The sequence below is a fragment of the Budorcas taxicolor genome, chromosome 20 (genome assembly GCF_023091745.1).
Source record: "Budorcas taxicolor isolate Tak-1 chromosome 20, Takin1.1, whole genome shotgun sequence".
NCBI classification, from domain to species: Eukaryota; Metazoa; Chordata; class Mammalia; order Artiodactyla; family Bovidae; genus Budorcas; species Budorcas taxicolor.
The window spans coordinates 45,537,049-45,681,227 of record NC_068929.1 but is presented as its reverse complement, the minus strand read 5'-3'; the positions used below and the strand labels follow the sequence as shown (position 1 = coordinate 45,681,227).

Genomic DNA, 144,179 nt, shown 5'->3' with positions numbered 1-144,179 from the left:
GAAACGCTCACTTTTTCAAAGTAATCAGATGAGAAAATTCAGGTTTTCTCTAATTAAGGTTTACAGCCGAAAGTGTACAGTCTTAGTAATCCCATCACTCACAAGTAGGGAGATAAGGCAAGAAAAATATACATAACCCTTGAAAAAGGTGGTACACCTTGGTTTACTACATACAGATGTAAATGGAGTAAGGTTCTTTTAAGCCAAAGTGATTGGGTCAGAGGGGTCAAGATACAGCCAGTATTCTAGCTGGTCAAGACTGAACTATCCAGGAAATTTTTAACTCTTCCAACAATGAAAACTAACTGAAGAATGAATGCTGTGAGCACAGATGCATAAAGGCAGACTGGACACATATGCAGAAGGTTCTGTGTCCCCCATCCCCACAGATTGTTAGAGATTATTTTACCTTGTTTCATCTATTTAATATCATTACACTAACACTGTTGGGTGCTCATTTCCTCTATAAATCAGATCACCTTGGCTTAGATTTATAGGAGGAAAAGTTTAATTAAAGCCAGAATGTTACTATTAAATTTGATGTGCAGTATAAATGGGCAGCATGGGTCCAAAGCTTTTCCCACCATATTTAGTGCTATCTTGTGAAAGAGAACAACTTAGGAAAAAGTTGAAGAATACAAAGCTAGCCAACACAGGGTATAATTTATCTTCATATTCCATCACTTGAAAGAGCATTGTGTTTTTTCTCTTTCTGTAATTCCCTAATTTGGTAGATCTGCCCAAAAGATGTTCGGGAGACCTAATAAGTTATAGGAATGGAAAACAGCAAGAAAAAATTAAGTTGAGGTGGTGTCCCAAGTGACTACAATGAGAAGAGATGGGAGGTGAATTTTTACAAAAGAGGAAAATGCAAGAATAGAAATAGAATTAAAGTCACCATTTTTATACAGAGTGCATTTTCCACTTTATAAATACTGCTATTATTAGATATAACTTTATAAACATGATTACATTATTAACATGTTTATAATCACTATGTTTCTCTAACATGGAATGTAAATTTGAAAGTTATCCTTTAAAAAATCATCTAAAGGAAATGATTCTGCATGGGTCATAAAATAAGCAGAGGAGTACATTTTTAAAAAGTGGTCTGAAATTGCAGCAAAATCAAATGAAGGTTTTCTTAATGCTTTGAAGAATATTGACTCTTTTCTATTATCTTTATTATTCTTCAAAGTAAATAGATATACTATGTGTCCTTCTGACAACCTAAAGTATACAAAAGTGATAAAGACCTAATATAAGTCATTCATTTGGATTCTATATGTGGTATCCTCTTTATTTAGCCCCTTTTTGGTTTGAATTTCTAGGAAATTTGTTTGAGCCAAGCGTTTAATGAATGTGCTGTTAACAAACACTTGTGGTATCTTAAAAGTAAAAGTGTGACTCTCTGAGAAATACAGAGCAGCAGAGGGCATGGGAATGATTTGATTATTTTGACCAGAGCAATGCAGGTTTTCAGGCTGAGGAAAATGTCTGTAGCTTATTCATTTCTTAAAAACCACTTGAAAGTATGCATTCGGGTTTACAGTTGTAGTAAAAAGAATTGTGTGGGGCATTTTTCTGAGCATAATAATGATACTTCTTATAAGAGAATAAATTGTCTTCTCTTATGTTGAGAGAGAGCCTTAAGTTAGAGGAGGTATTTCAGGAAGGTAGCTAAAAATAACAGCTATTTATTTCAGTGATGGGGGGCATCACAAACTCCCGGCACCCCAAGGGCCTCAGTCCTTTCTTAGTGCACTGACAAACTCACTACATGCATAGCTTTGGGGACTGTAGGTAAAGCTGAATAAGATTGTGTTCATTTCCTTCCTTATTTGATGACTAAAAATAATTATTTCCTTTCTTACTTGATGGTAAAAATAATTTTCTTCTTTTATGACCACAGTTTTGCTATTTCATTCCCATCACAGTTCAGTATTTGTTCTGAATGATTTCTTTACCAAGCAAAATTTCATAAGAAAAGGGGTAGAGGGTAGGGGTGGAGGAAAGCAGGAAGGAGAAAGGAAGAAAGACATCCTCTTAACAATACAGTAATATTATAAATGGTTGATGGTGATAAGCCATTTCCATTAAACTCTATTCTTTCTATTACCACCATTCAAAATGTCAGGTAGTTAACCCAGCCTTTATTGACAGTTTGACAATAAAGTCAAACTTTATTGACTTTGCAAAGGAGTTTAGACATTACTTTACCCAATGCCAAGGGCTTCACTGGTAAAGAGTCTACCTGCAATGCGGAAGAGCCGGGTTAAATCCCTGGGTTGGGAAGATCCCCTGGAGAAGGAAGTGGCAACCCACTCCAGTATTGTCTGGAGAATCCCATGGACAGAGGAGCCTGGTGGGCTACAGTCCATGGGGTCACAAAGAGTCGGACAGGAGTGAGTGACTAAAACCCAGTGCCAGTCATTTACAGTTGAGATCCCTGATGACCAGAGAGATGAAGCGACTTGTCCATGGATCAACTGAATTCATGTTGTTCATTGTTTCTATCTATCTCTTCTGTAACCTGAGCTCTAGTTGTGGAATAGTGTAAGTTTTTATCATCTCCACTCAATTTTGCCATTAAAAATTAAAGAGAAATTTAAATCTATAATATCATTATTTATAAATATGCTATAAAGGAGCAGGCATGGAAACTTATGGAGAAAATAAGGATTTATAACTCTTTAGGAATTTTATGTGTTTGTACACTTTTGTAAAGCTCCTATTGCAAAGAAGAATTAAAATTTTCCTTCAAAATTTTGACGATTACTTAGGAGACTGATAAAATGTAGGTTTTTATTTTATTTTTAATGAGTTGATGGTACTCTTGGGTATCAGTAATTTGGCAGGTTAACCAGTCATGTGTGCATCGTTGCAAAAAAAAAAAAGTTTACTGGTCAGTGATCAGATATGAAACATGATAACAACCTATTTATTGTGTTTTTTATAACTTTCCATTTACTCAATTTAAGGACTGAGACGGTGACCTTCCCACTTCTTTGGAGTTAAAATGTCAATTTTTGTATGAAAGTGTAAGGATAAATTATGTTGTTTTTTCCCTTGACAAAATTAAAATCTGCAAGCAACCCAATGTCAACCCTCCCCTATTTAAAAAAATAACTGTTAATGTTCCATGAAATCCAAAAGTCCAAGGACCACTGGGTTAGATAATGAATAACATAATATTGAAAAATGACTGACTTAGTTTTCTTCCTTGTTTGGATGAATAAAAGGAAAGCAGAATTACTTTTGGAATGATAAGCCAAATAGACAGCCCAAAAGATAAAACTCATTCTATCAAAAGGTATTTTTGGATCCCTTATTTAAACTTCATAGAGATTAATAATAACATTTGGAATAACAATACAATCTTTGACTATATTAATAGGTCCTCCAAAATTGTACTTTGCCAAGGTCATGGCCAAAATGTGTCATTGGCAATGAATTCACCTATTTGATTACATAGTGGATTATTCAGTGGAAAATAAGAAGTTTTAAATTTATATCTAGTTTTTCTAAAAACCCATCCAGCTCAATTTAACCACACCCATTATTAAAGGGGTATTTTCTTTCCTAAAGATAAACTTTATATAACTGTGGATAAACACAAATTTCCTAAGGTGTTGACTGAGTTGTAGTTTAAGGTATGCATTGTTAGGTCAAAAAGCAGTTGCTTTCTACATTTCAGTCATGAAAATGAGCTTATCACATTTTTAACTACAAAGCTTACACCTCCTTTGCAGGATTAAAAAAGGGGAATTTTATTAATCAACTATCGTCCATTTTATAAAATGTTTGGAACTGCTCGATTTCACACTCAACTAAAATATTTTAAGCTCTTCTTAGCAACAGGTTATGATTTAACACTGATAAAAACTGTGTGGTTGGACTGAGTAATCATGATGAAAAATGATAAAATTCACCAAGATTGGTATAGTACTGCTGATCCTAATTTGTATCAAGTAGAGCTACTCTATCTCCCAGTAACTATTTGCTAGTTAATTACTTATATAAAAGTATGTAGTTGAGATTTTGTCAGTGTTTCATAAAGAAATAAATTATGTGAGGGAGGCTTTGTGATAAATATCAGTGCCACCGTTTTACTCTCTTTCTGACTCATATCCCTTTTTATTAAGAAAAAGATGTTTGGGGCAGATCATTATTAAGACAACAGAATGAAGGGGTCACTTACTGGTTAGTGTCATCAAGAGGAGGCGGTTCCAAACCTCTAGATCCAGCTCTGCAATAATTTTTGAATTCAAGGAAAGTATATTTACCTGCAGGTAAAGTGCCTTTGATATAAATGCAGGCACACCATATATAGGTCTCATATTTTAAAACTTTGTTTCATGATACTTCCCTTCTTCAGTATGCCTTTTATTCTCAGATGCCAGATTCCAAGATATCTTTACAAATAGCACCATGGTTTTATTTTTCAACTTCCCCCCGCCTTGAGTTTAAATGTGTGTTTATTTTGTATTCTAAAAAGACAATGAAATTAAGTTTAAGAGATGACCTTAAGTTTAAGATGACCCAACAGAAGGAAGGACACTACTAGATGTCGAGTGATCAAGTGAAATGACTTTCTCACCAACTAGAATGCTAAATAGGACAGTTACTTTATTTAAAATATGAAGCTGAAAGCTACAAAAGAGTAAAATGCTCCCAAGTGATTTAGTTTAGTCTGATGTAATGAAAGATTTTTATACAGCAGACAGAGCGGGGAGAAATTGTTGAAACCTATGCTGGGTTAACTGTGCACCAAAGAACAAGAAGTTTGCTTTGCACTGTGGATATTCTGAACTTTAATAGAACATATGTTTGCTTCCCAATTTCTCACTACATTAAAATATATTTTTAAATGGCTTATTTTTTTCTCCATATGAAAATCACAGCTGTTTAGAAAAACCAATCACAAAAACAAGAGCCCAACCTGCCCTGATTTGTAATTAAGAAATAGGCAATGATATCCATGATGTTATCAAGAAGGACTTTAAAGCAAGTAAAATTTGGGCTGCGTTTTAAACTCAGTAATCCAAAGAAGTAGCTACAAGGCTCCAACTGCTCAGGAGATACTGCACTTGTCAAATACTTTCCAATTTAGTTTTCACCTGATTGACAAGTTCTCCTAAAAAACAATGCCAAGACTTTGGAAATTTTCTTGAGTCCCTGCACAGAGAAAGCCCACATGATACAAATACAAGATGCCTTGTGGAATGAACTAATACAGGCTGGGGAGAAAGGAGAAAATGGTTTTAAAATGTCACTTCTTTCATCTCAAGATCACAGTTTTAAGATGAAGGCATCACTAGCAAATGTAAGCATACAGTGAAGGCTCAATAAATGCTTACTGTGAAATTCTTCTCATACAAACTGCAAAAGATTCTCTTAAATAAATACTTCTCCAACTTATTTCCTTTTCAAGTTTATTCACACCAATGAAAAAATTCAAGTTTTCTATCCCATGCTATGGTGTTTAATAACTTTGACTCCGTTAAAAGAAGCCAATTTCAAAGGAAACCCTATCAATGGTGTCCTCAGAGCTAGAGAGACTAAGCATGTAAACAGAGCTGCCCAGCTTTCAAAATTGGCCACCAGATCTCTTCTTCCTCCAGGCAGATTTTTATTAAACTTGGTATTAAACAATGTTGCCTGGAGCCTGATTAACAATTTATGCCTTCCTAAGCAGATTAACAGAAGTCTGTCATTTTGATTTTTTAATTCCTGTGTTTGGAAACAGGATGCACCTCTGAGTTTACACTTTCAATTTATGTATTTTATTTTCAGAATTCAAACTTAAACGCTGTTCTTTTCTGAATTTTTTTCTTTTACAGTTTTAATATTCATGTGTGTTACTATATATTTTCTATGCTAAATAAAGCAATTGCCTTTTTGCTAAGTGACTTTTTTTCTCTCATTCAATCAATCCTAAATATTCTTTTAAAAAATATCTTAAAGATATTTTAAATCTGTTACTTTCGAGAACACAAGAAGATTATTGGAAGTGAGTAGGATAATAATAAAAGCTAACACTTAGACAGCACTTACAATATTTCAGGCACTATTCTAAATAGTTACATGAATTTAATGTTCACAACAATGTTCTGAAGAAAACACTATTAATCTTCCAATTTTACAGACAAACCTGGGAGATGGAGCAGTTAAGCAACTTGCGCAAGGTCACACAGCTAGTATATGTCAGAGCTAAGATTAAATCCTGGCAGTCTTGATAGCCCATACTCTTAAATATTAAATTTTGTGCCTTTTGTGCTTAATATGTATGTATATATACCCAAACAGATGGTAGATAGATGAATAGATTCAGATGTTTGTATCTCAAATTCAAAAATAATGTCAAATTGTAAGGATATTTATACATGCATTTATATATATGCAATATATGTAATATATACATATTTCTCAGGAATCAAAAAACATAATTTTAAAGAAAATGAGAGACATCTTTCCCTTTCAAGTCTCAGTGAATTTATCAGTATATTCCCACAACAAGTTAGATCAATTAATTATAGCCCAAAGCAGCAGATATCAGCCTCACAAAAGCCGTTTAGCTTTAGGCCTAGCTTTTCACTTTAATTTAAGTCAGTCTTACAATCACTTACTGTTGGTCCCAAGGGAAGCCTGGCAAGTTTCTGGAAGGTTTAGACTCATCAGTCATTAATTTATTCATTCTATAATATTTACTGAGACCCTCCTGTGCCCAATGCTGGAGAGTACTGGGATGGTAAGACAACATACATAGCACTTTGGGGGAAACAGATTCTTCATATTTTATACAAAATAAATCCGATAAGAATTAAAGAGTAAGAGTATAAAACAAAACTGTAACTTTACTGAAATTAGATAAATATATATTTATAATCTTGGGGTACCAATTGACTTCCTAAGCATGAAGCCAGAACTTGCAAACACAGTGAAGGAAGTCAGCAAAGTGAAGTAATGCATGCTTTAGTAATAACAGGCCAATAGTGCCCGCTTTGTATAAAAATGAATAGGACATTCACAGTTCATTTTATTCGTATTCTCCCCATACTTAGATCTTACATGAACATGGAAATTAGTCTTTCATTTCAGGTTACATTATGATCAATTTATAGGGTCTCTATTCATTTTCAGATTTGGTATTTGACCTCCTGCCCCAGCTGAGAAAGAACCAACACATCCCTCTTCATTGCCAAAGGCTTATTACAGTTTTATTTTTAATAGTATGCCTCAAAGTACTTGAGACGTCCCAGGTGGTGCTAATGGTAAAGAACCTCCCTGCCAATGCAGGAGACCTAAGAGATGTGGGTCCAATCCCTGGATCGGGAAGATCCCCTGGAGGAGGGCATGGCAACCCACTCTAGTATTCTTGCTGGGAGAATCCCATGGACAGAGGAGCCAGGTAGGTACAGTCCATAGGGTCACACAGAGTCAGACATGACTGAAGCAATGTAGCATGCTGTACATGGAATATTTTCATGTTATTTCTTTCACTGATCCCTACAATTCCTCTGGTGAGTTTATGGGACAACATTAAGTAAAAATACTTTTCACGAAGAAATCACAAGAAATTAAGATTTAAGTGATGGAGGCTCAGTTTAATTCAATAACTGTTTAACCAACACTTAGGTGCAAAGCACTGTGTTGTGCCATGGATAATACCATGGCATCCAGTTGGTTACAATATGCATTAAATACAGGCCTACCTCGGATATTGTAGGTTTGGTTCCAGACCACTGCAATAAAGCAAACCACATGAATTTTATGGTTTACTAGTGCACATAAAATATATACTGCATTAAGTGTGTAACAGTATTATGTCTTTAAAAATGTACAAATCTTGCCTGGAAAATCCCATAGACGGAGGAGCCTGGTAGGCTGCAGTCCATGGGGTCACTGAGAGTTGGACACGACTCAGTGACTTCCTTTTCACTTTTCACTTTCACGCACTGGAGAAGGAAATGGCAACCCACTCCAGTGTTCTTGCCTGGAGAATCCCAGGGACAGAGGAGCCTGGTGGGCTGCCGTCTTTGGGGTCGCACAGAGTCGGACATGACTGAAGCGACTTAGCAGCAGCAGCAGCAGTGCATGTAAAATATATACTGCATTAAGTGTGTAACAGTATTATGTCTTTAAAAATGCACAAATCTTAATTTAAAAATACTTTACTGCTAAAAAACACATATCATCACCCAAACCTTCAACAAGTTGTAATCTTTTTGCTGGCAAAAGGTTTGAAATATTGCGAGAATTACCAAAATGTGACAGAGACACAGAGTGAGCAAATGATGTTGGAAAAATAGCACTAATAGACCTGCCAATGCACGGTTACCACAAACCTTTAATTTGTCAGAAAAATACAGGGAGGTATACCTATATTAAATATGACTGTTAGAAACTGCCATTTTAGAAATGTATTCAATGAATAGATAGATATTCTGTCAGAATTGAGCCTTTCAGTCATGAAACAGACTAAGGTCTACCATTATTAAATCTAGACTTTAATGTATTGACATCCAAGCCCAGTACTGATATTAATATTCAGCTCATGTACACCAGAACAGCTGTCCAAGTTGCTTACCTCCAGTGTCCCCACTCATCTTCACTGGCCAAATCTCACTGGATATTCAGGGAAATGGTCAAGAATCTGCTTGTCCAGCAAACTCTCCCTGACTTCCACTCACCTGTCCCACAGTCAGCTTAAGATTTTTCACTGCATGATCCTATAATAGCCTCTACTTAGCCTCTAAGTACACCCGTTCTTTCAAACATCTCTACAAGATAGTCCAGGTCTTAACCTATCACACTGTAAGCCTCTAGAGAACAAGGCCTCTGGGTATTAAACTTACATCTCTAACCAAGGCCTAGCACTGTCTTTGACAAACGGCAAGAACACCTTAGATGTTTGTTGAAAGAAGAAATCAACAGTATTCATTATAAAATTGGACTACACTTATATACTTTTACATTATTCATGTTGGTTAGTTTTTGTTTCTTGTAATCCGATTTCCTCTGAACATAGCGTAAGAATACACTTAAGAAGAAAGGTCAGCTCCAGCCTTCTAGACAGCCCAGACCAAAGGAGTATACCCAACAGAAGGTGCTGTTCCCAGGACAACCTTGGTGTCTTCAGCCAAATGTCTGACATAGGGTTCACTTCAGTTCAGTTCAGTCGCTCAGTCATGTCCGACTCTTTGCGAACCCATGAATCGCAGCACGCCAGGTCTCCCTGTCCATCACCATCTCCCGGAGTTCACTCAGACTCACGTCCATCGAGTCCGTGATGCCATCCAGCCATCTCATCCTCGGTCGTCCCCTGCTCCTCCTGCCCCCAATCCCTCCCAGCGTCAGAGTCTTTTCCAATGAGTCAACTCTTCGCATGAGGTGGCCAAAGTACTGGAGTTTCAGCTTTAGCATCAGTCTTTCCAAAGAAATCCCAGGGCTGATCTCCTTCAGAATGGACTGGTTGGATCTCCTTGCAGTCCAAGGGACTCTCGAGAGTCTTCTCCAGCACCACAGTTCAAAAGCATCAATTCTTCGGCACTTAGCTTTCTTCACAGTCCAACTCTCACATCCATACATGACCACAGGAAAAACCATAGCCTTGACTAGATGGACCTTAGTCGGCAAAGTAATGTCTCTGGTTTTGAATATGCTATCTAGGTTGGTCATAACTTTTCTTCCAAGGAGTAAGCATCTTTTCATTTCATGGCTGCAGTCACAATCTGCAGTGATTTTGGAGCCCAAAAAGATAAAGTCTGACACTGTTTCTATTGTTTCCCCATCTATTTCCCATGAAGTGATGGGACCAGATGCCATGATCTTCATTTTCTGAATGCTGAGCTTTAGGCCAACTTTTTCACTCTCCTCTTTCACTTTCATCAATAGGCTTTTTAGCTCCTCTTCAAGTTCTGCCATAAGGGTGGTGTCATCTGCATAAATGAGGTTATTGATATTTCTCCCGGCAATCTTGATTTCAGCTGTTGTTTCTTCCAGTCCAGCATTTCTCATGATGTACTCTGCATATAAGTTGAATAAGCAGGGTGACAATATACAGCCTTGACGTACTCCTTTTCCTATTTGGAACCAGTCTGTTGTTCCATGTCCAGTTCTAACTGTTGCTTCCTGACCTGCATACAGATTTCTCAAGAGGCAGGTTAGGTGGTCTGGTATTCCCATCTCTTTCAGAATTTTCCACAGTTGATTGTGATCCACACAGTCAAAGGCTTTGGCATAGTCAATAAACCAGAAATAGATGTTTTTATGGAACTCTCTTGCTTTTTCCATGATCCAGCAGATGTTGGCAATTTGATCTCTGGTTCCTCTGCCTTTTCTAAAACCAGCTTGAACATCAGGGAATTCATGGTTCACGTACTGCTGAAGCCTGGCTAGGAGAATTTTGAGCATTACTTTACTAGCATGTGAGATGAGTGCAATTGTGTGGTAGTTTGAGCATTCTTTGGCATTGCCTTTCTTTGGGATTGGAATGAAAACTGACCCTTTCCAGTCCTGTGGCCACTGCTGACTTTTCCAAATTTGCTGGCATATTGAGTGCAGCACTTTCACAGCATCATCTTTCAGAATTTGAAACAGCTCAACTGGAATTCCATCACCTCCACTAGCTTTGTTCGAAGTGATGCTTTCTAAAGCCCACTTGACTTCACATTCCAGGATGTCTGGCTCTAGATTACTGATCACATCATCATGATTATCTGGGTCGTGAAGATGTTTTTTGTACAGTTCATCTGTGTATTCTTGCCACCTCTTCTTAATATCTTCTGCTTCTGTTAGGTCCATACCATTTCTGTCCTTTATCGAGCCCATCTTTGCATGAAATGTTCCCTTGATATCTCTAATTTTCTTGAAGATATCTCTAGTCTTTCCCATTCTGTTGTTTTCCTCTATTTCTTTGCATTGATCGCTGAAGAAGGCTTTCTTATGTCTTCTTGCTACTCTTTGGAACTCTGCATTCAGATGCTTATATCTTTCCTTTTCTCCTTTGTTTTTCACCTCTCTCCTTTTCACAGCTATTTGTAAGGCCTCCCCAGACAGCCATTTTGCTTTTTTGCATTTCTTTTCTATGGGGATGGTCTTGATCCCTGTCTCCTGTACAATGTCACGAACCTCATTCCATAGTTCATCAGGCACTCTGTCTATCAGATCTAGTCCCTTAAATATATTTCTCACTTCCACTGTGTAATCATAAGGGATTTGATTTAGGTCATACCTGAATGGTCTAGTGGTTTTCCCTACTTTCTTCAACTTGAGTCTGAATTTGGTAATAAGGAGTTCATGATCTGGGCCACAGGCAGCTCCTGGTCTTGTTTTTGTTGACTGAATAGAGTTTCTCCATCTTTGGCTGCAAAGAATATAATCAGTCTGATTTCGGTGTTGACCATCTAGTGATGTCCACGTGTAGAGTCTTCTCTCGTGTTGTTGGAAGAGGATGTTTGCTATGACCAGTGCATTTTCTTGGCAAAACTCTATTAGTCTTTGCCCTGCTTCATTCCACATTCCAAGGCCAAATTTGCCTGTTACTCCAGGTGTTTCTTGACTTCCTACTTTTGCTTTCCAGTCCCCTATAATGAAAAGGACATCTTTTTTGGTTGTTAGTTCTAAAAGGTCTTGTAGGTCTTCATAAAACCGTTCAACTTCAGTTTCTTCAGCGTTACTGGTTGGGACATAGACTTGGATAACTGTGATATTGAATGGTTTGCCTTGCAGATGAACAGAGATCATTCTGTCGTTTTGGAGACTGCATCCAAGTACTGCATTTTGGACTCTTTTGTTGACCATGATGGCTACTCCATTTCTTCTGAGGGATTCCTGCCCGCAGTAGTAGATATAATGGTCATCTGAGTTAAATTCACCCATTCCAGTCCATTTTAGTTTGCTGATTCCTAGAATGTCGATGTTCACCCTTGCCATCTCTTGTTTGACCACTTCCAATTTGCCTTGATTCATGGACCTGACATTCCAGGTTCCTATGCAATATTGCTCTTTACAGCATCGGATCTTGCTTCTATCACCAGTCACATCCACAACTGGGTATTGTTTTTCCTTGGCTCCATCCCTTCATTCTTTCTGGAGTTATTTCTCCACTGATCTCCAGTAGTATATTGGGCACCTAATGACCTGGGGAGTTCCTCTTTTGATATCCTATCATTTTGCCTTTTCATACTGTTCATGGGGTTCTCAAGGCAAGAATACTGAAGTGGCCTGCCATTCCCTTCTCCAGTGGATCACACTCTGTCAGACCTCTCCACCATGACCTGCCCATCCTGGGTTGCCCCACAGGCATGGCTTGGTTTCATTGAGTTAGACAAGGCTGTGTTCCTAGTGTGATTAGATTGACTAGTTTTCTGCAAGTATGGTTTCAGTGTGCCTGCCCTCGCCCTCTTGCAACACCTACCATCTTACTTGGGTTTCTCTTACCTTTGGCGTGGGGTATCTCTTCACAGCTGCTCCAGCAAAGCACAGCTGCTGCTCCTTACCTTGGACGGGGGGTATCTCCTTACCGCCGACATTCCTGACCTTCAACGTGGGATAGCTCCTCTAGGCCCTCCTGTGCACGCACAGCCACCGCTTCTTGGGTTGCTCCTCCCGGCCACTGGCCCTGGTTACAGACCATATAACTGATGGCTCTTCCAATACAATACTTGAATTTTTTACTGGGGATGTTTTCTTATCTAAAAGTTGCAATTTCTTCAGTCACTCTCACCAAGGTGTAGAATTGTTTAGAGGTTTTATTAATGTGTTCAGGTTAAAAATTACAGCTGCATAAATGTTTTCTCTTTGGAATAGACTAGCATGATAAACCTTGGTTATCTTTTGGTTTATTATCCACACATAGTAGTACATCAAATGGAATCTACAAAACAATCTTATGTACATGTTTTATGAGCAAAATCATTTTCCCCTAAATTCCTACCCTGGACATGTTTCTTGAGGTTCTACAGAAGTCTAATACCACAGTCTACATACCTTGTTATAACCTTGAACACAACTACACAAAATAGATTGAATTAAATTCAACTGATTAGGTAGTCCTGTTTCATTCCTTAAGTGGCAGTCAATACGTGAAATGGGATCTTCATGAATATTATTTGGCAATGAAATGTGCAGTTCAGCCCAGCTTTCTCTGAGCATGCCAAATATTTTGTAAGGTTCAAGATGAAGAGTGGGAGAGGTTTGGATGATGTTCTTTATACTTCCTCCATTTAATGTGATATTCATCAGCCTGAACTCAAAGGTACATGGAGAATTTTAAAGTTACTAATCAATAGAAGTTAGTTTGTTTTACCTAAGTGGATTTCCTAGAGTAGAATAGGTACCATGGTACATTCTGGAAAGTTTGTCTCCTATCTCACCACTATAGGAAATTGTAACTTTCAAGGGAAAAGAATAGAACTATGGGTTCAGAAAAGTTAGGAAAGTGATTCCCATTCCTCTGGTTAACACTTCCTTTGGTTAACTAACACTTTCAATCAGTAACATCTCACATTAACACAAGTTATCTAAACTCTGTAGAGGCAGCCTCTCCCATACTTCACATCCCAACTTTAGAATAATAAGTAGAGAATTAAAGGATTTTCAGGAGTGATTAAGCTACTGGGGGTAGAGGAGAAGCCAATAAGAAAGCCTATTAACAGTGGAAAGGAGATCAGAAAAGTAAGCTATAGTAATTCATGTTCAGCACCCTAAAGATCTGATTACTTCTTACTCTTTATTACCAAGTATTTCCAGCTTGTGTAATAGGATGCTTTGGGCTATGAGTGAGAAAAAAGTCCTATTTCAAACTTGAAAGAAATAAATAAAATTATATTTTACAAAAGAGACATTCCACAGAAATGCAGGTTCCAAGTGATCCATAGATGAGTAGCAGCATGATCACACACTCTGGATCTTTCTGTTTATCCTTCCTGTCATCTTTAGCATCAACTGCATTCAATGATCAGAGAATGCAATGGCACACCACTCTAGTACTCTTGCCTGGAAAATCCCATAGACGGAGGAGCCTGGAAGGCTGCAGGCCATGGGATTGCTGAGGGCCGGACACAACTGAGTGACTTCACTTTCACTTTTCACCTTCATGCACTGGAGAAGGAAATGGCAACCCACTCCAGTGTTCTTGCCTAGAGAATCCCAGGGATGGGAGAGCCTGGTGGGCTGCCGTCTGTGGGGTCGCACAGAGTCGGACACAACTGAAGTGACTTAGCAGTAGCAGCAGCATTCAATGATTCCCCTCAAACTTTTAAGATGATTGCCAGTGGCTACTGGAGCTACATCCTTCCTTATTCTTGTCTAGCAAAAGAGAGAGAAAAACCTCTCTCACTATCAAGAATTAAGCGTAGTGTCCTTCAGTCAGGCTGAGCCAGTACAGGACATATGACCACTTCGTCTATTATTAACTGCTAGGAAATTCCATGTGCTAATTGGCTTTTTAGACTAAAGATCTATTCTTGGGATTAGCTTCTCTTGATTTTAATTCCATGCGTGGGGTCAGAGGGAGGAAATATATCTGGACAAAACGGGGATTCTATCAGGAAGAAAGAAGTTGGGAAATGAACGTTGGCTAGTTAACAAACCCTGTCTACTACAATTTAGCCTGAGAATCAGTATTACTCTAAGTAAAAAACCTTAAGTGTTAAGTGGGTAAGGGATTCAATGGAATTCAGTTTCATAAACCATAGCTTTACAGGTAATAGATAATAAGACCAAAACCCACCTGTTCCATCAAGTGAGGGTTATCAGCAAAGCGGCAATTAGAGTGATACTAAACCATTTTAATGACCTCTGTTCCTATCTTTTATTTTACTCTGTGCATGAAGTGGGTTTTGGTGTTATTTGTTTTGGGAATATACTGACTAGAAATACATCACTGTCCAAAAAGAAAACATTTTTTTTTTCATCTAGGGAGTTGAGGCTTAACTAGCTGGAAGGGAAGTATAATTTCATTTTGTTCTCATAGTCTCATTTAGAAAATAACCTTAAGAGATTCAAAGGACATCAAGCCATGTGAGCACTCTCCTTGCTCTCTAGGGGCTTGGCCTGGGCTTTAACTTTTCTAGCTTTTTCTGAAGTGTTTTCTTAAGCAACATTTTTGCCTTTAGCACTGTCCTAACCACTGGAGCTTTAAGAAATCTTAAAAAGTGTTGTTTAAAAATAGCCTCACAAAACAATATTCTTTTCTCTGCCTTGCTAAAAATATCCCAAATCTTTAAGAATGTTTTTTTTTTTCTCTCTTAGGTTTTATTTGAAAGGCAACTAAGCTGAAATGCAGATGTTTATCTAAATCCAAGTCAAAACGGTTTGAGAAATAACTGCAAAATATAAAATGAAAACTCAACAGAGTGCTGCCTCTGCTATCAGGCTAATTTTAGGCAAAAGTGAGGTTCTAAGGTTGCTTTTTAAACAAATGCATTTATGTGGATGTGATGTATGCCACACAACAGGATGTTCCTGAAACATCCTGTAATAAAATCTAAAGTCTAAATCTTACAATTTTTTCCCCGTCTTGTGTTCCCTTAGAACTGACTTTGCCACCATGTGAGTTCACTGACCTCTGCAAATCTTTAACTATGACAAAAATGTCTTTTTTTGCCAAGCAAGTTAGGGGTAGAATTAAGGAGCCATGACCATAAAAAGCTTTGAATTTAATTAGGAGTTGAGTTACGTATGAAGTTTTGAGAAAAGGGGGCACTGAGCTCTTAAACTGTCCTAGATTGTGTGACAAAGGGAGTCCCAGGTTGACTGTGTAGGTACAAATACTTTCCAGTTGGGCAGATGACCTTTTGGATGTTTCTCTTGGTGCGTTTTTTTTTTTCCTATAAATGAGGATAATGGTAATTTCAACTTCAGAAAGGTGTTTGAGGAGTAACTAAGATAAGCATGTAAGAAGCACTCCCAAAATGTTGCTGTCCTCATTGTTATCAAGAAGTCTTCCAGGTATTCAATCCATTTGAGGGTCTTGGTTATTTTTAACATGCTGCAAGGTGTTTTTTTGGTTTTTTAATATCACTAATTGGAATGATGCACAGCATTTTTTATGTCACCAATGTAATGTGCCACGGGGCGAGGGGGTGGGGGGCAACATGCCCATATTCTACTCACTGAAACGTGTTATGGCTGACACAGTGAATGTGCCAAACGTGGCTTAAATTCAGAATTTCCTCAAAGCCTCTTCAGCACCGTTCCCAGAAAATCTGCAACCCGAGATGGGTTCCTCATTTGGGTTTGCAAAGGTGTGAACTAACTGCAGCCAAAACTAAGTAAAAATGGTAGATACAAATTCCCTTATAGCACACTGTTGTCCTGAGCATCTCATTCTAATCTGACGGCCAGCTGCCCGTGTCCATGTGGTAATGGCGGGGGGGGGGGGGCGCAGAACAGGAGACCACAACTATGGCATCTGAAACACATGGCGCTGGCAAGAGACAGCACACATGGACATGTACACACACACATGTATACACACACACCAGCTCCACCACCAAAAACACCAAAGACAAAGCGGGAAATGAGGTTTTGGTTCAAGATGGAGACGTCAGAGGTCACGTCCTCAATTCCTCCCACGAACACAGGGAACCCACCACTACACATGGAACTAACTACTTCCTCTGCAAACACCTAAAACCTGGATGAGCAGCCCCCGCCAGAGAAAGCCCACAGCTCAGCAGGTAGGACAGAGGGAACACCATCCCCCCCGCAAACCAAGCCCCCCGCCAGTCAGGAGGGAACTCAAGACCGGGGGTTCTCCCTGGGGAGCGAAGGGTTTGAACCCCACTCTCATACTGGCATCTGAGAGCCCACAAAAGGTCTTTAAAAACTAACCGAGCTCCTGCCCACCAGACCCACAGGGCTGAAGGGTCAGAGAAACAGCCCTCACGGGGCTCCCAGCGGCAGCACTCACCTGTCGCAGGCAGGGCGCAGGCGTCAATGTCAATGAGAGACGCGGGCCTCCGCTGTGGGAGTCCTTACTTGCTTGATGTGCTGCTTAGCTTCGGCCTGAGGGGGAGGCATCTGACTTGACACACACACTGGGGACAGCTAGGGTACTCCCCGACTCTGCAAGAGGGAGGCTGGCAGGCGCCACCTCGGAGCCGTCTCTGCCCTACCCCGGCGCTGGCGCCATCTTCCCGCCTTTGCACCTTCCCCTCTCCCCTGGCCCCGCCCCCTCTGCATTCACACGTGAGATTGGTGCCTCGCGGTGTAGGCCAAGGAGACAGTTCTTGACAGGCTACCACCACGGGCACCGGATGGGCATTGCAAGGAGACACCCCGCCCTGCTCAACCCCTTCTAAGAAAGAGGCCCATTTGCTTGGCTTGGAACTTGGGCTGAGGGGCAGATGTCAGATTTGGCCAAGAACTAGGGGCCCAAAGCCCTGCTCTCAGGGAACAAAGGCCAATGCATGCCATCATCTTTGCACTTGACCTCTGCCTTTTTACAACTGGCAGTATCTCCCAGACAGGAGTTTATACCCTCCTCTGGAGCCCAGATGTCCAACCCACAGAACACTTCTGGATCTCCTGTAGGACAGCCGGGGCTTATGCTTGTAGTCCCATAGGGCTGCATCTGTGTGTATGAGCCTTTTTTATATAAAGTGTACTCTTACCTTTATAAATATAATTATGTAACTATAAAATTTGCTGTATATGCTGCTTTGTGTCATAATAATAGTAAAGTCTATTCAGAATAAAATTAGTATTACTTAGAGACTTATAGGAAAAATGTTATTTCAAATTTCAGTTCATATACATAACTTTTGCAAAGTACATGTGATCAATATAAGACATTCAAGCATAAAAAATTACTTTTAGATTAAAATATGTGGGGGAAGTTGAATGGAATTGAGTTCCTGACAAAGGACTGGTATAAAATTTCTGGCTGTTAAAATGATCTCATTCATGTATTTTTAGACGAGGTATTGTGGCTATTGAACTGCTACTGTATTAGAATTCTATTAGAAAAAATTTAGAGTGATTTGATAGTTTTTTTTACTGTTAATATTTACAGTTGGCCAGAAGTTACATTATTTTCAATAACTCAAACTTATAGTAAAATATTTTTTTAAACTTTTTACTTGATATTGGAGTATAGCCAGGGAACAATGTTGTGATAGCTTCAGGTGAACAGTGAAGGGATTCAGCCATACTTATGCATGTATCTGTTCTCCCCGCTAACTCCCTCCCATCCAGGCTGCCACATAACATTAAGCAGAGTTTCCTGTCTTATACAGTAGGACTTTATTGGTTATCCATTTTAAATATAGCAGTGTGGTACTTTTAACCACTAACAATGCACAGAATTTTTTTAGTATCATTTTGATTAACGTGCAGGCAAAAATTTGAGGTGCCTGGAAGACTAATGTGTACATATACCACTCATACTGTAGAACTTTAACTAACATGTTATGCTCTGAGGCTCCGGTTCATCCCTAAATTCCTCAGTTAGGGCACTTTTGCAGCTGGCATTAGATTTCCGACAAATCTAGTCCAGGTAGCTCTGTACCAAGCCCAGGTTGTTTTCATTGCAGTCATTCCTCTAATGTGAATGAAGAAAATGTCAGATTGGCAGGTTTCCAGTTTCAGTGTCTCCTGAAAACAATATATTCATCAAAACTAAAACACACAGACCCAGCTGAGTCTAATTCTCTTATTTCTCTAACTCTATAATATGGTTTTGGGCTTTCCCGGGTGGCACTAGTGCTAAAGAATTTGCTTGCCAATGCAGGAGACGCAAAAGAGGCCAGTTCCATCCTGGGTCAGGAAGATCCTCTGGAGAAGGGCATGGCAACCCACTCCAGTATTCTTGCCTGATTCCCACAGACAGAGGAGCCTGGTGGGCCACAGTCCACACGGTTGCAAAGAGTCGGACACTACTGAAGCAACTTAGGTCACCTGCACACATAATATGGTTTTACTAATGATACACTCAGTTGACCAGACCACCTGACCTCCCTCTTGAGAAATCTGTATGCAGGTCAAGAAGCAAGTTAGAACTGGACATGGAACAACAGACTGGTTCCAAATAGGAAAAGGAGTACATCAGGCTGTATATTGTCACCCTGCTTATTTAACTTCTATGCAGAGGACATCATGAGAAATGCTGGGCTGTATGAAGCACAAGTTGGAGTTAAAATTGCCGGGAGAAATATCAATAACCTCAGATATGCAGATGACACCACCCTTATGGCAGAAAGCGAAGAAGAACTAAAGAGCCTCTTGATGAAAGTGAAAGAGGAGAGGGAAAATGTTGGCTTAAATTCAACATTCAGAAAACTAAGATCATGGCCTCTGGTCCCATCACTTCCTGGGAAATAGATGGGGAAACAAAAGAGACAGTGACAGACTTCATTTTTTTGAGCTCCAAAATCACTGCAGATGGTGATTGCAGCCATGAAATTAAAAGATGCTTACTCCTTAGAAGAAAAGTTATGACCAACCTAGACACCATATTAAAAAGCAGAGACATTACTTTGCCAACAAAGGTCTGTCTAGTCAAAGCTATGGTTTTTCCAGTAGTCATATATGGATGTGAGAGTTGGACTATAAGGAAAGCTGAATACTGAAGAATTGATGCTTCTGAACTGTGGTGTTGGAGAAGACTCTTGAGAGTCCCTTGGACCACAAAGAGATCCAACCAGTCCATCCTAAAAGAAATCAGTCCTAAATATTCATTGGAAGGACTGATGCTGCAGCTGAAACTCCAGTACTTTGGCCACCTCATGTGAAGAACTGACTCAGTGGAAAAGACTCTGATGCTGGGAAAAATTGAAGGCTGGAGAAGAAGGGGATGACAGAGGAGGAGATGGTTGGATGGCATCACTTACTCAATGACACAAGTTTGAGTAAACTCCGGGAGTTGTGATGGACAGGGAAGCTTGGTATGCTGCAGTCCATGGGGTCGCAAAGAGTCAGACACGATGGAGCGACTGAACTGAACTGAACTGAAGCATAGTAGTTATGCTAGTATTCAAATTATTAATGTAGATTTAAGCGGGTTTACATTTTTCCTAAAAACAATGAGTGGTATATTAGTATTGGGGACTACATCTAATCCCACTCATGCACCATTTCATATCTCCTTACTTCCCCTGTCTCTCATTCCAGCCACTGCCATGACAACCAGTTTCTATACATATTCTGACCCACTTTTTGCAAGCACACACCTTGCTTTCTGCCCTGGGAATTCTCTGTTGACACCACAAACTGAGACACTAAAGGAATCTGTTCCATGCTAAACCCTATTCAATCCAGAAGTGCAGGTGATTTGTTCCAGGAGTTGCATCTTTGACAAATCCATGATTGGAGCCTATGGCTAAGTGTTCCTCCCTTTCTTCCCCAGGAGAGAAGATCCTGAGATACATTTCATAGGATTTCTAGGATGATCTCATGAACTGGTGGCCAACTTGATAATGCTTTCTGATAATTAATCCTCATTCTTTCTCTCCTTGCTGCCCCCAAATTCTGCACTCGGGAAAAACACTCCTCCTCCAAAATATTTGCATATAAAACACAGGTAAAATGAGTTACAATTCTAAAAATCAAGGCTACCAGCTTGTTTTTCTAGTTCAGCTATGTGCCCCTCAAACACCTCCTTTTGCCATTCCCATCTTCTGTTTTGCTGATAGTCATTATTCATTCATACATTCTTATTTTCTGCAAGGATTGATGGCTTGCCTACTATATGCTAATGACAGTGATACAATGATGAACATAACCCTTGTTTCCTTCACGGAGGACTTTGTCTCCAGATTCTCAAAAAAGACTGGTAGGGGACTCTGAACACATTTTTCTGAAGTCTGAAATCACAGGAAAAAGCTATTTCACTGGCTGGATAATGGATGATGAGAAAGAATATTAGAACTCAAACAATGAGAGCAAAGAAAGAAGAAGACACTGGAAAGTGTCTCAAGCAATAGAGTGTCAGACATTCAGAGGTAAAGCAGCGTACAGTTTACTGCAGGGATGAAAGGCCTAAATGAAAACTACATCTCCAGACCACACAGAGAAGTAAATGTTGGTGTCTCCATCCTGTGTGGAGCTCAATCGGAAAACAGAGGTGTTGCTTAGCTGCGGGGTGAAGGGCCTCAGAGAGTGGGTGGTGGGTATTGGAAAACAGCAAACTATTAAGTGGAAGAAGCCCAGCTTGAGCAGTAAACTGCTGCTTAAACAGGTTTACGCGGAATGTGATTGTATGTCTTTTTAACAGCCTCTAAAAGTCTTTTTTTAAAGCCTTTTCGGAAGTAGTTTCCTCTTTTCCTGTTGTACTGTCAGTTGGCAGATGCCTCTGGGAAAGGGGGCTCTGCATTCTAAAAGGCTCTTAAATAATGTTGGTTAAAAATTACTTTAAAAGCTATCTGCCGGATAGCACCTTGCCCTCTTCCTCTCACCCTCCCCAGTGACTTTCTCTTTCCTGAACCCTAACTGATTTGCCAATTACCTTCTTCAGAAACCTCTCTCGTTCTCTTGACACCTGTGCTGACAGAACATCCCGTCCTGGCAGGCAGCTGCCAATTCTCATTGGAAAATGATTGCTAAACATTTCAGCGCAAGAAGAGTTCCCCCCTCTGCTCATTGGCACCATAGAAACCGCCATTATTCCTCATCCTTATGAATCCCAGCCCTTTTCCTTGTAACTCTCTACCTCTGCGGGCTTCCTGGGTTCTGCAACAACCATGACAAGGGGAGAGCCCATCTTCAAATGACAGTGGCTTACCAGAGGATGCTTTGAGAGCCAGAAAGGTGCAGAGAAGGAAGCTGTGCCTTTACGAAAAATCACAATAACTGGACACCACAGCAGGCTGGGAAAAAGCCCAATACACTGGGCAATGCTGGTGATTTCAGAAACAGATCTTAGGGCCTGCCAAACAACTAAGCCACTTTTGATTTTAACATTTTTCCAGAATTAAATCCTGCAGGCTATTTTCATACATCTTAAGGGGATTAAAATATCATCCATATATATGTATATATATATATATTTTAAAGCATTAATTAAGTTTAGCTCTGACACCCAAGAGTAGTGGTCCCTGACCTGAGCCCTGACCTACAAGAAGGGATTCCAGATGAGGTTAATGGTTGTTGCACAATCAGATTGGTGTCACATATTGAATATAGGTCAAAGGATGACTGCTCCCTGCAAAAAAAAAACAAAAATAACCTTTCTAAGACACCAATTCATATTAGCATAGGACCATATGCTCAGGATCAGAAAGAAATTGTGTTGTATCTAAAAGAAATCACTTTGGGAGAAAATCACATTTGGAGCTAAGGCGTTTGGCAATGGAACTGCATTTCTGTAAGCCTTTATTTACTGATTGCAGATAAATCCTGACCTGAAATTAATGAAAACTGTGAGCGTGTCCTAGTAAAGTTTGGGATGAACTGACAACTTCAAATGATTTTATACTATGACTGTCCTCTTTCTAATTTCAAAATATCTGGCATCAAAAAGTTTGAAGCTTTGATGTAAAAAGCCTTACAGTTCATATTAGCTCATTCATGAAATCCAGAAAGGGATCAAGTCACACATATGATTGATTAGATTTAATTGTTTTTTATCTAGTTGTGACAATTGAAATTATAATCCTGCTGCTGAGGAGACATTTTACCCAATATTGGATAGATTGGCAAAAATGAAATCGATAAACTCCTTTCTACTGTATATCTCAAATATTCTTTAGAATAATGTTTGTTGTCAGCTTTAATGTATTTTAATTATAATTACAAGAAAAATACTTTGTTAAGCACCAATCAACTAGTGATGGTTTACATGATACTTTAGTATTTACTGAAAATATTCAGTAATTTTTTAAATCCTTTAAATAACATATCACATAGAATTAGATATTACATTTACTGAGCTATTAAACTGCTCTGGGTATGAATATTATTCAACCCATTCTTCAATATAGTTCTTACACTGGATCCCTGTAGTAATTTAAAACATTTTAACTTTATTAGTAAAAACATGCCATTAAGAATGCAGTGATTTGTATTGGTGTTTTTCTTTCTGGCTTACTTCACTCTGTATAATTGGCTCCAGTTTCATCCACCTCATTAGAACTGATTCAAATGTATTCTTTTTAATGACTGAGTAATACTCCATTGTGTATATGTACCACAGCTTTCTTATCCATTCATCTGCTGATGGACATCTAGGTTGCTTCCATGTCTTGGCTATTATAAACAGTGCTGCAGTGAACACTGGGGTACACGTGTCTCTTTCAATTCTGGTTTCCTCGGTGTGTATGCCCAGCAGTGGGATTGCTGGGTCATAAGGCAGTTCTATTTCCAGTTTTTTAAGGAATCTCCACACTGTTCTCCATAGTGGCTGTACTAGTTTGCATTCCTACAGTATACTAACACATATATATGGAACTTAGAAAGATGGTAACGATAACCCTGTATGCGAGATAGCAAAAGAGACACAGATGTATAGAACAGTCTTTTGGACTCTGTGGGAGAGGGAGAGGGTGAGGGTGGGATGATTTGGGAGAATGGCATTGAAACATGTATAATATCATATAAGAAACAAATCACCGGTCTAGGTTCGATGCAGGATACAGGATGCTTGGGGCTGGTGCACTGGGTTGACCCAGAGGGATGGTACGGGGAGGGAGGTGGGAGGGGGGTCAGGATTGGGAACACGTGTACACCCGTGGCGGATTCATGTTGATGTATGACAAAACCAATACAGTATTGTAAAGTAAAATTTTTTTAAAAAAAGAATGCAGTGAAAGTGATAGGTTTGGAGGAACCATCAATATTCAGGCAATAGAAAATGTAAAACCAAATAGCTTGGGGCCAATTCAGTTCCATGTAAAATAATTCTGGTTAGAGCAAATCAATGCTTTGAAGATGTAGCCTAATCAAACATAACTCTAATAAAGTTAGGTAAATTGAGAGTTCCACATATGGTATGCAGAAAACTCATTACTCATTACAAAACAAGGATTTTAATGTCTCCAGGTCTAAATAAAAGAGCGCTGCCGCAAATAAGCAGATTCAGGGAGTGATTAAGGTTAGGAGTCAGTCTTATGTGGGTTCTTATCCATGTGACCTTGTGTAAATCATTCAATCACTATCCTTTTCCCTCAATGTCCTACTTCTTTAAATTATTGTGAGGATTAAATGAGATGTATTATAAGGTGGTCACACAGTTCTTGGCTCACAATAGGTACTAAATAAGCCTTGGTCATTTTGATTAGTAGTGTTATTTTATGATAGTGATGATGATGCTCAGTCAGTTTAGTCGTGTCCAATTCTTTGAGATCCCATGAACTGTAGCCTGCCAGGCTCTTCTGTCCATGGGATTCTCCAAGCAAGAATACCGGACTGGTTTGCCATGCCCTCCTCCCAGGGGATCTTTCCCACCCAGGGATTGAACCCATGTCTCCTGCATCTCCTGCATTGCAGGCAGGTGCTTTACCACTGTGGAGAAGGAAATGGCAACCCACTCCAGTACTGTTGCCTGGAAAATCCCATGGACAGAGGAGCCTGAAAGGCTGCAGTCCATGGGGTCACGAAGAGTCGGACACGACTGAACGACTTCACTTTCACTTTTCACTTTCATGCTTTGGAGAAGGAAATGGCAACCCACTCCAGTGCTCTTGCCTGGAGAATCCCAGGGACGGGGGAGCCTGGTGGGCTGCCGTCTATGGGGTCGCACAGAGTCAGACACGACTGAAGCGACTTAGCAGCAGCAGCAGCAGCTTTACCACTGAGCCATCAGGGAAGCCCAATTATGATGATATTTTATTATCATTCTATGCAAGTAAGCATGACTCCTGAATCCTCCCAGTCACATACACACACACACACACACACACACACACACACACACACACAGAGAGAGAGAGAGAAACCAGCCAGTTCTTTTCATAAAAATGAAATCATTACATTTGACAAAGAAATTCCACATGGGAACCAGGAGACAAATGACCTAAAACCTGTTTTTCCTGACAGTGAGTATACTGTAAAACACAGTTACCATTGTAAAGCGAGGGGTAGGCTTTTTGATTTCTTCAAAATCTTTGCCCTCCTACACCAGAAGTATAAAAAGATTCTACATGTTTGCAAATTCTACCAGATAGCCTACCATATTATTTAAATAATTCATTTATGGAAAATTTCAATATATTTTTAAAACTTATAGCTGACATTTTTCTGAAAACTTAAGGTTTAAAAAAAAAAGAAATGAGGCAATTCCTGGGTTTAAGAAGTTTATTTGCAATCTAATGTTTATTTTGTTGATTCAGTTGCACAAAACCATTACAGTAAATCTCTTGGGAAAAAAAATATGTTGTTGCTTTTAATGCAGGAGTCAGCAGTCTAAGGCTCTCGGGCCAAATCCAGCCACTGCCTGTTTCCATATGACCTGCAAGCTAAGAATAGTTTTCATGTTTTTAAATGGTTAAAAAAATCAAAATAATATTTCATAATAATTATATAAAATTCAAATTTCAGTGCCCCTAAAATAAAATTTTATTGCAACAAATCATTAGCATATTATCTATGGCAGCTTTCACACTACAATAACAAGTTGAGTAGCTGCAGCAGAGACTGTGTGCAGCTTACAAAGCCTAAAATCTTTACTATCTGACTCCCTAGAGAAAAAGTCTACCAATTTCTGCTCTAATATAGCAAACCCTGCTACCAAAAAAAAAAAAATTGTATAAGCATCCTCTGACTTATGAACAGGTTCTATACAAAAAATTCATTTGGAAGTCAGTTGTCCATGAGAACCAAATGATAAATGAGTTTGGTACCAAGCTGGCCCACAAATGCTGATTAACTTATAATTATTTTAACTGTAAATGGAAATCCACTCCAGTACTATTGCCTGGAAAATCCCATGGACAGAGGAGCCAGGTAGGCTACAGTCCATGGGGTCGCAAAGAGTCGGACACGACTGAGCAACTTCACTATCACTACTAGCAGCCTGAGTTATGAAGTTTAGAAATAGGTGGCCATAAGCCGGCATGATCCCCTGAAGAAGGAAATGCAACCCTTCCAGTATTCTTGCCTGGGAAATTCCATGGACAGAAGGAGCCTGGTGGGTTAGAGTCCATGGGGTAGCAAAAGAGTCTGACACAACTTAGCCACTAAACAACGAAGTTGCAAGAAAGAGGAGGAAAAAATGTCCATATGGGAAATAGATGGGGAAACAGTGGAAACAGTGTCAGACTTTATTTTTTGGAGCTCCAAAATCACTGCAGATGGTGACTGCAGCCATGAAATTAAAAGACACTTACTCCTTGGAAGAAAAGTTATGACCAACTTAGATAGTATATTCAAAAGCAGAGACATTACTTTGCCGACTAAGGTCTGTCTAGTCAAGGCTATGGTTTTTCCTGTGGTCATGTATGGATGTGAGAGTTGGACTGTGAAGAAGGCTGAGCACCGAAGAACTGATGCTTTTGAACTGTGGTGTTGGAGAAGACTCTTGAGAGTCCCTTGGACTGCAAGGAGATCCAACCAGTCCATTCTGAAGGAGATCAGCCCTGGGATTTCTTTGGAAGGAATGATGCTAAAGCTGAAACTCCAGTACTTTGGCCACCTCATGCGAAGGGTTGACTCATTGGAAAAGACTCTGATGCTGGGAGGGATTGGGGGCAGGAGGAGCAGGGGACGACCGAGGATGAGATGGCTGGATGGCATCACGGACTCGATGGACGTAAGTCTGAGTGAACTCCGGGAGTTGGTGATGGTCAGGGAGGCCTGACGTGCTGTGATTCATGGGTTCGCAAAGAGTCGGACACGACTGAGCGACTGAACTGAACCTTTTACTGATTGCAAGGCCATAGCTGGATACACATAGTTCTTTCCAGTTACTGTCATGTTCTTTGAGCAGAAGGACTTTATATTACATATTTTTATATTCCTCACGGTACTTAAGCGAGGACATTTATAAGTGCACAATATATACTTGTTAAATGAAATGGTATCTGTTTATTTCAATGTTATGTGTGCTGAGTAGTCAATATGGCCTCAATTTCCCCTACTTCTCTGTCTCTTACTAATAGTCATAATTTTCATAAATTTGGATTCTTATGAAAAAAAATTAGTTGTTCTGATTTAAAAATCTAGACCAACTTTTGAACGTTTTCTAGTGCAAAACCACATATAATGAGAAATACATTTTACAGCCCAACCAAATGCACATATTCACATATACTTATAACCTAAAAGTTCATCAAAAAAGAGAACTTTTTGAAATAAATGCAAAACTGTCTTTTCTATTATATTGTTCATTTAATTATTTTTCAATTCTCATCAAAATTACTAAATTGGTTTCATGAACAACTAGTGGGGTCACAATCCACAGTTTGAAATGCTGGGTCTGTGGTATTCAGGATAAATTTCTGAATACTCACAAATGAATTGAGTTCTTTCAGGACCATTAGTTGAGCACCTTACTAAGGGCCTGGTCCAGACACCATAGGGCTTCCCTGGTAGCTCGGGGAACAACCTACCTGCCAATGCAGGAGACATGGATTCGACCTCTGGGTGGGGAAGATCCACTGGAAAATAAAATGGCAATCCACTCCAGTGTTCTTGCCTGGGAAATCCCAGGGACAGAGGAGCTAACAGGCTGCAGTCTGTAGGATTGCAAAGAGTCAGACGTGACTTAGCAACTGAGCACACACGCACCAAACACCCTCCCAGACACAGAGATCTGATCAATACGTCACTCCCCCTCACCTGAAGGCCTGGATGTCTAGGTGGAAAGGTAACCAGAGTAAAAGATACGGAGGCTGTACACCACTCAACTCAGCCAGAGGTACACACAGGTTATAGTATCAAGTTCCCAGCAGCAATTAAAGAATTCCCAGTCCAAGGCACAGCTTTGCCTCTATTAAGTTAATATTTTAATTAACTTTGGGTTTAGGACATGGCTTCCTGTTCTGCTATTTAGATAGAGGTAATTATTCCCCCAAAATTTAAACCAGTTTTTGAGAGTAGAAAAACTTTAAGATATATTTAACTTAAATACAGATACAAATTGAGTGTAAGTACAGATAATACTGGAATTAGGCATTTAGAAGTTTTTTTGCTTAAGTGGAGAGTCATTTGTATCTTCCATTGTCATTAAAGTTTTTGAGTTCATTTTTATAACCAAATTGCTAAATAATGTTGTTATTATAATACATTTGAAATTGCAGAGGATTTATAATTGTAGAAATACTAACTTGAAATATACTTGCAATATCTTTTTGAGACCATTACTATTTTAAACTTAATTATAATATGTTATCCAATGATGCAATTTTATAAGCAGGAACATTCACAAAAACAAAAAAAGTACACAATACCCAATTGTTGTATTTAAAATTATAGCTAAAAGAAAACTGTACCTGAAAGAGGTTTATCTCACATGCCTTAAAGATTTATAGTTAATTAAAGTAAAACATGGGTTGGTAATTTCAAATGTACTGCAATTTCATCCATTTAACAAAGAACCTATTTCACTGGTATAAATTACAGATATGAGAAAACACAGGGTATTTTGCATTTTAAAGATTTTATACCCACTCTGATTTATTTTGAGGGAAAATTCCAAAATATGTGGCTCCCACTCTTTCCTATCTTTGTGGGCTCCTTAGAGTTAGCCCCACACTCAGTCCATCAGCGTCCAGTCACATCTGCTTCCCAGATGTGCTCAGAATCCTCCTCCTTTCCTCTCTTCCCACCTGCAGAACCTAAGTCCGAACCATCATGTCCTTTTGCCTAAACTATCAGAGAAGCCACAAAATTTGTCTCCCTAATTTCTTTCTCCAGCTCCTGCGAAATCCAGGCTTTACACACAGAAAGAGTCATCTGTAAAATATAACCCAGAACCTGTGACTTGCACTGCTTTGAAAGCTTTGGTGCATCCCACTGCACTTTGCTACCCTCATTGTCTACCACCCCATTCCTTGTACACTGTGTTTCAGGCACATTTAACTTCTTTTTCTCTCCCAACTGTGATACTCGATTTTAGGTGTCAACTTGGCTGAGCTACCATGCCCAGATAGTAAGTCAAACGTTACTCTAGATGTTTCTGTGAAGGTGATTTTTTTGGATGAGACTAACTTTTAAGTTGGTGGATGTTGAATAAAGCTGATTACTCTTTGTAAGGTGGGTGGGCCTCATCCAAGCAGCTGAAGGTCTTAAGAGAACAAAGATTGACCCCCTAGCCAAAAGGAATTCTGCCAACACACAGCCTTTGGACTGGAATGGCAGTATTTCCCTGAGTCTCCTAGCCTACTCCATGAGATTTTAGATTCACCAAATCTTCACAACTGCATAAACCAATTCCTTGAAAGAAATCCAGATGGATAGGTAGGTACATATCCTGCTGGATCTGTTTCTTTGAGAAGCCTGACTCATCTACCAAACATACCAAGCCTTTTCTCACTGTAACATCAATACCTAAGCACTGAAACACCTTTGCTCTTAGTGTTCTCCATCTCTGAAACTACCTCCCCAGGCTCACCATATAACTGCTTCCTTTATAGTGTTCATGTTTTACCTTGGAGTAGCTTACCCAGATACTCCATCATATCATCTCATTTCATTTCCTTCATGGAAATTCTCATGTTAAAATGATCTGTATTCATTTGTTTGCTTATATTTTTTTTTACTTGTTTTATATACTTTTAATATTGGTTGATGTTTTAAGAATGATTATGTGTCCTGAAATTAGGTTAATTTCCCTGTATACTTAAATTGTCATGTTTCTGATGTATGTGGTATACATCAACAAAGTGTTTTTTTTCTCTTTTTCTAACTTTTTATTTTATATTGGAGTATAGTTGATTAGTTGAGGCTTCCCTGGTGGTTCAAAAGGTAAAGAATCTGCCTGCAATGCAAGATTCCTGGATTTGATCCCTGGGTGGGGAAGATCCCATGGAGAAGGGAATGGCTACCCTAGTATTCTTGCCTGGAGAATTGCATGGACAGAGGAGTCTGGAAAGCTATAGTCCATGGGGTTGCAAAGAACCAGACACAACTGAGCAACTAACCCTTTCACTTACATAGTTCATTACCAATATTGTATTAGTTTCAGGTGTGCAACAAAGAGATTCAGTTATATAGATACATATATCTATTCTTTCTCAAGTTCTTTCCCCCTTTAGGTTATTTTGTTTCTCTCTGACTGATTCTGTGAGGGAAGATGCCTATCTTGTTCCCTGTTAAGTCTCCAGCATTAGAACAATGCCTGGGAAATAGTAAGCATTCAATAAGCATTTGTTGAGTAAATGAATGAACAAATTAATAAAGAAAACATTTTTGTTAAAGTTCAAATTACTTCCTAAACACTCTGTCCAGCCTCAGAATCTGTTTAGCCCAGGAGGTCATTCTCCACCCAGAATTCATATAATGATATAGTGCTGTGCTGTGCTTAGTCGCTCAGCCATGTCTGACCCTTTGTGACCCCATGGACTTTAGCCCGCCAGGCCCCTCTGTCCTTGGAGATTCTCCAGGCAAGAACACTGCGGTGGGTTGCCATGCCCTCTTCCAGGGGATCTTCCAAACCCAGGTATTAAACCCAGGCCTCCCACATTGCAGGCAGATTCTTTACCAGCTGAGACACTGGGGAGCCCAAGAATACTGGAGTGGGTATCCTATCCCTCTCCTGGGGATCTTTCCCACCCAGGAATCGAACCTGGGTCTCCTTCATTGCAGGCAGATTCTTTACCAGCTGAGCTACCAGGGAAGCAACGCCTGGGAAACAGTAAGCATTCAGTAAGTATTTACTGAGTAAATGAATGAACAAATTAATAAAGAAAACATTTTTGTTAAAGTTCAAATTACTTCCTAAGCACTCTCTGTCAAGCCTCAGAATCTGTTTAGCCCAGGAGGTCATTCTCCACCCAGAATCCGTATAATGAAATAATGAAATAGAAAGCTGGTTAAATATCTCATGAAAAAGTAGCAGCTCCCCTGTTAGTTTCCACACATAATTGTGGTACTTAAGCCTTAAATAGGAAACCTCAGACATATGCTAAAATTGCCCTAGATCTATCTTTCTTTTTTTCATAGTGGAGTCTAATAAATCTAATTAAATCAGAGTGAGACCATTATTATTCCTTTGTAAACTTCCATGATTAAAAGGAGTTCTTTATACTTCCTATGACAAATCATTCCTATTGGAGAACACCAGAGGGACTTGTCAGGGTGTAGACCTAGTATCAAAGGTTCTACCTACTGACTAGTTTCTTTTTTCTTTTTTGAATTAATGAGACAATATTGTCCATATTGCCAGACTTAAAGTCAGTGCTGATTTTTTTAACATGAAAACTCAGAAAGTAGGGCCACCTCCAACAGACATGCCATTTTAAATTGTTCCGGATATTTTAACTTCATAAATACCTTCCAGCACAGTCTTTGGATCTCACCCTATCACGAAGAGTTAATGTAGTTAATTAACATGAGGATGACCAAATTCCCTATTTATTTATTTGCTCATCTGTTCATTCATTTTATTGTGAAGCATTGCTAAGCACCATGTACTGAACTGGAAAGTATATATCAGTGAATAAAAGAGAGTCCCTGTCCCTGACAACTTTACAATATAGAGGAAGCAAAAAGGGGTAAAATACATAATTCAATATATAGATATGTTATTTAAAAACTATAATATGTGCTATGAAGAAAATAGGCCCAGGTTAAAGGACAGAGAATAACTGAGGGGACATACACTCTGATAGTGAAGTCATGAAAGGCCTCTGGAAGTAGTGATGCTTTATTCCCTAACCTGAAGGATGAAAAGAAGGAAGCCCAGAGAGAATAGTGTGGGGAGATGGAGATCGATGAGGGTACCAGGAAGAAGGTAATCTGAAGATCTGAAGGGAGTACTGTGCCTGATCAAGTTTAAGAACTGAAGGGATCTTTTTCCGAGAAACATCATCCTTAAAATCATCTGGATTTTTTCTCTCTCTTTGCGTTAGCCTCAGGCTAAGATATGCCTCCTAGCCTGAATTCTCACCCTATCCTGGGCAGGCAGTGTGCATGGGGGAAACATTTAAATGGAAACCATGTAGTTTGTCATGCAAATTGAATCTCTTGAACAGAATTCGATTTAATAGATGTCCTGGTTGATCATTATGCAAGCACAGCCTGGCTGCACTTTGACGAAGTCCTTTGTCAACTTCAGCGACTCTGTCCCCAGTCACTCCCTCCTCCCTAGACAAGCTCTTTAGCTCACAGCCGGAACTCTTTAGAAAGGAAACACTTCTGACTGGATGAACTGAAGCAACAGTTTTTTCCTTACATACCTATAGCGTTGATTATGTAAGCCAAAGTCAGAAACCTACTGTTGGTCTTACACTCAGCCCGCATACATTTAGGTCGTGTAACTTTAATTCCAATGCAGGAAGGGGGCCCTTGTCTAGCACCCAGAAATGAACTGTCCAAGGAGACACACGTACTGACAAGGCAAGAGACTTTAACGGGAAGGGGCCCCCATGGGAAGAGCAGGGGGCTACAGGAACACGGGAGAACTGCTCTGTCTCATGGCTCAAAGTTTTGGGTTTTATGGCAAGGGGGTTAGTTTCCGGTTTTTACTGGCCGATCACTTGACTTGGGGTCCTTCCTGGTGACACTCACATTACTCAGCCAAGATGGAGTCCAGTGAGGATTCTAGAAGGTTAGTAGGACATGTGGACAGGCATCTCCTCTTTTCTTGTAACTTTTCCCAAATCCTTCTGGTTGGTGATAGCATGTTAGTTATCAGTGCCTTAACAGGACCTCCTGTTATAACTTATGCAAGTGGTTACTATAGTGCCTAACCAGGGTGGGAAGTTCCCCTAACAATCCTATTCTGAAAAAAATGAACCCAAAACATCTCCAAGGCATAGAATCTGGGAATTAAGTGGAAACGGTCCTCTAGATTTTTAGAAAAATTTAGCTCATTGATGAAGACTTTACCTTCTTGAATTATTATTGACTTGCAATAGACACACTTGAGAGAAGACGATCGTCAAAGACTGATGACCTGTGAAAGGAACTGGAAGGAATCAGAAAGCTCGAGTGAGTCATGATAGGATTTGATGACTATGTGCCATCTTGCACTTTGTTTTATTCCTCATTTGTTCATCTATAAAATAGAATAAATTCCATTTCTCTGATGAAAACCTTGAGTTAACAGATTCAGGAACGTTAATCACCTGATCATTGTGAATGTTTGTTGTTTGATATATTGGAAGAGAGTTATTAAGGAAAGACAGGTTGATGTGATAGGGAACGCTTGCATTATAGAGATTTATAAAACTAACCGTTAAGCTTCCAACTTGGCCAGTACTAGTTATGAGTCTTTGAGACAGGTGGCTCCTCAAATTCTTTAAACTTCAGTTTGTTCATCTATAAAAATAGAGATCACAACTGCTAGATTTTTGTGTGAATTATATGTGAAACCATATGCAAAACCATCAAGGATGCTTTCTCTCAGTAAACTTTCAGTGTATGTAATTTGCCTTTCTTTTACCTATTTGCATTTTCAAAAAAAACTAAGAGTTCTTGGGTTGGCCAAAAAGTTTGTTCAGGTTGTTCCATAAGTGTTATGGAAAAACACAAATGAGGACTTTCTAGTCAACCCATACCTTTTCCTGTTGTATTTTTAAGAATAGAAAAGTCTTTCCAGACCAGATTTTTTATAAAACTCCTTACAAGAGAAATAAATCTTAAAATGACCCAAGTAACTTTTTTGGATAGGAATATTCACTACTTCTAAGGATGTTTTAATGTTTGAAATATATAGCTTTTGATATATACAGCGACCAGACTCTGACATCAAGCGAACTTTCTTTAAAACCAATTTTCCCTTACTCTAAGAAGGTAATCCTGCAATCTTATAAAAGTGATCCATATATTAATAGATATAAAACAGCCCTGCACATAAATCAGAGAGCAACAATTAGATATGTCCCTTATTTTTTCCATTGTTATTCATGTCAAACTTGATGCATTCTTACTTTGCCTGGGATAATGCTACAGAAAGTTTTTTAATTAAAAAAATTGCAGAAGAGTATGTTAAATTGGGCTTAACATGAAAGTGTTTTCTTTTGATGACTCAGATAATAATATAGTAAGAATCACCTCCTGGGTGCCAAGTTCAATGCTAAGGCTTTAGTACACTTTATCTCACTTAATCTTCTCAATATTTATAAGATATAAATATATAAATATTGAGATTCATTATACAATTACATAAAATTGAGATACAAAGAAGTTAAGAAACTCAAGGTAGGACAATTAATTGATGATGGTTTTATAACCAAAATCAGAATAATTCCACATAGCCTCTATTCATTAACTGTACCTAGCAAAAATTAAAATTAATCCGATCTAATATAAATTTTAGGTCATTTTTTAATCACTTTTGAGAGACTATATTCTCTTGCAAAATCCTGATTTTTTGAGATGGTGAAGTCCTTTGTCCTTCTGCAGCGCTTTCCACTCTCTTTCTCCCTCTCTCTCTTTCTCACATGTGCGCACACACACACACACACATACACACACACAAGCTCTCTTTCTGTAGTCCATTCACTCCCTTAACCTATACAGTACATTCAGCACCTGAAAAAATATCCCTCCCATTTTCTTTCCCAGTTGACTTTCTGCAAGCTCAGTGAGACCATCTTTATCTTTTGAGTAGTAGAGATTTGTTTAGAAGCCCTTTTGAAAATGAACCAGATTTTAAGGACATAGTTTCATAGTAGGAGATAAAAAATGACTCTTAAAGCTTTCTTGATGTATTTTCATCTCCTTTTCTTTAACTGCTTTGCTCACATGAAGCTGGCTTAGTATTTATTTCTCCTTGAAGAATTTGTTGTCACAAAAATTAATTACTTTGCTGCTAATAAAATTAGGATTTGGGGAAAACGGAAGCTTTGTAACATTATCCCTCCTTTTGGGAAACATACTTGTGCTCTCTAATGTGGAACTTAGGAGTTCTATAAATCCAGTACTTTGTTTAAATAGTTTAATGAGATTCTTATTTTATTCTTTTTTGTAATTATTTGTAGAATGTGCAGCTCTCAGTGATTTAATTCTTAAAAAACTAATTAGTGTGCTATGGAATGATTTGTCTTTCGTTAATTTCCATTAACATTACATTTTGGTTTTGGTGGTATATGTTGCATTGGGTTCCCTGTGGGCATCTCTGGATGAAATGCGTATTTAACTGTGTCCAATATAATGATTACTAATGAATAAATGAGTCCAAAGGAAAAAATAGTGGATGTTTTGATGAGCCTTTCATTTAGAAGGCTGAAGTTTGAAATTCTATAAAGTTAAAATGTATTTTCTCAAATAATTCTTTTTTAAAGCTATACTCAGCTGTTGAGAAACACTGCAGTGCCGCAGAGAGAAAGATCTATCAACAATGATGGTAATGATGGCGGGGGCAGGAGTGGTGATAAATAATAATGAAAGAACAATTACCAATATTTACTAAGTGCTTCAGTGGACCTGACATCTTGACATTATCTCATTTAATCCTCACAATAAACAGTTATTATCCCCATTTCATAAGTGAGAGAACTTGAACTTTGAGAAGTAAATAAATTATCTAAAGTCACATAGAGGGCTAGAGGTAGAGTGAAATTCCAAGGTTCCAGAGACACCTTTCACTTTCACGCATTGGAGAAGGAAATGGCAACCCACTCCAGTGTTCTTGCCTGGAGAATCCCAGGGACAGTGGAGCCTGATGAGCTGCTGTCTATGGGGTTGCACAGAGTCGGACACGACTGAAATGACTTAGCAGTAGAGACAAGCTTTTAACTATTCTACTAGCATTTTTAGTCTTTATAAATATAGCAAGTAATCTCACAATGTTTATATTTTAGTCTACTTCTCTATGGGCTTCCTAGGTGGCTCCGCGACAAAGAATCCGCCTGCCAATCAATGAAGGAGACTCAGGTTCCATCCCTGGGTTGGAAGATCCTCTGGAGTAGGAAGTGGCAACTCCCTCCAGTATTCTTGCCTGGGAAATTCCATGGGCAAAAGGAGCCTAGCGGTCTACAGTCCATGGAGTTGCAAAGAGTGGGACACATACTAGTTCTTCGTATTGTTTAGCTCATCATTTTAAGGCAGTGTTTCTCAGCCTGCAGTGATCCTTGCCCTGGGGAACATTTGGTGATGTCTGGAAGCATTTTTAGCTGTCACAACTGTGATGCAAGTGTTACTGGCATCTAGTTGGGGAGAAGCCAGGGATGCTGCTAAACATCCTACAGTTCACAGAACAGCCCCCACAACAGAGATTATCTGGCCCAAACTCTATAGTGCTGAGGCTATGAAACCCTGTTTTAAGGAGCTGTCTGTCCAGAGATTGGTTTTCTGGTAATCATGTCCTTATATGGCTTAATTTCTGTTCTAACTGCTCTATCTTGATGAATAAATGACTCTGAGCCTTGTGTTTATAGGAGAGACTGCATAAAACAAATGCAAGGGGCTTACATCATCCCTTAGGTTTGCAGAGGGTATAATGATGTATCCTTTGGGCTTGATGATATTGTTACTGCTATAGACACAACACGAGAGCCCACTCTAGACATCACTATGCCAACTATGTTACATATTCAGAAGATGCTCACAGTGATAATGCTTAGTAGGCATGATTTTCTCCATATTGTGCATAAGACTCTGAAGAATACAGAGATTAAATAGCTTTCCTAAAGTTGCAGCTGCTGCTAAGTTGCATCAGTCGTGTCCTATTCTGTGCGACCCCATAGATGGCAGCCCACCAGGCTCCACCGTCCCTGGGATTCTCCAGGCAAGAGCACTGGAGTGGGTTGCCATTTCCTTCTCCAATGCATGAAGGTGAAAAGTGAAAGTGAAGTCGCTCAGTCGTGTCCGACTCTTAGCGACCCCATGGACTGCAGCCTACCAGGCTCCTCCGTCCATGGGATTTTCCAGGCAAGAGTACTGGAGTGGGGTGCCATTGCCTTCTCCGTTCCTAAAGTTGAGTAGCTCACAAGTAGATGGACCAACATTCACATCCCAGATACAGGCTCTGTTCACCTTACCCCAGATATAATTAATTAGAGCAATTTACAGTCCTGGGTTCTGCTCTCATTTTTCATTGTACTAAAGTAGGGTTTTTCCTCAAAGTCTAACACTTTTTAGCTTAGATATAATTGAATAGCTCCTTGCATATTAGAATTTGATAAGAAATATTCTCATTTAACAGAAAAATACACTCTAGTATCTCATAAACAGGTTATAAAAATAGATTATTTCTTAAGGATGAGATATGAGAACCATCTCTTCCTGTGAGAGGTTCCCTTCTTAAAGAAAGAAAATGAAGCACAGAGACATTGTGTGGCCTGACTGTGTTCACACAGCAAGTTGCAGGATGGGGCGGGGGCCGGTGGTCTGTGACCGTGGGCCAGTTCCCTTACTTAGACTCCCTTTTGCTTCTGCCCACAGTGCAGCCACCTTTTTGACCCGCTTCTCCCTTCAGGGAGCTGATGGTAGGAAAGCTGTAAGTTCATTCCCCCTGCTGAACTGGTGGAATGCTTTTACAAACAAGGGACACAAATTCATTATACTCATTATTTTCAAAAATTGTTTAGGACCACAAACATGTTGTGGAAAATTAGTCCTTTGAAGAAGAAAGATGAGAGTGGTAAAAATCTCACAATTCTCATTATTATGCAGTCAAATCACTCTGTAAAACTAATTAAGGATTTTGCAGTATTTTATGCTCCTCAGAATCAAACGTGATGAAACAGGATCTCATGACTTTCATAAGAAAATGATGAGTCTGCTCATAATCTCAAAACCTGAAAACTATTCCTCCCTGGAAGTTTGCCCCTTCTTCTAGTTCAGTATGTTACGTTATGCTTCCTTTAAGCAGGGCTCATCAACCATCAAAGGTCATGCTCTCTTAACCAAGGTCATGTGCTAACTCAGAAGAGTGCAGATTTCATCTTACCCTTTCCCACTTCACGCCTTTCTTAAACTAAATTGGGTAAGAGACAAGGAAAGTAAAATATGAAGGGAGGCACCCTCTACCCATCGGATCATGTTTTCCCATGCCTCCTCTATGCTCTGCACTACTCCGCGGTGAATGTGGAAGTTAATCTGTTGGAGTTTGGGATGAAACGTTTGAACCTAAATTAATTGGTTTTGTCACATATACTTTCATTTTTTTTTTTGGTTGCTCAATCCCATGTACTGTATGTTAGTACAGAAGTACATGGATATAACTAAAAACAGATTATTTATTTGGAGATTACAAGCTCTGGAATTTGGGGAGGCCACTGTTCCTTATGTTCTGGAACAGAAACATTTTCTGACTTTCCTAGAGTTCTAAAGTACAGACCTCCTCCCCTCCCTGGCAGTGTATCAGAGGTGATATGCTAATCCCTTCACCTCCTTCTAAGCATCACAGGCCTAGGCTTCCTCCAGAATTTACACCTCAATGGCCTCCAACCCCAGTAATAAATATCTCTCTTAAAAAACAAGTGTAAATCCCATCCTAGCCACAATATGTGGTTGTGCATCTCAGACACTCCCTGCCTATCAACTACCCAGCTTCCAAGATCCATCCACCTCCTCTACCTGAACCAACTATATCTGGACAAGCAAAGCTTGAGAGCCCTGGAAATGGCAGGGATCCTGTATCAGTTGCCTATTGCTGCTATAACAAATTATAACAACTTAGTGGCTTAACACAACACAAATTTATTTTCTTATAGTTTCATAGATCAAAAGTCACACTGGCCTAAAATTATCAGTAGGGCGTGTTCCCTTTGGAGACTCTAGGGAGGATCTGTTTCTTTGCCTTTTTCAACTTCTAGATGTCACCAGCATGGCATTAGCTCGTGGCCCCATCCTCTGTCTTCAAACCCAGCAGTGTAGCATCTTCAGACCTCTTTCTCTCTGACTTGTGCCCTATAATCACATCTCTTTTTTTAATTCTCCTGCCTCCCTTTTATAATCCCCTATAATTACACTGGACTGGATAATCCAGGCTAATCTGCCTATCTCAAGATTTTTAACTTAATCACATATGCAGAGTGCCTTAAGGGAACATATTCCCTGGTTCTGGGGATTGGAACATGGGCATATTTAGGGGCCCAGTATTCTGCTAACCACAAATCTGTGCAGGACTTGGGAGTTGAATCAGCTGAAGAAGGAAACTGTATTCATCTTGATTCCAAAATTGGAGAAATGGAAAAAAGTGTGATTCCAAGACTAGACACACCTAGATTCCTACCCCAACTTTACCAATAACAATATGATCTTAGACATATCATTGAACCTCTCTGTGAGTATTTCCTCGCCTGAAACATGGAGAAAATCAAACTTCATATAGAACATAAAAATGCAAAAGTAACTAGCATTACAACAGACCCTTAGTAAGTATTTGATTAAAGTTCATTCTTTTCCCATTCTATTGTTTAGTCCAAGCTCATGTAATGCTGAATACAGTTGTATGGCATTTCCAAAGTGACTGACTGTCCTAACCATGTTATATTTTTTAATCTACTTTGCCATCCAATTGCCAAATTTTGAGTCTAAAGAAGAAGGTTAAGGAACTTAGTGATAAAGAAAGAAGGGACAGAACAAAGACTGCAAACAAAGTGTTTTGACTCCAACTCCTGTGTTTTTTTATTCTATATTACAAATCTCTTGTTCTCCACTTCTGGTCACCATACTGATCAGAAATTAAAAGTTTGGCCAAAATAGATTGGTATATAGGAGATGAGGCATATTGCCCATCATCTTCGAGAAGTTTGCAGAAAAGCAAAACAGATGAGGAACTGTGGGATCAGGAAAATATTTTCTCTCGGAGCTGTTAGGCATTTGAAACAAGTTGTTAAGGCAGCTTGGCTCTTATGACCGTATGGCTGGTGCCAATTTGAAAGATTTTATAGGGCTCTGGTTCCCCTGATATTATTGGCTAAACCAATAAATATGGTTAATTTTTGTGTAAAAAGAATTGTAACTCTGAAAATACTTGTAAGAACTAAAGAAACTCCAGAGTTCCACCTAAGGGTTTCTTAGTGAAAGTATTAACTATGAGAAAGAGAAATCTAATTGCCTACAATCATAGTAACTAAATACAAATTTCCCAGTTCTTATTATTACACACCATAAAAAGACGTTTCTATTTGCTTCTGTTGTTGTTGTTCCTAGTTGGGATTATTAAGGTGCGATGTAATTATGGTCTGACGCTTCTTGTCTTTGGTGACGTCAGGTGCTTTGCTCTCCAGTCTCCTGGCTGGTGATTAACAGCCCCTAAACATGATCCTGGTATGACAGTTAGGATTGAGTAGTGTCATCTGTTCCATAATTAAATCTGTCTTCCATATCCTTTGAACACCATATTGGAGTTTAATTGACTGATGCTATCTCTGCTGCTACTGTGGCTTGTCTCCACAGCAGAGTCAAGATAACAATGATCCCACACATTGCAGAATATCCCAGTTGGAGAGAATTCACTTTCTCTTTTGCACGGAAAGCCCTAAAGTCCCAATTTAGAAGCTGTACTTAAGAAGCATAGGGCCTGTGTATTCCCCCGAGTACTCATGCAGGGTAATATTCAGGGTCTACCATGGCAAATCAAAAGCTTACCTCAATATGCACATGAAGAAAGCCCTCTGTGTCCAGTTGATAACTTCTCCTAAAAGACAGAGAATCACTGAGGGATGATGGATGCTGTGTTAACACTCTGTGCACAGGCCTGTCTATGTAGCCATCACAGATAGAGACAATCTCCAAAAAGCCTGGCTTATTTCCATTTTCTAGAGAAACAGCCTCTCTGATTATATATTAAACTGCTTATGTTCAGTTCAGTTCAGTTCATTTGCTCAATCGTGTCCGACTCTTTGTGAACCCATAAACTGTAGCACGCCAGGCCTCCCTGTCCATCACCAACTCCCAGAGTTTGCTCAAACTCATGTCCATTGAGTTGGTGATGCCATCCAACCATCTTGTCCTCTGTCGTTCCCTTCTCCTCCTGCCCTCATTCTTTCCTAGCATCAGGGTCTTTTCCAATGAGTCAGCTCTTTGCATCAGGTGGCCAAAGTATTGGAGTTTCAGCTTCAACACCAGTCCTTCCAATGAACACCCAGGACTGATCTCCTTTAGGATGGACTGGTTGGATCTCCTTGCAGTCCATGGGACTCTCAAGAGTCTACTCCAACACCACAGTTCGAAAGCATCAATTCTTCAGCGCTCAGCTTTCTTTATAGTCCAACTCTCACATCCATATATGACCACCATAGCCTTGACTAGATGGACCTTTGTTGCCAAAGTGATGTCTCTGCTTTTTAATATGCTGTCTAGGTCAGTCATAACTTTCCTTCCAAGGAGTAAGTGTTTTAATTTCATGGCTGCAATCACCATCTGCAGTGATTTTTAAGCACCCTTAAAATATGCTTCCAATTTATTTTTTAAGAGAAAATACAGATGCATTAGGCTTCTTCAACAGGCATATCATCTTGTTTAGCATTTAAGAAAGCAACAGATGGTATTTCAGACCATGAGGTGATGTACTAATGAAAAATGAAAGAAGAAACTTTTGGCCAAAACAAAAAGAAACAAATGCTGCATGAAAAATAGAAATGACCAAAACAAAACAAAAATGATTTTAAAAACCACCTGCGGGATAATCCTGATTCTGTTCTCAAGTAGCACAATAAATCCATTCAATTTTGTCAAAATCAAGATAAGGCTTAAGGGAAATTTGAGATGCATACAATAGTAGCTCAGCAATACTGTCTATGACCCAGGTAAAAATATTGTATGTTGAATATTGTATAAAGAAACAATGGTAGGAGATTTCATGAAGTGTGAATGAAAAGATTGACATGAATCTTTGTGCAAAACCCTTAAAGCTGGGTTAAAACAAACTCTTTAAAATTAAGATCTAAGTATATAAAAAATATGCTGGAAACCTTATGTACTCTTTTTAATTTACTTTTAATCATATGATTATATTTTAATTATGGCTTTCTTTTGTTGGAATCATATTCTAATGCAATATTTTCCTATTCTGGGCTGCAAATGTATTGCCTGATTTTCATATTTAGATGACTCAGCCAATAGTGATTTATAGGCTCTTCAAACTCTTTTCAACAGTTCACTCATGATGCAGTAAGAATTAAAATATGTGTATAAAATTGATATCTTAAGCAAATCATTGTGTCTCTACATAGTGGTTTGGACATAAGAGTGGCCTGGAGCCCCTAGGATTTGGCACTTGTTTTTGATATCCTTAATGGATGGCTGTTCTCTGAGCCAGAATTCCCATGAATCATATTTAGTGAACATATGAAGTGATCCCAGTTCACTTGGGAGATTGCATTTGTACTTCCTTTGTAGCTGAACCACTAACAGACAGAGACAGAGAGGCTTTATCACGTCCAGTTTTAAAACTCTACCCTAAGAGGAAAGATACTCATTTAGGAAGGAATGATAGTAAGCCTATCATAATTATATTCATTTTTAAATCACCCTGATTTGTTTCTCTTGTTCCATGGTGATTCTTTTGTATCTTTCATTCTTGACCCTTACGTCAAATGACTTTTTCACACTTCAGGACATTCCCATTTAGCTCCTGCTTCTGGTCTCACACTACTTTGTATCCAACTCTTTAATTAGAAATGGTTAATTTGACTTCTTGTCTTAAGGCAAGGGAAAAATGAGTCTTAAACAGTATTAAGCCCCCATAAATATTTCACTTTATGCTAATTCCTGTGCTTCCAGCTGAGCTGTTTGAAGTTCTCCAAAAAGTGTTTCTTTTCCCCTCAATTAAATACATAACTGGAAAACAGTAAAATAATTATCAGTTTTACTACCCAATACTTTTCTTTTCCAGACTTTAACTCTGGACCTTTAAATTTTTCCTTCTACAAAGTATGAAACCCAAGCCCAGTGTTGTGGCCAGTCCCAGGGTTGACAAGGCTTAGAAGACCAGGGTTTTGGAGAAATCTTGGAGCTCCCTCAAGTGGACACATGTTTAATACACCCTTTACCCCTAGAAAACATTTCTGGCTGCACCTTCTCTCCAGGCGGGCTATAGTCCATGGGGTCGCAAATAGTCAGACACAACTGAGGAACCAACACTTTCACTAACACTCTCTGCAGGACAGAACCATTTAATCTTCCCAGTGAGAAGCAGAAGGATCATCTTTAAGCTTGAAATATTCCAAAAATAAATGAGAGTTCAAATTGGTTTTCCAAGTAAATGAATATGAGTAGCCAGTGAAAAAATATTGTCAAGCTTTTTGATTATTGGTTTTGCTTATGGCAGTGTAAATTGAAATTTAAAATTATAACATATTCTAATCACTTGGATAAAATGCTACTTGTTAAGAAAATTATAAAAATAAAACAGTTGCATAACACTTAGACTTTTTGCTACATATACTATATGCCAGCCACTGTTCTAAGATATATATATATGTGCACACATATATACAAATTCATTTAGTCCTCATACCATCCTTGCAAAGTAGGTTCTGTACTAATTCCCATTGAACAGATGAGGAAACTGAGGCATGCAGAGCTTAAATAACCTTTCAAAAGTCAGAGCTGGGACATGAGTCAATATTCATACTAAGTTCCAATCCAAACTCCACTATGTCATGGTTTTAACATGCAGTGTGAATACACACATACATTCACATGTATACACTATATACACATATATGCATGTGCATTTATACATCCATATATATCCACACATATATATACACATACAAACACATGTGCACATATTTACACATACAAACACAGAGATCCACACATATGTGGAGAGAGTGTATAAGGAGCATATTTCATACCAAAAAATAATCTTTTAAAGTATAAAAGCTATGAGGAGAGAAATATGTTATAAACATTTTTTTTAATTTTTTGTAAATTTTTTTACTTTACAACACTGTATTGGTTTTACCATACATTGACATGAATCCACCACAGGTGTACATGAGTTCCCAATCCTGAACCCCCTTCCCACCACCCTCCCCATATCATCTCTCTGGGTCAATTACCAAACTTTGCTTATTCTATTTCTTTATTATCACTTAATGTAACTAATATCAGTCTCCTGTCCTCTCACCTCCTACTTCAGTTACTTTTGCCTTGCTCTGTTAAGACCTTTGAAAATTTGCTTCCTCAATGGCCACAGCACTTGCTATTTCCTTTGCTAGAAATTTCAGCATTTCTTCCCATGACTGGCTCTTCATGGTTCCAGTTTCTTCACAGAGAAGTCTTCCTTGACTTCATAAAATAGATGCCCCTCATTTCATGACTCAGTATCCCTTTACACTGTCCATTTGTCTACATAGTCCTCATCAGTGATCCAAAAATATATTACTTATCTATCCATTCACAGTCCATCTACTCCACCAGAATGCAAGCTCCAGGAGGCAGGACTTTAAGTCTGGGACGTATTAGGAACACAAAAGTAATTTTCAATGAATGACTGAATTATTAATTTCCATTCTGATGGCTTTTAAGTGAATAGAACTATATAATGATAATCCATATCTCAAAATTTCTCTTTTCATAATGTTATTGTTCTGTTTATAGTGTATCTTAATATTTGATATAATATCATATTTTAAGATCTATAAATTTATAAACCTCCAGCCTAATAACAATTGTATTTAAGGGTATATTTTTATTCTTTATTAATATGTTACTCTTGTCCTAGTTGTAACAAAATCTTACAATGCATTAGGGTTTTAAAAATGTACAAAGATTATGCTAAAATAATACCAGAAAAGAAAATAGGTAAATTTGTACTTTTCTATACAGAGATAAAACTTTTTTAAAAGCTTCCTGTATTTTTAATGGATTATGTTGTGACTTCAGAGTCTTGTCACATATATTGAGTGTGTGTATGTGTGATAATTAAGTCATATCTTTAAATTTAGCTAAACTATCTCAGATTGAGAAACTTGTCATTGTTGTTGTTTTTCAGTCCATTAGTCATGTCCGACTCTTTGCCACCCCATGGTCTGCAGCACACCAGGCTCCTGGGCCTCTACTGTCTCCCAAAGTTGATTCAAATTCCTGTCCATTAACTCAATGATGCCATGTAACCAACTCATCCTCTGCCACCCGCTTCTTCTTTTGCCTTCAATGTTTTCCAGCATCAGGGTCTTTTCCAGTGAGTCAGCTCTTCACATCAGGTGCCCAAAGTATTGGAACTTCAATTTTAGCATCAGTCATTCCAATGAATATTCATGGTTGATTTCTTTTTACTGACAGCTAAGATGCTATTTTCCTAATATCTGCCATTCAGAATACAATACAGCTAGAAGAGAAAGAAGGTAGAAGGGGAAATAATATCTCCAGTCCACCACTGTGTTCCTTGTTTCATTTATTCTGTGACACCCTCCCCTGCCCTTGTCCATGTATTTCTTTAAGTTTATAAAAGTGTCTTATTTTCTAAGCCCAAACCTTTTTACTTAGGCTTCTAATATTATAATGGTGATCAACCCAAATTATATACACATTACATTTAACCCAAATTACATTTGTAAACAAGTCTATATGTATATATATGTGTGTGTATATATATACATACATGCACACAAATATACATACATGTGTATATAGATTTGTACATGTATATGAAAAGTGAAAGTAAAAGTTGCTCAATTGTGTCCAACTCTTTGCAACTCCACAGACTATAGCTCACCAGGCTCCTCTGTCCATGGAATCCTCCAGGCAAGAATACTGGAGTGGGTTGCTGTTCCCTTCTCCAAGGGATCTTCCCAACCCAGGGATGGAACTCGGATCTCCTGCAATGCAGGCAGTTTCTTTATCGTCTGAGTCATTATATATTCTCTTTATGTAATTTATAACTATACATACAGTTATATATGCTCCTTGTGGTTTTGCAGCTACATAAAAATCATCTTGTTCTAAGTCAGCCAAAGCATCCTGTACCCAAGCACTCTATTATCCACAGGTGTGTAATACCAAGGCCCATTCTCAGTATCATTGGGGGATGAGGGAACTTGCCACACTGAAGTCAATGACCTATTGATTGATTGCTTGCTCACTTCCATAGGTTTAGACTTTGAAATACTTGAGGGAGCCACTAAGTATCAGAAGCCAGTTGAGGAGATCAGAGTGGAAGAAAATGTTCCAACCACCTAGTCAGTCCAAAAGGTTGCTCCTTGTTAATCTCTTTCATAAGATTTAAAGATGTTTTTTATAATACTCTATTCCCTCATATTTTTTTTAACTGTGTATGCCATTGTTTCAAGCCCAAAGTTAGAAAATTCCCACTTTTTCAATCAAAGCAATATATCAGAGCCAACAACAACAACAAGAGGAGAATTCTGTGATTTGAGTGGCTCCTCTATGCACATTTATTCATAAGGAAATATTGTCCTGTGATTTCATTTTGAAGTCGACAGTTTTATTGCTATCTCCAGTTCTGGTACATTTAGGGTTTTCCTCTTATCTGATTTCTATGTTTCTCCCTTACTCTTCTGTCTCCAGTTTGCAGTAATGACAGTGAAAACTAACAACTCATGCAATTTCTCTGTGAGCAGCTACTGGACTAAGTGGGGGAAAATAACAAATTTTATGCATGATTGATTGCATAAACCCTTCATTTCAGAGAAACAAGCCTTAAATGAGTAATTTATTTATAGCAATGAAAACCAAATAGATAATGTCTTGTATTCAAGGAACAAATGAAAGACAATCTCATTTCCAAACATTTTCTTTTTTAACCCAAAATTAAGGGCCAAGAACTGAATATACTGTAACACATGTAAGAAACTATACTTCAATCACATTTTAGGATATTAACTAAGAAAATTATGCAATTTCAATTTATTATAAAATACTTGTTTACTGTTTTTGCTATTCTTTGATCAGGAAAAAGAAACTGTGGACATTGGGAACTTTGTATTACTTTGTGCCTCTTGTACTAACAGAATTGATATTTGCACTGCTTCTTGTTTTCAATTGCCAAAAATGTATTCTTTTTGACATTTATGTTTTGAACTATGGAAAACATTTTTCAGCTGTTTTAATAAGAATCAGATATCTAAAAATATGTAACAGTTTATTATAAAGTGTAAATTTTAGTAATAGTTTAAGTATAAATAGCAATTTTATACTTTGACAAACCATTTTTCTTTTCTATACTCAACTGGCTAAATGTAAGTAATTTTCTTTAATCACAGGAAAATTAGTGGGAAAATTTGAAGACATCACTAAATAATGATAGCACTCATACCAATTATCCTCATTGTACTTTATAGTTTACTAATAACCACCTCAATCAAGGTGTCTTTTGTGGAAACAAATCACTCAACTTTATTTCGGTTATAGTTTGTAATGACCCACTGAAGTATCATAATATACTCCCCTAATTAAGAAGTGATGTGAACACAATATGAATGAAGGTGACAGGAAGCATGGGGGGAAAGAGGCAAATTTCTATCTGATCTACTTGGTTATCAGGGATACACAATTCTTCCCCAGCTTGGCCACATGATAACTCTGACAGGGTTCGTGGCCACTTGGTATGCCCCACCACAAACAATTAAATCCCCTCCAGCTTCTCTGGCTAGCTTTGCTGCATTTAGTTTACTGAAACACTTTGGCAAATAAAGCAGAAGGTTCTTTTGGAAGGGATTCCCTTCCCTTTTCCCCTCCCCCCCCAATCTCCTAGTGTCATGTTGTCCTCTATCTGAACTTGAGTGTACTAGCTGTGAACCTGTTTTGATCAGCAGAACTCGAAAATCTGGCCCCTCATGCTGGGATTTCATATCAATATTTTCGCCCAGCATCTGAATGGAGAGGAGGGTCCCAATGCAGCCTTCTTTCCCCTAGCTGTGTCTCATCACAGTTAGTGCCTTATTCAATGTGATTTCTGATGCTTGGGGAGTACTGTGGAATCATGCTGATAAGATAGTAAAGAGCAAAATTTATCTCATTTTGCAAAGAAATCCACATAGATTTGTATATTTAAGACTACATTGCCACTTAGCCCTCTTATATTTTTAAACATGCAGAAAAATAGCTGTTTGGCAAGATAGTACGTTTAAGAATGAATGAACCCAGTTTGTTTATTTAAAGCTTGCCTGTTCCAGAGCAGATTTTAGGCAGCTGAACAAGGTGGGTAAGCAGAGGAATGTGTTTAATAAATGGTTAGCAATCACAGACCATCATTTGGAAAAGAATAAGTCAGACTTGGGATTTAGGGTCTGTGTTATCATAAGACAAAGAAAACTAGCTCTTTGTAGACATCTAAGGATGTTATATGACCTGAGCAAATCTGTGCCTCAGAAGGATAGAGGTGTCAGCAGATGGTGATACCCACATGATCTCCACACTTGATCAGCATCCCAGAATATATAGCATACACTACAGGCAATGCTGTCCACTAGCTGTTCATTTATTGCCCCCAAAAGATCATACTTTACACTGTTCACCTCAAGGTCAAGGGCAGGCCGGAGGCAAAGAGATTCCAGTCTCTTTTTTATGTACAGATGTTTATTCCTCCCAAATAGTAATAAATTGAGCCTCTCTCCATATTTAATCTCCAACCCTGAACTCAGCATTTTTGATAGGTTAGCCCCCGGTCAACCTTACCCATATAATTAAAAATTGACTTTTTCATTCCTGAGACAGAGGTAAAAGAATGGATTTGACCTTTTTTTCCCCGCTATTTCTTTGGGTGTGAAATATGTTTCAGGCCCGCAATTCTTCTTTTCCACACAGTGTTCTTCCTCTCACATTTTCTCTGGGAAACAAAGCAGGAGGAGCAGCAAGGTTAAATGGGCTTTTAAGTCACAAGATACTGAATCCATTTCTAACCTTGTATTGCTCACCATGCAAATGTGAGCAGCTGATGCAACTTCTTGGAAACCCACATATCAGTTTCCTCATCAGTCAATGGAGATGATAAGTCTGCCCCACAAGATTGTTGCAAGAGTTAAAATTCCATAAATATTCCTTTCTTTCTGGCTCTTCCCTTCAATGAAAACTTGAAACCAATGTATACTCTGAAATTAGGACCACATAATCTTTATTCAAATATTCCTGTATTTGATTTTTTTTTAATAAGTAAGAGATTTTTGTTTAATGGAGGCAGGATTGATTCCATTGTTCATCATTGGAGATGTTTTAAATTATCCAAAACTTAACAATTTTGAGAAGGAAATGGCAACCCACTCCAGTATTCTTGCCTGGAGAATTCCATGGACAGAGGAGCCTGGTGGGCTGCTGTCCATGGGGCTGCACAGAGTCGGACATGACTAAAGCACCTTAGCATCCATGCATGCATTGGAGAAGGAAATGGCAACCCACTCCATTATTCTTGCCTGGAGAATCCCAGGGATGGGGGAACCTGGTGGGCTGCCATCTATGGACACAACTGAAATGACTTAGCAGCAGCAGCAGCAAACTTAACATTTAAGGGCTTCTCAGTCTAGGATATAGCTGTCAGATAGTGACCACTGGCTTTATGGTAGTTACGTTCTATTGTACATTTTAAATATTGTAAAAGACAATCATATAGGAAAATTATATTTCTATTGGAGAAATATCTCAGGCTGAGAACAGAAAGGCACCATTGCCAAGCACTTCAAAGAAAGAAAGACCATGCATAGAAATGGCCTTCACTCCCTTTCTATCCCCACACCCTCACACCCCAAAGCTATTCTAATTTCCTCCAACTCTAAAGCAATCTCTCTTGGTTCACTTGTCCCCTTGAAAGGAGAAAGGGGAAAAAAAAGAGAGAAAGAAAGTAGATAGGAAGAAGTTCTTGATTCTTCCTCTCTTTCCCTTTTGTTTTCACTGTTGCTGGAAAAACAATTACTGTAATCCTGGCAATAAGTAAGAAAGTGTGAAAGAATCACATGTCTTAAACAGAAGGAAAACCCTAAGTTTGAAGTGTTAATAGACAAGAAAGATTCAAATCTAAATGTGCCAAAGTCTTCTGAAGGGCCACTTGAAGGTTTCCATCTCCTTATTTTTCTCCTTTGGTCAGGCTTCCATGGTGGCTCAGATGGTAACTAACCTGCCTGCACTGCAGGAGACCCAAGTTTGATCCCTGGGTTAAGAAGATCCTTGGATTTATGTCAGAGAGTGTTTTGCCTATGTTCTCCTCTAGGAGTTTTATAGTTTCTGGTCTTACATTTAGATCTTTAATCCATTTTGAGTTTATTTTTGTATATGGTGTTAGAAAGTGTTCTTTACAAGTGGTTGATCAGTTTTCCCAGCACCACTTGTTAAAGAGATTGTCTTTAATCCATTGTATATTCTTGCCTCCTTTGTCAAAGATAAGGTGTCCAAAGGTGTGTGAATTTATCTCTGGGCTTTCTATTTTGTTCCATTGATCTATATTTTCTGTCTTTGTGCCAGTACCATACTGTCTTGATGACTGTGGCTTTGTAGTAGAGCCTGAAGTCAGGCAGGTTGATTCCTCCAGTTCCATTCTTCTTTCTCAAGATTGCTTTCACTATTCGAGGCTTTTTGTATTTCCATACAAATTGTGAACTTATTTGTTCTAGCTCTGAAAAATACCTTGATAGGGGTTGCATTGAATCTGTAGAATGCTTTGGGTAGTATACTCATTTTGACTATATTGAGTCTTCCGATCCATGAACATGGTATATTTCTCCATCTATTAGTGTCCTCTTTGATTTCTTTCACTAGTGTTTTATAGTTTTAGGGAGATATATTCCTAAGTATTTTATTCTATTCGTTGCAATGGTGAATGGAATTGCTTCCTTAATTTCTCTTTCTATTTTCTCATTATTAGTGTATAGGAATGCAAGGGATATCTGTGTGTTGATTTTATATCCTGCAACTTTACTATATTCATTGATTAGCTCTAGTAATTTTCTGGTGGAGTCTTTAGGGTTTTCTATAAAACTCCTAGAGGAGAACATAGGCAAAACACTCTCCGACATAAATCACAGCAGGATCCTCTATGACCCACCTCCCAGAATATCAGGGAAAAAGGCAAAAATAAACAAATGAGACCTAATTAAACTTAAAAGCTTCTGCATAACAAAGGAAACTCTAAGCAAGGTGAAAAGACAGCCTTCAGAATGGAAGAAAATAGTAGCAAATGAAGTAACTGACAAACAACTAATCTCAAAAATATACAAGCAACTCCTGCAGCTCAATTCCAGAAAAATAAATGACCCAATCAAAAAATGGGCCAAAGAACTAAATAGACATTTCTCCAAAGAAGACATACAGATGGCTAACAAACACATGAAAAGATGCTCAACATCACTCATTATCAGAGAAATGCAAATCAAGACCACAACGAGGTACCACTTCACACCAGTCAGAATGGCTGCGATCCAAAAGTCTACAAGCAATAAATGCTGGAAAGGGTGTGAAGAAAAGGGAACCCTCTTACACTGTTGGTGGGAATGCAAACTAGTACAGCCACTATGGAGAACAGTGTGGAGATTCCTTAAAAAACTGGAACTAGAACTAGAACTGCCATATGACCCAGCAATCCCACTGCTGGCCATACACACCGAGAACCAGAATTGAAAGAGACACGTGTACCCCAATGTTCATCACAATACTGTTTATAATAGCCAGGACATGGAAGCAACCTAGATGTCCATCAGGAGATGAATGGATAAGAAAGCTGTGGTACATATACACAATGGAGTATTACTCAGCCGTTAAAAAGAATACATTTGAATCCGTTCTGATGAGGTGGATGAAACTGGAGCCTATTATACAGAGTGAAGTAAGCCAAAAAGAAAAACACAAATACAGTTTACTAACACATATATATGGAATTTAGAAAGATGGTAATGATAACCCTGTATGTGAGACAGCAAAAGAGACACAGATGTATAGAACAGTCTTCTGGACTCTGTGGGAGAGGGAGAGGGTGGATGATTTGGGAGAATGGCATTGAAACATGTATAATATCATATATGAAACAAATGGCCAATCCAGGTTCGATACATGATACTGGATGCTCAGGGCTGGTGCACTGGGATGACCCATTGAGATGGTACAGGGAGGGAGGAGGGAGGAGGATTCAGGATAGGGAACATGTGTATCCCTGTAGCGGATTTATGTTGATTTATGGCAAAACCAATACAATATTGTAAAGTAATTAACCTCCAATTAAAATAAATAAATTTATATTTTTTAAAAAAAGAAGATCCTTGGAGAAAGGAATGGTAACCTACTCTGGTATTCTTGCTTGGAGACTGCCATGGACAGAGAAGCCTGGCGAGCTAGCTACACAGTCCATGAGGCTGCAAAGAGTTGAGCACAACTGAGCAACTAACACTGAGCAAAATAAACTCAAGTATGAATAATTGGAACAAACAATCAAGAAGATTTATTCTTTTATTTTGTTTAATTAACATTATTTCAATAGTATTTTATTCTATTTTCATTGCTTTATCATAATATTTAAGCTTTAAAGGAAAATAAACCATTATATTGTTTTGATGTCAGGAAAACGGACAGAGAAGCAACATTAAAATTTAGAACAGAGCCTTCTTAAAAGGTTGAAGCTACTTACATTGATTAATCTTCCTATGGGGATAAAATAGAATTCAGTGTTGATATCTAAAGTGTTCATTAACATGACAGAATCCATTAGAACAGTAGTGCTGTCCTCTAGAAATATAAAAAGAGCCAAACATGTAATTTTAGATTTTCTAATAGCTATATGTAAAAAGTAAAGAGAAACAAAATTAATTTTAACAATACATTTTATGTAACCTAATATATCCAAAATGATCTAGATGGGTGGGGTAGGTGTGGGGTGGGAGGGAAATTCCTAGAGGGAGGGGAGGTATGTATACATGTAGTTGATTCACTTCATTGTACAACAGAAGCTAAGACAATATTGTAAAGCAATTATATTTCAATTAAAAAATAAAGACAGGGATTTTTAAAAGGGACACCTAAAAAAAAAGTATCGTTGCTTTTGTTCAGTCACTAAGTCACGTCTGACTCTTTGCAACCCCATGGGCTGCAGCACACTAGGCTCCCCTTCCTTCACTGTCCCCCAGAGTTTGCACAGATTCATGTCCATCGACTCTGTGATACTATATAAACATCTCATTCTCTGCCACACCGTTCTCCTTTTGCCTTCAATTGTTCCCCGCATCAGGATTTTTTCCAATGAGTCAGCTCTTTGCATCAGGTGACCAAAGTATTGGAGCTTCACCCTCAGCGTAAGTCCTTCCAGTGAATATTCAGGGGTGATTTCCTTTAGGATTAACTGGTTTGATCTCCTTGCTGTCCAAAGGACTCTCAAGAGATTTCTCCAGCACCAGTTTGAAAGCATCAATTCTTCAGTTCTCAGCCTTGTTTATGGTCCAACTCTCACATCAGTACATAACTACTGAAAAAATCATAACTTTGAATATATGTACCTTCGTTGGCAAAATGATGTCTCTGCTTTTTAATATGCTGTCTAGGTTTGTCATAGCTTTCCTTCCAAGGAGCAAGCATCTTTTAATTTCATGGCTGCAGTCATCGTCCTCAGTAATTTGGGAGCCCAAGAAAATAAAATCTGTCACTGCTTCCATTTTTTCCCATTTCATTTGCCATAAATTGATGGACCCAGAAGCCATGATCTTCATTTTTTGAATGTTGAGTTTTAAGCCAGCTTTTTCACCCTCCTCTTTCACTGTCATCAAGAAGCTCTTTAATTCCTCGTCACTTTCTGCCATTAGATGGTATCATCTGCATATCTGAGGCTGTTGATATTTCTCCCAGAAATCTTAATTCTATCTTATGATTCATTCAGTCTGGCATTTCATGTAATGTACCCTGCATATAAGTTAAGCAAGGTGACTATACACAGCCTTGACGTACTCCTTTCCCGATTTGGAACCAGTCCAGCTCTAAATGTTGCTTCTTGATGCATATACAAGTTTCTCAGGAGACAAGTAAGGTGGTCTGGTATTCCCATCTCTTTAAGAATTTTCTACAGTTTGTTGTGATCCACACAGGCAGAGGTTTTAGCATAGTCGATGAAGCAGAAGTTTTTCTGGCATTCCCTTGCTTTCTCTATGATCCAGTGAATGTTAGCAGTTTAATCTCTGGTTCCTCTGCCTTTTCTACACCCAGCTTGTACATATGGAATTTCTCAGTTCACAAGCTGCTGAATGATTTTAAGCATAACGTTACTAGCATGTGAAATGAGTGTAATTGTACGGTAGTTTGAGCATTATTTGGCATTGCCCTTCTTTGGGACTGGAATGAAAGCTAACCTTTTCCAGTCCTGTGGCCATTGCTGAGTTTTCCAATTTTGCTGACATGTTGAGTGCAGCACTTTAACAGCATCATCTTTTAGGATTTGAAATAGCTCAGCTGGAACATATTATTATTTTTAACAAGAAATCAATATATTAAAATTGCTGATAATATATTTTACTCTTTTTATTTGGAACCAAGTTTTCAAAAGCTTTACCAAAATTTAATTTCAGACTAGCAACATCTCAAATGCTGAGTAGACACAGAGAGCTGGTGGCTCATTATTGGATAGCGCAACTCTAGAAATATTTGCCTCTTCTCTATGCTATATTAACTTTTTCCTAATTTTGTACTTAATCATATTTTAGGATATTTAGCAGTTAAATGTTAATCTGAATTTGGAGTCATACATTTATTTCTCTATATACATTTAAGGGAAAGAATACATGCTTAAGTAGCCAAACATCCAAGCACAAATTTGGCTGATGACTAAAAGAACAATGATGATTCATTCATCCTTTATAACGGGTATGATATTGCCAGTTAAGTCATCTACTTCAGTGTATCATGGACGTGTGGTTCTAGAAATCATAACTATTCCCCTGCAGGGCATCCCAATGACAGATACATATTGAAATCTACTAAATGTGGAAATTTAGGAAAAATAACAGTATGAGAATCAGAGAATTTTATAGCTTCAGAGGTCCCTAGAGGATATCATCTCCAGCCCTTTCATTTTACAGTTCAAGAAACTGAGGCCTAAAAGAAGTAGAGAAACTTGCCAATGGCCACAGAACTTATTAGAAACACAGAGGAAACAGAAACTTAGTTTTCTGCCTCCAAGTTCAGACTTTTTTATTTGATGAATAATGAGAATTGATTTACTTATTGCTCACATCCTTTAGCTGATTACCAAATCCATCTTTCTAATCCATACTGTTTCAGTGGGAGATTATTTCTCAATTTATGTTATGAATTAAAAAAAATAAAATTTAGCTCATTAGAAATCATTGACATAAAGATGTGAAATGGTAAAAAGGAGAATTCCTGGAAGTACATGGAAACAAACATTTATAAATGAACAGTTAATAAACCCAACTTTAGAAACAAGGTGAATTTAGAGTCTGCCTTGATTAGAACCAAAATATGTGACTTGCAAGGACTGCTTCTCTTATCCACCTGGGCAGTTTAAAGGTGATGCATGTGATGAAAAGTGAAAAATCTGACAAAGCGAAAGCATAGTATTCATTTTAAAACTCACTTGCACGACAATTATATATTAGAAAGTTCCCAGAGGAATTCATTTTTCTCTGGTGTTGGGATGAAACATGCATTTGTGTTTCACTGGCCTCCACTTCATCAAGGAATAGTCTTCCCTTTCTCTAGTCCAGGGGGAAAAAGCACTTAATGTTAACACAGACAATTCTTCAAATGATCTTTCGATAAATGAATAGGATTTCACTGTTTCTCTTTTTATTCACATCCATTCATTACTTATGAAATTTTCTGCACAAGGGGAAATGTATTGAACCAGCAGGTCTCAAAGTATGGGCTGATGAACAGTCAGTCCTCAGACAGTCTCGGGGAAAAGAGGGTCCATGCACTCAAGAGTCTGTGAAATTCTGCTCTCTGTGTCTCTATCATGAACTCCACCACACACATTAACATGATAAAGGCTGTGAGATCTTCTGTGGTAAAGAAAAACCTTGTCCCCTTTGTTTACCCAAATTTACCCATGTTATTTGATTGAAGAGTTTTTTCTCCTCTTTAGCATCTGAAAATATCCCACTGAACTACATTCCTGTGGAACACGCTTTAGGAAATGCTGATTTTGTGCATTTTTTTCTTCAATTTGTGGGAAAGAAGTAGAAGCAACCACAGTGTGCCAGACCAGATGCAGTGGTTCACAGAGGGCAGTGAGGGAATACTTCCACTACCATCAACACCAGAGGTTGACCATCACTTAGAGACAAAGCGTTGTGGGACACTTAGCCAGATTACTTAGGTCATTCTTGAAGCAGAAAATATGATGCTGAATAAATGACTTCATCACCTTCTATCTCAACAGCAGCAGCTCCGTTAAGAACTCCATCCTCTCTTACAAAAATCTCCGTCTTCTCAGACAGCCCACCAAGTGCCAAGAAGAAATAGAGCAATTTTTATTAATATGAGTTGGTTTCTCCCACAATTAGAAAGCATAGTGGTAGGATTCATTCGGACTTTTCTCCATGTTCATCTGGCAACACAGTGAAGAGTAGAGAGCGTGTGATTATAGTGAAACTTAGTCTAAGTTGTGTTTAATAGAGTCTCCTTTTTCTTCAATTGCCACATTCTTTCATGCTCTTTCCAATCTCCCTTCCCCTTCTATTTATCTTGGGCAAATTCCATACCTTTCTGGTTGCTTTGTTATTTTTATTGTCCACTCTGCATGCGTGTTTGCTAAGTCATTTCAGTCGTGTCTGACTCTTAGCAACCCTATGAACCCACAGCCCACCAGGCTCCTCTGTCCATGGAATTCTCCAGGAAGAATACTGGAATGGGTTGCCATGCCTCCCTCCAGGGGCTCTTCCCAACCCAGGGATCGAACCCATGTCTCTTACATCTACCTGCATTGACAGATGGGTTCTCTACCACTAGCTCCACCTAGGAAGCCCATAGTCCACTCTAGTCCTGTCCAATTGGAAGTTCCAGTGTCAGATCTGAGCTAAACCTGTATCACTTCCTCGACCTCAGTCAGCCTGCAGCTCCATAAACTCCTTTGGAGACAGGTTGTTTGCCTCCAGCTCCTTCCCACCAACCTTTCAGTCATCAATACTCACCACAGGGTGCAGATCAGAGAAAGATGCACAAAGCAAGTGTCCCTTGCCTTAGTGGTCATGGTGTCCCTTGAACTTCAACATTGTATGGCAGGCACTCAAAATAAAGTTCTCATGTATGAACCAAAGATGAGTTTTTCTGACATCCAGCAAGGGTCCCTTAAGTGCACAATTTCCTAAGGTGAGAGATCCACTTCAGCCCAACCTCTTCCAGCGTTTGTTCTTGGATTTCCTTGTGGTCTCTTGCTGTTTGGTTCCCCTCATCCAGAAAGCACCCCTCTTGGATAGAATACAGACATAAAGGCCCAGGGGCAGGCTCTCTTCTGAAGTATGCCATTGACTCAAGGGAAAATTAAGCTTTTAAGCGGCTTGTAAGCAGTTTGGTCGAAGAAGGCAATGGCACCCCACTCCAGTACTCTTGCCTGGGAAAATCCATGGACGGAGGAGCCTGGTGGGCTGCAGTCCATGGGGTCGCTAAGAGTCGGACACGACTGAGTGACTTCACTTTCACTTTTATCTTTCATGCATTGGAGAAGGAAATGGCAACCCACTCCAGTGCTCTTGCCTGGAGAATCCCAGGGACAGGGGAGCCTGGTGGGCTGCTGTCTATGGGGTCACATAGAGTCGAACACGACTGAAGCGATTTAGCGGTAGTAGTAAGTAGTTTGGTAATGCCAATTGCTATAAGAGATGAACTTGGAATTTTCAGTGGTCTAATCCAGGAGATGTTTATTCCTTTTTCAATAAAACCCAAAGAGGTTGTCTCCAGTCTGATGATGGTGACCTTCTGATACACTAGCTCCTTCTATACTATACGCTAGGCCTGCAAGTAGCATATAATGCTTCCCTCACAGTCTATTGACAGACCGCAGTGTCATGCTCACATCTAGCTGCAAAGTAGGCCGGGAATTATATTCGATCCATGTGCCAACAAGGAAAAGGGAAATGTATTTTGGTGACTATATCTCAGTCTACCATAGAATTGTTCCACTCTTGCCTTAACTTTTACCACCCTATATAGCAGTACTAGGTGTCATTCAAGAGGGTCACCGGACTCCTCTTAACTCCTATTATAAAGCACCAACCTTATTTCCCCCTTGATAAACAGGATGAATCCTAAAAGTGACTTTTTTCCCCGGTTGGCCCAATGGTACACAGAGCTCAGTAACCAGGTGGCAGTCTCAACACTCAATTGTTATGTCCCCTAGTGGAGGTAGTTTTCCTTTGCATCATGAGATCTTTAAACCAAGAAAGCCCAAATCCATGGGACTGAGAAATAAAATACTTACAAGTAAAATTTAGGTGTAATAATGAGAGCTGCCATTCTACCCTGGGAATTCTGTTTATGGAGAAACTGTACCGTATGTTATTCACTAGATCAGAGCATCATATGGGATAGTAACCTAGTCTCAGAATGTTATCTTCCAACTGTTGCTGTAACTGAGTTTTCAAAAGGCCAGTCCACTCTTCTGTAAGGCCAGATCCTTCAGGGTAATAAGGTACATGGTAAAACAAAAAAATCAGAGAATCCCATGGGCATTCACCCACTGCAGTGCTTTTATTTTTTTGGAAAAGTTTTTTGTTCAGAGTTGGGTGTCTTGCTGTGACAGTGAATATGGCAATGTAAGCCTGTGAAAGGTAGTAGTGACAGAATCATGGGATTTAAGGAAAGCAAATCTATATCAAGAGTAAGTGTCTTCCGGGAGCAAAGAGATCTGATAGAACTGATCTGCAACAAGCTGCTGCCTGGTCCTCCCAAAAGAATACAAAGAATTTCTTCGGATTTTGTAGACAATCTATACCATATTTGGACATGATGCTCCAATTCTCTGCTTAGGCTGTAAGGCTTTGAAGAAGTTCCAGGCAAGTAAAGTCCCCCCAATCCTAATAAGCTTGCAGGACAATTCAATTTTACCACTCCCACTGAAAAAATAACCATAATGTGTGTTCCCACTGGGGCTGTTGAGAGGTGGGCTTGACCAAAAGTCCGTTTTCCCCTTGACTTCCAATATCTCCCATTGTGGTGTCTGAACCCAGGATTATCTTCAGCTCAGAGCCACTGTCTGTGTGCTCACTCCAACTCAGTTACCAAGTTTGTAGTAGGAACTTTATTTCTACATGAGCTCCCTGATTCCTGAAATGTGAGCCTTGTAATAGAAACAGTTAATGAAGATTCTTATAACAAAGTAAACCAAAAGCAATACCATACCAGTAGTTTCAGAGGTAGGCCACCATCAAAACTGTAAAGAATGTGCAGTTTCTCTTTCCTTGTACATAATAACTCTGCTAAATGGCTCCAAGTCCCTTGGGAAAGGTTGGGGTCTCTAAAGGGTCTGCTGTCAAAGATTCCATCCCTTCTCTTCATTCACATTCCTACTAGGTCTTGGAATTGCCTCAAGTCTTAGAATTTGGTTAGTGTCTTGATCTTTATATGGGGTGACTCTGCTTGCCAAATCTGAAGCCTTTCAGATCTACAGATCAAAGAAAAGCTTAGTAGACTATTTCAGTACTAATCCATTAGCCACCATCAAAGACAGTCATTAGTGATCATCCATTAGCCACAACCAAAGATTTCTTCAGATCATCCCTCTTTGATGACCATCGTAGCTGAATTATATGTTCTAACATAGTGCCCGTCTTTCCTCTTAAGGTCTCATGGTGAGCATTGCCTCTGCCGTCCTGGCAACCTGTAGTCATTATGGCAACTAAGGAGCCTATTTCAATGGTAACATCACCATATTCATCACCAGCCGGCAGAAAGCAACTCTTTGGCACTTTGCAAGGCTGCTGGTATATTTTCTTAATATATAAATGAAAGGAGTGTTCTCTGGATGCACTTGGAGGTGCCCAGAATACTCTCTAGTTAAGGTGGATGGTCAGTAACAAAAGATAAGTCCACTTTAACTTCCTACCCGCCTCAACGTTTGGATTCCTTCTACTATATTATACCAGTGAATCTCTGGCCTCTCAGCTTCATTCAACATGCACCACTACTGAGGCAAGTTTTGAGTTGAGCAACCAAGTAAACAAAACCAAGAGTATCTGATAAATACATACATGTTCAATCCCTACCTGGTATAACGCCCTTAGAATCCATTTGAACACATATTCCTTAGAATCATGCAGTGTTTTTCATGTCAGAGCCTTTCTTCTGCTGGATCTGACTTTGTAATTGGCCCTGGGGTCTGCTGGGGCCTGCTGCTGGATACAAGTGTAGAGGAAGTGAAGCAGTTAGTAATTTGAGGACATGAGTAGAATTGGCATCACCCTGCAAGGTAACTGTCCTAATTTGGGGTTACTAGGCCCTCTTCAGTTCATTTCAGTTCAGTCACTCAGTTGTGTCTGACTCTTTGCAACCCCATGAACTGCAGCACCCATGGCCTCCCTGTCCATCACCAACTCCTGGACCTACCCAAACTCATGTCCATTGAGTCGGTGATGCCATCCAACCATCTCATCCTCTGTTGTCCCCTTCTCCTGCCCTCAATCTTTCCCAGCATCAGGGTCTTTTCAAATGAGTCAGCTCTTCGCATCAGGTGGCCAAAGTATTGGAGTTTCAGCTTCAACATCAGTCCTTCCAATGAACACTCAGGACTGATCTCCTCTAGGATGTACTGATTGGATCTCCTTGCAGTCCAAAGGACTCTCAAGAGTCTTCTCCAACACCACAGTTCAATGGCATCAATTCTTCAGCACTCAGATTTCTTTATAGTCCAACTCTCACATGTATACATGACTACTGGAAAAACCATAGCCTTGACTAGACGGACCTTTGTTGGCAAAGTAATGTATCAGCTGTTTAATATGCAAGACCATATCAGTCTCAACAGACAGAAAAGGAGCTGCTGCTTTCAACCAGAAAGGCACAGGGAGCAGTTGAGGTTTGGGAATATTTAGGTCATCTGAATCTTCTGCATCCCAGAAGGCTTTAGTGAAAATAGCTCTTTCAGTTTCTACTTGCAGCCCTCTCCTCCCTAAGACTCAGACCTGAGTCCCTAAAGGGACATATCCAAATGGCAGCATCATACTGTGCTCAGAATTGTCCTTCCCATGTGATGGCTCAGGCTTCATTACAGGTTGAAGCTTGTCTGCTTGACACTCTCCTCCCTGAAGATGATTTCTCTCCTGGGAGGCATCGTGGTGTCTCATGTTCACAGACTCTGGGCAGGCTGACCCCAAGGGTCTGCCAGGCACATCGAGACCCACTGGAATCCCAGAGTAGACACAGCTCATGCCCAAACCTGGAACCTAGCTTTAAAGCAACAGAGTATCTTATCCCCTCTCTGGTCAACATATTCAACGGCATGACATGAAAATGTGCAAAGAAAATGTTTGCTTCAGATTTTACTTACAAGGTTGGCACCAAATCTATAAATATCACTTTTAAAGGAAGAGTTCATGATGTAAATTTGATAGAGTTTTAAAGTTTGCTTCTTTTTGTGATGGTTTCAGACTGATTTTGTGCAGACTTGTTTGTATAGTCAAATCAAACTCTAAGTGCTGGATTACCTGCCAGAAAAGTTAAAATGCATTTCAGTGACTTAATTTTGGCACCATGTTCATATTTATTTTTAATTTTAGTTACCATGAGAGTTTGCTTATTCTTCCCAAGTGAATTAAACCAGATTTGTGTCAAACAAGGATGGAGACTCTTCTTAACACTGTTCAAACTGAGTTACTAAAATAATATGGGCAACAAGGCTGTGGATTCAACTCCTGTCATATGCAGAATTTGTAAATGGCGTGAAGGACAACCTCACCAGATGGAGAAGATGAAAGGGGATCAGAGTGAGGATCTTGAGATGAGATTACTGAAGGGCTCTGTCATTGCCCAGTCCCCACTCTCTTTTGTAAGAAGGGCTGCTACCTTCCAATCCTAAAGCTCATCAAGGGAGATGTCAGTATTAAGGGAGACATCAGTGGGGTCACCTGAACAGCTGAGAGATGTTTTTCCCAGCAATTGGGAGACACAGAGGGGAACTAGTTCTGACTCACACTGGAGGAAGGGAAAACAGGCTGTGAACTGGGGTGTGAGAGAGGGGCTGACTCACTAGACAGTGGAGCCAGGGGCAGTCTGCCTCACTGGGATGGGCTGGAGTTTGTCACGACATAGATGTGTGAGTGTTTCCCGAGAATGCAAGTGGCCCAAATCAGAAAGAACTAGAGGGGGCTATCTTGGGCTCTGTCCAGTTGGGAGGCCTGGAGGAGCACGGTGACTTCAGCAGGGAGTCTGGTGAAAGTGTCCAGGTAGGTGTCTTCTTAGGCCTTCTTGAATAGAATCACATATGCTTGGAGGTAGGGAATTGTAGAAGAGGGGCCCAGATAGGAAAGATGTGAAGTGTCCATCGAAGTGTCCATCAAAATGCCACAAGAGGGGAATGTTCATTTTAATCATATAACTGTGCTCAGTTGCCTTAGTCATGTCCACCTGTTTGTGACCCCATGGACTGTAGCCACCAGGCTTCTCTGTCCATGGGATTCTCCAGGCAAGAATCCTGGAGTGGTTTGCCTGCCCTCCTCCAGGAGTTCTTCCTGACCCAGGCTCGAACCTGCATCTCCTGCACTTCAGGCTGATTCTTTAGCGCTGAGCCACCAGGGAAGCCCTAATCATATAACTGAGCCATCCAGAAATGGCAGCTTGCACAATTTGACTGGCGCAGAAAGTAGAAAGAACTGTCCCACTACCTGTCCCTCCCTCCCTCCCTACTAACAACTTCAGTGTGACAGGGAACAAAAACTGAGGGTAATAAACTGAGGCCTAGGGCTGAGAGGGAGCAGAAGAACCATGTCCCTTTCTAGCAGGAAGCAAACCTGAGCTGAAGAGGGAAGACTCACACTGAATTTCATTTGGCCATTACCTGTGTATGACACAGTCTAATCACCAGATTGACACAATAGTCCATCTACGAAGGAAGAAAGGTGTCACATGTCATAGGCCCCAGGAACAAGTAAGTATTACTTACACTGAATGAACTGTAAACAAACAGTGGGAGATAAATGCACATTTTTGCCCTCATTCTTCCTCTCTTCCTCCCTCTCTCCCATCTACATTATTGGCCTTTATCCAGGATGAAATGGTACCAAGTACCATCCTACCCCTGTAATGTTCTCCACCTGTGTGTCCCAGCTCATGGGTTAGAGGGCTGTTGGTGACCAGGGGATATAATGAGGTTTTACTTTTAGGTTGAATAGTTATTTAACTTAATGGGAGTAATAGAACTTTGAGGACAGACAGAAAACAATGCTTTTATTATTTATATCATGCTTTATTTATTTAGCAATGATTTACTATCTCATGGACTTTTACTCACAAAAAATGTTATTGCGCCTAAGGACCCAATTGTCTGTATAGCAAGTCACCCAAAGCATGCTTTTTCATCTTCCTTCTCACTTAATCTGAGAAGTTACCTACAAGTTTCCCAGGATTCATAGAATGAGATTTAACCTCTACTGAGCACATGCCACTGGAGTAGGAAATGGAAACCAGTTCCAGTACTCTTGCCTGAAAAAGTCTATGGACAGAGGAGCCTGGCGGGCTACAGTCCACGGGGTCACACAAGTTGGACACGACTGAGCAGCTGAGCACAGACGCACACACGAGCACACGCCGTAATTTCTAGAGCAGCCATCAAAAGTCTATCTTGGTGTTTTCTTGGTGGACTCCAAAATAGGGACAGGTGAGGGGGAACCTAGAATGGCATATGTTCTACCATTTATTATCTTTTTTCTCTAAGGGATAGAAATTTATTTTCAACGTGTCTTCCTCCACCCCAGTTGCACCCCATTTCTTAGGCCAGTAAACTAAACAATTAAATTAAAATGGTGAGAATGATCCATGCAAGAGAACCTATGTCTCATTTTGGAATAAGAGGGCTGGTCAGAGAGAGGGAGGCCCCCAAGCCCCACCACCTGTACAGAGGCACTAGAAAGCAGAGTTTAGGGAAGTCTAAGTTTCCTGGTCTTTCTCCAACGTGGCCTAGACTGGCCGTCGTTATTCCCAGCGTGGTGCCAGAGGTCAGGTGATGCCACAGAATGAAGGTAACGCCAGAGCATCAGATGTACAAGAAGATTTAAGGAGCAAAAATGATTTGGCTAATAAAACAATTTACATCTGTTACTCAGTAGAACACAAAGTATACATATGTGTTTAAGATAAAACTGAAGATTTCAATAAATTTCACACTTTGGGTCCTGCCTTTAGACCTCTCAGAGATCCTAAAGCACGAAATCTCTGCAGCAAAGACAGAAGGTTGACTAGCTACTATTTCTGAAAAGCCATTATGACAAAGAAAAACACCTCAAAGTCATCAATGCATCAAACCTTCACCCCCAAAATGACCTAATAATAACTACCATGTATCTGCTCCTTCTGCACACCCCGTCTGTCAGTCTCCATTTTAATAACCTGGGACCTGAACATAATCATCCCCAGTTTAAGGTGAAAAGGCTAAAACTTTAAAAGGTTATGTAACATGTCCAAAGTCACACAAGTAAATAAAATTTTCACCCTATAATCTGACTGACCCTGAAGTCCATTCTGTTTGCCAGAATGTTCCAGCTACTTCTGTCTGGTGGCATACTGTTTTTCTATCCTCCTGCTGACTGGAGAGGATTAAAGTAAAAGTTGCTCAGTTGTGTCCGACTCTTTGCAACCCCATGGACTGTAGCCTGCCAGGCTCCTCTGTCCATGGAATTCTCCAGGCCAGAATACTGAAATGGGTAGCTGTTCCCTTCTCCAGGGGATTTTCTCAACCCAGGGATCAAACCCAGGTCTCCTGCATTGCAGGCAGAGTTTTTACCATCTGAGCCACCAGGGAAGCCCAAGAATACTGGAATGAGTAGCCTAGTCCTTCTCCAGAGGATCTTCCTGACCCAAGACTCAAACCAGCATTGCAGGCAGATTCTTTACCAGCTGAGCTATCAGGGAGAGGATTGCCTTGGACAAAAAAACAAAACAGCAAGGATGCTGTGACAGGTGGCTTGATGTCTCATAGGGCAATTGCAGTAACAATTTCTCATCAAACAGATATAAGTGCCAAAGTCATTTCTCTTTAGTTATGAACAGCAAGAAATGTCATGCAGACAGCAATCTGTTGAGCTCTGAAAAGTAGTGTTGCACTCAGTTTTTTTTTAACTTTTCATGAAAACAAATATTTTTCAGTTGTTGGGAGTATTTCAAGACATGGAAAATATCAAAGCACTTATCTCATGGAATTTATGACCAAAGTTGCATGATGACTTCTATATTGTTCTTAGGAGCTTTGCAGATTTATAGTGTGGTTTACTCTAATTGCATGAGCTGAATCAAGGATCCTGTAAAACTGACCTGCAGCCTAAACAGATATAATCAGTAAAAGATCTGTGAGGTTATTCACTAAAATCTTATTCTAGAGATTTTCCCATACGGTTCAGTGTAGTTTAGTGTGTTAAAAGCTTAAAGTTTATCATATATAAACAAAAATGCCTAGCCAACATAAGGAAATTGTTTTAAAGGTTTTTATTAAATATGTATGCTATATATTTCTTCTTTTAAGCAATTATACTATTCACTCTGACCTGGGAGGCCTTCTTCCTAATGATATTAAACAAGAAAAAGATTCATTGGCATGAATATGATATTTAACTGTTAAAATTAAAAGCAGACCTCAAAGCAGTTTTTCAAAGAGAGAAGTTGAAATAACTTTTCTGTGAACTAAAGCTGGTAATGACTTGGGGGAAAAAAAATACCTCTCTGTCCTTTCTCCATTCATTTCCAACTACTCTGAGCCAAGGTATTCCCTGCTAATCATACATATTTTATTTCCATCCAACTTGCTAGGCACCTTAATTTTAAAAGGAATCCCATAGCAAAGTACTTACTCAACATGATGAAAGTTCCCTTGCTTGTGCAATTTCTGTTTCATGACAGCCCTCCCTTTCTATATTTCTTTTCATCTCTTCACTTTAAGGACTTGTTTTAGACTATAATTATTCTTGAGACTCTGGGTTAACACAGCCATTAAATCTTGTATAGGTGGATGATAAATTGGGAAGCTAACAAGTTGTCCTGATCTTTTTTTCAGAATTCTTCTTGTTTGAGCTCAACCACCATAAAGCAATGTAAAGAAATATCTACATTTCAGAAAGCAAAATGTACATACACACACACACACACACACACACACACACACACACAATTTTACTGCCAGAAAATCTAGATATTTTGAAAGACGGATAGTATCTTGAAAATGATTCATTTCTATAAGCCTCTTAGCAAGTGATTTGGGGAAAACATCTAAAAAAGGTATGTCATGGTTTATAAATTTTGCATTTGGTAACTGTAGCCATCTTAAAGGATCTTAGTCTTACCTCGCCATCTCTCCAGTGGGAAATCACTGAATTTGTGTTCCTTTAAAACAGAGCTAACATGGAATGCAAAGGTTGTTTTTTTTTTTTTTTTCTATAAATACAAATCCAGATGGTGACTGCAGGCATGAAATTAAAAGATGTTTTCTCCTTGGAAGAAAAGCTATGATCAACCTAGTCAGCATATTAAAAATCAGAGACGTTACTTTGCCAACGAAGGTCCGTCTAGTCAAAGCTATGGTTTTTCCAGTAGTCATGTATGGATGTGAGAGTTGGACTATAAAGAAAGCTGAGCACTAAAGAATAGATGCCTTTGAACTGTGGCGTTGGAGAAGACTCTTGAGAGTCTCTTGGACTGCAAAGAGATCCAACCAGTCCATCCTAAAGGAGATCAATCCTGAATATTCATTGGAAGGACTGATGCTGAAGCTGAAACTCCAATACTTTAGTCACCTGATGCGAAGAACTGACTCGCTAGAAAAGACCCTGATGCTGGGAAAGATTGAAGGCGGAAGGAGAAGGGGCTGACAGAAGATGAAATGGCTGGATGGCATCACTGACTTGATAGACATGAGTTTGAGTAAATTCCAGGAGTTGGTGATGAACAGGGAAGCCTGGCGTGTTGCAGTCCATGGGGTCACAAAGAGTCGGACACGGCTGAGTGACTGAACTGAACAAATCCTAAAGTGAAAATAATCTTATTTTCATTTTCAAAAATGACACTTCAGAATTTTATCAAAAGTTCCAGAGCAAGCAAAATAAAAATTGTACCTAAAACCCTCTTTTCCCATATAGTCAAAGTGGTTATTTATAGCTATTTCAGCCCATATCTATCAAAAAAAAAAAAATTCTGGAACAAAAATCTGTATTTGGGGCCTCTAATGCTGATCCTTTGCATCTTAATTAATGTCTATGACCTGGAGCACCAAATATTGCACTTCTGGCATTATTTGTAGTTGGCTGAGATTCAATTAATTGAAATTTTTTGCTGTTGCTGGAGAAAATGTGAAATGGAGTATTTATAACCATGGGTACCTGATTTTTATTTGCAGTCATCTGAAAGAAATTCCACATCAGTGACAGAGCTGCAGCATCTTCTAAAGTTCAGGATGTCTTAAACACTTGACTCTCAGATGCTTTTAAGACATTTCAAAAAGCATATGTATGATATGTACTTGTTTCCTTCATATGGAGAAAAATGCTCATTTTACAAAACTTTTTACTGTGTTGTGGGGAAAAGAATAAAGTTACATTAAAGTCCACTAATCAATTGCTAATTAAATAACAATTCCTGATGCTCCAAGTGGAACTATAGCAGAGTTGGACAGTATTTTACAGGACTAAATTATATTTTGGCTTAGTTTTAATATCCAAGGAAACTCATTTCATAATTGGTAGGTGTGTAAATGTGCTGGCACTTCAGGTTCTTTATTTTATTAGGAAAAATATATTGAGAAATTGTATTTCCCCTGCCAACCAAAATTATAGAGCAAGTCAGCATACTTAAGCACCAAACATGTCTTTTTCTAGGTATAAAGAAAAATAATATGTGGGGAAAAAAGGGTTTGGTTTTGTTTTTTAAGTAGGCTGCATTTTATGATATTTTGACTTCATGTTTTTTATTAATAGTAAGTGGCCCAAAGACTATTTACTATGTAAATAGTACATAGTTTTATGTACTATTGTTACACTGCATAAGATCAGCTCTTGGTAAGCAATAGTCTCAAAAGCAATATTGGCTGCTATTTATTGCCTGCTTACTTAGCAATGTGGTAAGTGTTTTACATACTGTATCATATTCAATTTTCATAACAAATCAGTGAGGCTTAACTCAACTGTCTGAACTGGCTTGGCCTAACCCATCAGTGGAATTTCTTTCTTTATTTTTTTTTTTTTAGTTAAATGTTTGTTCTGAGCAAGTTTTTATTTTTTTAATTTTTAATTGCTTTACAATGTTGTATTGGTTTCTGCCATACAACAATGCAAATAAATCATAATTATACATATATCCCCTCCTTCTTGAGCCTCCCTCCCCCACTCCCATCCCACCCCTCTTGGAATTTCAAACAAAACACTTAAGGAAGGCCTGCTCCTAAGTCAATATTATTTCCCAGACTTGCACAAGCTGTGGCTTCTTACACATTTTGAGAAATTTGATTATCAGCTTCAGCAATACAGGAACAAACTATAACAGGACTGATGCAAGACATGCTGATTAAGAGAATAACATCCTTAGCAGTGGCAGTGGCATTAATGGAATATGTGCATTTTCCTTCTCCATAAGATTTCAAAATTATTTTGGATATTTTTTCTTCCCATTTGTCATAAAGCTACTGAGATAACAGGGCATATCCCAGAAAGATTGGTTTCATCTGGTTTTTCTTATAGATTATCAGCTGTTTTTCAACATCTATTTTGCATATAAGCAGTATGGCTTACATTAATAGATGAGGAAAACAGGGATTTTGAAAAGATAAAGCTGAAAAGTTGGTGGCGTGTTAAAATTAGAACTACAAACTCAGTATCATCAAAATTTTTCTTTTTCTACATATTATGCTGTTTATATTAAAGAGTTTTTTTCTGTAGCTTTAAATAAATAAAAAGCATATTACTGACCTATTAAAAAATTACCAGGCGAACATTCTAATTTTCTGCCTTGGAATAATTAATAGATGAAAGAAATTGAAAAGTGCTCGATTTGATGACTGCAGAACATCAAGTAGCAATGCACAATTATTTTGAACAACAACTTCCACTGAGAATTAGCTTTCCGCTGGCCTTCACTGTGTTCCGGTGCCCCATTGTTTGTAATTACACATGTACACTGTGATAGTGCAGTTGTTAAATTGGAAATTGAACTTCTTTGACAACTGCAGTGAAACTTGACAAAAGATGAATGTGATTTTTTTTTTCCTGTTTCCCTTCTTCTTCTTTCACTTATTTAAACATGTATTAATTAACTTGTTCTGGCAAGTGTTTAGTAAACATTGAGCAAGGGCATTTCTTTAGTGGTATAATTAAAATTCCCTTTTAAAATGTTTTGCATGAAATTTTATGCACAATTTGACTCGGGTAAACAGAGGTTCTAATTAAAGTTTTTAAATGGAGGCAATCAAAATTGAAAAAACATCCAGCAACCCATTCAAGCACATTGTCTTCCTGTCTAGTTCAAGTCACATTTGATGGTCAGTTAACATTAGCCTGAATCAGTTAAGATGTCCCCAATTTCACAGGCCCTTTTCTACTTAAGTTAGTCTCAGGGAATAAACCTTTAAATGTTGCAGTACCTCTTGAAGTTGTTATACAATATTTATTCAATTAAATTTCTTCAGAGTTATTACACCAGGATATTATGAGAAGGATCTAATTTAGGTTACAGATCCTCTGCAAATAAAGTGTTGCATGAAACACGCTGAATGAATGAAGCTATCCAAATAGCAAGTGGGGCTTCAATTATTTTTTCCCATTACAACTTGCTATAAAAGGTTACACCTCCGTAAATAGCGCTGTCCTTTGGGGTGAGAATAGCCAGTGTAGCTTTTCAGTGTTAACAGGTAAATGTACAAAGCACATCATCACTTTTTGCCATATTTCTCTATGTGTGTAGGGGGAATAGGGATGGTGGGAAAGGTAAAAAGAGATGGAAAGGAATTCATCTTTCTTGTAATGCATTGATTGACCTGAAGTGAGAGATATTTTAAGGGAAGTTTTAAACTCCTAGTCTTAAATTATTCATACTTTTTTTCCCCTTTTCGTGATGCTGTAAACAACTCCAAAAAAGGAAAGCTTTAAGTACAAGAATTGTTGTTAATTGATAAGTGATTTACCAGCTCTCAGGATCACTGGTGTCTCTAATGATCTTTTTTTAATTCATGGGGATTAAAACAGATTCTGCCTGATCACTTCCTCCAGACCTCTGGGTTTTGAACCTGAGCCAGCCAGAGCTGAAAGCAGAAAGTGATTCCCTCTGGCTTCGAACTGTAGATTTGGAGCCTGCTGTCAGTGGGTAGCAGCCACTTCTGCTTTTGTAAAAGAAAAGCAAAATATGATGTAACCCCGACTCTAGTGGGGAGTCTGCCTAGTGCTGGGTTTCCTTAACAAGCCCACTAGACTTTCAAACTAATCTACCTTTCCAACTGGCTTCTTTTTTTACTAACAAAGGTGATATTTTGGTGTCTATCCAACACTGCTTTATTATGGTTGTTGTTGTCTTAATATCTTTGAAATTTGGAAGAGAAAGAGAAGAGCTATCTATCAGGTGCCTCCTTGCATGCATGCTAGGTGGCTTCAGTCGTGTCCGACTGTGCGGCCCTATGACTGTAGCCCCCCAGGCTCCTCTGTCCATGGGATTCTCCAGCCAAGAATACAGGAATGAGTTCCCATTCCCTTCTCCAGGGGATCTTCTCCACCCAGGGATCGAACCCACGTCTCTTACATTTCCTGCATTGGCGGGTAGGTTCTTTACCATTGGTGCCACCTGGGAAGGGCCTCCACTGAAATCCTAAAACTGTACCATTCTCAATTTGAAAATCAGGAAATTGAAGCACAGACTATCAAGCCACTTGCTCACTTCTCAGGACTAATAAGTACTGATGCTGGGATACATGTGGGTAAACTGGCTCAGAGTGTGCTTCTAACCACAGCGATCTTTTATCACTGGTTATCAGCTCACCAGCCTTAATTTTACACATGAGAAACAAAAGCTCAGAGTGGGGAAGAGCTTGCCTGAGATAAATAACACCAGGCAGTAAGAGAGAGAAAGACAGTGAGGCCTAACACCCAGTGTTTCCAAATACCACTGTTGGAATTCCCTCACGGACATGACTGAAGTGACTTAGCATGCATGCATGCATTGGAGAAGGAAATGGCACCCCACTCCAGTGTTCTTGCCTGGAGAATCCCAGGGACAGGGGAGCCTGGTGGGAGGCCGTCTATGGGGTCGCACGGAGTTGGACACGACTAAAGCGGCGCAGCAGCAGCAGCAGCACAATCCAGAGGTTAGGACTCTGCACTCTCACTGCCAAGGGCCCGGGTTCAGTCCCTGGTCAGAAGACTAAGACCCTACATGCCATGTGGTATGGACAAATGAATATCATTGTTGTAACTTTGGACAAGCATATTGCTTGTGTTCATTCTACATATCCATGACTTCTCAAGCCAAAAGTTCAAGAAAACTAGGAACTCTTCTTAATGATTCAAGGTCATCATCGTGACTATTCATGTGCTAGATTTCGCTCAAGTGCTGTGAGGTATGTCCATCCTTACAGTCATTAGTCATATAGTCATCAAGTCATGTGTTTAGTCATCCTTATATTCAGCCACTCATGCGTTCATCCATACATCCACTTTATTTTACAGGTGTACACCTGGGGTGTGTTCAGACATTGTCCTCAGCATAGAAATACAGAGTGTCGCCTGACTGCCAGGGCCGGCCCCTGACTCCATCCATTTTCTCTTTAGTTTTCTGCCTGCCTTTTGAAGCCTTTCTCTGCCTTTCTCCTACTAATGGGACTTCAGTTTCCAGTACTCGTTACACGGTCTGTTTAATTTGCTGGGGATTTAGAAACCTGAGGATAAATTTGTTCAAATCTTGTCTGAAATGAGAGTAAATAAAAGCTAGATGCTGTTTCCATGAGCAAAATACAAATGAGATAGTGAATGTTATGGTTCAGAAGGAGCCTCTAGATGAGCTGGGTTTGATCTACCAGCCACTAGCTACGCCCCCTTGGGCAAAGCATCCGGTCCCTCCAAGTCTGTCTCTCTTATCTCTAGAGTGAAGAATAAGAGTGACAAGTCTCCATTTCAAAGAATTGTCGTTTAAGACTACATGTTTCAAAAGCATTTATCTCATTGCATGGGACAAAGCAAACATTGTTTGCCATCCTTATTTGCTTAGACATTTGTGACAACTATTTTTACCTCTCAGAGACCTATATTGTTGTTATATTTTTAGGGGAGTTGTGAAGATTCTGCTGTAAGGTCACAGCTATACTGAGTGCTTCTCCTGGGCAGCAGCCTGGCGGCCTGTAACTCGTCAGAGTGAATTCAGAAAAGGACTCCAGAGTCATATGCCAGGGCTAGAGTCTGGCTTCATCACATCCCCATTACATGACCTTGGACAACTCACTCAGCTTCTCTAAACTTCAGTTTCTCATCTGCAGAAGTTATAAGCGTATTCTCTATGCCACAGATTCTCATGAGAATTAAATGAAGACATAATATTTGTGATGTGCTAAGCACAGTGCCCAGCGCATAGTTCAGGGACAGAACACAGCAAATTTATTACTATGAGCTAGACTTCATATAAGTGATAAAGGCTTAGACATTATATCAGCAAGAATAAGTACAACATCTCCACTCTTCATAGCACTTTTCATGAGTAGGAGCCTTTAAAAATCATCTGTGATGTGCCAGGTTTCACAGCGACTTTATGGTAAACCCAACCAGGTGACTCCTTTTGTAGCTTAATAAAGTTAAATTTGTTTTGAACTCCTCACCCCACCAAGGTACCCTTGTAGCTCCCAGCCAGTACCCTCTGGCTGCCCTTTCATTGAGCTATTGAAAGAAGACCAAACTCACTGAAATCATTCACAAGAATGTGCAAGTGGTTTTTGACATCTTGCAGTCTTGTTCAAGCTCATTGTCTTAAATGGCCACGCGTCCAAAAGAATTAACAAAGCTGCAGAAGAGCCTCATGGACAAGCAGGGAGTGACAGGAAAGCAAGTCTTTCATACAGTTCTGCAACTTGAACATATAATTTCCTACAGAAATGTTCAAAATTCATGCCATGAATAGCTAGTTACAAGCATAAAATGCTTTCTCTTCTCCTTTGTTCACACAAGTAAATCTTTTGGGAAAAGACAGCGTGCACAAGGAGCCAGGCAATACACATAAAGCAAGCAGGTTTAAGGAAACTGCAGAGAACACGAGATGGAAAAGGCAATTGAACGACAGTTGAACACACATTATGCAGGCATCCATAAGGGTCGTAGCAAGTGCCAACCTGATTCAGGAGGCAGCTCCCTCCATTCCAGAAATGAACATGTCACTAGAGCGTCTGTGGCTCCAAATTAATCCAGAAATAGGCATGTGCTGATCTTTAAAGATGAGCCACTGGCCACAGTTTCTCAACTGTAAAAGGTAAAACAAGAGATGTGCAAGAGGCAAAGTATGTCCTCTGCTAAGATACCGTTTAGGTATTAGTGAGCATCTTAATAGCTAAGACCTCATGGGGACTCATTCATTTTATTCTCACAGCCATCCTACAAGGTAGATACTATTAATATCATTGTGTTTTATAGATTTAAAAAAAATGTAGACACACATCCATCCTCTACTTGCCCAGCCAGTGTTGGGTGAGGCTGAGCTAACTGAGACATGGCCTGCCAGAATCTGTTCTTAACCGTATTCTGATACTTCCCCTCATGATAAAATAGTTTGGATCACCCCAACCCCCATGGAAAAAGAATTCTGTCTTTTTGATTCAAGTTTTGGGGGTTTCTGGTCCCAACTGAGTATTTCAACTCAACAAATACTCCTTAAGCCTCAACTACATATAAAACACCATTTTCTGTGCTGTAACACATTTGATTTTATCTTCATTAATGCAATGTCTAGAATATGATTTTAGAACAAGGGTAATACTGTTGAAATAGCTTCATCTGGAAACACATCAGTTTGCAAACAGATTGGCATATTATCAACAAATATAAACATTTACAAAAAGTTCAGGCAGCATTCGATGACTGTTGCCATAATGATTCATTGGCACAAGAGGAATGCTATGTGATGGAAGATGCCTAGGCTGTTTGACACATTTCAGCGGAGTTCATTACACACACGAAACGGAACCAATTTTACTCAACAGTGACTTTGACATTTACAGAAAAATGAAATGGAGGTTTAGAAATGAAGACTTCATGTAAAATCTCTACCAAAAATTTTAAATTGGTTCTATCCTTATGTCACCACTTCTAGAAGATCAGCCATGTACTATAGACTTATTTTTATTCACAGCAGGTGGCAACCTATTCAAAACAAAGTTCCTTGGGTTATCCGAAAATTGATTGTGAACCAACTTAATTGGCTGTAAAACTCCTCTCAGAATAAAGAACGTGTATATATATATTTTTAAAGATTTACCTGTAGGAAGATGTGCCCCTTTGGCTTCACTCTGTTTAATTCATCCTGATAGCACAGTCCTGTTTCTTTGATTTTCTAGGTTTTAATGGAGTAAAGACCATCCTCGTCCCCAGTGCACTCAAAGATGGTGTGGGAATGGAGAGATTTCAGGCTGAGTTAGGATACAATAGGGTCAAAAGAAATGCTAAATAGTTAATATGCTAAATAACCAGCTGTTTCCTACTTTATATGGGCTTCCCTGGTGACTCAGCAGGTGAAGACTCCACCTGCAATGCGGGAGACCTGGGTTCAATCCCTGGGTTGGGAAGATCCCCTGGAAAAGGGAACATCTACCCACTCCAGTATTATAGCCTGAAGAATTTATCTGATGGACTGTATAGTCCATGAAGTCACAAAGAGTCGGACACAACTGAGAAACTTTCACTTTCACTTTCTACTTCATGAACAGTAGAATGTGAGATGTACCAAAAATTCAGTAGGAATTTATGCTGCCGGTGGTGGTTTAGTCACTAAGCCATGCTACACTTTCGATCCCATGGACTGCAGCCCTCAGGGCTCCTCCGTCCATGGGATTTTCAGGCAAGAAAACTGGAGTAGGTTCCCATTTCCTTCTCCAGGAGATCTTCCTGACTGAGGGATCGAAGCCACGGACCCACATCTCCTGCATTGCAGGCAGCTTCTTTATCACTAAGCCACCAGGGAAGCCTCAGGGATTCATGGTACATATGTTAAAAGCATTACTAATGGGTTATGCCAATGCGTTAGGATGATTTATGGGTAGATGATATTTCAGAAATATTTTCTGTGAGCAGAATCATGCAAAGTGCTATGCTACAGTATTTCTGTGCAACACTATTTATTTGAAAAAATCATTTCATAACAGATTTTAAAAAATATTCTCTTGCTAGGGTAAATGGTTCAAGTATATTAATAATGTTGCTTTATTGAATGCTGACTGGGCTTTCAGTGCCAAAGTTAAGCCTCTGCATACCAAAAAAAAAAAATGAATGCACTTGGTTTAATTTGTAAGCCTAGATGGCATTATAGTAATATTGCACTGATTAGAATTAATCAGGAACACCAGAATAAATGTATGCTAAGTCTGAATTCTAAAACTTCAAAGTAATTATATTGCCTTTAAATCTGTCTAGTATTTACTTATTTGTTTGTCTGTAAATAGTATAATAAAATCAATATCTCAAAACCAGATAGTTCAAACTGTTATCAAACATGAATCGCTGGAGAAGCAATTCAATCAACAGAGATGTTTTCTAATTAGCATAGTATTTGCAAATAAAAGGTGATTCCAAAGTATTCCAGGGAACTTGAAGACATTGTAGTTTGTCTTCCCATTCTATATATCCTATGAAATATTTTACATTATTAGTTTGCAATAATCTAGGGGGAAAGATTTTGCTAATCAAAGGAAAACTTCAACCAAGCTTCTGCATTAATTATCACATATTCTAAATTGGTAGAACCTGAATTAATGAGGCCCAGGCTTCTTCTAACTGGCATGCATTAAATAAAAGCTGGACTTGACTATATGCTCTTGTGAAGGCTGAAGTATACATCCATACTGGCTGCCAGGCAAATAAATTTTCAAAATATGCAATTATGAATGCTATGTGGACTTTGCCCCGCCATCCATAAACATCTTAATTACCTTCTACACATCACTGAAAAAAGGCTTCTGCAAAGATTCAAACTATTTTTCTAGAGTAACCCCTTTTGCATAGCATATTTCAGAGCAAACAATTGCCTACAAGAAATAGAAATCTCCCCCTCCTAAAAAACAGATTTCAGCAAAAATGAAAATAAAAAGTAGAGACATGATCTATTAAGAAATCTTTTAAGTTCATTGCTAAACTGTCATTGGGCTATAATTAGGAAGTTCAAGGTTCATTTTTATGAGTTTTTTTTATATTTCTACCTAGTTTGCTCTTGATACCATGAGGGGATGAGAGCAAAATGGTACAATATCCATTTTGCTTTATATACTTTCCTGCCCTACTGTCTAATTTTTGTGTGCATGCTAAATCGCTACAGTCATGTCCAACTCTTTGTGACCCTATGGACTGTAGCCCGCCAGGCTCCTCTGTCCATGGGATTCTCCAGGCAAGAATACTGAAGTGGGTTGCCATGCCCTCTTCCAGGGAATTTTCCCAACCCAAGGATCCAGCCCAAGTTTCTTATGTCTCCCGCACTGGCAGGCGGGTTCTTCACCTCTAGCGCTGCCCGTCTAATCTTTGGTTCTTTCCTAATGGAATAACCATCCCTACTATTTTAAAATTTGGTGTCTATGTATGCTCTTACTTTTTGTTGTTTTACTTTACTGCCTGACACCTACAGAATGAACGAGCACATCTGATTACTACTTGCCATGTGGTTTTCCTATATTTTAACTGTTCAGAAGTCAGCGGCTTTTTCATCTAAGGTCATGTTTGGGCTTCCCAGGTGGTAAAGGACACACCTGCCAATGCAGGAGACTTAAGAAACACGGGTTTGATCCCTGTGTAGGGAAGATCACCTGGAGAAAGGCATGGCAACCCACTCCAGTATTATTGCCTGCAGAATCCCATGAACATAGGAGCTGGTGGGCTACGGTCCATAGGGTCACAAAGAATCAGACACAACTAAAGCGACTTAGCACAAGATCATTTTTGAAATATGGGTTTTTTTCATTTCATATTTTTAGATTAAAATCTAAAATAGGTATATCATTCATTTTGACTATACCAAATTTTCATCTGATATAATATCATCAGCATGTTATATCATAAAAGAATGTGTATCCAGTACCATTTTTGCAAGGTAAAATTACAACATTGAAGTTAGTTCTGATTGTTTCCGCTTGAATAAAGTAAAGATGATTTTCAGAACATTGACAAAATGGAAAGGGGGAAAAGACACATAGAATCTATGAATGAGTCTGTCCTCTGGTGAACTTTCGTTTTTGCCCATATTCTTCTGGAGGCAGGCTGTGGGCATAAACCGTCCATCTTCTCTGTTTCTACACTGTTACTGTGAAACACTGAATTGAAGTCTTCATAAAGGAAAATAATTAACAAATGGACTAATTCTGATTTTTAAATGCTTCTATTCTTTAATTTTAAGGGAACTTGACTTGCTTGGAAATGCCTCTTGAAAAATAAAAAGTATTTAAGCCTAAGAGGGAACTATACTATCTTTGGGACACTTTTGCAGGCTACTGTAGATGGATTCTAAATTTGCAATGCAAATAGTAACAATAACAATAGTGGTAGTAATAATGATAACAATGGCTAATATGTATTAATACCTTACTAAGTGCCAGTCACTGTTTCAAGTGCATGTAATGACATTTAATCCTTATAACGCCCTTTGAGGTAGTTACCGTAATAACTCCCATTTATAGAAGAAACTAAGGTGCAGTGAGATTAAGCATTTTCACAAATTCATAGCAATTTAAATCCAGGCAGTCTGGCTCCAACATTGATAATCTTGACAACCATGCAATCCTGATTTAAGAAGCATTAAGTAGGATCACAGAAGTAATATTATTACGTGAGGATTGCTAAGTTATATATTCATCAGCGTAGAGTTTGTTGGCGTTTTTTTAACTATAGAATTTCGTAGAGAAAGCTATCCCTCTAAACACCAAATATGAGTGGATCATAGTAATTTGAGTAACTTTGCATACTGAGTTTTAACAAGGACACACCCTTTCTGCTATCCTCTCCTTCTCACCTTTGGATGTGCTGAACCCAGGGGCCGTGGCATGTGTCTTGTGGCAAGACGTTCACGCATGTCTGGTCCCATTTCTGTGGCTGGAGTGCAGTGAGGGCAGTGAGCGTGGTGGAGGTTGGTTATGGTGGGCAGTGGCCAAAGCACTGGATTAGGCCCCAGTTCTCTGCTCCTGCTATAATCCCTTTTGCTAGAGTAGAATCTCTTCCAGGGGGAATTCGGGGAATTCTTCATGGATGAACAGTATGTCCCTCAGGGTTACTGTCCCTGAGGGGGCTCACAGACAAGCTGTCCACAATTCTCTTTTGCTTCCCCACATTGATACAAAAAGAGCTGGCTGATAACTAAACTGATGTTCTACCATACTTGGAGACAGTGCTTAAATTTGTACGACTTTAAAAGCTTATTACCAGCTAAGCAGAAAAAAAAGTAAAATACTTGACATTTTGGTATCTGTGATATTAAAAAGAACTAATATTTAATATTCAAGTGGCAACAGCTTGTAGAGTTTGCACACAACATCCATAGGGATCGATTTTTCTTTAAAATGGCCTTTAGGAGTTTTTAAACAGCTGACACCTCCATTCTCTGCATCCCTCTTCCCTGCCAGTACTGTGGGGCACACACTGAGTACAGCCGCAGACGTGTAACTCTTCACTGCAGGATTTGTCTATGCAAATAACAGAGAATGTGGGAAATGAAGAAAAATGCAATTTCCACTGAATCAACCTCAGTGCCATCTCAACTACTAGAAATGCATAGATGTCTTTAGAGGGCTTTTCTCCATATGGTCGCTCAGTCCCCTTATATCCTATCCATGAGAAGAGAGAACTGTCATTACCTAATTGGTCATCAGTCATCCCACACCTGTACCAAGGCTACATAATGACAAATATACTGGTACCTGGCATTCTTCCAGCATGACTAATTGTCACAGTACTAACTCACTCACCTGTGGAATTTTCAACTTCCCCAGCATGCTGTCAAGAAGATGCATAGTAATGGAATAAAGGTTTAAAAATGCTGAGCACTATGAAATATTTCACTTATATTCCACCAGAAAACTTCCTCTTAAACATGTGTTGGGTGGCTATAATTATTCATTGCTGAGGTTAAAAAAAAAAAAAAAAAAACTGGTCATATATACATTTACCTGGTAGAAAATCAGGAGACAAAGGGACAAATCTTTCAGACATAGAGAAAAAAAAAAAAAGTACTGATCAGATTGCCTAAAACCTGTTCCTTTATCTGCATTTATTTACCTGTATTTACCTATTTAACTGTACCATATATTCCACCTTACAAAGCCCTTCATTTTTGTGTTAGTATTATTTAAGAACATATTTTTTCTATTCAAATAGTAAGATAAAGGAGTAATTTATTGGTTTTATTTTTTCCCAAGAAATGTGGGAATATTTAGGAGGGAGATATAGGCATGCATTAGTTTAATTAGGTAAAATGGTAAACCAAATTGTGATATCTTTGCATCTTTGCCAAGCATTCTGGCATGAGGATTTTTTTTAATGCTAGACTGTGTTTGTAAAATTAATTAATTTTAATCAATTTATATTAATTAATATTAAAAATTAATATTTGTCATGGAAAATTATTACCCGCTATTATAATAGCTGACTTTTCTGAAGATCTTGTCATCTATTGCCCTCACTGTGGTATTGAGGTACATTTGATGTACCTGTGAGTATTACAAAAAAACTGTTGGACCAATTTTAATATACATACTTAGTTGCCTATGATACAAGTAAAATTTAGAGATAAAAGCCAACCAGGATTTCCTAAAGAAAATTGAAGAGAATTGTTCATTTTATTCTCTATACTATTAAACACAAATTCTGTAGCTTGTTCATTAACCCATCCTGTAGTGTTAATTGGGTCATATGAGGAAAAAACTTTCCCTGTCAAGTTTGGAAAATACTGGATTAAATACAAGCTTATCATCATTGCTACAAAATTTCACTTCAGAAAAGTCAATACGCTAATGAGCATTCTGCAGAGAAGACATAAGGTCTTTTTCAACCTTGTTTGACCCGGCTGTTCCATCACAACACATCTCAGAAGCCAAGAGTCTGCAGAACAGGTTTCTGCCTTCCCACCACAGGTGCTCAATACAATTTAGCGAAATTTCAACATTATCCACTTTCAATTGAATCAAAATTGTCTGTGATATTCTTTCATGAGGATAAATATGCAAATAGAATCAGAAACACAAACTCATTTCTTCTAACCAGATCTCAGCCCACATACTCAGAGGTAAAAGAGTAGTGAAATAATCTACTCTGGCATGTTGACCTACAGCAAGCTATTACTTAAAATAGGATTTTTAAGTGATAGAAAAGGAGAGAGGAAAACAGTAGCTTCATACTCGGCACCCGCCTTCCGTTTAGCATATCTGAAAGACCGTTTTCCTCATTTCAAAATTGATAGCCAACTTATTTTTTTGTTGTTTTGCTATTCAAATTTCTGTCCTCTTTTTTTCTCCAGAGCTATTTGCTCTAACACTGCATTTTAAGCATCTCTAAAAATGCTTGATATGTTATTATTCTTTCCAGATATTCTCTGACAGCCAAGCCAAGAACATTAAGGAAGAAAGGAGGAATGAGGCTGGATACAGTGCAGTGAGAAAAGACATTTCAAGGAGAGGGGTACCTGCATCTCAGAGACTGGACTGTGGCATCAGAATGAGAACTTACCGATACTTCTTGCTTCTCTTTTGGGTTGGCCAGCCCTACCCAACTTTCTCAACTCCATTATCTAAGAGGACTAGTGGTTTCCCAGCAAAGAAAAGGACCCTGGAGCTCTCTGGAAACAGCAAAAATGAGCTGAGCCGTTCGAAAAGGAGCTGGATGTGGAATCAGTTCTTTCTCCTGGAGGAATATACGGGATCCGATTATCAGTATGTGGGCAAGGTAGGATTCCGTTGGGCTCTTTGACATTCTCTTTTTAAAAGCCTGAAGAAGTTACTTTTCATAAATAGAACAGGGAGGATGTGAACTCTTCCCCCAATACAGTAAGAATTGTTGCTTATCTGGTAAGACTTTTTTTTTTCACTTGAGTAGTTTCAGAAAGAAGACTGTAGCAAGAAGCTGAGAAATGTTAGCACTGCAACAAAGAAAGAGAAATGCTTCAGTTGAAAACGAAACGCCCACAACCATCCGCATAGGATTATCATAAATCCTTTAATTTTTACTTTAGCTTGAAAAATGTGGTCCAGCTATTCTATAAAGTAGGATGTATTAAAAATAGGAATAGAGAGATTAAGCTGTAAGGAAAGGAAGCTTCCTTTTTTCTCATACTGAGGGAAAAAAAACCATTCTGAGCGTTTGTCCTTTGGCCAGGTTCAAATTAACCATTTCTTAACCCTGCTACCTACAGAGCCAACTATGCTCTGACCAAACGGAGATCTTTATCCTCAAAACCCACCATTGCCTTAGATTTAGTTACGTTGCTGCTGCTTTTTTGTCTTGTCTCCAATAATTGCTAATAACCAGGCATTTCAAAACCTTATGATTTAATTGTGGCAAAGTTCACAAAACAGGAAAATGGTAATGTAAAGGTGCCATTTCCAAATATCATCTGACCATTTTATTGACTCCAGAAAGTAAAATGAGGAGGCATGGCTTATTATAGCCCTTACAGACTACTGGAGCTGAGTCAGGGAAACAGCTTGCTTATACTGTCATTATGAATCTCACTGAAATTTTATCATCAGTCACATTCCCACTGCAGAAGATCTCTATCCTGCTAAGAAGTGAGAAACACAGGGATACAGGTCTGCACTCTGCAGATTCTGTTTCAGAACATGGTACTGATCAGGAAAATAATTGTCACACATCCTTTCCATAAACAATCTAGGGACAAACATAATAGAGATGATAAAACGTCTTCATTTATGAGTACAACTACAATTTTAGAACATCTATATTTGGATATCATGCAAATAGCATAAATTTTACAGATTCCAAGGGCTGCACGTTCACACTTCAATCTGTTATCAAATATCCCTGAATAACCGGATGCAAATATTCTTTTTAAGTATCTACCAAAATAAATGAAGGAAAACCATCTATGGTTTGGGCTGAGGTAACCAGGCATTTTTCCAATGAAGTGAATTATTAATGTGGCATAACATAAGAGAGGAAGTATTCAGTGAAGGGGTGAACATCAACATGGATCCTTGAGGGACTAGCCTTGTATTTGCTATGAAATTCACATGCTGTGTGACTGCTGAAGAAAGACAGTCCACTTACTCATACTTCACTCCATTTCCTTTGTGAAATTTGAATAGCACTACATTAATAGGGCAATTATTGTAAAAAAAAATAATCTTATAATCTTAAAAGCACTTTCTACAATACAAATAACATTATTGTCATCCAAGATTAAGTTTTTAAAAGTGCTTTATTTAAATAATTGAGTCCCCTTTTTCTTTTTTTTCCTCTCAAATTGTGATGCCATTTTACATTAAACAATAGCATGTATTTTTAAATACAGATATTTCAAAACACTAGAAACAGCAATGGGTAAAACCTCAGAAGAATCCGTTTTATGATTATAATGGTGAGAAGTAATATTGCCGTGGGGAAGAGGTGCGAGGTATAGACTCAGGCAGATCTGAGGCCGTTTCACTGTGCTGACAGGTGCCAGTTGTGTGGCCCACAAATGTTGTTAGCCTTTTCAGGCTTTGGTTTCTTCATCTAGAAAATGCAGAAGCAAAGCCTATCTACCTCAGAGAGTTGCAGTGTAAAGTGAGACAAGAACTAGTAGCTGGCACATAGTAGGTGCAGAAAGAAGTTAGTGTTATGGATGAAAACTCCATTGAATATACTCTTTTAAATCTTTAATGCATGGAAGCTGATTATTTTTATATCATTGCAAAAGTAAAATGATGTAATTAACAGATTTCTCAGTGGGTGGTAAACGAAGAGGCTTGTGGGAAAATCCCTTCACAATCACAGCTTCAATTTGATTCATTGGACTTGTATACTTTATTGGCAGCAAGAAAAATTGCCCTTCTTCCTCCCCTCATCTGCCCCTCCCCCATCTCCTTGATGTTCTAACCATAAAGAAGAAATATACCCTGGGGAAAAACTCAAGCACAGTAACTAAAGTTATCATAGATGCCAGCATTGCTCTATCAAATGTATGTAAGAGATGTTCCTGAACTATTGATAAGGCATTTTTGTGAATCTGTCTTTATATTTTATCAACAAAGAGATAAGACTACAATTTTTTTTTTACCACAATTAAAAGCGGGCAAAAAAATAAATATTTAAAAAAGGAAAAACAGACTTGCTTCTCATAAGGCAACAGGTTGGCCCACTTTTTTGCACTGCACAACTTTTCCACATTGATTTCTGCACCGCACTTGCTTTTTAACATGGGCTTCCCCAGTGGGTCAGCAGTAGAAGAATCCACCTGCAGCGCAAGAGACAAAGGTTCGATCCCTGGATGGGAATGATCGCCTGGAAGAAGACATGGCAACCCACTCCAGTGTTCTTGCCTGGAGAATCCCATGGACAGAGAAGCCTGGCGGGCTACAGTCCATAGCGTCACAAAGAGTCCGACGCGACTGAAGCAACTGAGCACATGCACGTGCATTGTGGGAAGCTCAGCGTCACAAATATTAATATATGACATCATCAAAAGGAAGGTAGCACCACCTACTGTTGAAACTGTGAACTACTCTGAGTTAGTAATTCACAAGAAGTCTGATACCTCAAGGTTTGCTGCTGCTGCTGCTGCTAAGTTGCTTCAGTCGTGTCCGACTCTCTGCGACCCCATAGACGGCAGCCCACCAGGCTCCCCCTTCCCTGGGATTCTCCTGGCAAGAACACTGGAGTGGGTTGCCGTTTCCTTCTCCAGTGCATGAAAGGAAAAGTGAAAGTGAAGTCGCTCAGTCGTGTCCGACTCTGTGCGATCCCATGGACTGCAGCCTACCAGGCTCCTCCGTCCATGGGATTTTCCAGGCGAGAGCACTGGAGTGGGTTGCCATTGCGCTGTGTTTCCCTCAACTTTTAAAAATATTTCCCGGTATTACAGTGAGTTCCCTGCTGCACAACAGGGTGCCTTGGTGCAAACTCTGAGAACCAAAAGACTGTGGTTAGATTGACGTATAAAGATGTACAAAAGCTAATAGAACCTTAAACTGTGCTATTGTGCTAAGTCACTTTAGTCCTGTCGGACTCTTTGCAACCCCATGGACTATAGTCTGCCAGGCTCCTCTGTTCCTGGGATTCTCCAGGCAAGAGTACAGGAGCAGGTTGCATTTCCTCCTCCACGGTATCTTCTTGACCCGGGGATTGAACCCACGTCTCCTGCATCTCCTGCACTACAGGTGGAGTCATTACCACTGTGCCACCTGGGAAGCCCATAAAAAATAGCTACTCAAAGCCTATTCTTAAGACCTAAAACTGAAAAGATTCATCTTTTCATGCAACAGATAGAGGCATTAACTGAGGAAAAGTAAGGCCATTGAGCAAATGCACTTAAGTAGAAGAAAGATGTTTTTACATTGTGAGTAATGTAATATTTATATGTGTGTTCTGTTTATATTTATATATGCATTCCTTGGTTCCAGTTATTTGGGTGCAAGTCAATAGGGATGACAGTAACAATGGAAGAAAATGAGAGAATGGGTGTGGGAGCAAGAGGCTACCAGGTATAGAAGAAGAAAAAAGAAAGCCACATAAGAGTCCAAGAAACAGCAGAAAATGGATCTGGAGGCCAGAATGATAGCCAACGGGAATTTGCTATATGGCTCAGGAAACTCAAACAGAGGCTCTCTATCAATCTAGAGGGGTGAGATGGGGCAGGAGATGGATATATGTATACCTATACATATATAGGAAAGGGATATATGTATACCTATGGCTGATTCATGTCGAGGTTTGACAGAAAACAACAAAATTCTGTAAGGCAGTTATCCTTCAATAAAATAAGCAAATAAAACCATGAAGTGAATACAAGATGAGCTTTAAAACTGAAGCACAAGCAAAGGTAGCAAGACCTTCCTTCTCATGCTGTCTTAATGCATGTGTGTGCGTGCACGCAGTTGCTTTAGTCATGTCTGACCCTTTGTGACACCATGGACTGTAGCCCACTAGGCTTCTCTGTCCGTGGGGATTCTCCAGGCAGGAATACTAGAGTGGGTTGCCATGCCTCCTCCAGGGGATCTTCCTGACCCAGGGATCGAACCCATGTCTCTTACGTCTCCTGCATTGGCAGGCGTGTTCTTTACCACTAGCACCACCTGGGAAGCCCCGCTGTCTTAATTAATGCCCCTCAGCATTTCTCTGTGGACAGAAAGATTTACACAAGAACACGTGCATGGCACAGCTAGCAAGGGATGCATTTATTGTGTATAGAAGTGAGGAAGGCCAGTTACAGCTGACAGCCCAAACTCTGATTTATGAGACAATTCTCAACACTTCTACTCACCTGAAAAGGTAGTGGCAGGTAGGGGTAGAAAGAAGTGGTCTTATATTGGGTAAAAGTTTGTGAGCTTAAGATATAGGTATCAATACAGATAAGGAGTATATTGTTTTCTAAAATACATAACCAATTGGGAGAACTTTTAGCTGATTTAGCATAAGCAGCCTCTGTGTCACCTGGGAGCTTGTCAGAAATGTAAATTCTTAGGCCCTCACCTGAGATCTATTGAATCAGAACCTGCTTTTCAACAAAAGCAGAATTTTAGGTGAATTTTATGCATATTAAGGGGCTTCCCTGGTGGATATGTGGTAAGAAATCCATCTGCAGCACAGGAAACAAGGGCCTGGGGTTCAATCTGTGGTTTGGGAAGATGTCCTGAAGAAGGAAATAACTACCCACTTCAGTATTCTTTCCTGGGGAATCCCATTGTCTGAGGAGCCTGGCAGGTTACAGTCCATGGGGTCACAAGAGTCAGACACGACTTAAGGCCTAAACTACCACCACCACCATACACGTTAAAATTTGAGACGTGCTGCTTTTAAAAATATGTATGTTGGCCTGAGTCTCCCTTCCCCAGAGATTCCAATTTACTTGCTTTTTAATTAAGTATTTGTGATTCTAATATGTGGTGAAATTTGAGAACCACTGCCCTAGGAGAATATTATTGGCAATAATTATAGCAAGCTGTGGCAAGCTCAGTAATTAAATGCGCATCCCCAAAGGACGGTGGAAATACAAAAGACAGGGGCCAACTGGGCTTAGAGGTTCAGCAGAGCTTCCTAGAGGAGGTGATGGGACCGGGATCATGTCTTAGGGAAGAGCACACATTAGCCCATGCAGTAGAGGGGGAGTTACCCAGACTTCCCAATCAACTGAATGCGGAAGCCAAGAGAGAGAGAGCAGGAGGTTCCAAAAGCCAGAGATTTCAAGACAGAACTATCAGGATGTGAAAATGTCACCGATGCCAGCACAGCAAACAGAAAGAGGTGCATATTTTCTTGTCAATGGTTAAAGGAAAGAGTATTGGATTTTATACAAAATCACTTAGATTATCTTTCAGTTCAGTTCAGTTCAGCTGCTCAATCGTGTCCGACTCTGCGACCCCATGGACTGCAGCATGGCAGGCTGCCCTGTGCATCACCAATTCCCAGAGCCTACTCAGAGTCATGTCCACTGAATCGGTGATGCCATCCAACCATCTCATCCTCTGTTGCCCACTTCTCCTCCCACCTTCAATCTTTCCCAGCATCAGGGTCTTTTCCAATGAGTCAGCTCTTCGCATCAGGCGGCCAAAGTATTGGAGTTTCAGCTTCAGCATCAGTCCTTCCAATGAACATTCAGGGCTGAATTTCCTTTAGGATAGACTGATTGGATCTCCTTGCAGTCCAAGGGACTCTAAAGAGTCTTCTCCAACACCACAGTTCAAAAGTATCAATTCATCGGTACTCAGCTTTATTTTTAGTTCAACTCTCACATCCATACATGACTACTGGAAAAACCATAGCTTTGAATATATGGACCTTTGTTGGCAAAGTAATGTCTCTGCTTTTTAATATGCTGTCTAGATTGGTCATAGCTTTGCTTCCAAGGAGCAAGCATCTATTAATTTCATGGCTACAATCACCATCTGCAGTGATTTTGGAGCCCCAAAAGCTGTCACTGTTTCCCCATCTGTTTGCCATGAAGTGATCTTCGGCTATATGTAAACTGAATAGAAAAATCAGAGAGAAGCATTGTAATTTTCCATTTTCAGAAAATTCCATGTCTTTCCTTTCAGCTTTACATAATATAGCAATTCCTTGATAAGTGGTATATGGTCTAAAATTAAATTCAGAAAAAAAATAAATTAAATTAAATTCAGTAAGAACATAGGTAGATATAGACTTTGAAGACATTGTTATTCATTAATACAAAGATGACTATATTTAAAATCTCAGAACTATCCACATTTATAGGCAAAAAATTCACATATTATCATTAAACAACACACAGCAATGATTAACTCCCTTGTCTCCTCCATTTTACTCTTCACAGTGTTCTCAATCCTCTCCTTCCACACAATGTATTGGTAAAACTAGTTTCCATTAAAAGCTCTCAAGGTGCTTCTATTTTTAGCAGCATATCAGATGCATTTCTGTGGAATTTGATAAACTGTATATTTCATTGATATTTTCTGATGTTAGCTTTTTGGAAGTTGATAATGGTTTCCTTTGGGGAGTTTATCCAAAAATTGATATGCTGTGCTTTTTTAAATACCATGAAAATGTGAGTTCTCTTTGAGGCTCTGATGTACAGGTCCTCCTAATATGCCTTTTTCTTGAGTCTTTAAAGTTAATGTCTACCCAATTCAACAAAGCCACTAGTCTTAAGATAATTAGACAGTAATGTTTTAACAGCCCATAGAAATAAAAGTTGTCAGACATATACACCTTTACAATTAGGAATGAAGCATCATTTGTTCCTATAATTACATTGTCCAAATTCAATAAACATGAAGCAATATTTTATTCATTCAGGAAGACTATTTAAAAGATGCCATTATTAAGAGATTGCTTTCTTATATTATTTTTTTTTTAAAGATCATAAGCTTAGGAGTAGAGACCTCCTGGTACTAATTTGATGGATGGTTGAATTGATGCTTTTGAATTGTGGTGTTGGAGAAGACTCTTGAGAGTCCCTTGGACTGCAAGGAGATCCAACCAGTCCATTCTGAAGGAGATCAGTCCTGGGTGTTCATTGGAAGGACTGATGCTAAAGCTGAAACTCCAGTACTTTGGCCACCTCATGTGAAGAGTTGACTCATTGGAAAAGACTCTGATGCTGGGAGGGATTGGGGGCAGGAGGAGAAGGAGACGACAGAGGATGAGATGGCTCGATGGCATCACCAACTCGATAAACGTGAGTTTGAGTGAACTCCGAGAGTTGGTGATTGACAGGGAGGCCTGGCGTGCTGCAGTTCATGGGGTCGCAAAGAGTCGGATGCAACTGAGCGGCTGAACTGAACTGAACTGAACTTGGAGACTCATTTAACCACTGTTGCTTGAACATCAGCATCAGATTAGATCATCATCATAGCTAACAATTACTGAGTTTTGCTTCATCTCAGACACACTGCTAACGTCTCAAGTATACTCCTCACCAATGAGGTTCAACTTAATACCTAGATAATATTTATATCTCTGTTTTACCAAGGAATAAACTAAGGCTCAGATAGGTCTGCTGCTTTAGCCCGAGGTCTCCTACTGCTAGAACTTAGCAGTTGGCCTCTGTCTGACGTCACAGTTTCTGTGTTATATCCCCTACCTTGTACATCCACTACATCAGACAGCCGTTTTGAGGCTCAAATGAAGAAACAGTCCTAGAACATGCTAGAACGTGCTTTAGCATTCAATGATTGCTTTCAATTCAATACCACGAATACATACTGAGGACCTGAGGGGTGAAACCCAAGGGTAGAGAGAAAAGGGAAAAAAAATTAAAGACTACTTTTAAAGTGTTACACAGATGTGTTTGCATTATAATTACTTACATTTTTTAAACTTTTCTTGATTTTAATTTCCAGAACATATCAGTGTTATTCAAAATAGTTATATGTGAGCATTTTAAAATTAGATATGCTATTAGTGGTGTTTCTAGTCATCATGATGAAAAAGTGACTTTTCTTTTTATTTCCCTTGATAACCTTCTCTAAACTTCTGTTCTGGTTCAGTCACCTGCAATAATCTTTTCTCCCCATGTCAGAACAAGTGCCTTGGGCACATCTTTATTCTTCATCATTTAAATTTAATGCTCAGAAATTTTAACATTTTCATGTTTCAGCTGGTTAGTGTGTTTCAGAAAACTTGCCTTCACTTGCTCCTTGGACATACTTTTTAAAAATATTTCAAAAAGTAACTACCCCACTGTCCATAACTGGCAGTAATCCTCATTTTGTTTCCACTCATATTGAGCTGATTTCACTTTCTTTATGACAAAAGCCTTAATTTCTTATTTTATACTTAAGAAACTGTCCTGAGTAACAGCAATTCACTGGGTCCTGACCTTCCCTGTCTGCAGTCACTCACATGGAGAACAGAGCAGTTAGAATGTCTGACCTTGGTCACAAAGCCAAAGGCAGTGTTTGGCTGTCTGGGTCACACCAGCAGAGGGAAGTATGGAAAGCCAAACAAGGGCCCAATCCCTAATCCTGCAACTTCATGCTATTATGCCTGTGGAATCCTATATCCTTCTGCTTATAATTCAATTTGTTAAAGAAAATGGAGGGATCAAGCTGAATAAAAGAGAGTTAAAGGTTCAAATCCTTTTTGTTCCCACTGAGCTATTTTCCCCTATATGCTTTACAAACCAAACAGAACTAGAGGTTGTCAGAAGGTTACAGAGATTCTGCATGCTCATTGTAACAAATCCCCCTGAATCTAGCCTATAGACATTGTTAAGTATTTCTTTATGCATCACCTTAACTTGTTTGTACTATTATGGAACCATGTAAATATTTGATTTGCACCAGAGTTCTTCATTTTTTGTCATGTTATGGGTCCACTCCAGACACATAGCAGAATGGTAACATAAATATAGAGAGTGTCAACATCTCAGTTTACATGTCTTTTAGAGTCAGAATTGCTAATTATCATTTTGACTGACTCACTGAAAAATCAGATAAAAATCCCTGACATATTGGTAGTCAACAGTCAACGGATACTTAAACCACTGATTTTTTTTCATTTTCATTGGCTTCCCTGGGTAGCTCAGCTGATAAACAATCTGCCTGCGACGCAGGAGACCCTAGCTCAATTCCTGGGTTGGGAAGATCTGCTGGAGAAGGGAACAGCTAGCCATTCCTGCTACCCACTTTGGCTTGGAGAATTTATTATTGTGGGAAGATTACTTTTGATTTAATTATTTAATTACCCTTTTTAAGAACAACAAAACTTTTTAAACTTTGACCTTTAGTATATTGAATACTGATTTATATTGGGTTCTAGGTCTGGTCTTTCAGTTAGTACTTTAGATATTGTATTTAAATCTTTGAATATCTATATCTTTATAAACTCTGCAAGGCCCTAGACTATACATCTCACCCATCTTTATATCCTTAAAGATACCTAGCACAGATTTTGCACATTGGAAACAAATATTATTTCAGTTAAGCAGCAATGACCATAAAAGATAAAAACCTGCCATATTTTCTAAAAACTACCTACCAACTTATTGGTGTGGATGACTTGATATGGATATCATTGATAGTGTTTTGTGTTGTTGACAACTGAAAATCTAGTCTTTAAAGTTCAAGGATATGTTAGATAGTAAATATTTAATGGACCAACCAGTCCATTCTAAAGGAGATCAACCCTGGGATTTCTTTGGAAGGAATGATGCTAAAGCTGAAACTCCAGTACTTTGACCACCTCATGCGAAGAGTTGACTCACTGGAAAAGACTCTGATGCTGGGAGGGATTGGAGGCAGGAGGAGAAGGAGATGACAGAGGATGAGATGGCTGGATGGCATCACTGACTCGATAGATGTGAGTCTGAGTGAACTCCGAGAGTTGGTGATTGACAGGGAGGCCTGGCGTGCTGCAATTCATGGGGTTGCAAAGAGTTGGACACGACTGAGCGACTGAACTGAACTGAATTGAAATATTTAAACTAAATTCATTATGAAAGTCTTTCCATAGAAACTATTTCTAAAAATTTCACATCAAAATGACACAGGTATTTATAGGAGGAGAAAACTCGAGCTTGCTTAGTAGAAACCAGAGACATTAAAGATAACACAGTGTATGTACATCTAAAAAGAAAGGTAGAAATGAAAATACATAGCAAATAATACTGTATCATAAAAGTTGGTTTCTTTAGGACTTTTACAAATGAAAAGTCAGACATTATTTAGGATCTCACAGAAGAAAGTTTGGAACAAATTGAGAAAAAGCTGGAGTTCACCAATAGAAAACAAATTTTTTCCTGAAACTCCTAAGAAGCTACACTGTACAGACGACTCAAGTGCTCAGTGAAAGAAAAATCATTTAAGACCTAAGAATGTTGATTACAGTGATTCACAAAAAATCAGCTATAGAGAAAAATGGAATAACAGAGGGAGTGAAAAATTCTGTATAATGACTAATTCTTTTTTTTTTACCAACTATATATTCTTCTAATCAACATATTTTGAGTTCTCACAGGAAAAATAATCATTTCTGAAACATAATCTCATCTTAACTCTTTCTACTATTTAAGAGTACAATTCAGAAGCAAAACATGAAAGAGAAGATGCCAAGAAAGTTCTGCTTTAAAACAGTTATATAAAACTTTAGCATGCTTTATTGTTTTCTTTTCATAAATTGTGAAGCTTAAGAATCTGGCTCATTTACTTAATCTACATCCTAGCATTGTTTCTTTTTTGTGTTCCCAGTGAAGATAAATACCTCCAGGAAACAAAGTTTCCCTTCAGAAATCAAATTAAGCCATTTTTATACCTGCATATTCTCTAAGTTTGAGATTACTGCCAAATAAAAGTGTTTTAAAAATTTTTTAAGAAATCAGTAAAGTAGAGTAGATTATAAGAAGTTACTTTATCATCCATTTGTATCTTGAATAGTCTATCTACTCTCCCAACTCTATATATTCTGTAAAAAGAAGAAAAGAGAGGAACCGTTTACCTTGTACAAAAGCTATGACAATTACCAATCTACCTGCCTCTTAGGAGGAAATAAGATTTCAAAATCGAATCAAGAAAATTAGATGACTTGGGCAGACCTGAGTGGCAGTACTTTAATTTTATCTCCTTTTCAACAGACTGGACATCATGTTACTTAAGTTTTAAAGAGATAATGAGGTAGGCACAATCTTTACCACAATTCAAACCATCAAGTAACTGCAAAAAAGGCAGGGAGGGTGCTGGATAGGGAGGGACATAACAAAAAACGAAACACAAGGTCATCCCCTGGCAGGTGAAGAGGCATCTTAGATGGTTTTTCAGCAGAATTTTATTGCAGGAAATTTGTAATGAGACAAGAGCAATGATAATACTTTTCCATATTTTGTCAAGCACTACTGTTTACGAACTGCTCTCATATGTACAGCATTCCTCGTGATCCGAGCACTGTTCCAGTTGAGCATGATTTAATCCTTTTGGGTGTGAAGACACAAAGTCCCAGAGAGGTTAAGAGACCAACACAGCGCCACTGCCAGCAGAGTGCCAAAGGTGGGGATGGAGTTCAGATCTTTGATGTGATTTAGTCTAATACTCTTCCCTTAAAAGATATTATTACCTTGTTAAAGTAGTAAAGGGTATTTCAGGCATGGTGGGCAAATAGAACAGTAGTATAAGGGCTTAGGAGTTAGAGCACTGCGTTTTGTTATTCTGTTACTAAGTCATGTCCAACTCTTTGGGACCCCATGGACTGCAGCACTTCAGGCTCCCCTGTCTTTCACTCTCTCCCAGAGCTTGCTCAAATTCATGTCCATTGAGTCAGTGATGCTATCCAACCATCTCATTCTCTGTCGCCTCCTTCATCTCCTGCCCTCAGTCTTTCTTAGGATCATGGTCTTTTGCAATAAGTCAGCTCTTCACATCAGGTAGCCAAAGTATTGGAGCTTCGGCTTCAGCATCAGTCCTTACAATGAATATTCAGGATTGATTTCCTTTAGGATTGACTGGTTTGATCTCCTTGCAGTCCAAGGAACTTAAAGTCCAGCACCACAATTCAAAAGCATCAATCCTTTGGCCTTCAGCCTTCTTTATGGTCTAACTCTCACATCCCTACTTGACTACTGGAAAACCCATAGCTTTGACTATACAGACCTTTGTCGGCAAAGTCATGTCGCTGTACTGAGTTTAGGGCACAAACATCACTGTGAGAACACTGTTTCTAGAAAAGGACAACACAGTTCCTATGATAGTTTCTTTTGTTAGATTGTGGGAATTATCTTTCTGAACTGACTGGCCTACATTTATGCATCTGTTTATGAGTTATACCAGTACAGAATTTCTATTTAGTATATCATAAGTTAATCTCCAAATTCAGTAAATGCACACTGGATTCATGCAAAGCTATTAAGGAAAGGAGTGAAATTGGAACCCATTTTAGAATTTAGGTCTTAAGGAAGCAGTTGGAGGTCTCTGTCTATTTCCCCTGCAAATGTTCCTTGGCCTCTAGCCCTCCTTGCTTCTGGATGATCCTGATATGGCCATCCAGATTGGACACATTTCTTTTTCACTGATTGTTTCCCAGTTATTCCCTTAAAGCAAAAAACAGAAACAGAAAACAAAGCTATTCAAATTATTTAAGAATTTATAAGCTGTTCCCCTGCAAGAAAAACCAAAGCTAATAAATGAACTCATAATTTTTTCTCCTAGAATTGCTCACTATTATTTCTTGACTTTATGAGTGGGTTACAGAATTCAATTTAATCATCATTTATTGGACATGTACAGGATGCTTAGGAGTTATGAATTTGAATGAGAAATAATCTCTCCCTAAAGCAAACTACTTGTTTTATAAAGAGATGGCTTTAACTTTTTAGATCCTAAGTAAGAGTCAACATAACTATATTATATCCAATATGTTTTTTACCTTAGAGGAAAAACACATTTAGGGAAAAATCCGTTAGTGAGGAATATAATTTTTTTTAATTTCTGCTGCTTGAATCATCATGTCTCAAATGTCTACATTTATCTATTAATATTTTCTTCCAAAGTCTATTTGTCAGGGAGAGAAGGTGAGAGGGGGCAAGTGGAGTGTGTGTGTGTATGTGTGTCCTTAGATTTGACAATTAATGAAGAGAATACACTGAAAGGCAAAAAGTTGGATTGTAACTAGTGAGTTACAATGCCTTACTAAATCAATTTTCGACTGGGTATCTGGCTCCCAGCTTGATTTAACACTGGCTTTTTGAAAATGAAAATGTTAGACTAAACAGGAGCTGAGACTAATGTCTCAGTCTGACAAAGACCTTGGACGTCCAGAGCCAAGCAAAAGGCAGTAAACAATGCCTTTTTGGGAAAATAACTGCATGTGATGAAGAAACCAAACTGCATTTGTTTAATTGATAAATCCCAAATGAACAACAACATCTATCACAGTTTATATCATTTGTGCCAATAGAATTTACAAATAACTTAGCCTGGGATCTCTTATAGTAAATATAATGAATCCAATAGTGTTTATAATTATGGTAGGGAGTGCTGACTGGAGTGCTCTGATGTGAATGAACAGGCAGATCTTGATAAACTCCCTGGGTCTGCTGTTAACTTTGAATAAATTACTTAACCTCCCTGAACGAAGTTTCTCTGTAAAACATAGAGAAAATAAAGCTTATCTCCTGGAGTGATAAAGAGTATTAATTGATTAACAAATGAAGCACTCCTGCAGTTCAGTTTCAGTTCAGTCACTCAGTTGTGTCCGACTCTTTGTGACCCCATGAATCACAGCAGCCAGGCCTCCCTGTCCATCACCAACTCCTGGAGTCCACCCAAACCCATGTCCATTGAGTCAGTGATGCCATCCAACCATCTCATCCTCTGCTGTCCCCTTCTCCTCCTGCCCTCAATCTTTCCCAGCATTAGGGTCTTTTCCAATGAGTCACCTCTTCGCATCAGGTGGTCAAAGTATTGGAGTTTCAGCTTCAACATCACTCCTTCCAATGAACACCCAGGACTGATGTCCTTTAGGATGGACTGGTTATACCTCCTTGCATCCAAGGGATTTTCAAGAGTCTTCTCCAACACCATAGTTCAAAAGCATCAATTCTCCTGCAATACCTAACACATAGTAAGTGTTCACCCAGGGTTAGTTTTCTTCCTTCTTTACTAAAATTCTTGAAGGACCACCTGCAGTTCCAGCTCACCTCGAATTTCAAAGATAAAGAACTACCTTAGTTTGCTATCACCACTGTAATGAATGATCACAAACTTAATAGCTTAAAACAGTATAAGTTTACTATCTTATAGCTTTGGAGGTCAAAAGTCTGAAACAGGTTTCACTAGGCCACAATCAAGATGCCTGCAAGATGTCTTTCTGGAGGCTGTAGGGGAGGATCTGTTATCTCCTTGCCTTTTAGAGCTTCTAGACGCTGTCTGGTCTACTTGGTTCATGGAGACCTCCTTTCCTCCATCTTCAAAGACAGCAGCATAGCATCTTCATCTCTCTCTCTCTCTCCTCCTCTTCATCATCACAGTTCCTTCTCTGATCCCAACTCTCCCCTGCTTCTTACCCTTATAAGGGCCCTGGCAATTACACTGAGCTCACCTGGATAATCCAGCCTAATCTTCCTACTTGAAAATCATCTTAATCACCCCTGTAAAATATTTTTTGCCATGTAAGGTGACGTGACAGTCACTGGGAATTGGGACATGAACATCTTTGGGAGAGCTATTATTCTGCTTACCTCAACTATTATAGCACTAAAGTTTTGTTCATTTAATAGTTACTCTGGTACTTTTGACATTAAATTCAAGATATTGAGTGTAAAAGATAAATGTCAAGGGAGTTAATACATTTCTCCTGAGTTTAGATTTAAAATTCTTTTGCTTTTAGCACTTTTGTCAAAAATTCTCCTTCACATAACACAAGGTCTGTTTCCGTGGTTATTAAATCTTACAAAAGATAAAAGATTGAATTGAATGGGGTCATATGGAAACTCTGCAAATGCAGAACACTTTGTGGTATTATATGAACATATTTTTAAAGTTACAGCATACAAAATGAGAAAAAACATGGAAGGATAAATAGATAGATAGATAGATAGATAGATGCATAGATAGATAGATACATAGATAGATATAGGATTCAATCAGTGATTCTCAAAGGAAGTAATTTTGTCCCTAGGGGACATTTGGCAATGTCTGAAGACATTTTTGATAGTCACAACTTGAAAGGTGCCACAGGTATCCAATGGGGAGGGGCCAAGGATGCTGCTAAAATCTTATAATGCCCAGAATGGAGTTACCCAGCCCCAAATGTGAATAGTACAGAGGTCAAAAATCCTGAATTAGATAGATCTTTGTAACTCAGCACTTAAAATATTGTTTGGTACAGAATAAATCTTTAATGAATGTCATAGTTCAGTTCAGTTGCTCAGTCATGTCCGACTCTTTGAGACCCTAAGGACTGCGGCGTGCCAGGCCACCCTGTCCATCACCAACTCCCGGAGTTTACCCAAACTCATGTCCATTGAGTTGGTGATGCAATCCAATCATCTCATCCTCTGTTGTCCCCTCCTCCTCCCGCCTTCAATCTTTCCCACCATCAGGGTCTTTTCCAGTGAGTCAGTTCTTCGCATCAGGTGGCCAAAGTATTGGAGTTTCAGCTTCAGCATCAGGCCTTCCAGTGAATACTCAGGGCTGATCTCCTTTAGGATTGACTGGTTGGATCTCCTTGCAGTCCAAGGGACTCTCACAAGTCTTCTCCAACACCACAGCTCAAAAGCATCAATTCTTCAGTGCTCAGCTTTCTGTATAGTCCAACTCTCACATCCATACGTGACCACTGGAAGAACCATAGCTTTTACTAGACAGACCTTTGTTAGCAAAGTAATATCTCTGCATTTTAATATGCTGTCTAGGTTGGTCATAACTTTTTTTCTTCCAAGGACCAAGCGTCTTTTAATTTCATGGCTGCAGTCACCATCTGCAGTGATTTTGGAGCCCAAAAAAGTAAAGTCTGTCACTGTTCCCATTGTTTCCCCATCTATTTGCCATGAAGTGATGGGACCAGATGCCATGATCTTAGTTTCCTGAATGTTGAGCTTTAAGCCAACTTTTTCACTCTCCTCTTTCACTTTCATCAAGAGGCTCTTTAGTTCTTCTTCACTTTCTGCCATAACTGTGGTGTCATCTGAATATCTGAAGTTATTGATATTTTTCCTGGCAATCTTGATTCCAGTTTGTGTTTCATCCAGCCCAGCATTTCTCATGATGTACTCTGCATGTAAGTTAAATAAGCAGGGTGACAATATACAGCCTTGACATACTCCTTACCTGATTTGGAACAAGTCTGTTGTTCCATGTCCAGTTCTAACTGTTGCTTCCTGACCTGCATATAGGTTTCTCAAGAGGCAGGTCAGGTGGTCTGGTATTCCCATCTCTTTGAGAATTTTCCACAGTTTGTTGTGATCTACACAGTCAAAGGTTTGGCATAGTCAATAAAGCAGGAATAGATGTTTTTCTGGAACTCTCTTGCTTTTTTGATGATCCAATGGATGTTGGAAATTTCATCTCTGGTTCCTCTGCCTTGTCTAAATCCAGGCTGAACATCTGAAAGTTCACGGTTCATGTACTGTTGAAGCCTGGTTTGGAGATTTTTGAGCATTACTTTACTAGCGTGTGAGATGAGTGTAATTGTGCAGTAGTTTGAGCATTCTTTGGCATTGCCTTTCTTTGAGATTGGAATGAAAACTGACCTTTTCCAGTCCTGTGGCCACTGCTGAGTTCTCCAAGTTTCCTGGCATACTGAGTTCAGCACTTCCACAGCATCATCTTTTAGGATTTTAAATAGCTCAACTGGAATTCCATTCATAGAATTGAATGCAAATATCCAGAGAAAATATATATGTTGTAGTTAACAGACTAGATTATGGTATCAGACTGCCTGGACTCAAATCCTTCTCCTGTTGGTTGTATGATGCTGAGGAGTCACTGAACTCTTACCTTGCCTCAGTTTCCTCATCAGTTGAAGTGATAGGAAGATGGTCATAATGAGTAATAAATTATGTAATCTATGTAACGAGTTACAGCGCATTACTTGGCCCATAGTATGGGCTTCATAAATGTTTGCTATTATTTTTTTCCCAAATCCTAGATAGACCCTTGCCAAATGATTAATCAGATAAGAGAAAACTTAAAGATGAAATATCTTCCACTGTTATAAAAGTCAATCAAATTACTTATATAGAAGAATAAAATTTTTTCTGGTCATGAAAAGAGGTAACATGGTATAATAGAAAAAGAATATGGGACGTGGAGGCAACCTGATCCTAGGTTTTTTTGTCAGACGAAGAGAGATTTTCTAGATTCTTTTAGAACCCACTTAACAGATCAAGAGATAAGCCTGGGGACTTCCTTGGTGGTCCAGTGATTAAGAATCTGCCTTGCAATGCAGGGGACATGGGTTCAACCCCTGGTTGAAGAACTAAGATCCCACATGCCTCCAAGCAACTAAGCCCATAGAGTGTCCCTGCACTGCAAAGAAAGATCCCATGTGATGCAACTAAGACCTGATACAGCCAAATAAATAAATATTTTTTGAAAAAGTGAGAGTAGCCAGGCCAATTTAATAGAACTTGTGAATCCCATTAATAAATGTAATTACCAAAAATTGTCAGTGCCAGGCTCTGAGCTAAAGGCCATTTGTCATTCTTCCTCCTCGGTTATCATCTCAGTTTTTATTGTGGAAATTGACACTTCCTCCCACCAAAACTTGAGTTGTGGGATATTCTTGAAATCCAAACAGTCAATCCTAAAGGATCTCAATCCTGAATATTCATTGAAAGGACTGATCTGAAGTCGAAGCTTCAATACCTTGACCACCTGATATAAAGAGCTGACTCATTGGAAAAGACCCTGAATATGGGAAAGATTGAGGGCAGGAGGAGAAGGGGGTGACAGAGGATGAGATGGATGGATAGCATAACCCACTTAATGAACAATAGTTTGAGCAAACTCCAGGAGATAGTGAAAGACAGGGGAGGCTGGTGTGCTGCAGTCCATGGGGTCACAAAGAGTTGGACAAAACTTAGCGACTGAACAATAAATTCTTGAAACTGAGGGAGGGATTTCACATTCCTGGCTACTAAACACATGAAAACTCACCCCTGTGTGTATCAAAGGTCATTTCTACTTCACTGAGACAGTGTAGCTCAAGTCCAGAAAAGGAGGCAGTGGGAAGGAGTGGCAAGTTTGTGGGGAGAGGTGAAAACAGAGCAAGTTTTTGCCTTTTTCCCTTTGAGGCAATCATGGTGGGGGAGAAGCTCCTTTTAGCTCCTGGGCTTCTCCAGGGCAGGAAAAGGGTAGATGATCTCATTGATGGTAACTAGTAGTCATGTATGGATGTGAGAGTTGGACTGTGAAGAAGGCTAAGCGACGAAGAATTGATGCTTTTGAACTGTGGTGTTGGAGAAGACTCTTGAGAGTCCCTTGGACTGCAAGGAGATCCAACCAGTCCATTCTGAAGGAGATCAACCCTGGGATTTCTTTGGAAGGAATGATGCTAAAGCTGAAACTCCACTACTTTGGCCACCTCATGCGAAGAGTTGACTTATTGGAAAAGACTTTGATGCTGGGAGGGATTGTGGGCAGGAGAAGAAGGGGACGACTGAAGATGAGATGGCTGGATGGCATCATTGACTCGATGGATGCGAGTCTGAGTGAACTCCGAGAGTTGGTGATGGACAGGGAGGCCTGGCGTGCTGTGATTCATGGGGTCGCAAAGAGTCGGACACGACTGAGCAACTGAACTGAACTGAACTGAACTGAACCAAGGACAAAGCAATCCTATACCTAAGGTCACATTTGCCAAAGGCAATGGAGAAGTGACTGTCAGACATTAGGAGGTATGTGATGCCAATGAGGCAGGCAGGGTGGGTGTAATCACCTCAGACCCTGGAGAGCAGATCTGTGATTTCACTGGGGAGAACCATAGATGCCCCTGAGGAAAATGATGGATGGGAGCTATTGTCTAGAAACCAATGGATCAGAGGCAGTACAGGACTGCCCTTGGCTCCAAAACCCCCAAATTTCCCACTGATTTGAGCCATGTGGATCTCTCCCCTTCATACACTCAGACAGCCTCTTGAACTGAATCAGGAGCAAAGGGAGAAAGCAGAAGCCAGAAAGACTAGGATTTATTTAAAAGAGTTATCTAAAGAAACTGTATTATTGAATCAGGAGACTTTATTGGATTGCACTAAATTATTGACTGAATATTCAATCCAATATTGAGTTCCTAGTACTCAATGGGATTAGAGCTCGAGGAATAAGCTATTTAAAAAACGAAAGAATAAGAAAGTTGCATCTTCCATGCACATCTGAGGGCCGTGTGAGAAAATATGTGACCCTGCACCCCAAGGCAAGGGCACTTCTATTTCAGTTGACTCTACTGTTTTTATTACTCCAGGCACATACTCAAGGCCTCCTCTGATTTTCTCCCGCATGGAGGCTTGAAACCATGCCACGTGCTCACGCTGGTTGCCAAGTCATTTTTCTCCCCTCGGTGATTCAGCCTTCTCCTAGAAGTCTTCCTAAACCATCAAAGAGTTAACATATGCCCTGACATCACCCTGTTCAGCTCACAAGTTCCCTCTGTGTTGCTCTGTATGTTTCCCTTACCTTGTAGTTGTTGTTCAGTTGCTAAGTCATGTTCGACTCTTTGCCGCCGAATAGACTGCAGCATGCCAGGCTTCTCTGTCCTTCACTATGTCCCGGAGTTTGCTCAAACTCATATCCACTGAGGCGGTGATTATTTCTAACTAATACTTATTAACAGTACTAAAGTGGCTAATTTCTGCTTTTATTCCCTTTCTTTTATATAGCAGTCAGTATTTCCAAGCCTAATTTGAAAATGTATATATCAAAGGTAGATAATAGATGTTTTTTTATCCATCGCCTTATGTAGCTCTTCAGGCCCGTAAGTGTTTTAAAATGGTCGTGGTTGACAGTTAAATTATATTTTAGTAGAACAGTGTTTCCGTGAAATGGAGCATTTTCCATTCATTTTCCATCAGCTTCAGCAGCAGGATGATACTCGAAATATGGCTGCATAAAATCTTGAAGCTTCTTCACCCTTAACAGATGACTTCTGTCTCAGCCCTTACAATGTTTGAGGTACTCAAGGGACTATCTTTTCAACAAATCCAGTACAGGTTTATTTTATTATTGAAGTTTAATTGGTTATTAAATAAAATATTTTATATCTAAGGTGATAACCTGAATCCTCTCTTGGATTGCTCAGATTAGATAATGTGCTTGCTGTTTGGTTGTTGTTGTTGTTATTGTTTATCACTAATTATGTCCAACTCTTCTTGTGACCCCATGGACTATAGCCCACCAGGCTCCTCTGTCCATGGGATTCTCCAGGCAAGAATCCTGAAGTAGCTTGCCATTTCCTTCTCTAAGGGGTCGTCCTGACCCAGGGATCTCCTGCATTGGCGGGCAGATTCTTTACCATTGAGCCATCTGGGAAACCCTAGTTGCTAATTTATCTGGCAACTTCAGGAACATATATTCTTGATACTTAGAATTATCCTAAAATCAAGTGAGAAAGCAGGTGGAAGACACTAAGATTTATTGATTATCTTCTATGTTTCAGAAACTGTCATTGATTATTGATATTTCATCCAATTTTATCTTCATAAATTTCATTCTTTCTTTCTTTGTAATCATTCATTGTTGAAGATCTATAATGTGCCAATATGTCAAGTGCTGAGAATACAGAAGTGAACCAGACAGGTTTGGTGTCTTTTTTCATGAAGTTTGCAATCTAGTTGTTTGCTGACTGAAACATGAAAATAGCTGTGAAATTCTCAAAAAAAAAAAGAAAAAGAAATCAAGAATGTGCTGACGGCTAACTAGGGAAGAAATTGGGAGACTCTAGCAGGAGAATATAACTTAGACTAGCCACTTAGGGAAGACTTCCCTGTGGAGATCAAGATTACAAAGACCTGATGTATGAATTGTTTAAGTTCATCTAATTGCAGAAAGGAAAACAGATGGAAAGGAAACAAGACAAGCTGTGTGGGAGAGCCTCATTGCAATAGACCAAGGAGCTGTGCTGGTGACTTGGACCAGGGTAGCCCAAGCAGGAATGGAGACAAAGTAGGTGGTGAGTGCCCCGGAGGAGGAAATGGCTCCCACTCCAGTATTCCTGCCTGGGAAATCCCATGGACAGAGGAGCCTGGCGAGTTATGGTCCATGCTGCTGCTGCCGCTGCTGCTAAGTCGCTTCAGTCATGTCCGACTCCGTGCAACCCCATAGACGGCAGCCCACCAGGCTACCCCATCCCTGGGATTCTCCAGGCAAGAACACTAGAGTGGGTTGCCATTTCCTTCTCCAATGCATAAAAGTGAAAAGTGAAAGTGAAGTCACTCAGTCGTATCCGACTCTTAGCGACCCCATGGACTGCAGCCTACCAGGCTCTTCCGTCCACGGGATTTTCCAGGCAAGAGTACTGGAGTGGAGTGCCATTGCCTTCTCCGACAGGTCACAAAAGTCAGACAACTTAGCTACTAAACCACCACCACCACAAGGTGGTGAGTCAAGATATAGGTAAGAGGTAGCATTGGCAGGAGTTAGGGGTCTAATGAATGTGGAGACAGAGACAGAAGGGGGATTTAGGGGGACTCTCTGGTGGTCCTTATGATTTTGATGTAAACGTGAAGTATTCAACAGGCGGATTTTGAAGGTGAAAAGGCTTGTGTCTGAATTCTGACTTTCCTACTGATCAACTAAATTAATTAGATTATTGTAGTAGTCATACTGTTCATCTTTAAGACAAAACTCAAAATAATTAACTTTGCCAGGTAGTCCTCCTCTCCTTGTCCCTTAAATGTGGATATTCCTTAGGTCCTTGTCTTCCCTCATTTCACATGAAGCGAAGTGAAGTCGCTCAGTCGTGTCCGACTCTTTGCAATCCCATGGACTGCAGCCCTACCAGGCTCCACCGTCCATGGGATTTTCCAGGCAAGAATACTGGAGTGGGCTGCCATTTCTTTCTCCAGGGGATCTTCCCAACCCAGGAATCAAACCTGGGTCTCCTGCATTGCAGACAGACGCTTTACCATCTGAGCCACCAAGGAAGCCCTCTAAATGAGATTATCCATCTATTTTCATAGATTCAACTATTATCTATATGCCATTAATGTCCAAATCTCTATATAACCCCAGAGCAGACATTTTCTTGAGATCCAGAGTTATGGATACAGCTAATTCCCAGGCAAGTATCTTGGACAACTTACACTCAGTACTTCCCAACTGACTTAATCACCTCTCCAAACCATTCTTTTATTTATTTATTTTTGAGTTTTGTCTTAAAGATGAACAGCATGACTACTACAGTAATCTAATTAATTTAGTTGATCAGTAGGAAAGTCAGAATTCAGACACAAGCCTTTCCACCTTCAAAATCCACCTGTTGAATACTTCATATTTATGATGTAAGAGGACAGAAGGAAAAGGGGACAACAGAGGATAAGATGGTTGAATAGCATCAGTGACTCAATGGACATGAATCTGAGCAAACTCTGGGAAATAGTGAAGGACAGGGAAACCTGGCATGCTGCAGTTCATGGGGTCACAAAAGGTCGGACATGACTTAGCCTGAACAACTAAATGATGTAAGAATAATTTATTGAAGCATATCTCTGAGCTAGGTCTTCTGTTAACCATTTTACATATATTGTTTTATTAATTTTCAGAGCAACCTACCTGTAAACTAAGTATCAGTATTATTCTTATGTAGATGAGAAAAAGACCTGGAGAAATTAACTAAGTTCTCCAAAGTTATACAACTACCACACAGAATGACGTATACCCATTGCTTTCCTTTGCCCAAGATCATGCGTGCTTTGAACATTAGTACTAGTGCTCAAACGAACACTCATCAGAATTACTGGAGGGCTTCTTGAAACACAGACTGCTGAGCAACACCCTTTGAGTTTCTGATTCTGGTGGTAGATGAGGTCTGAGATTTTGCATGGCTAACTAGTTCCAACAGCCCACCACAATAATATTGGGTGGCCAAAAAGTTCATTCTCAACATCTTATAGAAAAACACAAATGAAATTTTGGCCACCCAATATTCTGCCATCAGCATTTTAACTTGTAAAAAAATCATCAGATATAAATTAGTTAACTCATACTAACCACTAACATCCCAATATAGCATTATTAAAATATGTTGATAATATAAAATTTTATTAAAAGATTTTTTACCTATCTAATCCTATGATCTCTAAAACAGAATCCACTCCTAATCCCTATCATGGACTTTGAGAAATTACTTCCAGATGTAAACTCTGTCTAACAAGCTCTTCACACAAGCTTTTTACAACATTAAGTGTAATTATTAGCATTATGTATATGTGCATTATGTCAAGATATGTATGTGTATACATATATATATTGAATTCAGTTAAGCTTCAATTTGTCCTAACTTGATTTTGTAAATTTATTCGCCCAATTTAAAATATTATTCAGTCTGTTTGGCACAAAGGTGGTCTCTCTGCTGCAAACCCAGTTTCTACACTTCAGTCCCAATCAAACATCTTTTAACCATGGCTGTTCTCTGATTCTTGTACATCTCAGCTTAGCACTCATTCCATCTCTTAAAGGGCTGCATTACTTTCTATGAGTGTGTTAGTCATAACCCAGTTTTTTATTTTAGAAAAAAAAATCACATAATTCCTTCCCCTGTTAAGGTACTTTCAGATGTGTCATGTAGGTATGCTTCTGTTTAAACTCTGCTTTCTTGTCTCAATGATGCTTAGAAAATTCAGTTTAGTTATTGACTTAGACAAGTGACTCAGAGACACATAGGTAATGAGGGGAAGGGAGCAGCATTAACTAGCTCCATAAACCACTAAAAATCTGTACAATTAGTGTCACACCTTTGAATTGCAGTCAAAATCAAGCTGGGAGGTGGTGCATATAACAGGTAAAAAGATATTGGCACTGCTTTGGTGCTGCCTGTCATGGGGTCATATCTGTAACACCAAATCCCTGCATTTACTTGTTAAGGTGCTACGCTTAAAAAAATAATGACAGAGCTTCCCTGGTGGTCTGGTGGTTAAGAATCCACCTGCCAATGCAGGGGACATCGGTTTGATCCCTGATCAAGGAAGATTCCTCATGTTGCGAGGCAATGAAGCCCTCTTGCCACAACTACTGAAGTCTGAACACCCAGGGCCCGTGCTCCACAAGAGCAGCCTCTGCAATGAGAAGCCTGTGCACCGCAACTCGAAGGTAGCCCCCACTCACTGCAACTAGAAAACTAGCAGTGAAGACCCAGGGCAAACAGAAAGTTAAATAAATAAATAATTTTTTTAACTTTATTATTTTAAAAATAATGATGATGATAAGTCAACAGAAAAACAAGCAAAGACCAAGAGCTCCTCCTGAAACAAAATCCTCCAGGTACAATAGTGAAAAGTCCAGAGAGCCCCAGACGAAATGTGGCTTTCTGAGGAAAGTGGATAATTTTTACTTGATGGTGAATCGTTAAAAGTGAACCAGATGATTAAACTTAATGGAACAGCCACATTAAACTGAAATTAGTAAAAAACATGCCTCAGGCAGCCTACAACCTTTTATTTGTTGTTGTTTAACTTCTGCCTTTTACAGTGGCCATGATGAATGACATCACAAAAGAAAAAAATCCAATTAAATTCTAAGAGCTCAATAAACCCCTAATGTCTGCTTGTCACCACCACTTTCCCTTGCACTGATGTCTTATGTTTCCTCTTCTCCCCAAGAAGAGAAAAAAAGAACTGGCCCCAGGAGGGGTTCAGCAGAGGGGGACCTGAGTAGAGAAAGAGCACACTAAGGCTTCCGGAAGTTTCTATTCTGTGCACTTCATTCGATGCAGACACTGTGCTGGAAGGGGGGTGAGGTTAAATTGTTTTATTATCATAGAATGTCTTTGTGAAGAGATGCATTTTCTGACTAGTTTTCAAATATTGATAAATCAGAAGTGCAATCTGCCGAGCAATCCCTGTTCACACTCTTAGTTGGCATCTCCACTGCCCTTTCATATTGTCCGGTGTTTGTTCTATAACTCATCAACATGGTGTCTCCTGACAGCTAAAAATAAGTTTCTGGTTACTTTTACCTGAATAAATCTTGTGACCAGATATGGTATTCACCTACTAAGTGTGCAACGATTACATATTGAAAGTGATGAAAGAACCAGTCGAGGGGAGTCTAAAATCTAGCGGAATGCAGAATATAATAAATCACATGGAAAGATAACAGTTGCCACCTGGTAGAAGAATACTGGCTTTTGATAACAGATTTTACCTCAGCGATACTGTGTGTTTGTTAAATGGGGTTTTCAAAGTCCTCCAAAAAAGTTCTCAAAGTCAAAATAAAAGCAAAAACCTGTTTATTATGAACTAAGAGCTAATCATAGTAACAGTGTCTTAATTTTGGAAGACACTTTATAAAACACATGCTTTTAGCCCATGTTTATGTAGGAATAAACATAGTCTTTGTATATAGTCTCTAAAGAGTGCTTCATGACAGCCTTGTCCTGTAGCCTCATTATCTTCATTTTCTGGTAAGGATCCTGGTGCTAGGAGGTAAATTGACTCTCCTATGATCTCACACTTGGTGAGTGAGAGGATGAGCAAGAGCCACACGTGGTTCTCCTGATGTGCTCCCTGCACTGCGCCAGGCTGCTGACCATGGCTGCCCTGGAGCCAGATCCAACGGGCAGTGACATTGCTTTCGTTACTCGTGAGTTAATGAAATAGCTTTTTAAGAGCTCTCTTCCGTCATTAGAATTTGACAATGGAGAGTTAAAACTTTCCCCAGTGGCTCTTTCTGTGTAATCAGGGTTTCAACATTTTCTTAGCATATCACCTTACTCAAATCATGGTATGCACTTGTTTTACATCTCTTATTGCGTTTGTCTCACTTCTAAGCAATTTCCTCCCCGTGTTCCCATTTATCTTGCATTATTTCTGTCAAATTGCTTTCAAGGCTACTAATTGCATGAATAATATTCTCTTCCTCAAACTCTGCTGTTAACTAGCAGTAGCTGTGTGGTGTTGGGCACAGTTTATCTCTCAAAATGAGGTCGTTGCACAGAATAATCTATAAGTCTCTTCTTGCACTCAAAGTCTAATCTGACTCTCACACGATCTGTGTGATTTGGGAAACTCTATGTACTCTAGATGGAGAAGGCAATGGCACCCCACTCCAGTACTCTTGCCTGAAAAATCCCATGCACAGAGGAGCCTGGTGGGCTACAGTCCATGGGGTCGCTAAGAGTTGGACACAACTGAGTGACTTCACTTTCATTTTTCACTTTCATGCATTGGAGAAGGAAATGGCAACCCACTCCAGTGTTCTTGCCTGGAGAATCCCAGGGACGGGGTAGCCTGGTGGGCTGCCATCTATGGGGTCGCACGGAGTTGGACACGACTGAAGCGACTTAGCAGCAGCAGCAGCAGCAGCGGCATGTACTCTAGAGCCTCAGTTTCTTGACTCTGCAATGATGCATTCAGTTAGCTCATATTTCCCAAAATGAGTTTCTTGGAAAACTGTTTTGGGGAACATCAGCATGGATCACACCCAAAAAGGATTCATAAGCAAAGAAAGTTCAGGAAAACCAGGTCAAAAACTGTAGGTACTCATAGCCTTTCTTGAGTTAATGGGCAGTGGGAGACTCCAAGAAAGAGGCAGAATATGAAGTATTTCCCAAAATTATTGGGCCACGGAACACTTTTTTCTCAGCATTTTGTATAAATTATATTCCATGGGACATAGTTATATAAAGTCTGGATTACATGTTTTTAAGTCCCCCTTTGGCCCGAAGATTCTATTTTCAAATATGTTTGTAGAAGTTGCTCTGAATATTCCATGCAGTGTTAAAGAGAACACAGAGTTGGTTTGCCTGTTGCTGGTGTTGCCATTACTATTGTAACATAGCTGATGCTCCACTTACACAGAGTTGAAATAAGGTAGAGATTGTTACCAAGCAGAAATTGGGTCTGCTCAACTGCTAAACAGCAAAGCCAATCTACTGACGCCAGGTTGTAACAAAGGAAAGTACAGCATATATTGTAGGCACCAAGCAAGGAGAATGGGCAGCTCATGCTCAAAAGACCCAGATTCCCTGATAGCTTTCAGGAGAGGGTTTTTAAAGGCAACATTTGGCATGAAAATTGCTGCTTACAGACCTTCTGACTGGTTGATGGTAAGGTAACAGGGTAATGTTTCAGGAATCATAATTATCTACCTTCTGGTTTCAAACAATCTGGGGTCTACATGCTTGTGGTAGCATGTAAATCACCATCCTCCACCTTGTGTGGGGGGCTTAGTTCCTGCAGAACTCAAAATATTTGTCAGATTGTTATGTATATCTCTTAGGACTGTGTATAACTAGGACTATGTCTTATCACTGAATGATTTGCTTTTCCTTTGTTTGTGCATTCCCTCACTTCCCTAATTAGTAACTGCTTGAGTCTGCTCTTTGGAACTCAGGCAAGGCCCAGGAGACTAAAGCCTTTTTCTACAAACAAGAAAGAAGAAACATAGAAGGGCTTTTATACCCAAGAGGACCTCACAGTGTCCTCACAGGTTTCAAGATTAGCAGCCTTCCTATGAACGCTAACCTTTCTGTATGTATACTTACAACTGAAGTCTGAAAAAAGTTCTTGATAAAAAGCACTTTTTGAAAAAATTTGTGAAGAGCCTTAGATTATCAGAAGACCTGTGAGACAGTGCCCAAAGTCTTGCTGAGGTGGGAAAAAGGGAACTAAAGAAACAGCAGGGAAGTCAACACAGTGGAAATGAAATTCAGAATAAGTAACATGGGCTACATTTTCAAGTTAAGATCATCCTCTTCACTTCAGTTGTGTCTTTATGTTCATTAGCTCAACCCTTTACCCAGACCCATTTCACTGGCTGTTTATCTTATCAGAGCCTCTGCTTGATTGCCTTCAGGGGCAGAGAACCAACTACTTCATAAGGCAGATTATTCAATTTTAGGCTAAGTTTTAGAAGGTCCTTTCCCATATTAAACTAAAATATGTGTTAAATATTATTATTCCAAGTGACCATATAAATTACCTAGCTGGTGGGGATTCAAGGCATTGTCCCTGGCAGTACTTAAGATTTTTTTTTTTTTTTCAAACACTCTGAGTTGAATTTCATAAATAAATAAATTTCACGATTCCTAGAAAATTGACTATAATCTCCATGATATTAAAATAAAAAAAATTGACTAGCTTCCCTAAATTCACCAAGATGGCAAAGTGTAGATGCAGAATGTACTCTCTGATTAAAAAATCCAAAATCTTTTTCTTAACAATGTATTGCTTCTATAGTGAGTATGTGTACATAAAAGTGAGGGGGTGGCTGTATTAATAGAATCTGAAAGCTGTAGTGAAAATAGAGAAATAGTGAAAATTGTTCTGTTCCAGCCAGGCTACGATGTGTCCTTGGGCATTTTTCTATTGTTCTGGCCTGTAGTTTTTGATTCTTCAAAATGAACATTACTAAATTTTACACGAGTTCCAGTTCTGGAAATTTCTGTGATTATAAGGAAACATGCTCATTAACAAATGGCATTTACTATTGAGGATTTCAGTAAACAGTAAAAGAAAAAAAATCTGCAACCCTTAGAAAGACTTGAATGAAAATTAACATAGCATTGCGTCATAAAGACAAACGGTTTAGGATCACATGCTTGACTTTTACTTTCTTTAATTTTTTTTTCCTACACTAGTTACATTCAGACCAGGATAGAGGAGATGGATCACTTAAATATATCCTTTCAGGAGATGGAGCAGGAGATCTCTTCATTATCAATGAAAACACAGGGGACATACAGGCCACAAAGAGGCTGGACAGGGAAGAAAAACCTGTTTACATACTTCGAGCTCAGGCTATAAACAGAAAAACAGGGAGACCCGTGGAGCCCGAGTCTGAATTCATCATCAAGATCCATGACATCAACGACAATGAACCAATATTCACCAAGGAGGTTTACACGGCCACTGTTCCCGAAATGTCTGATGTCGGTAAGTGAGATGTGATTCAATTGTTTCCTCTAGTACATCAACTGAATCAGGAATCCTATGAGTGAAATTTGCTGAACTGAATGAACTTGGATGCTACATTCTAGATGCACTGTGTTTCAAACAATCCATTTAGGTCCTGTTTATAAGTGGACTAGTGTCTCCTAAGATTAGTCTTATTATTTTAAGAAAACAACATTTCCTCTAGTGATTAGGGAATGAAAAGTGGCAGAGTGAGAAGGGCAGGGAGAAGGAGAGATCATTTCATCTGTTTCCTCTCTCACTCTAAATGCCCACTTTATTGCTTGATATCCTCTGTATTTCTCTTAGCCCATAGTAGAATTGGGCATTAGGTAAGGATCTCCCCAGTGGAAAACAAAAGCCCTGAGTTTACAGTTCAGACTGAAGAGTAATTATATTTGAGAAAGAGACTCAAAGAAAACTTTTTTAAAAAATCCATCAATAATACACAGATGGTGTCTATGGGATATATTCTTTATTAAGTGGTGAAAATTGAGACTTTCATGACAATAATATGGTAAGTTAATACTCTGTGCAAAATTCTACTATCAATTTTAATGTGTGCATTTAGTTTGCTTAGATTGGGAAAAATGTGAATTTTTCTTAAATTAAGAAAAAAATCCTACTGACATCATTGTTAACCACATTAAAACACTTCAGGAGAGACAGTGACAAATTTTCAACTACTTGTGTAAAGGGTTATTTTAAGTTTCACTCGGTGTCAAGTTCAAAAGGGCTAGATTACATAATAAAAACATTTCCATCATTCTGTGAGTCAGATATCAAGGATATTTCAGTTCACAGTTCCAAGACTTGAACAATAGCTAATCTACAGAAATGATTATAAAACATCCAAATGTTTCTCATGAAGAAGTGGCTCATCTCATTACTTGAAGTCACTTTGTTTTGTTAGAAAAATCACAAATCATCACCAAAGTGGAGGATTAGAATTCTTTTAAACAGAAGATTTGTTAGGAAAAAAATATTTTTCCTCCAGGTGGTAAAAGGCAAAAAGAATTAATGAAAGACTGTCTGGTCATCAGCACCATGTAGAGCAGCTATAGCCAGATGTGAAAAGTGTGGCTGTACAATATAAGGGGCACCATTTGCTTCTGAAGCCATTATAGAGTTAAATATGTTTTATAAATATTTGGGTGGTAGCTGGCAATAACAGGTCTTGAGGAAAAGAAGGCTTTTTCCAATTTGCACAGAGGCACAGTTGTGTTGATATTCATCATTATCATAAATTAACATGGCATTATTGTGATAATAAAGGCATCCTAAAGGAATCACATAAAGGTAGTGGGACAGCAACAAGGTGGTATAAATGGACTTTGGTATCAAATGGACCGGAGTTTGAAACTATCACTACTAATAAGCAACCATGTAGCCTTAGGTAAATAAACGACTTGATGTCTCTGACCCTCCAGTTTCATATTTATAAAAAAGAAATAATAAACATCAACTCCTAAATCCTTACCATAAGAATGAAAGGGAAAAACAAGTGCACAGCCCCAAGTACCACATCAGCAACTAATAGGCAGTCAAAATATCCAGATAATCATATTCTAATAGCAATCAAGTTGTGCATTGATGTCAAGTAAGAACATAGGTGTTTATTGACTTCTACTATTAATTCTCACTCTAAAATCTTATGCTTTCATTCTTCCCTCATTCCTTGCTAAATTACAAGGATGGATGCTCTATCTCATGCATCAACATCCAAGAGTATGCCACCCTAAGATAGTATAGTGTATTAGTTCAATAAATGGAATTGGTTAGATATTATAAAAGTAGGGTGAAAATTCCAGTATTCCCTAACTGTGACTTCCCTACCCTGTTCATGGACAGGAGAATTCTATCACTATGTTTACTCTGTCTAATATGAATACCAAAAATCATCCACAAAATGATGTTACTCAGAGGGTCTTACCTTTTTAGGAAGTCACAGACCCCTTTCAGAATCAGATAAAATCTATGGCATTTCTCCACTGTGTTATATCCATTTAGGCATACACATAAAAATTTGCATGGAATTTCATGGAGATTAGGGCTGCTGTCTATGGGGTCTCACAGAGTCGGACATGACTAAAGCGACTTAGCAGCAGCAGCAGGGGTACTTTGAAGGTTGGTCTCTAAAATAAGAATGCCAATCTGAAACAACATAGCTTTCTTTATACATTTAATTATAATCATCTTTGGGGATTATAAATTCCAGATGTGTATTCTCCACTATTCCAATTAATTCTTTACTTAATCCAAAAATACTTCTCTTAACGTTCAAGAGAAGGTCTTTCAACCTCTTAGATTCTATCAGATAGATTTATCACCTAGGATGCTTTTATTTATAAGTAACAGAAAACTTAGTTCAAAATACTTTAAACAATGAAAGTATTTATTGGCCACATTAAGTCTAAAAGCAAAGTGGACTTTGAACATAGTTTGATTTGGATTCTAGCTATTTCTCTGTAATTTTGTCCTATTCAGCTTTGTCCTCGGAATGGCATTGCCAAAATCACAAAATAGCTGCTGCATTTTCAGGCTCCACATCAGCACGTTACATTCAGGGAGCAAAAGCACCTACGATGCAACAAATTTTCAGCAAAATCACAAATGGCCCTCCAACTGAACAATACCTAAATTAATCCTTGTAGAGAAAGTAGTACAAGATGCCAATAGATTTAGGCCTAGACAACTTGAAGGAATCACTGTAGCAAAAACCCAATCAAATTTCACGCTTGGAGATGGATTGGAATCAGTTCCACCCAAAGTCATGATCATTCCCATGCTCCCCTTTAATTTAATCCTTGTTGTTTTTAGTCACTAATGGGAAGTGAATGTCGCTCAGTCATTTCTGACCTTTGCGACCTCATGGACTGTAGCCCACCAGGCTCTTCTGTTCATAGGAATTCTCCAGGCAAGAATACAGCAGATGGGTAGCCATTCCCTTCTCCAGGGGATCGTCTCAACCCTGGAATCAAACCCAGGTCTCCTGCATTGCAAGCAGATTCTTTACCAGCTGAGCGACCATATCCAATTCTTTTGCAGCCCCATGAACTGTAGCCTGCCAGTCTTCTCTGTCCATGGGATTTCCTAGGCAAGAATACTGGAGTGGGTTGCCATTTCCTTCTCTGAGGAATGATCCCAACCCAGATATCGAACCTATGTCCCCTGAATTACAGGCGGATTCTTTACCACTGAGTCACCTGGGAAGCCCAATTTAATCCTTTCAATATTTATGAATGTTGCTCTCATTCCTTCAGAATAAGAAATCCAAGGTTTTTTAGCCTAGCATCCTACTGTGGTTCTCCACTCCCTTGCCATGATAGTTTTGTATAGACATATGATTGTGCTTTTTCCTAATGTGTGGGTATCAAGGATCCATAATGAACCCTTAATTTATTTTCAATTCATGTTTCTTTCATTACAGGCACATTTGTTGTCCAAGTCACTGCAACTGATGCTGATGATCCAACCTACGGAAACAGTGCTAAAGTTGTCTATAGCATCCTACAGGGGCAGCCTTATTTTTCAGTTGAATCAGAAACAGGTTAGAATTCCTCTTACATCTTCTTTTTAAGATATGTAATTTTAATTGACATGCTCAGCTGAGCTAGCAATTTTTAATAAAAATAATCAGTGTGATTGAATTTTCTTAGATTCATCTCCAAGCACCAGTGACATATTTGTAAACATGACATCCAGATCATTTTAATCAAGAAATCTGACAATGGATCTTTCATATACTGTGTTTATACAAGGGAGATTTGGAAAAATTACACATTACCTTATTATTTCCTTCAGTTTGAGATAAAACTAAAAGGCCAACCCCTTTTGATAGCTAAGATGGTTGTTTGCACATATTCTGATTCTTCTTTTTCTAGTTACTTAGTAGGATTGCATCTCTCTACCTTACTGGAAAGCTAGATGTAGCCATGTGATTTATTTGGGGCAATAAAATGTGGTAGTCATGAGTCATTTCCAAGCAAAACTTTTAGACCTGGTGCAAAATCCACCATTTTCCCTCCCACTTGCCACAGTGATCATGGATGGAAACCAGTATCAAGTGAGTCTTCAGCCTGAATGTCTAAAGGTTATCATGAGCAGATGTTCTTTCTGGCCTACCCAGAGCACTTTAGTTTTGTTAAGCCACTGAGATTTTACTTTGTTGGTTGGCACATTGTCTAGCTTATCTTAACTGATACTACCCTTAAAAAAAATGGATTGCCTTAACTCTTTTTTCCACATCTCAGTTTTCTGCACTTTCTCCACAAAGTAGCATACTATCTACGATGAATTGTGTTTTAATATATACCACTTGTACGGTATGGTAACATTGGCTTAAAACTCAACATTCAGAAAACTAAGATCATGGCATCCGGTCCTGTCACTTCATGGCAAATAGATGGGAAAATAATAGAAACAGTGACAGACTTTATTTTCTCGGGCTCCAGAATCACTGCAGATGGTGACTGCAGCCATGAAATTAAAAGATGCTTGCTCCTTGGAAGAAAAGCTATGACCAACTTAGACAGCATATTAAAAAGCAGAGACATTACTTTACCAACGAAGGTCCATCTAGTCAAAGCTATGGTTTTTCCAGTAGTCATGTATGGATGTGAGAGTTGGACTATAACAAAAGCTGAGTGCTGAAGAATTGATTCTTTTGAACTGTGGTGTTGGAGAAGACTCTTGAGAGTCTCTTGGTCTGCAAGGAGATCCAACCAGTCAATCCTAAAGGAAATCAGCCCTGAATATTCATTGGAAAGACTGATGCTGAAGCTGAAACTCCAATACTTTGGCCACTTGATGTGAAGAACTGACTCATTGGAAAAGACCCTGATGCTGGGAAAGATTGAAGGTGGGAGGAGAAGGGGATGACAGAGGATGAGATGGTTGGATGGCATCACTGACTCAATGGACATGAGTTTGAGTAAGCTCCAGGAGTTGGTGATGGACACAGGTGGCCTGGCGTGCTGCAGTCCATGGGGTCACAAAGAGTCAGTCACGACCAAGCAACTGAACTGAACTGAACTTGTACTGTATAGTAAATTCCACAAGTATTTTTGCTATCGTGTTGAGTCAAGTTCCTTTTACACAATTTTCAAGCTTCCATTATTGTTTGGATGTCAAAACCTTTCTAAGTTACTATATCTAGTTTGAAATCAATGTAAGAGGTACAATGAACTTGGAAAGAATCCCAAGGAGAAAGAAAATGTTGAGTTTAGAGACAATGAGGATGACAAATTAAATTATTCAACTTAAAGGACAAAAGGCTAAGGTGATCTCCTGTATTTAAATAGAGAAGTACTATTATTTGGAGAATAGAAAGCAGTTTCACTTTTACCGGAGCCAGCACTATAGGAATAAAATTGACCTGTTGTCTGAGGTATTCTGTTAAAAATAAAGAAAGATATTTTCAGTTTCATCAGTCATTAAGCACCAGAATGTGCCACCAGAGAAGGTTATAAAGACTTCATCAGTGATTTTTGAAAGAATGTGGTTAATTTAAGCCTAAGCCTTACGCAGAAAGTAGACGAAATTTTAGAAGTTCTTTAAGCTAATTATTTTATAACTACCTAACAATAGAGATAATTTTTATCTAGCTGAAGAGTGTTGGTCACTGCTAGGACCTGTTGAACTAAAGCTTACCTCAGCTTTAGGGAAAAGATTCTCTAGAATCATACAAGATGATTATTATGAGAGAACCAATACTGTTTTCACAAGACTATAGTTCTGTGGTTTAGAAGATCCTCAGAACATTCATTATGGTGGGTATATTTGATGAGGAATCAGTCAATTCAGTAAAGTGAAACTCAAGAGTCAGGGCGAGTATACGCACATACATATGTATGCTCAGTCATGTCCAGCTCTTCTTGACCCCATGGACTGCAGCTCGTCAGACTCCCCATCCTTGGAATTTCCCAGGCAAGAATACTAGAGTGAGTTGCCACTTCCTCCTCCAGTGGGTCTACCCATCCAGGGATCAAACCCACGTCTTATGCATCAGCAGGCAGATTCTTTACCCCGCTAGCCATTAGGGAAGTCTTTTCAAGTATACCTGACTTTCTTAACAATTTCCTCATAATACACCTAATTGTCTTTTATTCTACTGTGGCATAGTAGTATACTACTGTACCACATGCCAAGTTACGTTTTGCTGTGTCATCTTATCACACTTAACAGTTATACAACTTACCGTCTGCATTACTGACGGATGTAATTTACATTCGTTTTCATTCTTCTTGCATTACAGGTGAATGAGTGTGTGTGTGTGTGTATGTTTTAATGTATCTGCCTCCCCTATGTGGTTTTAGTTTCCTTCAGTACAAAGGTCATCTATAATCAGTCATCTTTATGGTCACCCATGACATCTGCACTGTGTTAGGCACATTGTGGGTGGCAATCTGTGTTTGTTTGCATAAATAAATAATTTTAGAAAGTATTTTTACTACATCCTTTTCCATTTCTGAATTTCATACCCACAGGTATCATCAAGACAGCCTTGCTCAACATGGATCGAGAAAACAGGGAGCAGTACCAAGTGGTGATTCAAGCCAAGGATATGGGCGGCCAGATGGGAGGATTATCTGGAACTACCACGGTGAACATCACGCTGACTGACGTCAATGACAACCCTCCTCGGTTTCCCCAGAGTAGGAACATTTGATTGAATGACTTTCTCCAGGGAACTTTTGTACAACTGTGACTTTAAGAATGATATTTATTTTTTCTTATTGTTATTAATTGCCAGAGTTAGTGAACTTAGTAAGAACTGGCACATTTATTAAAAATGAGCTGACAGTACTGATGCTCAGTAGATGTAAACGTTTATCAGTAATTAGCTAAAGAGTTGTCTGATATGTCTGCTATTATAAAAGCAATATCATTGTTTTATTTTTCTTTATTAATAAGACTACCACAGGCATAAATATGCTTGTGCAGAACATATGTTTATAAGCATGCTGCTATTTGTTAGGAAAAAATCAACTGTATATTTTGTGAATTTAATCAGGCATATAATCTCCTTTAAGTCTTTGCAAGGGGAGGATTTATCATTTTACTGTTTCTAAAAATAAAACTGTAGAAATAACTATGTACTTAAACCATTTGTACTCATAAATAGTTTTCCACATTATGGTTAACTGAGATACCAAAAGTCATCTCTAAAATCTTTAACAATCATGATTAGATAAGAAGGAAGATGAAGGAAGATAAGTGCCCACTCTTAAAGCAATCACTTGACCTTTTCACTTATAGACCTCAGTAGATACTGGTTTTCATGTCATTTTTCTTCCAACATCAAAATTCCTTTCTGACCACAAGTGAAAGTCACTCACTCGTGTCCAACTCTTTGCAACCCCATGGACTACACAGTCCATGGAATTCTCCAGGCCAGAACACTGGAGTGGGTACTTTCCCCTTCTCCAGGGGATCTTCCCAACCCAGGGATTGAATCCAGGTCTCCTGCATTGCAGGCAGATTCTTTACTGTCTGAGCCACTGGAGAAAACTATTTAATACCTGAATCCCTTCTTCTAGGAGAAAATGATTGCCCATCATTAAGTACAAAACCCACTTACTCAAATGTGGCTGTTTTTTTAAAGCCAGCCAACTGCTTAAGAGCTTCTATTATAATGGTGATACACACGGATCAACAAGAAATACTTGTATTTTCTTTACATTTAAAAAAAAATAATTTATTTTTTATTGAAGGATAATTGCTTTACAGAATTTTGTTTTCTATCAAACCTCAACATGAACCAGTCATAGATATACATATATTCCCTCCCTTTTGAACCTCCCTCCCATCTTCCTCCCCATCCCACCCCTCTAGGTTGATACAGAACCCCTGTTTGAGTTTCCTGAGTCATACAGCAAATTCCCATTGGCTATCTATTTTACATATGGTAATGTAAGTTTCCATGTATCCACTTCATTAGAACGGACTCAAATGTGTTCCTTTTTATGGCTGAGTAATAGTCCATTGTGTTATGTATCACAGCTTCTTTATCCATTCAGCTGTGGATGGACATCTAGGTTGCTTCCATGTTCTAGCTATTGTAAATAGTGCTTCAGTGAACAATGGGATACACGTGTCTTTTTCAGTTTTGGTTTCCCCAGGGTATATGCCTACAAATGGGATTGCTAGGTCATATGGTGGTTTTATTCCTAGTTTTTTAAAGGAATCTCCATACCATCTACTTTTTTCAAGTATTTAATCATAGTTACTAAATGTAAAAACAGAATAGCTAACTGATTTCTGATTTAACGGGCAGAAGAAAGTTTTTATGAACCCTAAAACATCCATTCAGGAGCCTGACATGAAAAATCAGGATCACCAGCACTTTCTCCCAAACCCTCTTTTCTATGTGGGGATGGCTTGCGGAAGGCTAGCGGGAGGATTTACCCATACCTCATTACCAGGGGACTTGCCCCTCTCCACTCTCTCCGAGAATAAACTGTGCTCATTTCTGTATAATGTCCCAAGGCGAGGGATAGGAGAATACAGGAAGGGATTGGAGGCACCCAAGTATACTTCCACTTCCCTCATGATAAAACTGGCCTCTTTTATCATCTTATCAAGAATGAGCTCAATATTTAGTGAATTAAATATTATTAAAGTATTATATTTTTGTGGGCTTCCCTGATAGCTCAGTTGGTAAAGAATTTGCTTGCAATGTGGGAGACCTGGGTTTGATCTCTGGCTTGGGAAGATCCTCTGGAGAAGGGAAAGGCTACCCACTCCAGTATTCTGGCCTGGAGAATTCCATGGTCTGCATAGTCCATGGGGTCACAGAGAGTCGAAACGACTGAGCAACTTTCACACTTTAGTAGTATCAGAGTGCAAATTTCCTTTCCAAGGCAATTTGTGTAAATTGTGGGTAAAATGTAATGTGTGAGAGTAGAATAACTTTTGTTTTTGCTATTTTGGGGTGGAGAAGAGGTGCTCAAGGACAGGCTAGCCTGGCATACCTAAATTGAAACTCACAAGTAGTCTCCTTTGACTAATTTTCCAACATGAAGATGTAAGAAAAATGTATATCTATATAACAGAGTTTTTAATTAGTGGTATAAATACAAGAATGGGAGAGATCCATGTATAAAAAAGACACTAATATTTAAAGGAAAGAAAATCAGTCAAACCTAGAAAAATTTCAGAGCTTTATTCCTCAATGTATTTATCTATATCCTTTACTGCAACTAAACCAGCTCCACATATGAGTGAAGGCATCTCATCTCTATTTGGATACATTCTCTGAAGTGCTGTAATTTGTTTTCACCTTCAGTTACTATTAGCAATGACAGAAAGAACTCTTAAAGAGTTCCTAGCAACTGGCTTAAAGTCACAGCTCAGGTTAAATTCTTTTCTATTCTTTCTGCTAGATTACAGCACCCTCCTCTAACAGTTCAGGCTTTCTCACCAGCACATGTAAACTTGGAAGCCTACTTACAGGACAAGAAAAGTGTTTTCCCTTTGCCAAGAGACAAGTCATGAAATAGAAGAAATATTCTTAACAACCATGAAAGTGAAAACATTAAAGAGACAAGGGCACCATTAATTATTTTAAGGAAAGCCCAAATCTGCCTGCATCCATGGTACTATCTGAACAAACTGCTAGAAAATGGGGTTTGTTTTTATTATGATGGGGTGTAATTAGTCCGTATTTGACTTATATCTGTCTGATAATTAATAGGTACATATCAGTTTAAAACCCCTGAATCTTCTCCACCGGGCACACCAATTGGCAGGATCAAAGCCAGCGATGCCGACGTGGGAGAAAATGCTGAAATCGAGTACAGCATTACAGAAGGAGAGGGGCTGGACATGTTTGATGTCATCACCGATCAGGAAACTCAGGAAGGGATTATAACTGTCAAAAAGGTAAAGCATTTTTTAAAATACTATGCAAATGAAAGCATTTCTCTTTCTCTGGTCGCCAAGTAACTGGGGGCAATTACATCTCACATGAATATTTCTCTCAAGTCTTGTCTATTAATTTTTTCAAGAGTAAGAGTGTTTCATGCATTGCACACATGCTAAGATGCTTCAGTCATGTCCTACTCTGTGACCCCATGGACATAGCCCACCAGGCTCCTCTGTCCATGGGACTTTCCAGGCAAGAATACTGGAGTAGGTTGCCATTCTCATCTTCAGGGAATCTTCCCAACCCAGTGACTGAACCCGTGTCTCTTACATCACCTGCGTTGACTGATGAGTTCTTTACCACTAGCATCACTGGGCTACCCAATTTTTTTAAAGACCTAGTCTATTTACAGTGAGAGTTCTTTAGTTGGCTTTCAGGGGTTCTCAATAATCTTATGCATTCATTCATTCTATACTTTTTAATAAATTTATATTAAAAAGTTCCTAAGTAAATAGCATAAACAAATGAAACTCATAAAAACACATGAATAAATAGTATAACTGAAGAATAAATTTTAAAACAGTGCCAGACACCATCTGAATGTTGGAGATGCAATAGTACATTCAACAAGATGGTCTCTGCTCTCATGGAACCGCTCTTATGGGGAAGAAAGCAAATGAACAAAGAAACATATATAACTACAAATTCCACTACATGCTTTGAAGGAAAGAAGTAATACAAGCAGTGACAGAGATGGTTTGAATTAAAGAGAGAAGATATATAAAGACCAAAAATAAAGTAACAAGATTTCCTGCAAACTCTTTAGCTACTTTTTGAAATGCAATAATTAAGATTTCATACTCTGAATTCCTATTTTTCTCCTATGTAATCACTACTTTGGAACATGCACACGAAAACTTTATGTTCTGAATTCTTATTTGTCCCCTATGTACTTATTTACCCCCAAAATTGTCATGGAGCAGAATACTAAAATGTGGCAAAAATTAAAAATCAATAAACTATGTGCTTCATAGCTACAAATAATATTAATTTTGGTTACTGTGTTTAATGAGTTCACGTATGCCTGTGTTGTGTCATATTTTCTCTCTCCTTTGGTGTAATGTTTTATTTGCTGGTAAATATAAGCATAGGTGGATGTAAACAAGAAGAAAAATTTTCCTCTTAAGCTTCGGACTGTATGTCTTAATATCTGGAAAGACAATAAAACATGTTTCAGTGACATTCAGATCAATGTTTTAAGCTATAATATAATTAGGAAGCCCATTAGTGTGCATTAACCTTTTTAATTTTCTTGGTACCTTATCAGATTCATGCTGAAATTTTGCCTAGCCGACTAAATCACATTCACTAACATCTTGATTAATTGTTTTTCTAGTGAGCCTTGTCATATTATCATCTAAAACTAAAAGTCAGCAATAAGCATTTGGGTTCACTATGTCTCCAGAAGCAGAGATACTTCTCCTACAGACCTCTGACAACAATGATCATTGCTTTCTTTGGCAAGTAATTAGCCAGATGCCCTTATCTGGATATCACTTGGAATATTTTAACACCTCATGTCCAAAACGAAAAAAAGAAAAACAAATTTTAATCTATTTTATCTGACAAGGACTAGGAAATTAGGCTGCAAACCAGCAGCTCTCCATCCTAGCTACGATCTTAGTTCCTCCACCAGGGATCGAACACATGCCCCTTACATTGGAAGCACAGTCTTAACCACTGGACCACCAGCGAAGTTCTTTGACAAATTTTAAACACTCAGTGACTGTTCAGTTAAAGCCAAATGTGACAACATCTGACACAGAATGGTCTTCTACATATTTGCCAACCTGCCCCTGGTGTGGCTTCTGATAGTCAGATATAAGGACTTTTATAAAAGGGGCCTCTTTAGGTTCTCTCTGCTTCTAGGTGCCCTCTCCTGCCCATCATAAACTTTCAGTCCTGGTGCGTGATTTCTGCCCACAATTTCATCAGGATTGGTGGCATCTGAACTCCCATGTCTTTTCCCAACATTATGCTGTGTAGTAATGTCTCAAAGCAATATGATCACATTCATTTATCAGTGGTTTGCATTAAAAATGGCTCATGTCTTGACTTTCTGTGTCTTGACTGCTTTAAATATGTCATTTCTTCCTCCCCTCACTTCCCACAAGCTCTTGGACTTTGAAAAGAAGAAAGTGTACACCCTCAAAGTGGAAGCCTCCAATCCTCACGTTGAACCTCGCTTTCTCTACCTGGGTCCATTCAAAGATTCAGCCACAGTGAGAATTATGGTGGAAGATGTAGATGAGCCCCCTGTCTTCAGCAAACTGGCCTACATCCTGCAAATAAGAGAAGACGCTCAGATAAATACGACAATAGGCTCGGTCACAGCCCAAGACCCAGATGCTGCCAGGAACCCTGTCAAGTAAGCACACTTCTGTGACATGTCTCTTCCATAAGTTTGTTGATTTAAATTCAAATATTCACTTGCAAATTGGAAAAGATGAATCTTTTTTTCCAATTAGCTGTATCTTCCTTAAAAAAATACTTTAAAGTACTTTTATTACCTTTACACTTCTTGCATAATATAAAATATTATCTTAGCAACTAAATAAACCTTAAAAACTCAACATTTGGGGATTGCCCTGGTGGTCCAGTGGCTAAGATTCTGCCCTCCCACTGCAGAGGGAGTGGGTTCGATCTCTGATTGGGGAACTAAGATCCCGTATGCCTTCAGTCAGCCCCCAAAATTATATTTTTAATTTGGGAGGAAGGCATAAAATGAGCTATAAGGAGTTTATTGCTTATATGGCAGTGGTACAAGGTAACGCAGTTGAAAGGGCTGGGATTTCTTCTCAGGTCTTAGATTTGTCGAAGTTGGTGGAGGAAGCACTTTTACCAAACAAGGCACTAGGCTTGAAAGTCTGTTTTTCAAGTATGGAAGAACCTACCATATAACACTTACAGGCAGAATTATGCTCCATTTGGATGCGTAATTTTTTTTCTTTTGCAGACATGGATAAAAACAAGCACAGTTTCATGATATATGTCTGGGAAATCATGGGGAAATTAATAGAGTTGAGTCCAAATATATACCAAGTAAGCAAGCTCTATCTTCCCTGTACACCTTCACTGTAAATTACATTGTAAGAAAGCCTCATGGCTCTTTGAGACCATCATTGCTTAACTATGCTAGAATCTTTTCAGGAAAGCACTGGAGTCCACAGCTTCAAGCCTTTACCCGTAGCTTAGCTGACTCGCTGAGAAAAGAGCTAAACCAGAATATTATTGTGTCAATTATTCCCTGTGAAGAAAGTAAGCAGACTGAGAAGTTGTGCCAGTGAGTCCAAAAATTTCTGCTCAGGGCACTTGCCATGTGCCAGGCCTGTTCCAGGCACTAGGGATATGAGCGAGAATAGTGCCGAGTCCTGATTGCAGGGAGCTTGCATTCTAACTGGGGATGACAGAAACAAGCAAACAATAAATACGTGGGAGTGTTAGTTGCTCAGTCATGTCTGACTGTAGCCCGTCAGGCTCCTCTGTCTATGGAACTCTCCAGGCAAGAATACTGGAGTGGGTTGCCATCCCCTTCTCCAGGGTATGTTCCCAACACAGGGACTGAACCTGAGTCTCCTGAATTGCAGGCAGATTTTTTACTGTTTGAGCCACCAGGGAAGCCCTGTGATATGTCAGGTGACACTAAAGTGTAAGCAGCAAAATAAGACAGAGAAAGCAAAGGGTGGGACTCCCCTGGCAGTCTACTGGTTAAGACTCCGTGCTTCCAGTGCAGTGGGCTTGGGTTCAATCCTTGCTCAGGGAACTAAGATCCCCCATGCTGTGTGAAATGGCCAAAAGAAAGAAAGAACATAAAGGGTATCTGGATACTATCTTAGATAGTGCAGTCAGGCCTGGCCTTGTTGGAAATCATTTGAGTAAAGCTTTGAATGAAATGAAGGGATGAGCCACACTAATATCTGGGGGAAGAAGGTGCCAAGAAGAGGGAAAAGCAAGGAGAGGATCTGATATCAGAGTTTGCCTGGAATATGGGAGGAGAGGCCGGCCAAGCTGAGAGCAGTTGCAGATGAAGAGAAATTACGGTATCAGGTATCAGGCAACAGAGGTTCGGTAGGTGGTGAGCGAGGCAGGTCCTACTGGGATTTGTGGGCCCTAGTAACCACTGTATTTTATTCTGATTGAGGTAAGAAGCCACTGGCAAGCTTTGAGTTGAGTCCAAATATATACCAAGTAAGCAAGCTCTATTTTCCCTGTACACCTTCACTGTAAATTACATTGTAAGAAAGCCTCATGGCTCTTTGAGACCATCATAAGTATGCTAGAATCTTATCATGAGAGCACTGGAGTCCACAGCTTCAAGCCTTTACCCATAGCTTAGTTGACTCGCTGAGAAAAGAGCTAAACCAGAATATTATTGTGTCAATTATTCCCCATGAAGAAAGTTAGACTTAACTAATCCAAAACTACTCTCTGAAAGGATCACATTGGTTGTTGCATGAAGAATTTTTTTTTTTTTCAGATGAAAGACTTTGAGATTCTAAGGCACTTGTTTCCTAACTTTTCAGCCACTGAGCCCTTTGTTCAAATGAAATCTCATGGCAAGTCCCACAACTAAAACACAGAAATGCCTGGCTTATTTTCAGAGAATAATTTTAAATCTTTGGGAAAAGAGACTTTGTTGTTTTATCATTCTACTGGAATATCTCCTTGAATTGCATGATGGGCAACCCAGAGTAGCCACATGAGAGCTCCATGGGTCAAGGGCTCCTCCATATACATTTAAAATTATTAATAAGGAAAATGGGCTTCTTGGGGGGTGCTAGTGGTAAAGAACCCATCTGCCAACGCAGGAGACATACCAGCCATGGGTTCGATCTCTGGGTCCAGAAGATCTCCTGGAGGAGGGCATGGCAATCCACTCCAGTATTTTTGCCTTGAGAATCCCATGAACAGAGGAGCCTGGAGGGCTACAGTCCATGGGGCCTCAAAGAATGGGACACAAGTGAAGCAGCCTAGTATGCAGCACGTAGCACACACGCAACAAGGAATTTAAGCGATGGCCTTTGCTTATACAACATGAATAACCTTAAGTACTTTCACAACGTGCTTTTACTCAAAGTTTGTATACTGCATAAGAAAACAATCTTAGCAAGTCAGTATCAAGACCAATTTATTATTTTTTTATTTTTTATTTTTTAATTTTTTTAATTTTAAAATCTTTAATTCTTACATGTGTTCCCAAACATGAACCCCCCTCCCACCTCCCTCCCCATAACATCTCTGTGGGTCATCCCCATGCACCAGCCCCAAGCATGCTGTATCCTGCGTCAGACGTAGACTGGCGATTCAATTCTTACGTGATAGTATACATGATAGAATGCCATTCTCCCATATCATCCCACCCTCTCCCTCTCCCTCTGAGTCCAAAAGTCTGTTATAGACAGCTGTGTCTTTTTTCCTGTCTTGCATACAGGGTCGTCATTGCCATCTTTCTAAATTCCATATATATGTGTTAGTATACTGTATTGATGTTTTTCTTTCTGGCTTACTTCACTCTGTATAATCGGCTCCAGTTTCGTCCATCTCATCAGAACTGATTCAAATGAATTCTTTTTAATGGCTGAGTAATACTCCATTGTGTATATGTACCACAGCTTTCAAGACCAATTTAAATGTGCTAATGCTGGAAGTTTATAAATACGAACTTTGATTACCTCTTTGATCGGTCAAAATATTTTTAATGAAAGAGATAATGTCTTCTGGGAATTTAGGCTGCATTTTTATATCTGTTTTACTTTTATACCACATACCACTTATACCCATTGTTTTTATTTTGTTTCATTATAGGAAGTAGTTAGCTTGCCAGAAGCTATGTTGGTTGTCAACTAATTTTAAAATTTTTTCTGCCAGTCTTTCTTTGGTACATATGGATTTCATGTATGGACATAGATTTAAAGATAAAAATATATATAGATACATTGGTACATAGATGTATGTTCCAGTGGTTTCTTTTATAGGAGAATTATAACCGATTCTTATATTCAGAAAGTACAACCATATATAGTTTTTGGTTATTCAAGACATAAATATGGAACAATTAAGTGTTAGATTCCATCTTAAGTGTATAATTAACACTAGAGAATTCTTCCCCAAATGTTAATTTATCTTATTTTAGCACAAATCTTTACTTTTTTAGTCACATAAAATAATTTTCTTTCAACAACTTTATATCACGTGTCTTTTGACTTACACGGAAGTCTTATAAAATGTCACTCTGAATACTTATTATGAAAATTTTACATGCAAATACATCATCTTTTCCTGACCCACAAAGCTCCCTTCAGGATACATAAGACAAATTACTAAATCACAGAATACAATAAAGTTCGAGGGGGAAAAAAGAGGTACCTAGCACAATGATCCACTTTAATCATTATGAATTGATTACCTTTTTCCTTATCAGTTATTATTATAATTAATATGATTGACAGTAAATTTCTAAATATAAGTGGAAATTACTTTGGAAAGAAAAACAACAAACAAATGAGGCTTTGTGTGACTCGAGACATCTTTCCTAAACAATGTGGACATTTTAGGTCTTCTAATGATTTTTAAATCCCCCAATTAAGGAAAGAAAATAATACAGAATTACTATATTTCCTAAATAGTCCTCTCTCTTTAAAATCAAAAGCCACCTTTAGGACTTCCCTGGCAGTTCAATGGTTAAGACTCTATACTTCTACTGCAGGGGTCATGGGTTGGATCCCTGGTTGGGGAACTAAGATCTTACATGCCACATGCATGGCCAAAAAAATTAAACAAGTAAATAAATAAAATGAAAAGCCATCTTCAACTAAAACTTCCTCACCCTTTATTTCAAAGCTTGATTGGAAAATATGATTACTTGTAAAACTTAAAACCATAGCAGGAAGGAAAGAGACAACAAGAAAAGATTTCTGCTGTGTATAATTGTTACAGCTTATGAAAGCAATAGCAGCATGTCTTAAGCTTGACATTTTTCATGAAAGAAAAATATATATTTGTAGAAAATTATTAAATTCCTTACAAAGGCTATGAATACTGAGATTTCCTTTTTGGTAATCATGTCCTATAAATATTTATCATCCTCAAATTAAAAATGATGAAAGGTGATCAAACAAGTTCATTGCAATTGGTTAAATTCTTAATAAACATTGATTCGTGACATAAATGACAAAACAATAGCTCTTTCATCTGTTTCAATACTTTTGATAATGATTTATATAATCTTATAAATCTAGATTTATATAAACTGAAACTAAAATTCCAGCTTGATATATATGCATCCATTGTGAACTTCATTAATTGTCTTTAAAATCAGGTTTAAATACCCTACAATAATTGAATATCTATTTTTTTAGACATCTGCTAGATGATGAAAAGAGATTTTATTAGGATAACATATTGTTTATTATAATTCACTAGTAGTACTTTAAAACAAAATAATTGAAATAGAATCTTAGAATATAGTACACTATTTGCAAGTTAGTAACAACTTTGGCCACCTCATGGGAAGAGTTGACTCATTGGAAAAAACTCTGATGCTGGGAGGGATTGGGGGCGCGAGGAGAAGGGGACGACAGAGGATGATTTGGCTGGATGGCATCACTGACTCGATGGACATGAGTCTGAGTGAACTCCGGAAGTTGGTGATGGACAGGGAGGCCTGGCGTGCTGCAATTCATGGGGTCGCAAAGAGTCGGACATGACTGAGCGACTGAACTGCACTGAACTGAACAAATTTTTTTAAAATGCATAATAATTCCACACATGTATGACTAGGTAAGACATTTACTTAAAATATATTTCTACTGAGCTGACATCTTAAAATCTCCTATCATGATGTACATTTTGAGAATGCAGCTGAAATGGGCAACCTTTTTGTTCCTAATAGCCTTCACATATCAACTTTCTTCTGAATTTTCTCTTTCGGAATCCTCTGTAAGACAGGGTGTATTACATATTTCCCTCTAACTTATGGCTATTCCAGAAACTAGAGATACGTTTATAAAGAAGATAGCATTTCTCAAAGTCTACTCATCTTCCATGAATTTCAGTGTTGAAGACTTATTCTTGGTTTCTAAAACACCTCTTGGTTTTCCTTGAATTCTCCAAACCCTCTTTTTTAAATATGTATCAAATTCTTACCCTGCTCTAGGCTCTGTTCTAGTCTCTGTGGGTCTCTGTTCCTGTTCGTCCTTTAAGCAACTCAGTTCCTCGCATTTTTCCCTCTTCTCTTCTTAGACAACTGACTAGAAAATCCAGATTGTCAGTCCAAATGTTCATCTTGAGCTTCCTGGACTTTCCTAAGGCACCTCAGCCTCAACATATCAAAACTGATCTTCCCCAAATCCTGTTCTTCACACCTATCATTTGTAATATCACCATCCAACCGTTCTCCTAATTCAGCCAGTGATCTTTAGTAAACATGAGTTGGATAGTGACACTCGTCTGCATAAAACCCATTGGAAGATCTACATCAAGTTCAAATAAACTCCAGCTCCTCCCCATGGCCAGCCCATCCCTCTATAGTCCCAACTGTGAATCTCTTTCCAAGCCTATCTTCTAAATCCCTCTCCAGCCTCACTAACCTCAGCCACATTTACCATCTTTTGCTTTTTCAACAAAATGATTTTTAAAATAAAAATGAGTAATAGAAAAATAGCCAATAATCCTACTTATGCACACACATGTTAAAGTTCTAAAGATCTAAAAAAGTAAAACATAACAATTAGTTTATAAACTTGATCCAAATTACATTTAAAAAAATTTGGTGATGATACTCAAAAATCATACAACTTGTCTAGTGGATTCTATTAAGACCTCAACTGTAAAGCAATAATTTCTCAGAATATCTTCCTTAATGTTCAGTTCACTTCAGTTCAGTCACTCAGTTGTGTCCAACTCCTTGCGATCCCATGGACTGCAGCACACCAGGCTTCCCTGTCCATCACCAACTCCCGGAGCTTGCTTAAATTCATGTCCATTGAGTTGGTGATGCCATCCAAGCATCTCATCCTCTGTCATCCCCTTCTCCTCCTACCTTCAATCTTTCCCAGCATCAGGGTCTTTTCCAATGAGTCAGTTCTTCGCATCAGGTGGCCAAAGTATTGGAGTTTCAGCTTCAGCATCAGTCCTTCCGGTGAATATTCAGGATTGATTTCCTTTAGGATGGACTGGTTTGATCTCTTTGCATTCCAAGGGACTCTCAAGAGCCTTCTCCAACACCGTAGTTCAAGCATCAGTGTTAAGTTACAGATTTACAAATATGCGCTAAAGGTAGAAAAAATTTCATGTAACCGATATTCTGGAATCGTTTTAGGATGTAAAAATAACAAATACAAAGAAAACCTTCCTAAATTCTACTCTGCATTTTCAGGTATTCTGTCGATCGACACACAGATATGGACAGAATATTCAACATCGATTCTGGAAATGGTTCAATCTTTACATCAAAACTTCTTGACCGAGAAACACTGCTGTGGCACAACATAACAGTGATAGCAACAGAGATCAGTAAGTCCACCCTTTTCCCACTACCATCCCCAGTTGACAGAGAGCATCTCAGCAAGGGCTAGTGAAGCATGGCTGAAACTTGTCACTGTGTATTGATGATCCTGCTCAATACATACTGAAGGAGAGAGCTCTGTAATGATTTGTACTAAATGTTTCTTCTAAACACGTGTTGGTTCAATCATACAAGCAGAAGCAACTGTGGAAGTTCTGTAGTTTGGAAACAATAAAATGGGAATGCATCTCTCAGTCTAGGTACATGTTGGATTTGATTCCAAAATGCTTGTAAATCAGAGTGTCACACAAGCTGCTGAAAAAAATGGGCTCCCAGTTAGACATTGTATATGTGTGTCAGTAGTGGGGGAGTGGGGATCAAGTATAACCTAAAATGTAGGCATTGCTTAGAAATAGTTCTTTTAACTTCAGCAACATAACCAGGATTGTTTTAGCAACATAATTATATGAGAAGAAAGAAAATGATGAATTTAGACAACAAATATTTGTCAACCTTCTGTCAGTTAGCTCTCACTGTGTGCATTTTTAAAAAGAATTGCTATATATAAGCTTTCATTGCACTTTATCAATTAATATATATCCAACACAATATTTATTTATTAATATTTGTTTATCAAGGAGGATTTAGTACAGAAATCTTTCGGCTATGCACATTTTAGCTTTCTGTAGAATGTCTGTTTCAAAATTGTTACAGAATTTTTTTTTTTGAGTCGCTCAGTCATGTCCGACTCTTTGTAACCTATAGTCCATGGCATTCTCCAGGCCAGAATACTGGAGTGGGTAACCTTTCCCTTCTCCAGGGGATCTTCCCAACCCAGGAATCGAACCAGGATCTCCTGAATAGCAGGCGGATTCTTTACCAGCTGAGCTATCAGGGAAGCCCTGTTACAGAATTAAGAGATATAAATTTTGACTTTTCCATGGAACACCAAAGTGAGCAATCCTAACCACCAAGTAATCCATAGAGTATTTAGAATGAATTTTATCACAGTCTCCACTAAATGTAAGGCAAAGAAAAATAATTCCAAAGGGAGACTTCAAATAATTATACACAGTGAAACCTGTGTAATATATACACAATGTGTAGACTTAAGTAAATGAAAGAAAGAGGATTTTTAAAATAGCATTTAAATGTTTAAAAATGGACATCTAAGTTATAGCTCATGTTTTAGCTTTTGTTTTTAGAAGTTCAAATTATTTTAGCTCAGGTATCTAGTGTAAAATGGTCCATATCAAATGGTTTAATACAGTAATATTCTTTGTCAGTATAACTCATGAGATTTGAAGTGGCTGAAAGATATTGAGTAGAATGATAAGTAACCAATGTGGACAAAATGAAACACTGCTTTTGTGTAGGGTAAGAATTGTTCATTATACATTTGTTAGGTGAGAATTTGATCTTCAGAATTTATGTGGAGGGACTACTGTGCATACCAAGGACAGAGCATACTTAGAGCGTTAAAATTACAAAACTATTTCCCACTTGAAAAGGATCATTTTTATAACATCATGAAATTTTATTTTTTACTGAGGTAGTCACCTTAAGTGTGTTTTAAGCTTTGCACCTAAAAATTTGTTTTTAATGTTTACTGTTTCTATGATCTATTTGAAAATACTAGCGATAAAGACCTTTTAAAACTCGCCTTTGAAGCTCTGACTTTGGAAGAATAATGTGAGCAGTATTTTAGATGCAAAGGAACCTAAGAATCTTATTGTCCAAACTTTTTCAGTACCTTTTATGCCAAGAGCCAAGAGCTTGTATTAAACCAGCTCTCTCTCACTCCAGGCCACTGTACTTGCCATTTCCTTGACCTCAAGAGCCAGAAACACTCACATGGCTTAATCCATCTCTTCATTCATGTCTCTATACAAATGGCATCTCATCAGAGAAAGCTGCGTCTCCGTCTCTCTCCGGTCCCTTTTACCTGTTTAATTTCTCCATAGCATTTGCCATCTGGCACATTATATATTTATGTGTTTACAGTTTGCCTTCCTCCTTTAGAACAAAGCTCCAGGAAGCAGGATCTTTGTTATAGTCCCAATGTGTCCCAGCACCCCAAATAGTGGCTGGCACAAGTTAGTACTAGGTGCTCACAAAATATTTATGATGAGAACAAACAAACAGACGTATGAGTGAGTGAATGAAAAGAGCTGAGGTGAGAGACTCCAGCCCCCGATTCTTAGAACAGGAATCTCTCTTCCATACTTCCCAGGAGATTATCAGAGAAGACAGCAAAAACACTCCATTTACTGCAGGTCTGCAAACACTGATTGGGCTCTTTCATTATATGAGATGAACAGCCTCAGTTTTGTGGTCAGACAGACCCAAGTTTGAATCTAGGATCCACTCTTTATTATTAATTTCTCTGTGAATGTGGACAAATTACCTAACTCCTCCATGCCTCATCTATAATATAATGAGTTTCCTCATCTATAATATGGGAGCAATAATTATATCTATCTCAGAAGTTTATAAGGATTAAATAAAATAATATAACAAAGTGCTTGACACAATATCTAGCTCTCAAACTGGAAAAACTAAAACCATTCACAATCATTATTGTCCCATTCTTTTTTCCTTCTGTCTACAGAAAAGCCTACTTCCCTGGCTTCCTTTAAAATCTGCCCCTAAAAAAAAAAAAATCTGCCTCTAAAATTCCTTTTCTGGATAGCTCTTCTTTATTTTGTGTTAATCTGGGATTTCTTATATGGTTGCACTGTATGGGCTTCCCTGATAGCCCAACTGATAAAGAATCTGCCTGCAATGTAGGAGAATCCGGTTTGATTCCTGGGTCAGGAAGATGCCCTGAAGAAGGGATAGGCTACCCACTCCAGTATTTTGGGGCTTCCCTGAGGGCTCAGATGGTAAAGAATCCCCCTGCAATGTGGGAGATCTGGGTTCAATCCCTGGCTTGGGAAGATCCCCTGGAGGAAGGCATGGTAACCTGCTCCAATACTCTTGCCTGGAGAATCCCAATGGACAGAGAAGCCTGGTGGGCTCCAGTCCATGGGGTCACAGAGAGTCACATACAACTAAGTGACTAAGCACAGCACAGCACTGACTGTACATAAAGGTAGCTTTGTCCCCTATATATTTCCTTCAGGTGTATCCTCGTCCAGAAGTACCAAAGAACCAAATTCTACTTTTTTGTGACTATGATGATACATAATGCCCTGTGGTACTCACAGGAGCCTTGGCGAAACTATGTATGAATGAGAAAGGAGTGAGTAACCATCATCTAAATGGGATCACCCATCAACATATAAATGCCTGTTCCTTTTTTTTGGGCATTTTGCAGATAATCCAAAGCAGAGCAGCCGAGTACCTCTATATATTAAAGTCCTAGATGTCAATGACAACCCCCCAGAATTTGCTGAATTCTATGAAACCTTTGTCTGTGAAAAAGCAAAAGCAGATCAGGTGAGTTTCATAAGAAAGCAAATTAGTTAACTCAGACAAACTTAGATCTTCTAATAATTCAGATGATACACAGAGCTGAGGGCAAGTCTTGAATTACCTATGAAATAAATGCCAACAAAATTAATACTATAAATAAGAACCATGATGAATGTTTAACTTGCATAAGAGAACAAACAGTTTTTAAAAACAGAAAGTTCGTTAGTCTCACAGACTGATGCTGATCCCAAATTAGTCTTAAGTTTCCATGAAAATATATCAGTCACTGCTTTATTGGAAAAATCTTTATTGGTGAGCAGATAGTTTTAATTACCATATATACTGAAAAGTACTAGCTAGAACATATTTGACAATTGCCTATAATTCATAGTTTCATTTATTTACATTGCCCATCTGTACAAGTAATACAAATTCATGAATGTTTTACTGTTTAACACATTTGTCCCCACCTGAAATCAGTCTTTTCTGCCAGTGATATAAAAATTATGTTAGTTTGTCAAAATAGAAGTGTACTGTTAAAATACACGTTAAAATGGGACTCTGAAGTTGTGGGTTTTATATTCAAACTAGCTCTTTAGCAAGTCAATTGCTTATGTATATGCCAAGCTTGCATTTCTAAGCAAGCTCTCCAAAGAGTGCCTCCTTTTACTTAAGTTGCAATGTTGTCATAAATCGCTGAGATATTTTAAGCTTGTTATCACTCTAGGACTATGTTTCTCAACCCAGGTGATTTTGCCCCGCACCCCTCCCCCCTCCCACCCCCAAGAGGGACATTTAGTAATATCTGGGGACAATTCTGGTTATCACAAGGAAGAGGGTACTATCGGTTTCAACAGATGAATTTAGATTTGCTGCAATAAATACTGTTGTAGGGCTGTCCCTTGCTCTATTTCCAGCCAATCAGTTCTCTGCCTAGGGTGGATTCATTGTAAGTTTTCTAGAGGCCATCATCGTAAAATTAAAATTAGATATCATTGAGTTAAGCAATTTACTGCAAAGCTGTAAGAAACTCTTCTGAGTTAGTAAAACTTGATGACAACTTTATGGTTTTGATTTTAGTTGATTCAGACCCTACGCGCCATTGACAAGGATGACCCTTACAGCGGGCACCAATTCTCGTTCTCTTTGGCCCCCGAAGCAGCCAGTGGCTCAAACTTTACCATTCAAGACAACAAAGGTAAATGAGCCCAAGCTGCCTGTCTGTCTATTTATGTCTGTATCTATATCTATCTAGTCTCATCAGAACTGATCCCATACATAACATGATTTCCACTTCCATTCACCACTTTGCTTTCTGGTTCCAGACAACACAGCGGGAATCTTTACTCGGAAAAATGGCTATAACAGACACGAGATGAGCACCTATCTCCTGCCTGTGGTCATATCAGACAACGACTACCCAGTCCAAAGCAGCACTGGGACAGTGACTGTCCGGGTCTGTGCATGTGACCACCAAGGGAACATGCAGTCCTGCCATGCGGAGGCCCTCGTCCACCCCACGGGACTGAGCACGGGGGCTCTGATTGCCATCCTTCTGTGCATCGTGACCCTACTAGGTAAACTGCTTCTCCCTGCATCCTATCTCCCCATGCTGAGGGGCACACACTGTTACTGTGGCTCTCTAGATTTATCCGCCTCCCCCATTAAGGCATACAGCCTGATCTAGGTGAGTAATGTGCTGGGAATCTTATGCGTGTTCACCCGTGAACTAGTTTTTGCTTGAAAAGTGGCTTGGAGAATGAACAGTTGTGAAACTTGCCCATGTCTTTCCCCACTGAGGAAGTCGTTCCATCAAAAGAATCTCTTGTCTATCAAGCTGGGAATGAGTTGCAGGGGGATTTGAGGGCAATATAAATACACCCTTTCCATTTCATTTGTTGTTTAATATTTAACCTAGAGAACATTCAGTTTTCAAAGAACAAAAGTTGTTGGGTGTGGAGTATATATGATGAAGGCCATTTCCATCAAGGTAAAGTTTAAAGATCAATGAGAAACTGGAAGGAGAAATGCAATGACTTTTTTTCTCTCATACAGGAAAATAAATAGTGGTGAATTTTCTTGAACTCAGCAAACTTGCTTGGATCCACCCACTTGAATAACTATCTTCTTAGCATTGGTCTCTGATTACCACATACACAATGTCTATTATTTCTCAGACTCTCAATAAATAAATAACTTTCGTGACTAAGGAAATAAATCTGGGATCTAAGAGAAATGAATGTAATCAAACGTCTAACAGTGATTTGAAGGAAAAATTTTTATCCCCAACCAACTAATTAAGCACACAAGTTGAGCTCAGAATGCTCAAAAGTCCCTTGATTGTTATGAAATAAGAGATCAAATATTAGCTAACACACCCCTTCAAAAAATAAAAGTTAAAATTTGTAAAACTTGACTACACCATTGGGGGAAAGAAAGTCAGAGTTAACCTGGATTTCATAGAGGCAGACCAGGAAGTCATTTTTTTTTAAAGGCAATGTAGTGACTTTGAGAAGAGGGAAGGAAGACTTCCATTTTTCCAAGAGGAGAAAGCCTAGGGATCCCTGCTCAAGAGTTTCATATCCCAGGTTGACTCTGCTAATTATCACAGAGCCTTGAAACCTGGCTACAGAACTGTGATTCTCTTTGTCAACTAAGAGTTGGAGGAAGTATTTTAAGATATGAGGATAAATAAAAACTGACAGTTTGCAAAGACAAAACAGTGTTCCAGTGGTGTGAGTCTGTAAATGTTGTTTTCCGAGAGAAAGATACGAATATTCTTTTTTGGTTTAAAAAAAAGAGGTTTTTAAAATTTATTTTTACTTTTTATTTTGTATTGGGGTATAACTGATTAACGATGTTGTGACAGTTTCAGGGGAATAGCAAAGGCACTCAGCTATACACATACCCATTCTCCCTCAAAATCCCCTCCCGTTCAGGCTGCCACATAACTTGAGCACAGTTCCCTGTGTTATACAAGTCCTTGCTGGTTATCCATTTTAAATGTACCAGTGTGTACATGTTGATCTCAAACTCCCTAACTATCCCTTCCCCCTACTATGCCCCCTGGTAAAAGAGGGTATTTTTAGAAGGGCTAAGTCTGGAGGCTGCATCAAATAGAATTCCATGGATCCCTGGTCTATGGAGAAAGAGCTGGTCTTCATCTCATAGAGGTCATACTTCCCTTCTCTCATCATCTACCCACTTTCTCCACCCTCTTATTTTCCTTCTAACCAGCTCCCTATGACCTCTTTTTTCATCTTTCCTCCTATGAATTTGCCGTCTCCTCATTACTCCTAATTTGCCTCCGTGTTTCCCACATCTTGTCTAGTCTCTTTGTAATTCTGTACCTAACTAAAAAGGAGAAAATGGGATCTAACCTTTATTAGACTCACATCATGGGCTAGACACTGGACAGGAGGCTTTACAAATGTTTTTTCTCACTTAATCCTCAGAACCATCTGGTCTATATTTATCTGCATCTTACATATGAAAGCTGAGGTTCCAGGATGTGAAGCTAAGTCACACAGCTAACAGGTGATAGAACCAAGTTCCAAACCCAGGTTTTTGCCCCCCAGGCCCTGGTGCTTCCACATTGTACCCTACTTTCTTTACAAGCTTATAGAATGCAGTGCAACTTCCACACTGAAAGAGAGCTTGAACTAAAAATGAGATGATTGAACAAATCTGGGCGCCTGTAAGAGGAAGAAAGCGGCGTTGACATAGGAGGAAATCTGCTGTCAAGAAAGTGGATCATGTGGCATCTGTTGTTTTTGTCAATAAAGCAACAGTAAAAACAGCTACATCTTGTGCCTCTTTGGTGCTTTCGAGTTGGCATAACTTTCGCATTGGGCACCATGTTATTGCCTCTATTTTACAGAGAAGGAACCTGACTTAGAAAGGTCAGATTGTTTAATTGAATCTAGATCTGCTCATCTCAGATACCTTGCTACCTTCTAGTTTTATGACGGGATTTGAACACAAATTGGTCCAAGTACTCCAGCCCCAAAATTTCACTGCGGTCCTCTGGCCTCAAGGGGGTAGAGAAAAGGAAAGAGTCAGTTACTGGGAAGACAGCATATTTCTTTCTCAGAGTGTTTTTATTCCAAGTGCTTAGAAGTCATACCTTCACTTTATAAAAGTTAGCTTTGAAAAAAAGACCTTCCTTTTAGATGATTATGCTCTCAAGAATTTGTTAGATGTGCATCGGGCCAGTAAGAAAAGACAGGCAATTGTAGCAGTAGGAGAATTAGGCAGTGCACAAATGCCTTTGAATTACTGAACATGCCCTCTGTCTTCTAGATAACTGCACTTTCAGGTGTGCATAAGACTAAAAGACAAGATACAGGCAACTTAAGCTAGGGAAGAATTAGGAAGTGATAAATGCCTGCTATCTTCCCTTAAATGGTGGAATGAACCTCTGTCTGTCAGAATGTATTTCTCTGAGAGACAGTTAGCTTGATTCTATTCTCTGTTCTAAAGACTGGCCTTACTTACAGCCCTCTGTTTTGCAAATCTGTGTCACACTGGAAACTAGCATAAAAGGTAGATTAAGGGACTTCCCTTTAGCTCAGTTGGTAAAGAATCCACCTGCAATGCAGGAAATCCTGATTCAATTCCTGCGATGGGAAGATCGCTGGAGACGGGATAGGCTACTCACTCCAGTATTCTTGGGCTTCCCTTGTAGCTCAGCTGGTAAAGAATCCACCTGCAATGCAGGAGACCTGGGTTCAGTCCCTGGGTTGGGAAGATCCTCTGGAGAAGGAAAAGGCTACCCACTCCAGTATTCTGGCCTGGAGAATTCCATGGACTGTATCGTCCATGGGGTCGCAAAGAGTTGGACACGACTGAGCGACTTTTACAGATCTCCTTTGACACAAGGGACTTCTTTGGTGGTCCAGTGGCTAAGACTCCACGCTCCCAATACAGGGGACCCAGGTTCAATCCCTGGTCAGGGAACTAGACCCCGCATGCCACAACTAAGAGTTTGCAAGCCACAAGTAAAGACACCGCCACTAAAGACAACACATGCCACAATGAAGACTGAAGATCCCGCATGCTGCAACTAAGGCCTGGCACAACCAAATAAACATTTTTACAAAAAGGTAGATTAAGAGCATCTTTCCACCCAAAACCCTGCAATTTTCCAACCACTTGGACCCCCAGGGCAAAGCGAAGGCATATGGAGCATCCACAGCCCCACTTGACATGGCCCTTTCTACTCCTTTCTCCCCACCGACCCCACACCTCACACACTCCAAACACACCCCACTCCATGGCCTTGCTCCTAGCTCTGTCCTCTCCTCCAGATAGCGCCCTGGACAACTCTTCATCTATCTGTTCAAATGTTAGTTCCTTAATGGTGCACTCAACCCCCATACACACACAAAAATATATGCAGCCCCTCAAACATATACAGAAGTCCTTCCCATCCTCCTTACTCTGCCTTACTTTTTCTTATTTATATTGCACTTATCATCTTCTAATAATTTCTTTATTTATTATACACATTGTTTTTTTCTCTTTCCATCCATCCATCCACCACCACCACCACCACCACCACCACCACCACCTCTGCCTACCTTATTCAGACAAGACTCTTGATCTATTTTTTTCATTAATACTGCCTAGAACTCTACCTGGCACAGAGTTGGCAATAAATAAATACTTGTTGAATAAACAAAAAATATGAAAGGGATACATGAGGCACCCAGATACTCTCCGGCAGCAAAAGAGAATGTTTACATTTATACAACCACATGCTTGAAAACAGCAGAACTGCATATCTTTGTGAAATAGTCTATAATCCAAATATGCTTCAAAGCATGGTAATTAAGTGTACAAGCTTTTTAGTCTGCCTGACCTGGATTTCAATTATTTGCACACATCACATCTCTAAACCACAATTTCCTTATGTAAAATGGAGTTATAATGGTGGTACCTACTTTGTCAAGCCTATTATGATAATTCAACTAGATTCTGTATGTAAAGCACTTAGCACAGTGCTTGGCGCATAGAACCGTCTCAACAGGTAACCAATTATTAATACCATTAACATCTGAAATGTTAAATATATAGACACCTGGGTGTGCATATATCCATTTTATATAGGTAGATATGCACCTCTACCAAAGGCCATTATTCTATAATTGTTATTGTGATAATTCAATTTTCATGGCTCATAAAAACTGGACCATGTTATGGACGAAAGAGTAAAGAGATATTACTGGTACTAATCTCCCCTGGACAAACCCAGGTTAACAATGCATTTTCTGCCCCAGATGACTGTTTTCTCTCTAAGCTGTCACTATGTTTTCACTTTCTCATCCATATGCTCATTTGTAGATGTGTCTCTTTACAGGTAGCCAGCTGTGAAGAAACATCAGGAGCTATTTAAATACAGTTCTTGCTTTGCCTCTAATTTGAATTAGGAAAAATCAAAAGAACAAACATTCCGGTCAACAGACTTACAGAATATGAAACTCTGAAAGATTCTGTTTTAAGTTCCCACAGAAATATATTTGTTTTGTTTAGCCTAAGCACAAATAATCTGGCACGTGTACTATTACCTGTTCCCTTCAAACTGGCTGATCTTGAAGTCCAAAATGGCTTTCTGAATTGTATCTGGGTCTCTCCAGGTGTTATCTGTACTTATATGTAAGAAAGGTATGCAAACATTCACATCTCTACTTTGGGCTTTAAACTAACTTTACACTTTTCTTGGGGGACGGTAAAAAAAAGAAGGCATCAGTGCGCAAAAGTTATTTTAGAAGTGGAGTTATGCAAACCCTTCAACACATCCCCGAAGGTGCCAGCCTTGTGCTTATAAACGGTTTCAGAGCATTTCAGGTGTTCAGCATAATTTTCACTCTTTTTGCAGTAATCTCACTGTGGTTGAGCTTTTTTATTATTTTTCCCCCTTATCTTGAAACTAGTCTGCCATTTCAAAGCAAAACATGAAGGTGTTTTATCTTCTAGTTAAATTCTTAAAAACTTTCTTTCAAATATATAGTTACTCCATTGCGGGGGTGGGGGAGAGCCCTGATTTGATCAGGTGCTGAGGCAAGTACAAACTTAAACAAGAGTAGTTTCGTGGAGAACTTTGAAAACTTCACTTTGTGTTTCTTCCTGATGTTAATTGGGCGGCAAATTAACTTTCCCTTCCCTTGCTGTTTTGTTTCTGCTTCCAGTGACAGTGGTGTTGTTCGCAGCTCTCAGGCGGCAGCGGAAAAAAGAACCTTTGATCATTTCTAAAGAGGACATCAGAGACAACATTGTCAGTTACAACGACGAAGGAGGCGGAGAGGAGGACACCCAGGCCTTTGATATCGGCACCCTGAGAAATCCCGAAGCCATAGAGGACAGCAAATCGCGCAGGGACATTGTGCCCGAAGCCCTTTTCCTACCCCGACGGACTCCAGCAGCCCGTGATAACACCGACGTCCGAGATTTCATTAACCAAAGGTTAAAGGAGAATGACACGGACCCCACCGCCCCGCCCTACGACTCCCTGGCCACCTACGCCTACGAGGGCGCCGGCTCGGTGGCCGATTCGCTCAGCTCGCTCGAGTCGGTGACCACGGATGGAGACCAAGACTACGACTACCTTAGTGACTGGGGGCCTCGGTTCAAAAAGCTCGCGGATATGTATGGAGGGGTGGACAGTGACAAGGACTCCTAATATGATATGTTGCCTTTTTTTTTTCATTTTTCAATACGACACTGAAAGATGTGAAGTGGCTATTTCTTTCTATTTATCCACTGCTTCGTGAAGGGTCCTCTGTTCTATCCGTTCCAAAAGTAAATGGCTGCAGTCCGTGTGGATCCAACGTTAGAGACTTTTTTCTAGTACACTTTTATGAGCTTCTGAGAGGCAAATGTTTATTTTTTAGTGCATCCTGTTAACCATGTCTGCCCAACAGGCGCTGGGCTGCAGGAGAGGATGGGCCGTCATCTTTTCCCCTGTACTCTTAGGGCAAGTCTGAAACACAGCTCAGTTTCCCTGGCCTGGTCTCTTACTACATTGCATTGACTCAAGGTCAGCTGACTGCTCTGTACATTTCACATGCTAATGGGATGAGGGATTGTGCTTTAATGATAAAAATACAGTTTTAGTAGAAGAAATGAGGGAGGAACCACTGTTCCTGGTGTATCAGCTCACAAGGAGATGATGAACCATATATGGGTGTGTATTTCTGTCACAAAGAATTTAAAATGATATTTGCCCATCCTGTTTGTCCTTCATGATCTTTTTCTGGCACCAATGACTATTCAAAACTTCAGATCCACCAGTGTTTTGAGGGTCTCCTTCCTCTTTAGGGAATGATGCCAATTAAATGGTAATGTTCAAAAAGAACAACCAAAAAAGAAAAAATCTTAATACGACCTCATTTCCTTGCCACTGGTTCGTAAGACATGCAAAAGTTTGCTGTCGCATCATATAAAGGGAAAGGAAAAATAGCTAATAGATGTTAACAAAGGAAATATTTAGCATATTTTAAAGTTTGGTTTACCAAATGTATCATGGATCACTTGGAATTATTTCAGCCATCAGTAGGCTAATTACAAATAAGTCTAATCACAAATAAGTCTAATCATTTAAAAAGTTCTTGAAGGAACTTTTCTGAGACAAAGTTTAACTCCTTGTCTGTAGTTGTCAGTATTATTCTAATGTACTTGAAAGTAGCAGTGCGAAGTACAAGAACTCATATGCTTCAGATACTTCTTACACAATTAAGTTGCATTAGTAAAATTAGATTAAATAAAACTCAGATCCCTCTCTCAGAGTTAAATGGGGAGGTAAGAGCCAGTCACACTTGAACTTGACACCCTGTCCATCACATTCAAAAATATCCATATATTTATATAATGTGATATAGATGAATACTGAAATCATGGTGAAAACCTACATATTATATGTTTGGAAGACGCTCTCAAAGGGAAAACTTGGATTCCCTACAACAAGGGTGTTTAAGATTGTAATTAAAATGATAATTGACTTTCAAAAGCATTAAGATTTTTTCATTGTTTTTAGCTTTGTTTCCATGGCAACACTGCCATCGTTGTCTTTGAACTAATGATAAAGTAATGGTCTCAAACTACAAACAGAAAAGTAATGTACAATCCATCGAATCCATTATTTCTCTAATTATGCAATTAGTGTCATAGTTATTATCCAGAGGACCCAACTGAACTGAACTAATCCTTTTGGCAGGTTCAAATCATTTATTTCATACGCCATTCTAATGATTTTTGTCATTAGAATCTTACATTGTGCAGTCATCAGAAATTTCCAAAGTACTGTAATGAAAATATCATTTTGAAAACTTAAAAAAAAAAACAAAAACAGGTTCTGTATGTATATAATATGTACTTAAGAATATGCTGACTTCAATTAGTAGTCTTAGGGATTTATTTTCAATTAATGTTAATTTTCTGCAGGTAATCTTAGTGTCATTTCCATTTGGGGATAATGTCATATCAACACATATTTTCTGTTTGGAAACACACTGTTGTTTTGTTAAGTTTTAAATAGATGTATTACCCAGGAAGTAAAGACAGCATCTTTAAAATAAGAGAAATATAGTATTTGGGGCTACCCAATTAGAATGAAAAATTGTTACAACCATATTATTCCTTGCGTTTCCTGAATGGATGGACTTCCCTGTATACTAACAAGTATTTTATGCTTGGACCGTTTCTTGCTTACAAGGTTCTCTTTCCTAGTTCTTCATACACACACAGACACACACACACACAGAAGAATGCAAATAAAGGACTACAGGGGGGCTTCACTGTAAAGAATCAGTATATATCATAGTCACAGGTAAGTGTTGAAAAAAGATAGCTTAGTAAAGTTAATTAATAAAAACTACTTACTTATAGCAATAGAACAGCACCTTAATCACACAACTTACTGTAAAAAGAGCTCTCTATCCTCATGTTTCATGTTATGTAATAGATTATATCAAGAGAGATAGTCCTGTAAAAAGAAAAATATCATCAGAAGTCTTCCTTTTGAACTTTTGGCATTAATTGGAATGTCTGCGGGTTGATGCCAGCAACTTCAAAGTTTAGGGGTAAAATTTACATTCTCCTCATATAAGTGAAAGTAAGAAGTTCTGTAGTGGGATTTCTGAGATGTGATTGGAAGGTATCTTATACAGTTATACCAAAAACAGGTTAATATGACTAAATATTTAAATAACTAGTAAATCTCTTACCACAAAACCTGATGATGAGGTGAATCTCTAGAAAGAGAGTAAATTGAGACTGAAGCTGGATATTTTGCATTAGGGTCCTATAAATGTCAAGGTTGAATGATATTTTCCTAAAATGAATGCTGTCTGATATCATGGAAACAATAAGAACCATAGTCTCATCATTCTGTGCTGGTTGCACTTCCTTCCACCAAGCTATCAGGTCGAGGACCCAGGTCAGACATGAATGATTACTGGAGAAAGCATTAGTTTTCAGTTCAATTTTTACATTGTCTCTGTTCTGGTATTAGCTGTTTGCCATGAGAAAGAGGGAAGGAGATTGGAGAGAGGTAAAGTTTTAATATTTGCTTTAATCACAAAGAACCTAAAGTTCATTAACTATAGGGAGATTACTTTTGTTGGTTGTTTCAAGGACTTTGAGGCCCTTCTCACATTATTTTCTACCCTCTGATTCAAAAGGGAAAGTTTCTTCAAATCACTGAGATATTCCCTAGAATAAGCTGAAATTTTAAAAACAGTGCATAAATTTAAAGCCCCTCCACTTCATGGCATGTTCTGAAAGACCTGGAAAATATTCATTCCCAAATAGAAAACTAAATCGAAAAATGAGAAGGAGAATTGAAAATGGTTCCGCAGAGCCGTGAGAGAGGGGATCTGGACCCAGAAAATGTATGTT

The 144,179-nt window shown here is 39.0% G+C and overlaps 1 protein-coding gene across 1 annotated transcript; it reads left to right on the top strand.

Moving 5' to 3' along the window:
* The first annotated feature begins 80,927 nt into the window (after positions 1-80,927).
* LOC128065955 (cadherin-6) lies at positions 80,928-140,964 on the top strand. Its single transcript, XM_052659000.1, has 11 exons — positions 80,928-81,155; positions 110,121-110,415; positions 113,864-113,983; positions 116,922-117,089; positions 120,131-120,318; positions 122,476-122,729; positions 129,738-129,874; positions 133,186-133,307; positions 134,364-134,481; positions 134,609-134,860; positions 140,474-140,964. The coding sequence occupies exons 1-11, from the start codon at positions 80,928-80,930 to the stop codon at positions 140,962-140,964; spliced, it is 2,373 nt and encodes a 790-aa protein (XP_052514960.1).
* Positions 140,965-144,179: the final 3,215 nt, after the last annotated feature.

Coding starts and splice junctions, on each gene's coding strand:
- LOC128065955 (XM_052659000.1), top strand. CDS start 80,928: ATGAGAACTTACCGATACTTCTTGCTTCTCTTTTGGGTTGGCCAGCCC. Junction 122,730..129,737: donor GCTGCCAGGAACCCTGTCAA/GTAAGCACACTT, acceptor CTGCATTTTCAG/GTATTCTGTCGATCGACACA. Junction 133,308..134,363: donor AAAAAGCAAAAGCAGATCAG/GTGAGTTTCATA, acceptor TTTTGATTTTAG/TTGATTCAGACCCTACGCGC.